This window comes from Lutra lutra, chromosome 6 (assembly GCF_902655055.1).
Source record: "Lutra lutra chromosome 6, mLutLut1.2, whole genome shotgun sequence".
In the NCBI taxonomy this organism is placed as follows: domain Eukaryota; kingdom Metazoa; phylum Chordata; class Mammalia; order Carnivora; family Mustelidae; genus Lutra; species Lutra lutra.
The window spans coordinates 35,195,229-35,325,837 of NC_062283.1; the positions used below are offsets into that span (position 1 = coordinate 35,195,229).

General features: G+C 46.8%; 2 protein-coding genes across 6 annotated transcripts; one reads left to right on the plus strand and one right to left on the minus strand.

Moving 5' to 3' along the window:
• Nucleotides 1–31,658: 31,658 nt before the first annotated feature.
• PNPLA1 (patatin like phospholipase domain containing 1) lies at nucleotides 31,659–76,187 on the plus strand. Of its 3 annotated transcripts, XM_047735139.1 has the most exons (11): nucleotides 32,181–32,289; nucleotides 51,500–51,555; nucleotides 56,084–56,316; nucleotides 57,497–57,562; nucleotides 58,793–59,002; nucleotides 60,727–60,787; nucleotides 66,969–67,556; nucleotides 68,704–68,782; nucleotides 70,646–70,771; nucleotides 74,517–74,622; nucleotides 75,396–76,187. In XM_047735139.1, the coding sequence occupies exons 3-11, from the start codon at nucleotides 56,164–56,166 to the stop codon at nucleotides 75,420–75,422; spliced, it is 1,416 nt and encodes a 471-aa protein (XP_047591095.1). In that variant the 5' UTR covers nucleotides 32,181–32,289; nucleotides 51,500–51,555; nucleotides 56,084–56,163; the 3' UTR covers nucleotides 75,423–76,187. The 3 variants fall into 3 exon arrangements, with proteins under 3 accessions (XP_047591093.1, XP_047591094.1, XP_047591095.1); XM_047735137.1 differs by lacking the exon at nucleotides 51,500–51,555 and having other exon boundaries at nucleotides 31,659–32,289; XM_047735138.1 differs by lacking the exons at nucleotides 51,500–51,555; nucleotides 74,517–74,622 and having other exon boundaries at nucleotides 31,659–32,289.
• A 3,045-nt stretch (nucleotides 76,188–79,232) lies between these two features.
• Nucleotides 79,233–101,655, minus strand: BNIP5 (BCL2 interacting protein 5). 3 transcript variants are annotated; one of them, XM_047734996.1, is made up of 12 exons: nucleotides 101,450–101,655; nucleotides 93,453–94,102; nucleotides 91,997–92,093; nucleotides 90,322–90,386; nucleotides 89,825–90,065; nucleotides 88,681–88,812; nucleotides 87,805–87,863; nucleotides 87,254–87,491; nucleotides 86,357–86,488; nucleotides 85,229–85,293; nucleotides 83,602–83,865; nucleotides 79,233–81,505 (listed from the first exon to the last, which is right to left on the minus strand). In XM_047734996.1, the coding sequence occupies exons 2-12, from the start codon at nucleotides 94,095–94,097 to the stop codon at nucleotides 81,470–81,472; spliced, it is 1,974 nt and encodes a 657-aa protein (XP_047590952.1). In that variant the 5' UTR covers nucleotides 94,098–94,102; nucleotides 101,450–101,655; the 3' UTR covers nucleotides 79,233–81,469. The 3 variants fall into 3 exon arrangements, with proteins under 3 accessions (XP_047590952.1, XP_047590951.1, XP_047590950.1); XM_047734995.1 differs by lacking the exon at nucleotides 101,450–101,655 and adding an exon at nucleotides 98,431–100,586 and having other exon boundaries at nucleotides 87,805–87,866; XM_047734994.1 differs by having other exon boundaries at nucleotides 79,234–81,505; nucleotides 87,805–87,866; nucleotides 101,450–101,654.
• Between the last annotated feature and the right edge of the window lie 28,954 nt (nucleotides 101,656–130,609).

The following is a 130,609-nucleotide window of genomic DNA, read 5'->3' on the forward strand; positions in this document are numbered from 1 at the left end:
ATGACAAGGATCTGGCCAAGGGTTTCCTGGTGGGCTCCACAGCATCTCAGGGCTATGCTGGCCTTTTCTGTACCAGCCCCCCTCTCTCACTGGCCATATATAGCTCCAGCGTTTCTGGAAAGGGACATCTTGAAGAGCAGAGGGTGAGTTCCCAGGGACAAACTGCTCCGTTGCTGGGCCCGGGACAGCATTTCCCCATCCCCTCCCCTGTCCCATCTCTGCTCCTGCCTGGCTCCTGTGCTTGGCTGAGAGTTACGTGTCACAGCAGGGTGACTGGAGGACAGAGGTCTCCGGATCGCCTCCTCCACACGGCCTTCAAAATTCTCACTGAAGTCACTAGAGTGTAAAAGTGCTTAATGTGATAATGCATGGTATCTGCCATGCACTGATAATTTTGGAATTATGCGTTGGGGGTGCAGAGATGCACACCCCCGGCCCACAGGATGCAGGTCCATAGGTGGCTCACAGCCTGATTCCTGAGACATGTTGCGGACAGCTCTGAACAAGAAAGCTGGTGTGAGGCTCCCACAGAGGGGAGGAGTTCAAGAAAAGACACCACGTTTGGTTGAATAACAAAAGAAGGGAGTTGAGGGAAATTGGAAGGGGAGGTGAACCATGAGAGACTATGGACTCTGAAAAACAATCTGAGGGTTTTGAAGGGGCGGGGGGGTGGGAGGTTGGGGGAACCAGGTGGTGGGTATTGGAGAGGGCACGGATCGCATGGAGCACTGGGTGTGGTGCAAAAACAATGAATACTGTTATGCTGAAAAGAAATAAAAAATTTAAAAAAAGCTTTCAGAAGAATGCAGCAATTCAGTCAACCCTTTAAATGGGCTTAAAAATCCCTCTATATAAATTTATATTTTGAATTACAAAGGCAATACTTAGGGCAAGATGGGACGCTCACCCTATAAAACCGTTTTGAAGATTTTATTTTATTTTATTTTATTTATTTGACAGACAGAGATCACAAGTAGGCAGAGAAGCAGGCAGAGAAAGTGGAGGAAGCAGGCTCCCTGCTGAGCAGGACCCTGGGATCATGACCTGAGCTGAAGGCAGAGGCTTAACCCACTGAGCCACCCAGGAGCCCCTATAAAACCATTTTGAACAGAAAGGGAGAATGACCAGAGGGGCAGGGTTTTAGCAGGTGAGGATGAGGAGAAAAGGCCTTGTAAAGAGAGGAAGCAACACAGGCAAAGGCAGGGCTCAGGGAGCTTTGGCGGGTGCTCTTCTCCAGTGACTGGTGGCCTTCTCTCTCTCCGTCTGCCTGGTGGCCACTGAGATCACAAAAGGGTGTGATGGCGTTCAGAGCCCTGTCCCTCACGGGCTGTGTGACCTCAAGCATGGTACTCAGCTTCTCTGAGCCTCCCTGAGGCTGACTTCAGAGAGGACCCTGAAGCCAGGGAGAGGCATTAGCGCAGCCTTGGAGAATTTGAATGGGTAGGGGACACGACTGGAACTTGGCAGCCAATTAGATGTCAGAGTCAAAAAGCAAGAGTGCAGACAGGGTTTTCACCTGGCTGGAGGCATCAGCTGTGGGTTTGAAGGGGAGGAAGGAGAGCTTAGTTTTGATGAGTTTGTGTCGCCCACAGGACATCTGAGAAACACCCTCAGCAAGCAGATGGGCCTGGGCCCCGAGTTCAAGAGGAAGGTAGGAGCACTTGACAGAAACGTGGGGACACCAGAGCCCACCAGGGCAGTTTATGACGGTGGCCAAGGACAGGGAGAAAGGACAGACCTGAGGAAAGCCCCTCATATCTGGAGCCCGGGGTTGGGGGTGGAGACAGCCTTTGGGGGGGGGGTCTGGTCACTGGGGAGGGTCTCACACTGAAGGAAATCCAGTCCTAGGGAGCAACGAGGCCCACCCACTCCCTTCACAGAAAGAGGCGGGTCACATGGGCTCAGCATCACAGAGCAGGAAAAGGCCGTGCTGACCAGAAAGACCCCAGAACCCAGCACTTTCTACTCTCCACATGCCCATGAATTCAGAGCCCTCAAGGTGAGCAGAAGCGTCCTTAGCGAGTTTTATCAATCCCGTGATTAAAATTCATGGACCGAAGCCTAGAATATCTTGATATTGGAGCATGTGGGGGTACTGACTAGAAATACATTTCATTTTCCTCACAAGTTTAAAAATATAATTAAAGATATTTGCCAGACTCTGTCAACTTGGCCACTTCCATTAATGTATGAATTGTCATTAACCCTTGAGTATGAATTTGCCTTCCAGACGGACTCCCCCAACCTGGCGAGGCTATAAACTTTGAGCGGGAGGGGTCTCTGACTCAACCTTGGCACTTGGGGTTGGCCTTCTGCTCACCCTTTCCCTTCAAGGGTAGCAGACGGTACTAGGTGTGGAAAGAAAAGAAATATATATATATGTACTTCCTACAAGTCGAATACTCTTGAGAGGGCCAGGACTCAGACTACATGGAGTAGCAAAAGCTAATTGTCCCCAAATCTCAGAAGGGTTGTGTCAAAGAACCTTGTGTCCTTTGCTTGGCCCCAGTAAGGCTGGTTGGAAGGATCTGGTTTCCGTCTAACTGCCCTTGCTCCTGAAGCGATGTGTGAGCTCCTTCCTCTTCCTTTCAGCTTTGTACAGACTTCTTTGGGGGATGAAGAAGAAGTATTGGAAATTCGGCCCTGATGGCTCCTGATAGGCCCTTGGGGGACAGTCCCCTCTCCCCTAGCTTCACAGTCCAGAAGGGCCCCCACGGGATTTTACGAGCTGGTACTGGAAGATTATAAAATTTGCTCCTTGCTGTCTCATTCAGGATTTGTTTTTTAAAGCACAAAGGAGAAAACAAGGTTATATTATAAAATTATATAATTTTAAGATTATATAATTATATATAAAATATATATAAATAAAATATATATTAAAATTATATATAAAGTTATAAAAATGATTTTATATATAAAGTAAGAATATTATATACCCAGAAATAGCCATTTCCACCATTTTCGTGTCATTCCTCATAGTCTCCTGTTTTTTCCTAGACAGAGCACGTACTCCAGTTTCTTGCACTGGGTAGCTGGGTAAATCGGCTGCCCCGAGAGGCTGTGGGTTCTGACATCAGAGCAGAAATTCTTGGCATGACTGGAACTCAAGGCCAAACACTTCTCCTGCCCGACTTCGGCTTTTCTTCATTTGCTGTGTGTTCTGAACCGACCCAAGCCAACTGTTGCTTTTGTTTTTGTTTTCTTCCTTTTTGTTTTGCTAACATATTGGTAGTCTCCAGCAGTTGAAATTGAATGGGAATTCTACCTCTCTGTCCCAGGAACTTTGCTATTGGGTGTACATTTCCATGGAAATAAGTCCTAGACCAAATTCTGCCCTGTGTTCAAACATCTGCGGAAGAAGGACACCCCCCAGTGGCTACACCATTTCTTCTCTAGCTTGAGAAGTTCCCACTCCAGTACAACCACCAGCACCTGGAGTGAAAGATACACAAAACACTGTTCTGAGGGCAAGGCCAGCAGCCAGGTTGGAAGGGCAAGTGGCAGAAGCAATGGAACTTTAGACCTTGAATTTTATTTTATTTTTTTAAGATTTATTTTTCTATTTGAGAAGGGGAGAGAGAGAGAGAGAGAGAGAACACATGCATGAATGGGGGGAGGAGAAGAGGGAGTGGAGAGAGAGAGAATGTCAAGCAGACTCCCTGCTGAGCACAGAGTCCCATGCAGGGCTCAAACTCACAACCCTGAGATCATGACCTGAGCTGACACCAAGAGTTGGATGCTTAACCGACTGAGCCACCCAGGCGTCCCTTTATTGTTGTTTTATATACAACTTTACATAGAGTAATTAAGGTACACAAACCTCAAGTTTAATCTCCGTGAATTTGTACATATGTCTCCACACTAGAAAGTGTGCCCTAGAAAGCTCCTTGTACTCCTCCCCAGTCCATATCCTCCTTCTCCAAGGGTAACTACTGTCAGACGTCTACAGCCATAGATTAGTGTTGCCTGTTTTTGAACTTCATATAATGGACTCCTACAATATGCACTCCTTTGAGTCTGGCTTCTTTCATTCAATGTTATGTCTCTGAACCCCAACGCTGTTTTGCATGTAGCTCTAGTTTGCTTTGAGTGTAGTATTCTATCGTACACATACACTGCGGGGTGTTTGTCCATTCTCCTGCTGGAGGGCGTCGGGTTGTTTCTGCTGCGGGGCTCTCATGCGTGAATAACACTGCTGTGAACATTCTCATTTGTGCCATTTTGTAGACACGGAGCCCCTTTCTCTCCAGAATATCCCCAGGAGTGCTAGGACTTGGAGTCTGGCTTTAAGCATTTAGCTTGAGCATAACATTTATGTGTTTAACGTTATGAGTTTCTTCCAGTTTCCCACTGGTTGTACGCTTTGTGCTCCCACATCAATGAATGGGAGCCGGGTCGCTCCACATCCTCACCAACACTTAGCACTGTCAGCCCAGGCGGGGCCTTGCTCCGGGCAGCCTTGCTGACTGGCTTCCACTAAGCCCCACTATACAGTAAGGCTTCTCCCCTTCTGGCTAAGGTGCTTTTGCATTGGGGAACCCATTTCTCGGTGCCACCCAGATGCGTGCTCTGGCTCTTTGCGCAATAAGGTACCTCTTGGTTCAGAGTAACACAATGCTCCCTGGGTCTCTTCTTAACCCTGGTGGTTGAGCTGGAGACGACTGAGGCCAGCTTCAGGGTCACGATTCTCATCCAGACTCAACCTGCCAGCACTCCAGTCCTCAAGCAGGGCAGAAGGCCCCCTGCACACTATGTCCAAATCCTTCCTTGCCTACTGGCTGATGCCACTGTTTTGTGCCTTTACTTCTCTGGCTAGGGTCCTTGGGAACATGTTCATGACCCTGGTTGCTATTGAGTTAGCGTGAACTAAGGATGTGCCGGGAGGTTTCAATGAGGTCCTGGAGGGGAGGAGTAAAAAAGGGATGAAGAGAGCCTGTTTGCCATTGACTGCCCTTGGTGACACACAGGCACATTTTAGAGTCATCGAGGATGAAGGCTCAGAAGATTGAAGTGAAGTTGTTCAAATCACCAGTAGGACGAAGGTCTGAGAGAAGAAGGCAGGGTCGGGGAAAGAGACCACGGGAATCAAAAGATTGCAGAGCCAGAACTGATGTGGGCAACTGTTTGAAGCCGGCTGTGTCCTTAGGGGTGAGAGAGTGACCTGGTTCTAGGCCTGAACTGTGGGACGAGGACACAGACTCCCCAGGGCTGTCCAGTGGGGTTTCTGGCTCCCCGTGCGACCCTGGGCACACCCAGAAGGTTTTGGCTCTCCAAGTCCAGCCAGACCTCCTCCTCCCGCCCAATCCCTCCTCCTCCTTCCCTCATATCTCCCTTTTCTTCCCCGTTTCCCCGCCCATCCCCACCACCCCCATTTCTCTGTCTTAGAACTTTATTATTTTTAAGTTGGTTTATAGGATTCAACATTTTAAAAACTCAAGACAATTTCCCTCCTTGTGCCCAGTCTCCCAGTTCCCCTACCGGAGGCAAGTAGTTTTGTCCGCTGCACAGGTAACCTTCCAGAAATCCGTGAACACCAGTGTGCGTGCACATGCTTGGGTGTGTCCCTTTGCACATGTGGTAACATACCTCCGCACTAGTCTAGGTCTTCTCTGAAAATCAATTTTATTAAATATTGAGCATCTACAAAAATAGCAGTTATACAATAACATATAAATTTAAAAAAACTCCACAATACAGTAAGACATCTGGTGTCTACCACCTGTCCAAGACAAAGAAGCAGAGCTTTTTAAATCTCTGTGGCCCTCCCTTCCCACCCCCCACTTTTCCCCCCAATACTATCCCGAATGTTACACTTATCATGCCCCCCCTTTTTCCCTCTATAGTCCTGCCATATGTTTAAATCAGCACACAATAAATATGGCACACTGTCTCTTCTTTTGGGATTTCGAAGAGAAGGAAGTGTATCACGCATGCGGTCTTATGCAACTTGCTTTTGTCCCACCAGTGAGTACGATCCGAGATTTGGTTATGTCGATGTGCCTGCCTGTGCTTGGTTCATTGTCACTCGGTACAGAATTCCGTTGTATTAAGAGGACACCATTAATTTTTCATGGCACTATTTAAGGACATTTGGGTTGCTTCCCACTTTGGCTTCTAGGAACAGTCCTGGTGTGAATGCTCTTTATCGTTTCTTTCCTGGCGTGGGGGTTGGTGGGAACTTGGGTTCAGGTCGCCCTCGGGGATTTGCAGGCTCCCACGGAATTCACAGCGTCAACTTCAGTAGCTGACGCCAAACTGTCTTCCAGAGTGCTTGTGACAAGTCACACACTTTCCAGTGTGCTCGAGGTTTCCCTTTGCCCCACTTCCTTGCCAATACTTGGAATTAACAGTTTTTTAACATTTCCAGGCGGATGCGTGTGAAATCATAACTCATCATGCTTTAAAATTTGATTTCCCTGATGATGCACATGGCATTTGCTACTTAAAATATATCTTGGTGATTGTGGCATATCAGAGCAATGAGGACTTCCTCCTCCTTACCTGGGCTGGAGAGTGTTTTATCGCATGCGAATCTGACTGATTTTACCAGCTCCTTGTTGGTAGAAGACATGGAGTCAGTTCCAGTGTTTCCCAGACAATTCTTCAATGAATAGCTTTGTGTCTCGGTGGTAAAGGGTGTCCCGATGTGGAAGAGTCTATATTCAGGAACTTTCTGAAATGTTGAGATGGAAATGGAAGCCCATTTTTGCTCCCCTCTGGCAGTGTTGGCTATTTCCAGCACATTCCCTTAATTCCCCGAGCTCCCCCAGGTAGGAGATGTATCTGTCCTGTCTTGTGCCATCACACTGTCTTCTTCCTTAGAAGGTGGGGACATTCATCTCCATCCCTTCCCTCTGCCCCAACCCAGACCCATCCTGTTGGCCCTACACTGCTGCCCCCACCTGCACAGAGATTCCTCAGGGATGGGCCCTGCCCCCCAGCATCTCCTTCTTAGGACCATCCCCGGCTCAGACCTAACCTTCCCCGGGGGGTCAGGCTTTGCCCGGCCCTGTAGGAGAGGGAAAGAAACTGCCTGCCACCCTTAGAGAGGATGTCTCCAAGGGAGCAGGCAGCATATACACAGAAACAACCAGAAAGGCTAGGATGGATCGCAGCCCAGCATCCAACAGCTGTGACACCCTGAGCAAACCCCCATGACCCTGAACCTCACTTAACATGTCTCTGGGGCCGGGGACGGAATGGGACCGAGCACCCAGAGCACCCCCATATTTATGCACTTGGAAGTGGTAGCTTTCCTCATTATCGAGGATACTTCTTTTTTTTTTTTTTTAAAGATTTTATTTATTTATTTGTCAGAGAGAGTGAGCACAGGCAGACAGAGAGGCAGGCAGAGGCAGTGGGAGAAGCAGGCTCCCTGCTGAGCAAGGAGCCCGATGTGGGACTCGATCCCAGGACCCTAGGATCATGACCTGAGCCGAAGGCAGCTGCTTAACCAACTGAGCCACCCAGGCATCCCTCGAGGATACTTCTAATTCAAGGATGTCCTGGTGGTGCTCTGACAGATGCAAATTCTGGATCTGAGATGCCTGGAGGAAGGGGAAGGAAGCCCAAATCGGAGGGCCTTCCTGAAGGAGGAGGTATTTTTGCGGCCTCCATCGAGACAGGCTTCAATTAGGCAAGTGGGAAAATCTCTCTGGAGGAAGGGATCCTCGAAATCAGGAGTGTGGAGGGTGGAGGAAAGGTTTGAATATGCTTGAGGACAGATGAATGATTTGGGGAGAGACATGGAGTGTAAAGGGTGTGGGACTGAGTGCCAGGGATGTGGCTGGAGCTCCATCTTGGAGGCTTCAGTGGGCATGCTAGGTCCTGGGGTGGGCTCAGGAATCTGGTGTGCACCAGACATTCCGATTCACGCTCATGTTCGAGAATTGCTGTTTTCAACAGTCAGGGCCTGCACCCCTGCATGAAGGGATGTGGGGCTCAGTGGAGCTGAACCCAGTTACCAGAGAACCCAGCAGCTGGTCTGCAGGGCTTTCCTCGGGGAGGAAGAATTATACATTACACTTGACTCAGGACCCTCCCGCCGCTACCCACCACCGCCCACCCAGAGTTGACCTGGTACCCTGGAGGCACAGGGACTCCCTTGGGCCAGGTGCCTGGGGCACTGCATGGAAATGGAAAAGAACTGTGAATCCCCCCCCCTCAGGAAGTTTGGAAGCTGATCTGGCTAGTTAGACAGCTACAGCAACCATTTTCTGTCTGAGTGCTTTTGAACTCAGCCTCGGCCTCCCATGAGTCTAAGTGGGTTTTACCAGGAGCCATTACCGTGCTTCTTATCATGCGCCTTTCGTGCAGAAACTGAGCCTCAAAGAGATTGAGTGACGTGCGCAAGGTCGCACAGCTGGGAAGTGGTGGGACTGGGGCTCATGCCCAGCCACCTGATTCTAGAGCCCACATGCTGCTTCTCGCCCCCTCTCCCCTTCCTTCCACCGGCCCCCCCCTAGATACTACATTTACACGGCCTCAAAACCGAAGAGTTCAAACGGATGTGCAGTGATATTCCTCTTCATCCCCTTCCTAGAGACAACGAATAGGAAGAGTTTCTAACAACTAGTTTTAGCATCTTCTGCGCCTATATAAATACATATACTCCATAGAGACTCTCCCCTGCTCTTTTTGGACCAAAAAGTGGTAGCATCCTACATACTGTTTTGCACCTAGTTTTTTTTTTTTTCTTTCTTTACTTAGTATTTCTCAGCTGTCTTTCCATGTCAGTTCACCAAAAGAATATATTTCCTTATCCTGCTTTATAGCCCATATTCATCCCGAGCTTGGGTCATTTTCCATGAGCAGGAACCTCTGCTGGATAATGGTCTAGAAGGGGAACTGCTGACCACACTCAGCACCATCATTCTATTATCACCAAATCTGCTCATAGACTTAACAATAAAACCACTTCTTTCTCCGGTAATCTGACCTCCCTCGCACTTTCTCTGGGAGACTCTGGCCATCTGGGTATACCCCCTGTCTTTTCGGTCCCTCTGGGAAAGAGAAATGCCACAGGCTGGATACTGCACCCCTGTGCCCAGCACACGGGAGGTGGGTGCAACACACCCACAACACAGTGAGCCACAGGCCGTCTTCCAGAGAGTTCCATTTAGCCTCATGGAATCTTTCCTCATTTGGTCAAAACAACCTTTTGTGGGCCTAGTGGGATGATCGCCCCCCACCACCGGCCCCTTTGCAGCGGGGCAAGGGGAGGCTTGCGCACACTTGGCCTGGGCCTCAGAGGCTGAGAAGGATCTAAAACCCAGGGCTCCTGATTCCCAGCAGACTCACTGCCCTCAGGGCCACACTGCCTCCCAGCAGCTCTTACACTGCAAGGAGTGGAGGGAGGAACGGCATGCCCACTTTACTCTCTGGCTGGTTTTCCACACAACAATAGGAATGGCACGGGGCCTTTCAAGTCAGTTTTTATTTGCCCGTTTATTTGCCAACAGAGATGACAAAGATCAGAATATCTAGCCAATGTTTTTTTAGTCCTCCCACACTCCAGGCGTCTCCCTCTGTCCCCATTCGCTCATTTACCTCTCAGAGGCCAGGAGAATAGGTGCTGTTCTTAGCCCCCCCTTGTCCAGGTGAGGTGAAATGAGGGGTAGAAAGGAGCAGAGCTGAGATTTAAACCCAGGCAGAGCCCATATTCTTAACTCCTCTATACCAAGGCCTCGCAAACAACAGCTTTCGATAGGTGACACTCATAAATTATCATTATAATATTATTTCAACCTTCTCCAGAAATGGTGGCTATCTCCTTGATGTTTTTCTTATTTTTTATTTCTTGTATTATTATTATTATTACTGAGAGAGACACAGAGAGAGAGAACATGCATGCACATGAGGGGAGGGGCAGAGGGAGAGGGAGGGAGAGTCCCAAGCAGACTCCATGCTGAGCCTGGAGCCCCACATGGATTTTTGACCCTGAGATCATGGCCTGAGCGAGAACCAAGAGTAGGATGCTTAACTGGCTGAGCCACCCAGGTGCCCCCTCCTTATTTTAGGGGAAGCAAGAAGACCCTTCACGCATGAAAAATGAACTACCTTCCCACCAGCTCTGGGCTGATTTCGATTGCGCGGGGAGAGCGGCGTATCTTAGGCTGACAGCTTGGATCCTTGAGGAAATGAAATTCTCCCAGGTACGTCCCCCCGCCCTGCCCCCTTTTAATGCTCAGGTCTGTCTTTCCTGACAGAAACAACTCTCTCCCTTCCTGTAGTTCTTATAAAAACAGGAGAGGACATCCCTGAATGTAACATTAAATTACACTGTTAAATATGTCTTTACAAGCTCTGTCACTCACCCTGTCAGTTTTGCGGATTCCCTAAGGTCTGAGCTCCCTGCTCACTGTTCTCACTCCACTCGTCCTGCCCACGATGCTCTGATTCTCGATGTGTGGTGCTTTCGCCATTCACCGATGTCCTGGCCTCCTGTTTCCCTGATCTCCTCTCCTGCAATGCCTGGGCTACTCAGTCCCAAGGTCAAGCCCTGGACAAGCCCAAGATCAAGATCCCACATTCATTCCCAGCTCACTCCTTCAAGCCTCACAGGTCTCATGGGCCCCACAGTCACTGACCTCATCGCCTTTCCACAGTGCCCTTCAAGCCTGCTTCCCCTCTTGTCCCAGTCTCAACTCCACAGTTAGTTACTACAGCTCCTTTCTTTAAATTTTATGTATTTATTTGACAGGGGGAGAGAATGAGTGAGAGAGCGCATGAGAGGGGAGGGGTCAGAGGGAGAAGCAAACTCCCCACCGACGAGGAGCCTGATGCAGGACTTGATCCTGGGACTCCAGGATCATGACCTGAGCCAAAGGCAGTCGCCTAATGACTATGAGCCACTCAGGCGCCCCTTAACAGCTCCTTTCTTATCTACACCTCATCTCACCCCTAAGACAACCCCCCAGGGAGGCACTGTCATCACCCCCATTGTAGAGAAAGGGAAACTGAGGCACAAGGAGCTTACACCAGCACACACAGAATGAGGAAGGATCAGGGCCGAAATCCAAACCACCTTGTTTCAAGAGCCTTGGGCCTATAACCTTCTCTCTTCAGGGCTGGAAATGTCACACCCAAGTGACTTGTCAGTTTAAGCAAGCTTATCCCCCAACAGGTTTGAGTCCTGTCTGCAAAAGGAACTTGACCCTTCTGAGACAGGGTGTGGTGTGGGCAAGGCGGGCCTGACTTGCTCAGCGGGCTGCCCCGGCTGCATTTCAGCCCTAAGTCCAAAGGGGAAGCAGCAGAGGATCAGGGAGAGGGGCTTGCCCCCTCCCACGTGCTCTTTTGGGCCAGGGGCTTTCTGCACCTCAGCCCTGCGTGATTCTCACCACACACTTCCACAGTGAGCCGGTCATGGAAGTGAAATTTGAACCAGACACATTTATTCCACTGAGAGGCTCCCAAGGCTGTGTTGTTACACGGGACATTCAGGAACCCCACAAGGAAGGCTTTTCTGGGCCGTGAGCTTGGAGTCTCAAGCATCCTCAGTCCCAGCCGAAGCTCTGACCATTCGGTCTTTCCTTTCTTATCCCTTGAGAACAGGAAAGTATTGGACAGACGGGAGTTTTACCCTGAGTTGGGGAAAGGGGTTTGAGCCCACTCATCACCAAGTTTTGACTCCAAAAAAGGAAACAATTTGTTCTAGTTTGCCAAACCTTAAGTCAAATGCTTTGTTTTGAAAACTGAATTGTCTATGGGATCCCGAGTTTGGCATTTTGTCTTTTTAAAGGTCGCTAAATCTGTAAGAGTTCTTTTTAAAAAAGATTTATTTATTTTAGAGAGAGAGAGAGAGAGAGGGCACCAGTGGTGAGGCAGTGCCAGACGGAGAGAGAAAATCTCCAGCAGGCTCCCCACTGTGTGAGGATAATCTCAGGACCCCGAGATCATGACCTGAGCCAAAATCAATAGTGGGCCACTCAACCGACTGAGCCACCCAGGCGCCCCGAATCTGTGAGATTTCTAACTAGAGCAGCCCACGGGGATAGAAAGAACCATGGCCTAGGAGTCAGGACCTGGACTTGCTGTGTGACCTTGAGCAGCTACCTCCCCTCTCTGGGGTTTGACACCATGAAAATGAAGGGTGTGGTTCTGATGAGGTCTCCATTCCCCTCTAGACCTGAAGTTCTAGGATAGGAACATGGGCTCTGGGCTCAGACACTGGAGTTCAAGCCCTATTTCATCATTACCAACTGGTACATGAGCAGGTTGGACAGGTTGCTTAACTACTTTGGGATTCAGTTTCTTCACATGTAAAACAGAGATTGATAATGACTTTGTCATAAGGTGGCAAAGCCTGTTTTAGAAAATTCATCTAACTTGCTTGGCATAGGGGGCCAGCATGAACAGAAGATGCTCTCAAGTTAGTATGACACGACAATGATGAAGTTTCCTTCTCTGTTACTGGAAATCCATAAAGAACCAGATCACAAGGAGCACCTGGGGGGCTCAAGTGGTTAAGCATCTGCCTTCAGCTCAGGTCATGATCCTGGGGTCCTGGGTTGGAGCCCCTTGTCTGTCTCCCTGCTCAGTGGCAAGCCTGCTTCTCCCTCTCTTCTGTGCCTCCCCCTCCACTCTTGTTCTCTCCTGCTAGTTCTGCTCTCTCTCTCTCTGTTAAATAAATACATAAGTAATCCTAAAAAAAAAAAAAAAAAACAAGATCATAAAAATCTGAACTTCCACCAATAAATAGTTATTGAGCACGTATTTTACATTTGTGGAGAACCCTTTTAGTTGGCTATACCCATTCCCAGCCCCTTGTTTGGCACGTCCAACCACAGAGACTGGAAACACAGATGATCTGTCAGCCTCACTCAAAGCTTGGGGTGGCCGTATGATCCATGTTTTGCTGTGAGACATAAGCTACCAATGGCTTCTAGGAGAACTTTCTTTCCCTGTGATAAAGGAGTCACCAGAGGGGAGCCCCCTGCCACAGTCTTTTTTATTTTTTTCTCCCCTTACATATGAATACATTATGCAGGGTAGTGGCAACGTTCTTGTAACCATGAGGCACACCACAAGGAGAAAAAGCCAACAAGCCAAGCATATCATAGGGTATAGCTGGAAAGAGCTTGGGTCTAGCAGCTGCTGGCTGTTAGACTAGTCACCATTTAACAATACAAGCCCTGTTTGTTTAGGCGGCTATCAGCTGGGCTTCCTGTTCTTTATAGCTGAGCCTGTCCTCGCTCATATATCATTCAATAAACACTGATTAAGTTAATACTGGTGCCAAGCCCCATTCAAGGTATGAAGTTTATGGGGAGGGAGAAGACATCCTTAAGGCTTTACAACCTATCCAACAGGAGAGTCGATTTTTTTTAAAGATTTATTTCTTTATTCCAGACAGAGAGAGAGAGAGCGAGAGCATGAAAGCATGAGTGGGGGTGGGGGAAGGGGCAGAGGGAAAGGGAGACAAGCAGACTCGCTGCTGAGCGTGGAGCATGACATGAGGCTGCATCCCAGGACCCTGAGACCATGACCTGGGCTGAAACCAAGAGTCTGTGGCTTAACCAACTGAGCCACCCAGGAGTCCCTTTTTATTTCTTTTTAATACAATGAAAATGTAAGAGGTCTTACAGTTGATATCCTTCTGTGTTAGCATGAGGACATAAAGGAAGGACTTCCTTCCTTTCTAGACTGTAAATGCTTTCACAACAGATGCTTTTTCTTACCAATACCCCTCCAGTGCCTTGCCTAGCATATAGTCAGTGCTCAATAAATGTTTGTCGAATGTGTTAACTGTGAGGGCAGCTTACCCTGCACAAACGATGATCTCACTTTTATGCCCTTCTGAAGTTAGGTGTGTCCATGTGACTTGCTTTAGCCAATAAAATATGAGCAGAATTGATATATGTTGGTGGTAGGTGGAAGCAGGTGAGAGCTGGTATGGATCTTTGTTCTTTATCTGCCCCTGGTGCCATGACCACTGAAAATGATCCCAGGGTCCTGGGATTAAGCCCCACATCCAGCTCCCTGCTCAGCAAGGAGTCTGCTTCTTCCTCTCCCACTTCCCCTGCTGTGTTCTCTCTCTCTCTAGGTCTCCCTCTCTGTGTGTCAAATAAATCAATAAAATCTTTTAAAAAAATTTTATTTTTAAGTAATCTCTACATCCAATGTGGGACTCGAATCCACAATCCTGAGATTGAGAGTTGCACGCTCTGCCAACTGAGCCAGCCAGGCACCCCTACGATTTTTGATAGAGAGCTAAATTGCTTTCGCAAATTGGTAGAACCAAAAATGGTTCTGTCGTTGCATATGATAATTTTGTTTGACATTACACATGCAACACTTACAGTCAGGACATACTGCTCTGGTTCTAAACTCATATGGTCTGAATATGGGGCTTAAGTTATAGATATTGTTAACTGAGCTAGAAGGCAAAACATTTCCTCTAAAAAACAAAATTGCAACCCTTTATCAAAGAGCTAAGTAACCATTAAATAGCCAAGAAAATAATCCAACATTATGATTTTTTTAAAACCTCTTAGTTTGTTTAAGATTTTATTCATTTATTTATTTATTTATTTATTGCCAGAGAGAGACATAGTGAGAGAGGGAACACAAGCAGGGGGAGTGGGAGAGGGAGAAGCAGGCTTCCCAACAAGCAGGGAGCCCGATGCGGGGCTCGATCGCAGGACCCTGAGCTGAAGCCAGATGCCCAATGACTGAGCTGCCCAGGTGTCCCAAACCTCATAGGTTTAAATAATACCTGTTTCCTGAGAAATATAAGAACATTGAGAAATGTTCTGTTCTTTTCTCACTAACCCTGGATTGTTCTGTCACAGCCCAATACCATCCTCGTCTTGATCCTCTAATTGGTTAGAATGGGCCATTCCAACCGGGGTAGAGTTTAAAAGTCCTTGTTTGGCTGGCTCGTCTGGACCTGGAGTCTGCTTTCCCGGCTCTTCAGCCTTGGGCTCTGAACCACTTGGGGCTTGAGCCCTCTCTGAGCCCTGGCTAAGCAGACAGGAGGGGCTAGCTGTGTGAACTGGATTGCCATATTTCCTCCTGAGGGACAGGACAGCCCTGGGCATTGAGAGAGGAGCACAATCCTAGCAGAGACTGGAAAGAATATTCAAAGGGGCGGCAGGGACTGACTTCCCAGTTTGGTTAGACAGCAAAGGTCTGCATCATCAAAAACCGTGACAGCATCCCAACAATGAATTGGCCACCTTTTGCCTACTATAGGACTAGGGAAACGGAATATAATAAATATCACTTCGTTACTCTGACCCTCATTTTCTCTTCTGTAAATGGGGGTTAAAAAAAGCTTCTAACTCAGTATTGCTGTGAAAGCCAGATGAGATGATTATCTGAAGGTCTCTGAAAACAGATTAAGAAATTTACTAAGGGGCACCTAGGAAGCTCAGTTGGTTAAGGGTCTGACTCTTGATTTCGGCTCGGTTGTGATCTCAGGGTTGGGATCGAGCCCCAAAATAGGCTCCGCACTCTGCTGGGAGTCTGCTTGAGATTTCCCTCCCCCTCCTACTGCCCATCCCCTGCTTGCACTCTTTTCTCTCAAATAAATAAATCTTAAAAAAGAAATTAGCTAAGTATCATGTTTTGTTTTCACTCATAATAAGACAGCTAACATCTACCCTGCAGTGTATAATCTATAGTAGTTCTCAGACTCCAATGTGTGTATGACTCCTCTGGGAGTCTTGTTTATTTATTTATTTTTAAAGATTTTATATATTTATCTGACAGAGAGACAGAAACAGCAAGATAGGGAACACAAGCAGGGGGAGTGGGAGAGGGAGAAACAGGCCTCCCTCGGAGCAGGGACCCCGATGCAGGGGCTCGATCCCAGGACCCTGGGATCATGACCTGAGCTGAAGGCAGAGGCTTAATGACTGAGCCACCCAGGCACCCCTGGAAGTCTTGTTTAAATGCAGATTTTCAGGGGGTCTGGGGTATGAGGTGCTGCTTCTGGCTCACGTACCACACTTTGAGTAACAAGGGTTTGCTGCAATTTGCAAGCATGACATTTTCTAATAGTAGATTCCAGGTTGACTTCAAAGTCGTTATGCTTTCCACATTGTTGTATGATCAAAACAACCTGTGGCCTTTAATATCCTACAGGTGATATAATTGAATGGCACAGATTTAGGAGAAACTGGAGTTTATACAGGACTTCCCTAAGTGCACTTGACATTTGCATAGATACTAGCTAAAAAAAGATGTGGTCACATATATTTGGTAAACCTTAGGTTAGGCAAAATTAACCCAAGTTCTTTATTGTAGTGTTACAACTTATGATGCTTTCTTTCTCATGTAAGTCACATAAAACCCAAATTGAAATTGCTTGGGTAAACACTCCTCTCCCTCCCCCTCCCCCAATACAAGAATTCTGGCCCCAGGGAAGTTTCTAGGCTGGCTAATCCAGTAGCTGACTGATACCACTAAGGACCCAGGTCCTGTCCCTCTTCTTGCTCTGCCACGCACGGCACATGGGCCCCAACTTCAGGCTAGGTATCCTCATGATCAGAAGATAATGATGTCAAAAGAAGCATTACATCTTGATGCTGGCCCAAGGTGAAAAAAAATGGGCTGTTTCTTCTTTTAGTCTTTTTCTTCCAGGTATTTTCCAGTTCTAGAATTTCCATGATGGTCTTTCTGTAGTTTCTGCTCTCCACTGAAATTCCCTATCTTTTCATTCAAGTCCTTTCCTTTTTCATGTTTTCTTTTATAGTCTTGAACATAGTTACAATTGCTGCTTTAAAATCTGTGCCTGTTCATTCTTCCATATGGGGATCTTGAGACTGGTCTCCACTGATTGAGCTTTCTTTGTTGGATGGGCCATATTTTCCTGCTTATTCTAATGTCGAGCATCTTTGGATGGTATCCTGAATATTGCAAGTGTTACGCTGTAGAGAACCTGGATTTCTGTTGTTCTTCTAAAGAGTGTTGCTTTCTGTGTTTGTTTCAGCAGGCAGTGGAGTGGGCTGAACTCCCAAACTGCAAACACTGTCTCCTCACTGGCAGACATGAGCAGACATCTCAGTGTAGATCTTTTACTCTTAGGTGTGCTGCTTGCTGTCTGTCCTGCACAAGCGAGCTTCAGAGATGCATGCAGTCTACACACAGAGTTTGGGGCTCTTGTTTTGTGGCTCCTTCCCCTTTCCAGGATTTCGCTCCTCACTTTCCAGCCATGTGTTTACCAGAACTCTATCCTTTGGTCTTTCTTTCTCTTCCTTCCTTCCTTTCTTCCTTCCTTTCTTCCTTCCTTCCTTCCTTCCTTCCTTCCTTCCTTCCTTCCTCCCTTCCTTCCTTCCTTCCTTCTTTCCTTCCTTCCTTCCTCCCTTCCTCCCTCCCTTCCTTCTTTCTTTCTTTCAAGATTTTATTTATTTATTTGAGAAGGAGAGTGAGAAGTAAGAGATCACAAGCAGTGAGGGGGCAGAGAAAAAAGTAGACCCCCAGCTAAGTAGGGAGCCCGATGTTAGACTCAATCCCGGACCCTGGGATCATGACCTGAGCGGAAGGCAGACACTTAACCGACTGAGCCACCCAGGCACCCCTGTCTTCTGGTTTTTCATGCCAGCACAACTGTGGGCTTCTATCCCAATTTTAACCACCCCACATGCACCTGACTAGGGCCTTCCCTCAGGTAAAAAGTGACAACAATTTAAAAATGAATCCAGTGCTATTTCCTTCTTTCCATTATCTGAGTGCTTTGGTCACTCTTCAATGTCTTCATAGTTGTTTTTTATGATATTGTCATGAAGATCGTGTGTGGTCTAATAGGTGTTGCTCAGGCTTTACTGGATGCAGAATTTTTTTTTTTTAAATTTAAGTATAACTGACATGTCAGTTTCAGAGGCACAACATAATGATTTGATATTTGTATTTATTGGAAAATGATCATCACAATAAGTCTACTTAACATCTGTCACCACATGTAGTTACAAATTTCTTTTTCTTGTGATGAGAATATTTAAGATTTACTCTCTTAGCAGCTTTCAAATAGACAGCACGGCATGAACTATACCTAGCATGCTGTATAGTGCACTCCTAGGACTTATTTATGTTATAACTGGAAGTTCATACCTTTTGAGCTCCCTCACCCATTTTGCTCACCTCCCACCCATTGCCTCTGGTCCCCAGCAGCCTGTTCTCTGTTATCTGTGGCCTTGGTTGGGTTTCTTTGTTTTTGTCTGTTTAGATTTCACATAGGAGTGAGGTCATATGGGATTTTCTTTCTCTGTCTGACTTATTTTGCTTAGTATACTGCCCTCAAGGTCCATCCAAGCCATTGCAAGATTTCATTCATTTTTATGGCTGAATAAAATTCCATTATGTGTATACACATATGCACACCACAATTACTTGATCCATTTATCCACTGGTGGACCCTAAGCTTGTTTCCATATCTTGGCTCTTGTGAATAATGTTGCAGTGAACATGGGGGTGCAGATCTCTTTTTGAATTAATGTTTTAATTTTCTTTGACTAAATGCCCAGAAGTGTTTGACCATATGGTATTTCTGTTTTTAATTTTTTGAGGAATCTTCATACTGTTTTCCATGGCGGCTGCACTAATTTACGTTCCCAACAAGAGTGCACAAGTGTTTCCTTTTTCTTACATTCTTGCCAACATCTGTTGTTTCTTGATTTCTGATAATAGCCATTCTAACAGGTGTGAGATGATATTTCATGGATGTTTTGAGTTGTATTTCTCCAATTTTCAGTGATGTTGGGCACCTTCTCATGTACCTGTTGGCATCTGTATGTCTTCTTTGGAAATATATCTATTCAGACCTTCTTCCCATTTTTTTAATCAGATTTTTTTTTTTTGCTATTGAGTTGTATGAGTTTTTTAATATATATTCTGGATACTCACTTTCTCAGACATATGATTTGCAAATATTTTTCCTATCCCATCGGTTGTCTTTTCATTTTGTTGATAGTTTCCTTTGCTGTATGGAAGCTTTTTAGTTTGCTGTGGTCCCCATTATTTATTTTTTTCTTTCGTTGCATCTGCTTTTGGTGTCAAATCCAAAAGCTCATCACCAAGACCAATGTCAAGGAACTTACTGCCTATGTTTTCTTTTAATTTTATTGTTTCAGGGGCTTTTGTTCAAGTCCTTAATCCATTCTGAGTTCATTTTTGTGTGTGGTGTAAGATAATGATCCATTTTCATTCCTTTGCACATGACAATCCATTTTTTCCAGCACCATTTGTTGGAGGTGTTACAGGATTTTTTTTTCTCCCTCAGTGCCTGCAGTTCTTGGTCATACTGCTTCGAAGAATGAGGAGGTAGACCAGACAGAGGTGCGGGAAGCGAAGCAAGGTGTATTGAGTGATAGCAAAGTGATAGTACAAAGCTCCTGAAGAGGGTTGCCACTGGAGATTCTAAGTCTAGATGTTTTTATGGGCTTGTTAGCAAGCTGTTTTCATCTGATGACCCCTCCCTGTGCCTGTTATCCAATCAGGTTTATGTCACCAATCTATCACCAGGGAAGGGGTAGAGGGCTCCTTTCAGGGCGCTGTAAAATCCTTCCAAGGGTGGTCTTCTCTTAGGGTGCCCCCCTCACCACTGTCCCTGCCTGTCTGCCTTCCAATTATCCTTCATCAGAGGACTGTCCTTCACTCATTGTATGTTCTTGGCTCCTTTGTCATAAATTAACTATGTATGTGTGGGTTTATTTCTGGGTTCTATGTTCTGTTCCATTGATCTAAGTGTCTATTTTTATGCCAAGTCCATACTGTTTGATTACTGCAGCTCGTAGTATAGTTTGAATCAGGGAGCATGATGTCTCCAGTTTTGTTCTTCTTTCACAAGATTACTTTGGTTATTTGGGGCTTTTTATGGTTCCATATAAATTTTAGGATTGTTTGTTTCATTTCTATGAAATATGCCATTGGAATTTTGGTGATGATTGCATTGACTCTGTAGATTGCTTTGGCTAGATGGACATTTTAACAATATTAATTTTTCCAATCTATGAGTACAGAATTTATTTTCATTTATTTGTGTCTTCTTCAATTTCTTTCATTAATGTCTTACAGTTTTCAGTCTTTCACCTTTCAAGGAGATTTTTCACCTCTTTGGTTGAATTTATTCTTAGATATTTCATTCTTTTTGATGAAATTGTATGTTTTCTTAATTTCTCTTGTTAAATAGGTTATCATTAATGAAGTGCAATGGATTTTTATATATTGATTTTGTATCCTGAAATTTTACTGAATTCATTGATTAGATCTAACAGTTTCTTGATGGATTCTTTAGGATTTTCATTTTTTTTTCTCTTTTTAAAGATTGTATTGATTTGAGAGAGAGAGCACCAGCAGGGCCTCAGGGAGGGGGCAGAGGGAGAGGGAGAACAGGCTCCCTACTGAGTAGCAGCCAAGGAGAAGAGGACAAGGATGTGAGCTCCATCCCAGGACCCTGGGATCATGACCTGAGCTGAAGGCAGATACTTAACAGACTAAGCCACCTAGGCACCCCTCCTCCTCCCCCTCCCTCCTCCTCCTCCTCTTCTTCAAGAGTTTTATTTTTAAATAATGTCTACACCCAATGTGGGGCTTGAATGCAACAACTCTTGAGATCAAGAGTAGCATGCTCTACTAACTGAGACAGCCAGGGGCCCCTTAAGGATTTTCCATTATAATATCATGTCATCCTGTATGAAGAGTTTTTGTTAGTCTCTCTTTAAAAACCAAAGAGGCCTTTCTCAGAATTCCTCAGCAGGTTTCTTCTGTCTCACTGGCCAGAATTACATTCATCTGCTCTTTCTTTATTCCCCTTGGGGGCGCCTGGGTGGCTCAGTCTGTTAAGTGTCCAGATTCTTGGTGTCAGCTCAAGTCATGATCACAGGGTTGTGAGATCAAGTCCCACATGGGATTCCATTCTCAGCATGGAGTCTGCATAAGATTCTCTCTCCTTCTGTCCCCCCGCCCCCACTCTCTGTCACTCACTCACTGTCTCTCAAATAAATAAATAAATCTTTAAAAAAATTTTTAAAAATCCCCCTTGTTCTGGGACTTGCTTGCCCTGAAGGGACACTGTTGCCCTGAAGAGGGTAAACAGAATTAGAGTTTGATTAGCTAGGAAGTTGAGAACCTCTGTTAAGCCAGAAACCAAAGGAACTTGCCTCCTAGGATTTTTCAGAGCCTTTAATATGAAGGTTTGCATTGTGGATCTCCAAGTTCTTTTTTTGTTTGTTTTTTAAGGTTTCTGTTGGTTTGTTTAAGATTCATTTATTTGTCAGAGAGAGAGTGAGAGCGCGTGTGCACAAGCAGGGGGACTGGCAGACAGAGGGAGAGGGAGAAGCAGGTCCCCCACTGAGCAAGGAACCCCATGTGGGACTTGATCCCAGGACTCTGGGATCATGACTCAAGCTGAAGGCAGACGCTTAATTGACTGAGCCACCCAGGCATCCTGATCTCCAAATTCTTATCCCAATCTTACCTGCAGTATTTCTTAACTTTTATTTACTTATTTTTAGAGATTTTATTTATTTATTTGTCAGAGAGAGCGAGAGAGACCACAAGCAGGGTGAGCAGCAGGCAGAAAAGGCAGAGAGAGAAGCAGGCTCTCCACTGAGCAAGGAGTCTGATGTGGGGCTCGACCCCAGGACCCTGGGATCATAACCTGAGCCGAAGGCAGATGCTTAACCGAGTGAGCCACCCAGGTGTCCCTCACCTGCAGTATTTCTTAAACTTGATTATTTGATTAAGAAATCCTCTATCCACCGAGCATGCATCAGAACTGAGTTCTGCAGGGTACTGCAGTACTGGTCTCAACTGGAAACAACTTTCCTGCACCATCTTTTGGCTACAACCCTCATGTGTGCTTCACCCAGCACTGAGATGTTTGTTTGCTTATTCATTTGAGAGAGAGAGAGAGCATGAGCATGGGGATGAGCAGAGGAGGAGGGAGAGCATCTCAAGCAGATTCTGCACTGTGGGGCTGGAGGCTGACATGTGGCTTGATCTCATGACCTGGAGATCATGACCTGAGCCAAAACCAAGAGTCAGACGCTTAACCAACTGAACCACTCTGGTACCCCCAGGCATAGGTTTTTATCAGTGTTTTCAACTCGACAGCTGTTTTTGAACTATGGCAATGGTTTGGACCAAAACTTGAAGTCTGAACCAATTGCTGAAATAAACACCAATAGTGGCCAAGTACGTGTTGTCTCAATTTTTGATGAACTGTTCCTGGAAGGCGGGTTTCTCCAGGAAAATCAGAGGAAAATGAGTTTTTCCTTGTAACAGCTAAATTTAGGGCCCAGGGCTTTGCTCTGATAATTATTTAAACTAAACTAAACTAAACTAAACTAGGGGTGCCTGGGTGTCTCAGGGGGTTAAGCCTCTGCCTTTGGCTCAGGTCATGGTCTCAGAGTCCTGGGATAGAGCCCCACATGGGGCCCTCTGCTCAGGGGGGAGCCTGCTTCCCCCTCTCCCTCTGCTTGCCTCTCTGCCTACTTGTGATCTCTCTCTCTGTTAAATAAATAAAATCTTAAAAAAAATAAAATAAACTGAGGAAGTGGTGACTTTCCTGGGTTTACTGCTTTGCAGGTTATCTAGACCCTGGGGCTGGGGAATGCCGCCTCCCTCTAAAAACCACTGATTGTCCTAAAAACAGTTTAAAATATGTTTTAAAAAAACTATTGAAAAGATGATGTAAAAAGACTGGTAAGGGCCATTTGAAAGTAGAAAGATCTCCGCCATCCCACCACACAATGGGGTTCACTGTTACAGTCCCTTTCCACTTGCCACATTTTTATGTACTGCTTTTCCTTGATTCTAAAACAACATCAATTTTAAGATGCAGCATCAGTTTACTAAAAGCTTTTTAGGGAGAAAAAGAAACCACCACAAGAACCTATTAAGAATGCCCATTGATTATAAGATACATTCTAAGATCAGAAACTTTAAACTGTAAGGGGCAAAACTCATGCCTTAGAATTGAGGAATATAGCAGGAAAAAAAATCTTGATCTATTTTACTTTGCTATGTATCAGCAAGTGTTTTATTTTACTTTTCTCTCTCTTTCTCTCTCTCTCTTTTGTTTTTTTTGAAGTAAGCTTTATGCTCAACAGGGGTCCTGAACTCATGACCCCGAGATCAAGAGTGAGATGCTCTGCGGAGCCAGCCAAACGCCCCCTAAACTTTCCTTTTTCTTTTTCTTCTCCTAACAAGTGTTTTAAATTATTTGATTTTTGAATTGGAAACATTCTCACATGGCTCAGCGTTCAGAAGGTACAAACGAATTGTCAGTGGCTTGTCCTCCACTGCTCACCTCTGCCCCTCCCTCGCAGGCCCCCAGTGTTACAAGCCTCCTGCGTGTCATTCAGAGGTAGGTTAGCGAGCGAAACCTTATATTCCCTGCCCCCTTTATAACACAGATGGTAGCTTATTATACTCTCTTCTCTGAGCACTGCTTTTTCACTTAATAATATATCATCAAGATGGATCAACATCGTGTCCAGCCCATTTTGATTTCTTTTGTTTTTCTAAAGCTACATCACAAGCATATCTCTATCTTTCTATATAATTGCGGTAATTATCCTCTTCGATGACTGTTTGATTTTGTGGGGTGGCTGGGCCACATTTAATAAGAACTCCCTGTTGCATCCAGATTGTTTGCAGTGTTGCTGTGACAGGGCACACGCTATGACCGTGGACTCATTCAACAAGTATTTATTTAACAACCAACAATTGTGGCTCCTCCTATGTACCGAAGGGCTTTCCCCCAAGGGGCAGACAGGCAAGCCGCTGGAGCCATTCTGGAAATAAATAAGAGCCCAGAAGTGTTTCCATTCCCCCAAGAAGCCTCTGAGTACCCTCTGGGCTCCCACATGCAGAGCGGAGAGAAGGGTTGTGATGCACCCATCCAGGGCGCTGGCCTGTGTAAAGGAAGAAGTGTGGGGTCACCGCTTATTCACTGGGGTTGTGAGCTTCCTTAATGCGCATGCGCCGCAGACCCAACTCCCGCCTCCAGGTGCTGACCCGGCACAGCCAGGGTCTCTGCTGCGCTGAAATTTACAAAAATTTCTAAATGCAGACAGAATTAACAGTGGTTACTGCTTCATAAGCATCTACCTTATGCCAGGATAACCCCCTGTGGGGTAAATATTATTTTCCCATTTTACAGATAAGAAAACTAAGAGATGTTGAGTAATTTGCCAGCGGTGCAATGGCTAGGCTGGGATTGCAGCCCTTGGATTAAACCCTGGCAGCACTTTCTATGACCCATGGCCCAATTCCTTTCCCTTCTTAAATCTCAATGAGGGTAAGCTCAAGTGCCTTTAGTTCTCACTTATAGGATGAGAGATCTCCTACTCGGAGCATGGCTTTTCTTCTTCTCCAGAGAATTGCCTGCCAGCAGCTTTGAGATGGGGGCTCTCCTCCTCCCCTGGGGAGGAGGGTGCAGAGCCTCATCTCATCCTGCCGCCGTACAGCACAAGGAGACTCAGAGCCCGGGGCGGGCCCAGACCTAGGCACTCAGACAACTGGTCTTGGGACCGCAGGGCTCGGGCGGTGGCTCTTGGCTCAGACCTGCCCCCACCTTCCTTTGTCTTTCCTCCGCCCCCTCCCCCCCACACACCCTGGTTCCATAGACAGGTCCCCATCCCCCACCTCTGTCAGTTCCCCTCTCCCTTGTTCCGCAGACAGCTCCCCTGTCCCCCAGACAATGGCGAGTCTGAATCTCATCACCCTGGTCGGCGTGCTGCTGAGAGCGCTGCCCTTCTGACCCAGCGACAGAACACATGTAATGAAACCGTCCCGCTGATGCCGCGGCTCCTGCCCCAATTCTAATAATTCAGTGTCTTCTCAGCTATTGCAAGGAAAGGCCCTCTTCACCTCAGAATCTTTCAAATGCCAAAACAAATAGCAGCTTATGGGAAAACGGGGGTGTCCATACATTCTTCTTTGTTTACAGTCAAAGGAGTAACAGTGAAAACAGCACAGAAGATGGTGAACACTGGGTTTCCTACCCACCTGCAAACCCTGGTCCCCCACCTCAGAAGTAACCACCCATCAGTAATTTCTGGAATTTTACAAACACACATATACGGAATCTACCCCCCCCTCGCCCCACCGCCCTTCAACATAAATGAGAGCACACTGTTTGGATCCTTGGGTTTTTTATTTTCATTTTTCCTACTTACCAATATATCTCGGAGAACTTTCCATATGAGTACATCCGGATCTCCCTTATTCTTTACTATGGCTAAGGAGAATTACATTTATGACCATGCCATAATTCATTTACCTAGCTTTCCACCGATAGGCCTTTAGGTTACTTCTAGATTTTTGCTATTACAATTGTTGTATCGAGCAAACCTATGCATAGATTTCTGGGGACTCCTGTATAAGTATGTCTGTAGGATAAATTTCTGCAAGTATTTATTTTAAAACAGGTGGTGCCAAACTGCCCACCAGACTGTAGTTCTCCAACGGAGACAGAACTAATAGCTTAGGCTTGATGGTTAAACCATTTAAAATAACCCAGACTCTATTTTGTATGGGAGAGCATTTTCATGACTTGAAGCCACAAAAACACAAATCATAAGGGAAAAAGAATGGTACATTTTAAACTTCTGTACCATAGAGACATCATTAAAAAAGTTAAAAGACAAGCCACAAACAGGGAGGGGATATTTGCTATGCATTTAATATTAGCTCGTATTAGTACCAACATCTACACATTCCTGACAAAAGACGAACACTGCTCCCACCCTAGAGAGAAAAGGTTAAGAACAGCAATTGAGAGAAGAGGAAACTGGATTGGCCAGCGGATGGAAGAAATGATGCCCAGCCTCATGAATATCCAGGAAAATATCCATTGAACAACGAGATAGCATTTCATGTCACTCAGCTTGGTAACATTTTTCATTCTGGTAATACCAAGAGAAGCAAAGCCATGAGACCTCTTACAAACTCTCAGTGGGAGCACAACTTGGCACTACCACTGTAGACAGTAGTAGTCAAATTGAAGGAATGCCCTTTGTATTAACTATATTTTCTTATTTTGTATATTCTGGAAGCTCTGGCCTGTGTGGCTTCCCTGACTGGAGAGGGACTGCCCTCCTATCCCACCCCTCACCCTAGGGCTAGCCAATTCTTGGAGAGAACAAAGAGCTGGGAGCACACACCATCTAGAGCCCAGACTCTGACCCACCTCCTCTGTCAGGCTCCCATACTCTGGGAAGTGACATTCCTCTGCCCTCATCACCCAGAGCAAGCTACCAGACAGTTAGAGACCACTCCTAGAGTTCATAGCCCTGGCATGGCATATCTCCTGGTCTCTGGAAATGTAAGTGCAGATGTCCCTCCTTAACCAGTGGCTCACTTTCCATGATTTCAGTTACCAGTGGTCAAACATGGACCAGAAGCAGATGATCCTCCTTCTGACATCATGCCTGAAAGTCAGTAGTAACCCCATGCCATGTCCCATGCCTGTGACATTCACCTCACGTCATCTCATCACAGGGGCATCTTGTCATCTCACATCAGCATGAGAAGGGTAAGCATGGTACAGTAAGATATTTTGAGAGAGAGACTCCATTCACACAACTTTTATTATAAGATTTTGTTATAATTGTGTTATTATTCATTATGGTTGCTAATCTCTTACTTTCTGTGCCTAATTTATAAATTAGACTTTATCATAGGTATATATATATAGGAAAATACGTTGTATATATAGTGTTTAGTACTACCCGTGGTTTCGGGGATCCCCTGGGGGTCTTGGAGAATGTTCCCAGCAGAAGGTGGGACCACTGTAATAGAAACCTTCTTTCAATGACGTTAGCCTCTCCCATCATCACTCAGTCCCTTTGGAACATTCAGGTTTCGTGGGTACAATTAATACACCCACACCATGACATGAAAAATTCCCATGCCCTACAAAGGAAGTGTTCACTGCAACATTGTTGGTTATAGTGAAATGTTAGAAACAACCAGAAGGTCCATCAGTAGAATGATAAATATGTTGGCCCACAATTCCATAATAGGTTACCCAAAAGTAGCAAAACGGAAAAGACAAGAGCCTTGTGTATCATAACACTGGATGATAATGGCAAATCGCAGAATAAATCAGTGTGCTTGCTTATGTGAAATTTAGAAATTATTTTAGAAATACTATACATTTTTTATAAATCCTATTCATGTAATAAAAGTGTAAAAACATGGAGGAGACAAATTCTGTCCAATCTGGGAACCTGGTTTCCCATGGGAAGGAGAGAGGGAGGTAAGATTAAGAAAGGGTTCAAAGGGGGACGCCTGGGTGGCTCAGTTGGTTGAGCAGCTGCCTTCGGCTCAGGTCATGATCCCAGTGTCCTGGGATCGAGTCTCGCATCGGGTTCCTTGCTCAGTGGGGAGCCTGCTTCTCTCTCTGCCTCTGCCTGCCATTCTGTCTGCCTGTGCTCACTCTCTCTGACAAATAAATAAATAAAATCTTAAAAAAAAAAAAAAGAAAGGGTTCAAAGGAGGTTCACCTCCACCCTTTGGTGTTTTGCTCTTTTAAGCCCAAACAAATATTTGACTGAGATGTGGTAAAATGTTAAGGTTGTTCAATATGTCTGGTAGGTACTTGGATGTTTGCTGTTCTATTTTGGGTACTTTACTTTATGTGGGAGCTATTTCATAATGAGAAGATATGATTTAGGCTGCATGAATTATCTCAAGGTCATATAAAGGACAACATGACAGGATACCTGCAAGCTCTGTCCCTACTTCCATTGGGTCAGATTTTCTCCTCTCTCCCTAAGCTTCATTTTTTAAAAATTGCTGACTTTTTAGAAAAAGGTGTAAACACTTGTACCACATGGAGAATACACCAATAGTCGATCAAAGATTCTTTTGCTATTATCAGGGTGGTAGCCAGCGTCCAAAATCAACCCTTGACAATTCCTACCTTCTGGTATTCACATCCCTCCTACATTTTACCAGGGTTGACCCATGTGGCCAGTGGAATATGGCAGAAGGGATGGTGTCACCTTCGAGATGAGGTTATAAAAAGATTATAATTTCCATATTGGGTTCACGCTATTTCTTGTTCTTCTCTCTCTCTTTCTCCCTTTATCTCTCTTCCACTCTCTCTCACTTCCTTGCATCTCACTCCAGGGAAATCACACCACCTTCTTGTGAACAGCCCCTTGGAGAGGTCCATGTAGTGAGGCATCAGAGCTTTCTAACTCAGAGAAACTGAGTTTCTAACTCAGAGAAACATCTAACTGATGCCCACCAACAGCCATGAGAGTGTTGAACCACTCAGACAAGCCATTTCTGGCTTCCTAATGCTCAGAAACTATGTAAGATCATAAATGTTACTGTAAGGTATTAAGTTGTGAGGTAATCTGTGGCACGGCAATAGATAACTCATACACTCCATTGTGTCTGCCATGTTTCCCCCAGTGGGTACTAGATGACTGTTACAGCTCCAAACATCGAGTTCTCACAGGGCAGCATCTCAGGCAGGAAAAATGGTGGGCGGAGCAAAAGGTGCTTTCCCTATGTACCTTTCTCCTTTTACCAAAGAGGAAAGTCTTCCTTAGAAGCCACCAGCAGATTTCCGCTTGCTTCTCACTGACCGCAATTGGATCTTATGATTGTTTCTAGATCAAGGTTGTGGGGGGGTGCCTGGAAAATCAAGGATCAGGTCTTTCAGCTGCTTTATAGGGGTGTGGGCAAAGAACAAGTGGACAGGGAATGGCTACCATGGAGCTACCAGCCCTTCCCACAGTTTCACTTTGTCTTGTTATTTCCACCGGGCACTCTTCACTTTTTTTCCTTCATACTCTGTATTCACCGTGAACTGGAAAGTTAAGTCTGAATTAGATTCAGGTTAAACATTATTGGCAAGGTTATTCATGGGCGATGCCGTGACCTTCATTCTCACTCACCTCAAGAAACAACCCGTTTCTTCACTAAATAAACATGTTACAGGATTTGAGCAGAGGGTGGTACGCCATCATTGAACACTAACCCAGAATCCAGATGCTGCCTTTCTCTCCGAGAGCTGTGTCCTGGCAGGCTTCACATATTTCATACTTATGGGAACTCCGGGTTCTTCCGTAAATTTGTTCCAGTTGCCTTGTTGGGATTATGTGTGGTGAGCAGTCTCTGTTTCTTGCCTGGGACTGCCTCAGGGACTGATGAGTCACATGGGCCATGCCAACTGAGTTCAAAACCCCTGATGGGATTATGAGCCGACTTGAAAAATCAAATGCAGAAATGCTGGCATGTGATCTTTCCTTGATGTCCTCTACTTGAAGTTCTTAGGGCTTTCGGTGTAAAGTCAGAAACAAGGGAAGATGAGAAAAACCTTTTCAGGTGTTGAACTCCGAGGCCCAAGACAGTAGAGACCTGCGGCCCACGGGCCCTCATCAATGTGGGCTCCACAGGGACTGTGGTCTAATCCAGCAGCCAAGCCTGGGAAGTGGAGAGTGGGCACCAGAGGCCATATCAGGACAAGGCACTGTCCTTGAAAGGGTAGTGGGCCCCAGCCTTCTCGAGCTCAGGCAGCCTGTGTAGAGCAAGATGATCTCACTTCCTATTTTACTGGGGATAGCGAGGTGAACCTCAAAAAAGAATACTTGTCCAAGGTTGTCTTTCTTCAACATAGCGCCGTGCCAACCCCCTCAGACTTCTCACCCTTCTCTGCAGCCTCAAGGACAGGGGTTTCTGCTCACCTCTCTGGAGCCTTCCCTCCCCCTGCCTCAAGCACCAGCATCTTCTTGTCTCCTCAGACACTTTTCCAAGTTAACTCATCCTCTATCCAGTTTCCCCAGCTCTGCCCCCATTTCCTTAAGTCAGCCAAAGGCTGTCTACCCCTCCCGACCCCCAGGCTGAACACGCGGCAACAGCAGTGACTCACCTTCATCCAGCCAGTCCCCTGGTCACGAGAGGCTCTGCGGCCGTTGTTTCATTAGCTTGTCTCCCTCCTGCTGCTGCGCTAGCCTGGGCGTCCACATCTCTAGGAGGCTATGGTGCTATTCTCCTTCCTCACCCTCCAATCCAGGTCTCTTTGCCACGTCTGAGCTCCCTGACAGCTCCTCCTTCGTGTCACAAGTAGATCACGCCTTCCTCTTCCGACCCCACCTTTCCATCCCACCTCATCTCCCACGTCCATCTGTTCCAGAAGCCTTGACTCTTCTTACCCTTTAATAATAACAGACATACCACATGCCTGGCAATTTATAGCTGTATCTTTCTAGCTTCTAGCTTCTTCACATCCCCCAAACCATGCTACTCGCCCTCATATCTTCGCTTCCCTGGCAGGAGTCTCAGCGCTGCACAAGTCAGTCCTTAATTACAGACTGCCTTGTGCGTTTCTCTGGTTATTTCACATTGGCTGGTCTTATTCCCAAGAAGCGGTGAGCTCCATACCTCTCTCTGCACACATGCGCGTGTGTGCGTGCCCAACGACACACGCATTTTCCCTGTTACACACTCATTTGGTCAAAAGGTCTCTTCCCAGGGGCACCTGGGTGGCTCAGTGGGTAAAAGCCTTTCCCTTCGGCTCAGGTCATGATCTCAGGGTCCTGGGATTGAGCCCCGCATCGGGCTCTCTGCTTAACGGGGAGCCTGCTTCCTCCTCTCTCTCTGCCTGACTCTCTGACTACGTGTGACCTCTCTCTCTCTCTCTCTCTGTCAAATAAATAAATATTATCTTTAAAAAAAAAGTCTCTTCCCAGATGGAGGAAGCAATTCTGTATCTGGGACTATCCACCCAAGAGAGAAAAGTCCCTTCTTACCAAATCCTGATCCCGCATTGTGGATATCAGGCTGGACCAGGGAGGTGAAGCGTGCACGGGAGTTCCTTGTTTTGGGGGGAGCATTGACATCACATTGTAACAGAGTGGGGAGCTGGACCGAGCATCGAGTAGGGGACTTGGTGTCCCATTCTAATTCTGTTTCTGCCACTGCATGGTCTTGTTGGGGAGGAGAGAGATGTGATCTTGCCAGCTTTGCGATATCCGAGGCAGAGAAATTTGTGGACTGAGGAGGGGCCCTGTCTCCAGGGCCACTGTGTACAGCTCCAGAGGGGGCATGACCTGTAGACAAACTTGGTCCCCAGGCACCAGCCCCTTGGCCCTCAGGGCTCCAAAATACCTCTGCCCCCGAGGTCCCCATATCTGGCCTCCCAAGCTGTGCATTCTTAGGGTTAAATATTGTCATCTCAAATTTATCATTAGAAGAGTGCGCTGTGCGAAGTTAGAGTGATCTAGAGTTCAGTCCAATTTTTTCTTGTATACTTAGGAGATGACATGACAGTCTGGGACTTGCTGAGAGGGTGTTACAGGAGAGTGGGTCAACATAGGGCTGGGGAGAAAGGGTGGGGAGAGATGGAGAGGTGGCAATGGGTGTGGCCCTGAAGCCTGACTTCTTTTCCTTTGCCATTTTGCCCATGGCCATGTCCTAACATGTGCACAAACACCTAAGTTCTTTCGCAAGAACAAATAAAAACAATTGTGTAACACACCACGCATGCCCCACAGGGCCTGGAAGAGGAGCCCAGGGAGGGGTGATGCTGGCAGGGCCATGGGTGGTGTGAGGGTGTCCCCCTCAAAAACCATGACCGACCTGTTGGCTCTGGCCCCTGTGGGGGTGGGGACGCCTTCCCTTTAGAGAGAGGCCAGCATAAAATCCCTTGGCTGTCGCAGCGTGTCAGAGAGAGAGGAAGCCTCTGATAACCATCAGCGGAGGTTTTGCAACTCAGTGTGTGGAGCCTCCTGGGCTGAGCAGTACCTGCCTCCCTGGGACAGTCCCCGTGGCAGCTGCCAATGCTGCCTGTTGTCCACAGCACAGGCCAGGGGCTGAGATGATTCTAGCCACGCGATGAAGCCAGGGGGGTGCCCGCACGCCCAGGACACTGCTCGCACATTCGAGGTGCCTTCTGCACCTCGACCGGGGCCTGAAGCCTTTCACCAGCCTTTGGGACTGCCTCCTGGAGGAGCTCGACAGGCCCAGGCAGTGGCTGCCGGTGCCATCCGTGGGTGTCCCAGCCAACCCAGGAGAGACAGCCCCTTTCTAGGTTCTGAGCTGGCAGGGAAGCTTGGTTGGAGCTCCAGCAAGAGAGCAGAAGCCCTAGAGGCAAGCACCGAGGGGCCGAGGAGATGGAAGAACAGGTGTTCAAAGGAGACCCAGACACCCCTCATTCCATCTCCTTCTCTGGTAGTGGATTTCTCTCCTTCTACCAGGCTGGGGCTGTGGATGCCTTCCGAGACTTGGCCCCCCGGATGCTGGAAACCACCCATCGCTTTGCGGGGACATCGGCAGGTGCAGTGATCGCTGCTCTGGTCATCTGCGGAATTGAAATGGGTAAGGTCTTTGTTCTGGGTGCCCTGGGGGAGTCTCTGGCGAGAGTCCTTGAAGTGGAGCCTGAGGATCATTTGGGGGCGCTTTGGGAACAGAGCCAGGCCTTCTGGGTGGTGGAAAAGGAAGAGGAGGGTTGAGTGGGTCAGCAGGCAGGCAGCTGGGACATTTGAGGTTGGGGTCAGCCAGAACCCAGTCTCTGACACACTGGGTGAGTGTGGACCCACCCCTCCTACTCCCCCTCCCTCAACACTCTTCTGAGATGCTCTGTGTGCCAAGGCCTGGGAGAGGGAAAGACAGCAGTCCCCTCCAGCATCCTGGCCTTGGAAGTCATGTCATGACACAGTCAGACATTGGGGTAAAGTGTCATTCCTGTTTGGCCTCTTTTAAAGTGCACATCTCCTTGGGTGGGGCAGTGCTTCACATCTTTACCACTTTGGCAGGGTAGGTTTGTGAGCTCACCTTCTAGGTGGTTGGCGGGCTAGAGGCCTCGTGGTTACGGGGATGAACCAGATGGGGAGAAACCGGGAAGGAATCCTAAGGATCTCACTTCACATTCTTTCCTGCTGGTCCAGGTCCCCGGAGAGAAGGATGGGGTCCCACCTCTGACCCAGAGGGCAGAAGCGGCCCCCTAGGCAGGGAACTGGACAGATGCCAGGCAGTCCCACATGACAGGTCTGGGCCAGGGTCCTCATGGGCTGCCTTGAGTGTATTTATTCATTCACTGTGCTACTATACAGAGCCTGTGCCCCCGTGAAGCAGACATTCTAGAGAGATGAGGCAGAAAGTAAACATTCAGGCAGGTAACTTGATGATGTCACCTCAGGATGCCATGAGATCTACGGATAAAATGATAGTAGGTAAGGGACAGAGAATAAAGTGGGGGCTATTTTAGGAAGAGTGATCAGGGAAGACTTATTGGAGGAGGTGGCATTCGAACAGAGACCTGAGTGATGTGAAGATGAGAGAAAGAACTTTCCAGGCAGGGGAGTAGCTGGGGAGCCAGGGAGTGGGGGCAAGGAGAAGGGAGTGTGGGCCAAGGCTGGAGAGGCAGGCAAGGGTCAGACAGCGCATGCTCAATGCTTGGAGCAGGAACAGAGGAGCACAGACAGGCTGTAAGGGGGTGACGTGGGGAGGCGGTGAAAAGTGTGTGCTCCAGGTGGATTGGATCCCAGCTCTGCCGTTCCACCATGTGGACCTGGGGCAAATTGCTGGATGCTCTATGCCTCCGTTTCTGCACCTGTGAAGTGGAGATTTTACCTGTACCTAATTCCCAGTGTTGTTAAAGGGTTAACTGAGCTTGAGTGACTGGTTTATCACAGTGCCTAGCACATGGCAACTGCTTGGTGTGTGCCAACTACCTGGTTGGGGATTTTAAGGAACCTCAACTGCTGGGCAGAGGGAGTTGGAGGGGGAAGTGCGGCTGCCAGGAGACTAGCGGGAGACTATGGCATGTGGGTCTAGGGAGGGATGAGCTCTGCAGGCAGCCGGGTCTTGAGGGGCAGTGAGAAGCTGGTGGGTTCAGGATGTATGTTGGAGGTTAGACCCAGTGAGACTTGCTGAAGGGCCAGCGGCAATGCAGGAGGAAGGGGTGCCGGCGGGCTGCCTTTCTGCCTGGGGACCTCTGTGCTGGGTGAGAAGTCTGTCTTCATTTTAAAGAATAAGAGTGATGCCCATTCACCGAGTACCTCACGGGCAAGATAATTTTTTCCTTCAAATACCTCACAAGTTATAAATTCTTTCTCACTGTAAAAAATTCAAATCATGCAAAAGTATATAGGGTTTTTTTCTTTTTAAAGCCTCTGCTCACCCTCCTTGTCCCCAGTTCCACTCTCCCTCCTGTGGCCAGTTCTAAGGGCTCTGCTTAGATCCTTCTAGATCTTTTTTTTTCTTTTTCATTTAAAAACATTTTTTTAAAATTCCAGTATAGTTAACATAGAGTGTTGTATCATTTCAGGTGTACAATTTAGCGATTCACCAATTCTATTCATTACTTGGTGCTTATCGTCATAAGTGTGCTCTTAATCCCCTTAACCTATTTCACGATGCCCCCACCCACCTCCCTTCTGGCTACCATCTGTTTGTTCTCTGTGGCTAAGAGTCAGTTTGGGGTTTGTCTCTTTTTTTCTTTATTCATTTGTTTTGTTTCTTAAAGTCCACATAGGAGTGAAATCACGGTATTTGTCTTTTTCTGCCTGACTTATTTCACTTAACATTATACCCTCAAGGTCCATCCACGTCATTGCAAATGGCAAGATTTCATTCTTTTTTCTGGCTGAGTAATTATCCATTCATCTATCAGTGGACACTTGGGCTGTTATAAATAATGTTGCAATAAACATAGAGGTGCATGCATTCCTTTAAATTAGTGTTTTTGTATTCTTTGGGTAAATACCCAATGGTGGAATTGCTGGATCAGATGGTAATTCTACTTTTAACTTTTTGAGGGACCTCCATATTGTTTTCCACGGTGGCTGCACCAGTTTGTATCCCCACCGACAGCGCACAAGTATTCCCTTTTCCCCACATACTCACCAACACATGTTTCTTGTGTTGTTTCTTATGTTTCTGTTGTTTCTTATGTGTTGTTTCTTATGTTTCTTGTGTTTCAACAACATGTTTCTTGCATTTTTGATTTTAGGCCTCCTGACAGGTGGGAGGTGCTGTCTCCTTGTGGTTTTGATTTGCATTTCTCCCCAATGATGAGTGATGTGGAGCATCTTTTCATGTGTCTGTTGGGCCGCTACATGTTTTCTTAATGCTCAGAGCCCTCTTTGAATATAACAGTTAATGCTGCAGTCACACAGTAGACCCTAGAAAAGTCTTCAGAAACGGGCTGCGTGAGAGCCCGCAGGCTCTCTTGTCTGGGAATCCCAGAACTCCTACCCTTGGAAATAGCCTGCCTCTAGGATACTCTCCCTTTCCGGGTATCTGTGTCACTCACCTGCTCTGTTGCTCCCTCCATCTTCACGTCTTACTGCGGCTTCTTAAAATACCCCGTCTGAGAGAGTCAGTGGAGTTTCATCCTCTGACATTCACAGACTTGTTAAAATGCATTTGTTTCAATCAGTTCAACCCATACTGCCCAAAATGGACTCTCACGGGCTCTGGGAGGCATGGACAGCAGTTGGGAGGCACTGGAACCCATGGGGACACCTCACTGTAGGTGTGACCAAGGCCTGAACCACACACATGCCCATAATCAGGAGGGAAGTTCAAGGAGGAGTGAGATGCACGTGGGACTTGCCCTTGTCATTCAGCAACCAGTTTATGAGATTTACCCACGTCATTCAGTTTAACTGCCGCGTAATTTGCTGTTAACTAGCACTTCCTTGTATAAGGCACTGTTGTAAGTCTGCAGCATATTAACTTACCTGGTCCTCCCAGCAATCCCCTGAGGTGAAAACTATTATTGTCTCCATTTACAGAGGAGGAAACTGAGTCACAGGAGGCTTAACTAACTTTAAAGTGATACACACAAGCACAAGGTAAATCTGGGATTAGAACATGGTCTGGCTTCACCTTTTATTTACTTATTTATTTTTATTAAAAAATTTTTAAAGATTTACTTATTTCATTTTTTAAAAAGATTTTATTTATTTGACAGAGAGATATCACAAGGAGGCAGAGAGGCAGGCAGAGAGAGGAGGAAGCAGGCTCCCTGTCGAGCAGAGAGCCCGAAGTGGGACTCAATCCCAGGACCCCAAATCATGACCTCAGCCCAAGGCAGAGGCTTAACCCACTGAGCCATAAATAAATCAGGCACCCAAGATTTATTTATTTTAGAGAGAGAGTATGCACAAGCAGGGTGGGGGGCAAAGAGAGGGGGCGGGAAGGAGACTCTGCTGAGCATGGAGCCCCATGCAGGGCTCACTGTCACAATGGTGACAGTGGTGACAGATGGTGACCTGAGCCAGAACCAAGACCTGGACACTGATTTGACGGAGCCGCGCAGGCATCCCTGGCCTCACCTTTTAAACGACTCTGTTTCTTGACAAAGCAGGGTCAGGGAGTACAAATACTGGTTGTACGAATCCTGGGGTTAAGGAAGTCTCTCGAAGCAGATGGGAATTTGCATCCGGACCTGGAGAGGCTGAGCGAGTAAGCCACAGGAATATCTGGGGACAGCATTCTGTAAAAAGGAACAGGTGACTAATGTAACTCCCTGTCATCAGTCAGAAACAGAGCAAGAAGGAGGACTCCAGTGGAGCATAACAAATAGCATGGAGGACAAGGGGAGATGGAGAGGAGAAGGGAGTTGAGGGAAATTGGAAGGGGAGGTGAACCATGAGAGACTATGGACTCTGAAAAACGATCTGAGAATTTTGAAGGGGTGGGGGGTGGGAGGTTGGGGGCACCAGGTGGTGGGTATTGTAGAGGGCACGGATTGCATGGAGCACTGGGTGTGGTACAAAAATAATGAATACTGTTATGCTGAAAAAATAAAAAAAAATTAAAAAAAATATTATGGACATGATAAAAAAAAATTAAAAAAAAAAAAAAAAGAAGGAGGACTCCATTTCCTGACTTTCTTCGAGGATCTTTATCTCTTTCAGTGTATGTTCCATTAAGACTATAACGCGGCTCATCTAGCCATTCTGTGGATGGGATGGCCACGACATGAACATCCGTGTTCATGTCTCTCAAGCCCACATAGAATGTTTCCCTAGGATATTCATTCACATTAACATTACCAGTCCTGGGGCGCCTGGGTGGCTCAGTCAGTTAAGCATCTACCTTTGGCTCAGGTCATGATCCCAGGGTCCTGGGATAGAGCCCTGTGTCCAGCTTCTTGCTCAGTGGGGAGCCTGGTTCTCCCTGTCCCTCTACTGCCCACCCCCTGTTTTTGAACTCTCTCTTTGTCAAATAAATAAAATCTCTTTTAAAAAAATTACCAAACCTGACTATTCTCCAAAGTGGTTGTACCCATTTAAACACTAGCAGTGTGTACAAGTACTAATTTCCCCACAATGTCACCAGCTCCTGGAACTGTCAGACTTCAAAGTTCTAAGTCAATCTAATGAATGTGAAACTACATCTCATTTTATTTTGATTATTTAATCTTCATATCCTGATTGGTAGTCATGTTAAGCATGGATTTATTGTATGTATTATCTGTGTATTTATTGGCTACCATGTGCCCTCTTCTGCGACTTGCCTGTCTGCTCTTGAACTTTTCCTGTTTTCTTTTTCCACCATTGCCTTGTTCTCTTTAACTTGCAGCTGTTCTACCCATGAATCAGGCGTCAGTCACAAGCATTGCAGCTCTTCTGTTCCACTCCGTGGCTTGTCTTTTTATTTAGGATCTCTTTTGTCATTCAGAAATCTTAAGCACAGTCAAATGTATCAGTCTCTTCCTCCTACAATTTCTTTACTTTGTTATCTTTGTTTTCATATCTTTACTTTGTTACAATGATCTCTTCTGTATTTTCTTTCAAGTTTCTAGGGTTTTTTTTTTGCTCTTAATTAATCTTCATTAATCCAGGTGGATTTTATTTTGTGGCTAGTTTGAGGCAGAAATCAGAAGTTTTCATTGTTCTGCCACATGATAACTGATGCCCTCACACCATTTATAGGCAATCCTTTTCACAGTGGTTTGAGATGCTCTCTTCTGGCTCACTCAAGTGCCTGGATTCTCAAGGGTCTGTCCCGGGAGTCTCTCTTCTCTCTTAGTGGCAAATTTGTATATTTCTGCACCACAGCTCACTGTTTCGATCACTGTAGCTTTGTTATACATGGCAATCCCTCTCCTCTGCTCTTTTTCTGATTTCTTCTTCAAGTGTTGCCTCTGTTATTCATGACCCCTCTTTCTCCTTGAGAAAAAAACTCTGTTGGGATTTTAATTGAAATTATATCTTCCCATTTATAAATCTAGTCTCTATTTCTTCTGGCCTTTTGTGTCATTCAAGAAAGATTCTCTGTCTTTTATTGGATTTATTAGCTTTTGTTGCTCTGAAGAATGGGTTCTTTTTTTCCAATGGCATTTTCTAATCTAATTGATTACTGTTGATATAAAGGAATGTTGATGGTTTTTGTATATCAGTCTTGTTTTGAGCAAACTTGTGAACACTCTAAATAGTTCCAAAAGTTTGTTGGTAGATCATTTCGTATTTTGTATGTAAACAATCACCATATCTCCATAGAACCAGAGGTTTATCTCTTTTTTTAAAAAAATTCTTTGGGTTGCCTGGGTGGCTCAGTCAGTTAAGCCTCCGACTCATGATTTCCGCTCAGATCATGATCTCAGGGTAGTGGGTTCAAGCCCCATGCTGGGCTCTGTGCTGAGTATGGAGACTGCTTAAGGTTCTCTCTCCTTCTCCCTCTGCCCCTCCCCTCCCACTCATGTGCACATGCTCTCTTTCTCTTAAAAAAATAAAAATTCTTCAACACGTGGCATGTAGGGTCTCTCTCCTCCTGGTCACACTCCCTCCTCTTCTTCCAATCTGGGCTTTCTGCCCTGAGATTGTATGTTTTTTTCCTGTGAAAACAGAGGCAGCAGTGGGTCCACCTTCTGGAGACACGTGCCAAGCCCTGTGATAGGTCCAATTTGGGGTACGTGAAAATGTTTGTAAAAACACTTAGCAACAGTGCCTGGTTTTCATTAGTAATGCAGTAAAGGTTTCTGTTCCTTCATGCATTTACCCAAGAATAGATGGTCTTTGTGACAACTGGTGGGGGCACTCAGAATTTCCAATCTGGTCAGAAGTGGGTCTGGGAACTTGCCTCCAGCTGCAGTTGCATAATTTTGAAAAATAAAATAGTTTCTTATTAAATAATGGGGATTTGGTGGATTTAAAACCCCATCTCTGCTTTAGCTATTACTTGGCACCTTTCCCCCATAAAGACTATATGGTAAGAACTTCCTTCTTTCCTTCCTTCAACAAGTATTTTCTTTTTCTTTTTAAAAAATTTATTTATTTATTTGACAGAGAGAGAGTAAGAAAGCACAAACAGGGGGAGTGGCAGAGGGAGAAGCAGGCTCCCAACTGAGCAGGGAGCCCAATACAGTGCTTGGTCCCTAGACCCCTGGATCATGACCAGAGCTGAAGGCAGACACCCAACCAACAGAGCCACCCAGGCGCCCTTCAACAAGTGTTTTCTGAGCACATGCTAGGCTCTGCAGAGGACACAGAATTATAACACAAAATGAAACTCCACCTTCGCCCTCAAGGAACTTAAAGCCTACTCAAACTTAAAGGCAGATACGAAGTAGGTATAATACAAGAGAGTTCCCACTGAATGCTGGCCAATTCAAAGGCAGGGGAATGCAGAGGAAGGGAGCAATACCTCCAATGGTTGGAAGCCTCACAGAAGTGGCATCTGAGCTGGTGTTTGAGAGGTGAGGAGAAGTTCACGGGGAGGGATAGGTTGGGCAGGTGCCTAGGCTTCTAGTGAGGACAGGGCATTACAACACAACAATAACACATGGGGAAATGTGATGCCCCCAGGGGCTGGGAACCCTGTACCAGTGTCAGAGAAGCGGCTTTTGACTCTGTGAGAGTTACCCAAGATGCAAAAAGGCCTCTCCTGAAGACCCAGTATAAACATAATTCTAAAAAATTTTTTTCATGATAGGATACCATGCTCTACTGCCGTAATTTTACTGTTCTCTTCCAGTTATTAAAACAACCTTCATTAGATCAGTGGTCCTCTCAGCTGCACATGCGAATCACCTGGGGGGCTTTTAAAATGTCCAGTGCCCAGGCTTCTCACCAAGTGAATTAAATAAATCATGATCTCCCAGGGTGGAACCCAGGCACTAGTGTTCATTCCAATTCCAGAAGTTTCCACTATTTCAGCCATGGGTAGGGGGAGACCCAGTGTGCTTTCAAACACTAAGATGTAAGGGCACCTGGGTGACTCAGTTGTTAGGCAACTTCTTTCAGCTTAGGTCATGATCCCAGAGTCCTGGGATCAAGTCCTGCATCGGGCTCCACGCTCTGTGAGGTGTCTGCTTCTCCCTCTGATCTTCTCCCTCTCATGCTCTCTCTCTCTTCTCTCTCTCAAATAAATAAATAAAATCTTTAAAAAATATATTAAAAAGAAAAACTAAGATGTATGACCTCCCTAAGACTCGATGAATGTCTGAAGAATTTTTGACCAGGCAGTGGAAATGGGTCAGGCATTTCCTATGCAAACCTGCCAAAGGCCCATCATGGTCTTAGACTAATTCTCTGATTATTAATGGGGAATGGCTTTTTCCAGGATAAAGAGAAACCATTTCACTAGAGTGCCCTTAGGTTGTATTAGATTCTATGAATTTCTCTAACTGGCCATAAATGAGGAAGACTGATTTTTGGTAAGAGGTTGGTCCATCCCTTCCCCTTAACCAATCCACATGTTGAAATCACTTTTCGGACAAATTGGTAGACATTCCTGGCCCAGAGCTGCCCCTGACTGTCTTTATTTTTCTCTTCTTTTTTATTTTTTAATTTAATTTTTTATTTATTTTACTTATTTTTTAAAAAAAATTTATTTTTCTCCCCTATTTTTCTCCCCACTTTGGTCTTTAACTTCCAAAAACAGCTTTGTTGAGATTTAATTCACGTACCATCCAATTCACCCACTGAAATCACATAATTCAATGGTTTTTGGTATATTCACAAAATGGTGCATCCACGGCCACAATCATTATAGAAGATTTTTTTTTTAAGATTTTATTTATTTGATAGACAGAGATCACAAGTAGACGGAGAGGCAGGCAGAGAGAGAGAGAGAGAGAGAGAGGGAAGCAGGCTCCCTGCTGAGCAGAGAGCCCGATGTGGGGCTCAATCCCAGGACCCTGAGATCATGACCTGAGCCGAAGGCAGCAGCTTAACCCACTGAGCCACACAGGCACCCCCATTACAGAAGATTTTGATTACCCCCCAAAGAAAGCCCATACACCTTTAGCTGTCACCTCTGAATTCCTGCAAACCACCCCCCCCACAAGGGTCTGGAAGTCACTAATCTACTTTCTGTCGCTGTAGATTTGTCCAGTCTGGTCATTTCTTACCAATGGGATCCCACAACATGTGGTCTTTTGTGTTCAGCTTCTTTATATATTTTTTTAAATATTTTTCTTAGATTTTATTTATTTGAGGGGGCTCAATCCCAGGATGCTGGGATCATGACCTGAGCTGAAGGCAGACACTTAACAGACTGAGTCACCCAGGTGCCCGTAGGCATCTTTAAGTAACAGAGTATTTTCAAGTGCACCCCTATTATAGCCTGTGCTACTGTTTCATTCTTTTTATTATCAAATAATATTCTTTTTTTTGTTTTTTTTTTTAAAGATTTTATTTATTTATTTGACAGAGAGATCACAAGCAGGCAGAGAGGCAGGCAGAGAGAGAGGAGGAAGCAGGTTCCCTGCTGAGCAGAGAGCCCGATGCGGGGCTCGATCCCAGGACTCCGAGATCATGACCTGAGCCGAAGGCAGCGGCTTAACCCACTGAGCCACCCAGGAGCCCCTCAAATAATATTCTATTGCGTGGCTATCACCCATTTTATTTATCTGTTTGTCACATGATATACATTCCCGTTGTCTTTGGTTTGGGCTCTTATGAATAACGCTGCTTTAAAACCCTCATGTACGTTTTTAATACTTATTAATAACTTTCCTTTAATGAAAAGATTGCAAACCTGTCAGAGAGGGCAGTATCATGGATTCCTAAGGACCCATCCTATAACTCCAGTAATTATCTGCGTTTACTAGCTGGATTTCAGCCACAGACTCCCTGCCCTGCTTGGCTTTGTTTTTTGTTTTTTTTTTTTTTCTTTTTTTCTTTCCTTTTTTTTGTTTTGTTTTGTTTTGTAATAATTTTAAGCTCACGTGAAAATTGTAGGGAGCCTCACCGGGCTCCGTTTTCCGAGCCAGTGTTCTAGAGCAAGTGTCTCCGTGCAGATAAGGGCTGGGAGCCCAAGGAAGCCCAAGGGAACAGGGCTCGTTGAACTGCTCACAGCCCAGATAGTGAGGGGCAGGCACCTGCTCCCGAAGCTGTTCCCCAGTTCTTCTCAGTAGGTGAGGGGAGTAACCAGCAGACAGAGCTGACATTTAGCTGAGCTCATCAAATGACTTTGTTTTGGCCTCTAAAAGTAATTATTTTCCAATACTTCTCACACTGCCTTCCCAACAATGATAACCCTGGCCTCCCCACCTTTGCCCCCACCGCCCCAAACACACAAACCACTAAATAACATAGTAAAAGGGTGGGGAGCAGGATCAGGGCTGGCTTCAGGAGCTTTTCTTTTCACTTCCACAGCAGGTAGACTCAGGATGCCTCTGTTCTCTGCCTCTTTGTTCCAGCTGTTCCCTGAGGAATGCGTCCCTGCTTCTCTCCCCATGGAACATCTCCTCAGCCTCCAAAGCCTACCTCAGATGTCACCTCCCCTGAGAGTAAATCCTGATTCCCTTCAGGCACTGAATCCCTCGTGCTCCCACAGTCGGCTCTCAGGATAGCGCTTGTCTCAGAGGCCAGAATCCCTATGGGAAAGAGCACCTGACTAGGAATCAGAGATTTCTGAGAACCAAAGTGTCCCGTGGCCAGATTATGAGCCTAGCTGGCCACACGCATTGTTTTCACGTGGTCTTTCACAGTAGGATTTGGTAAGGAGGGAAGTGGGGTTCAAGCCAAAGCTGGTGTGACCCCAACATCCAAACTCTGTCCACCCCTCCTTTCCCTCTGGTCCCAGGAATCCACTCAGCAATGAGTGACCTTGGACAAGCCGCCTTGAGCTCAGCTCAGTTACTGTACAATGGGGGTGAACAGTGCCTGCCTCCCCCTTTCCACAGCCTCTCCCCTGGCAATCACAGTGGTCCCTATGAAGGAGCTTTGCAAACTAAGGGACTGATAGTCTAGTTGCTTTGGTTGGGTAGCAGAGGCTTCCACAAGATGGAAGAGCATTGCTCACTCACGTGGTCTTTGCACCCTAGTCCCCCAAGGCCATAACTGACCACAGGGAAGACTGGAAAATAGAGACTTTATTCTGGGAAGCCATGTTTCCACTAAAAATTGCAGGTTCCAGTTACTAAGGGAGAAGAAGAGAATGGATGGTGGGAACAACTAGCAGTCTCTGCCACAGCCACCATAGTTGGAGATATGGTGGTGATGGAAAAACTCAGTCCCTGTCTGGGACCAAGACCATGACTCCATAATTGCCAGGTCAATCCAGTGTGTTGGCTGGGAGGGTCTCATTTCTGAGCCATCAGTAGGCTCCCCCACCCCTCCACGGCACCTGAGGGCGTGAGTGCCTCAGTCTTGCTACTGAGGCCTGGGTGGGGCACCACGACACCCCTTACATCCCCCACCAAAATGACCTTCTGGTTTTCTCTCTAGAAATGTTACCTCCTCCCCAAACGCCCTCCCATTGTACTCTACTGGATCTCTTTCCATGATCTCTAGTTTCCCACAGAATCCGTCCGCCTGTCCTAGTGCATCATGATATATGGTCTTAATTGTTTCAGAAGCTCGGTCTTATTTCATCAGCTAGATTGGGTGAGCCATCCGAGATCTTATGGGTCCCCTGGCTCCACAAACTGCTTGTCCAACAAGAAATGCTTGATAAATTCCTGATGATTGCTGGCCATTGGCAGGTATGATGTTGAATGTATTTCTGCAATTTCTATTTTGGGGTTTATCTGACTCTTAGACAACTTTCTGCACTTATGGGTATGGATATGGATAGAATTTCACAGAAGGAAGATCAGTGAGTCCAAATTTTTCATTCTATAGATAACTGTATTTAGACTTTGGGAAAGGAAGTAAGCGCTGAAGGCAGACCCTGCTTAAGCCAGTGGTTTCCAAACAGTGTTCTGAGAAACCCCAAAGTTCTATGGGAAGGAGGGAGGTTGAGGGGCAGGGGAGCTAGGGAACAGGAAAAGGACATACGCTGAAGCCCCTGGGACCTTCCCCAGCTTCAAAAAGTATAGTCCTGCTATTGTCCATTCTTTTTAAAATTTCATTTAGAGTAAATTTTCCAACAATTTTTTTTAAGTTTGAAAGCCGCTGTTTGAATCTAATCTACGTAATGTGCAGACAAAGAAATTGAGGGCCATATTTTGAACGAATTACGGTGATAAAATAGACCATTCATTCATTCATTTATACTTGGTCCTAGGGATCCAGCAGTGAACAAAACAGCTGTCTGCCCTCATGAAGCTGACCTTGTCTTGGTGAAATCAAGCCCTAAATCACCAAACACATAGAAAAACATCAGCATGCATACTCCAAGGGGAAAATAAAGCAGGAGAAGGGTGTGGTGAATGATTAAGGGATGAAGTTTCAGGTGCGAAGTTCAGGGGAGGCCTCTCCAGGCAGAAGGGAGGGAGGAAGAGTCACGTGAGCTCAGAGTGTTCCAACTGAGAGACCAGTGGCTCAAACGTGCTTGAATTCTCAGAAAGGAATGCAAGCTGTCCCTCTGCACAGGGAATAGGCTTTAAAAGGACCTTGCAAAGTACACAACAGGGCCAGAGGAGCAGCACGGGCCCTGCACCACATACATGTGCACAATAGGACCCAGCATGCCCCCTCCCATGGAGATAGAGTCAGCTACAGGTGTGTTGGTCTGCCTCCTGCTAATCATAGTGGGTCCTTGGCCAGCCAGTGACCTGCCTTGGTTGTTGTTGAATGTTGAATGGAGATGGTTTTCCATCTCTAACTTAGGGTGGGGTGGGGAGCACACGCTTTGGACATCGCAGTGAGGGACAAAAGAAGTCATGGATGTTCCTGGCACAGTGCTTGGCAAATATTAGTCACAAAATAAGTCTTCGGTGAATGAAGGCTGAGTGAATGGATGAACAAGTAAAAAAACAAAAAACAAAACAAAACTATCTTGAAATAGAAAAGCATAGATAAAGCAGCATTTTTTTCAAACTTCACTGAAGAATGTCTTTCGTTGTTAAACTTACTAAAACAAAGATGACTAGACTGCAACCTGGTCCAGTTAATATTTTTAATATTTTAACTGTGAGCTCATGGGCACGAGGACTTGGTTTTTGTGGGAATTCCGTGTGGTCTGGGCAGTGACCGGACCTACCTGAGCTGGTTGGCCTTGGCCTTAACCTGCCTCCCCCCAACCCCAGGCACCCCAGGGTTATCACCAACTCAGGATCAATTGCCTAAAGCAGGCAAGGGGCTTTGAATTCTTATGGGAGACTTTTTTTTTTTTTTTTTTTCCCCACCCAGAGCCCTGGGCAGAAATAAGCTCCTGGCACCTTTCACTGGCCCAGCAGTTACTGCAGCATCCCGGCTTTCAGCAGGGGTCTCAGTGCCCCTCACACAGCCCAGGACCACAGCCTCTATCCCTTCCGGTTTCTGGTCTGATAACCACATCATCAGCTTTCTCTCTCCTGGCGCTGGCTTTCAATTCCTTCATTTGTTCCCCTTCTTTCTTGTGAGTTCAACCATATCTCACGACTTCTATATCAGGCTCTCTGTTGTTGTCGTTGCTATTCCTGAAGCTGGAAAGTTTCCTGGACTGCTGGAGCGGAAAGTCTCTCCAAACTTCTTTAAAGACAGGAATGAGAACCTCCATTTTTTCCCTCTGCGTGTGTGCGTGTGTATGTGTCCCCGCGTGCCTACGTGCTTGCACGCATGCGCATACGTGTGCGCACATCCCAGACGGAACCTGGAGTTCGGTCCTGGCTGCTGGGTGCGCTTTCAGAATCAAAATGTCTTCATCGGATATCATTCCCAGTTACTTATCTGCCTGAGATGGCAATAGTTCCTGTAAAAAGTCACTCTGCTCTGATTCATGTCTTGATGTCATGCTATTAACAGCCATTTATCAAGCACCTAGAATGTGCCAGGTACTGTGCTCAACGCCTTGCACGAATCATTTACTCTAATTCTCTCACAACCCCACGAGGCAGACACTATATTTATACCCATTTTAGAAAGGAGGAAACAGGTATTTAGAGAGATTAGATAACTTGCCAGGGTTTATACAGCAGAGCCAAGACTGAGCTCTCTTAATTTCCACCTCCTCCATCCTCTTAAATCAACGAGTTTAGATGTTGCTTTGCAAGCAACTCGACTGCTTTCCTGCCAAACTCTGTGGCCAAGCAATTATTTGCACATTGCTTAAGAAACTGAGATCCAATGACATAATAAATGCAAAAGGGACTTTTTTATAAAATGCCGTAGAAATCACATCACTACACAGCAATGGTTGGTTGTAATGACCATGTTGAGATTGGCATCTTTTAAGTCGCTCAAAGTAAACATGTGCTTTACATGTTTAACCTCTCCAGCCAAGTGGATAAAGGTTCATTTTCCCCAAACAATCCTCTCAAACTCTTAAGTTGAAGAGAATTGAATGGCAAATCTGGTCAGACTCTGAATGTGTTGGTTGCACGTACAAACAAATTGTTAGAACAATTTAGAAAACAACTCATGCGGGGCCCTTCCTGCAATCCGTTTCCCCCAACATCAGCAGGCATTAACTGAGCCCCTCCTGAGTGTCAGGCTCTGTGTGTCTGACAGCTGTGGTCATCTGTGTTTATTGTTTTGTTTTGTTGTTTTTACTTCAGTTATAATAAATGTGTAATTCTGGAGTATTGTTGGATTTACAGAAAGATTGCTGAGATCATACAGATAGTTTGGCATGTCCTGCAGCCAGCTCCCTCCTAATGTGAGCATCTTCATAACTATGGTACACTTGTCAACACTAAGAAATCAACACTTGCACGTTACTATTCATGATGTATTTCACCAGTTTTTCTACTAACATCCTTTTTCTGTCCCAGGATCTAGTCCAGGATCCCTCCCTGCATTTGGTGGCTCATTTCTAAAGCCGCTCATTCAATACTAAGATAGTATTGTCTTTCTTGCTTCACTTTGGGAGTAAATTCAGCAAAGATTGGTGAGCTCCATTTCTGATTCTATAGAGCAAACAGGCAAACAAATGATAAACCTCCAAACCTCCTTTGAGTCAGGAGTTGACCCATTGCTCCAACTCTGTCCTCATAAAACCACTGCTTAAGGAAAATTCTCCTCCTTAGCTCCAGCTCAGAGCCTTGACAGGAGTCTGGACTGGGCTTGACAGAGAAGACTGTTCTGTGGTTTGCTTTCTCACAATTCCAGGTCCGGCTGAGTCACTGAAGGTTTTGCCTTTCTGACCACCAGTTGGAAAGATTCCTAACAGTAGAAAAGACACTCTTTGATGTCCCTCTCCAGTCCAGTCATTAAATTTTGTTAAATATTCATTATTAATTTATTCAGCATACCTTCATTTACTATAGTGTGCCAGGTACTGAATTAAGTGCAGGGGCCGTAATTGGGAACCAAACAAATAGTCCCTGTTTGTGAGATATTAAATAGTTTATTTATTCATTCTTGAATACCTACTAATCGTTCAACACTGGGCTAGGCTATCATGGGGGAGAAGGGTCTTCTTATGCAGGCCCTGTCCTCAAGGGATGCAGCTAGCCAGAGAAACAGGACAGGCTACTCAAGGCAGCCTGAGATAAATGGTGTGGAAAGTAATGGGAAAAAGAGGGGGAACAGTGGGGGTGAACAAGGAGGGCTTCAAGGAGGAGGCCCAGATCTTAAGCTGGGCTTAAGGGTGAGGTCTGCATGGTTTGAAAGAAAGAAAGAAGGAAGGAAGGAAAGAAGGAAGGGAGAGAGGGAGGGAGGGAAAGGAGAGGGAAGGGAAGGGGAGGAAGGAAGGAAGGAAAGAAAGAAAAAGAGAGATGTGTGTAGAAGGGTAATAAGCAGGATTGTGTACTTGTGTTTACCCAAGAGAGATGAGAAAGACTGTCCTGAGGAGGGGCTCTGGGTGTAGGGATAGAAGAGCAAGTGTTTGAAGACGTGATTTGGGTTCTGTTGCTCTAAAGAGAGTCTTCCTGTCTCCCAGGGACATCTGAGCCCTTAGGAGGTGTGCCTAAACTAAGCCCTGAAAAGGCAGATCCCAAGAGCCTTCATGGAACCACCCCTTTGCCTCACAGTGGGAAACAGGCTCTGAGAGACAGAGGGCATGTCCCCAGTGGAGGCAGCCAGCTGTGGTGGAAAGAACACCAGCTTTGGGGCCCTCAGGATGTGGAGGCCTAGCTCTGCTGTTTTCCAGCTGTGTGACCTTGGGTGAGTTACTGGTGAGCCTCTGTTTCCTCATCTATGAAGAGATAACCCTCAAGGTTGCATCTTGAAGATGAAATGAGACAGTGAGGCCTCTGAGCCTGGCACAGAGCCAGCACCAGGGAGAAACCAGGAAGTGGTAGCAAACGTGGTAAGTCCAGTAAGCAGCAGAGAGGACTAGAACACTGTGGTTTCTAGAGCTTCAGGACTCCTGTGATGTAGGTGGAGAGAGATATTGGTAACAGACCCGACCATTCGAAGTCTCAGACAGCTGGGGCAGTGAGTGTCCCCAGTCAGCAGAAACAAACTTTCATTATCATGCTGTTGGAAGATGGAAGCATGGGTGTTCCTCTGTGGTGGCACCCTAACTTGAGCATATCTCGAATGAGGAGATATTCGAGATGGCCTTCAGTCTGTAGAGCAGAGACTTGCTTGGAGGTCTCTTGACCACCCTCCCCACTACCCCCACACAAAATAAAACAAAACAGAAACAGCTTTTAAGACTAGAGAGTGACTAGTTCACAGCTCTTGCATTATTATTCTGGGGTCCCCTCAGTAGTGAAGGGAGAGTCTGGCGGGTAGGGCAGGCCAGAGCCTAGAAACGGGACAATGTTGGTTTCTACCTTGGAGCAGGATCCTGAAGAGACTTCTGGGCTAACCAAAGGAAAAGAGAGAACAGAGCAGGGGCAATGGCCCTCAGAACATTCTGAGGTTCCAGAGAACCTTCTAGATACATTCCCTCTCTGCCTGATTTATCTCAAGGTGATCAACAGATCCTTCAGTGGAAAGTTGGGGAGATGGTGTCCTGATTCTGGGGGAGAGGAAACACAGGGGCTGGGTGAGGCCCCAGGTGCTAGAAAGAGTCCCACTGGTATCTTGATAGGAACCAATGTGAGGAACCAGTGGGAGGCACTGTTGTTTCCATGGCAACCTGATATAAACCAATTTGAACTTTTAAAGCCAGTTCTATAGTAAACTCTTATGGTTAGAATAAGGTCTGTGTGAAAGATTGTTATCACCCATAGAAGAGTACTGGCTTGTTTTTTTTTTTTTTTTTTTTTTTAGTATTTACTGTAGATCAGAGCTATTTTTGCCTTTGGCTAAAGCCTATAATGTGCATTCAGAACAGAATAGAAAAATACAAGTTTTCTCATACATTTTTCTTCTAGTTCCTGTTAACATAGACTGTGTGACCTGGGGTCTATCCACCTTGATTCATTTCTCCATCTGTCCAACCACCCAGCCAGCCAGCTGTGTTTATGGAGTTTTGTCTTCATCCTGGGCTTGATTTCTTCTCTGCAAAAGGAGAGAATTAGTCTGGTTTCATATTTTGACCTAGACTTCTAGAATCTTAGGAGTTTCAAGGTGGTGCTTTCAGCAACCACCTTCCTAGGGTGGGATTGGGGCGACCCAATAGGGTCTGAGACCCCTCTTGGCTTCAACCTAGAACAGCTCTGCTTTAAGCTGTCTTATGTATTGGATTTCCACTTGTGATTTCTTTGGAACAAAGGTTCCATGCCCGAAAAATCGCTGGCCCAGAAGGTCTTCCCGTGGCAACACTGCTGCTTCAAGCCAAACTGTTTTCCAATCAATGCCCCTGCAGTGTGGGGTATGGAAATAAAATGGTGAATAAGCGAAGGTCACTACCCCTCAGGGGCTCACTGTCACTGTGAGGATAAACTGAGAATGTAAGCGTGAAAACCCGCTTTGGGTAAAAGACTGTTGTTAAGATAATAATAATTTTTATTATTATAGTGAAGTTGGGCAGTCAAGATATACCCACAGGGAAATGCAGCCTATAATTCAGCCCGCAATTAGGGACCAGATAGGAGGAGCAGACTCCCAGGTGCTCCACGCAGGGACTCTGAGAATTGCAGGGCTTTCCTGGGAACGCAGCTCTGCTCGCCGCCGTCTCCCCTGGGGCTGCTGCGACGCCTGCTTAGCGGCCCCCACCCCCCGCCGCACTTATCGCTCCCGCTGCGGGGGAGCGGGGCTGGCGGCGAGTGGAGGGGGGCGCCAGGCGGTGATTGGCTGAACCGGAGGTTGTTGCTAGGCTACCAGTCGGCGGGAGACTGGGGCCATGTAGTCCCATCCTCCAGGGCACATCTCTCCCCCCACCGCAGACCCCATCCAGGCACCCTGTGAAGGAGATTCCCCAGCAGTTTAAATTGTCAGCTGCCAAATGCCCATCTTTCTAGGATTTTTTTTTTTTTTTTTTCCATTTAGCAGGAGGTCATGTGGAGGAGGGGAAGAGAAGCTGTTTTATTCGCAGATCACCTTGAAGAAGCTGCTTCTCTTTCTGGACCTCAGTGATTCCTGAGGTCCATTCATTTATTCATTATTCATGCAGGCATTTGCGTTGATTAAGTGCCTTCCATGTTCCAGGCACCATATTAGGAACTACGGACAAAAGGATAAATAAGACAGAGACCATCCTTGCTCTCATGATGCCATGTTGGGGGGTGGGGGTGGTGGAGGAGATTAGACTTTTAAGCAAATTAATAAGATAATAAGACAAACCTATATCTAGTCCCCTTTCTTCCTTTCCTGTGATATTTCTAAGCCCTGCGCCTTTTCCGTACTAAATCTGTAGGGCCCCCCAGGTTGACAAGGGAGGGAGTGTGGACGTTAACAATGCCTTTACTGCATGACAGCCAGCCTATCACCCCACTGCAGTCTGAAACAGAGGGACACGCTCATCTCCACAGTCCATTTACTGTGCTCTTTTGCATCCCAAAGTAAGCCTGAGCACAACTCAATAAAAATATGGGGCAAAGGGGCTGCCTGGGTGGCTCAGTGGGTTAAGCCTCTGCCTTCAGCTCAGGTCATGATCTCAGGGTCCTGGGATCGAGTCCCACATCAGGCTCTCTGCTAGGCAGGGAGCCTGCTTCCTCCTCCTCTCTCTCTCTCTCTACTTGTGATCTCTCTCTGTCAAATAAATAAAATCTTAAAAAAAAAAAATATGGGGCAAGAGTCACTGTTCCCTGTTCAGGTGAGAAAGCCAAAAGCCTGAAACATCAAGAAGACTTCTCCATGGTCATGAGGAAAATTACTGACATAACCTGACTGATAGTGAGCACATACTACGTGCAGGTGCTTTTAAAAAAAACCAATCTGCCTCCTAACCACCCACTGAAGGTATTATTATTCCCATTTTATAGGTGGTAAAATTGAGACCAGAAGAAGTTAATTTGACTTGCTGATGATGGCTAGGATGGTATGTGGCAAAGCTGGGATTTCAATCATGTCCCCTGGCTCCACAGCCTGAGCTTGTTCCGTGAAATGGGTCTGGTCCTAGAAAAGAGTCAAAACTCTCTGAGTGGCTGAGACCTGGAGTGGCTTCCAAATGCCCTTTAAATCTCCTAGTCCTGGATCTTATTTATTTTTCTATTGAAATTCTTGGCACAATAGGCTCATAAACTTGATGAATTGGCCACAGGTACCAACACAGTTGGCCTGGTTATCTATTCATCTATCTGGGATGATCTTGCCTTCAAGCTTTTACTGGGTAATGACATTGAGTAGCTCTTCCCTGTGAACACCTCCATCACTTGCTTTTCCTCCCTGTCAGGTTTTATTGAACAAACACTGGGCACCCACCCAGGGTCATGGGAGGCTTGGTAGGCAAAGGTGAGTATGGTCTATCCTTGCCCTTGAGGCGCTCCCAGCTTATAACAAAGGTTTCTGAAGGGCCTTCCCTAGGCAAAGCACAGTGATAGGACTTAGAGAGGGGAGGACCATAAGGATCTTCCCCCAGAGAATCTTCTTGGCTTAGGAGACAGAGCGCACTTAGATAATAAAAGGTGTGAAAGGAGGTGGGAGGAAGCAGAAGTGTATGTAGCAAGCGTAGGTTGGGGGTGGGAGAGCCAACCTAGAGTCCCCCGTGGTGCTGCTTTTAAATCCCATCTTGCTGTGGTCAGTGTGGGATACTGTGTCTCAGAGCCCGGCAGCCTGCAGCTTGGAAGGAGGCCTTTAAATGGGAGAAGGTGCTGGAAAGTACAGAGATGCATAAAGAAGCAAGCTAAATTTATCCCTTCTCCCAGAACCCAGCAATTGCTATGCTTAACACTTGACTTTCTACCGACAGAGTCTTGTTTAACCAGAAGATTAGTTACTTCTCCCTTGGCTGGGAAAAGAGAGAGAAAGAAGGAAGAGACACATTTAAGCATCTGCCTCTGGCTCAGGTCATGATCTCAGGGTCCTGGACTCGAGTCCCGCATCAGGCTCTCTGCTTGGCAGAGAGTCTGCTTCTTCCTCTCCCTCTGTGGTTTCTCTCCCAGACACATAAATAAATAATCTTGAAAAAAAAAAAAAAGAAGGAAGAGACAAAGAGAGACAGAGAAAGGGATGGTTGGAGACTCTGAAGACAGAGGCACAGGGAAAGACCTGAAGAGCTAGGGTTAAAGGCAGCCTTTGCTCCACAGCCCCAGGGAGCAGCAGGAGAGAATGTGAAGCTGGGCACCTGAGTGGGAGAAGTCAGACAATCTCTTGTCCCCTCCCTCTCTGACTACATGATCGTGGCTAGACGGCTGCTAATTTCTAGACAGCACCACTTTTTCCAATGGGAATATCCTGGAGATGTCTGTACTATTCCTATTGTCTTGGCCACTGCTTTGTCCCTGTCACCCATCACCACTCCTGATGAGCTAAGAGTGGACTGTAAATGGATGCTATATAAAAGCCACGATTAAAACAAGCAGTACAAGACAAAATATGCATGCCTTTGACCTAGCATTCCCACCTCTAGGAATTTATCTTGAGGACAATTATTAAGGACATAGGGGAGAAAAAAAAATTAGCACAAGATTATTCCCTGCAGTATTGTTTAGAAAAGCAAAGAAACAGACTTCATAGCCAACCCCTCCTGGGCACCTGCTCAGCAAATAATGGGATAACCTTACAATAGCTTTCCATGCTGTTTGTAAATTGGGTTATAAATAGGCACTTATTGATGTGGAAAGACATGATTTATTAGGTTAAAAAAAACAAGTTACAAAATAATATATATAGTATGACTTCATGTAAGTATTCTTATAGGTAAGTAACATATAGTCTAGAAAGACATAAATGGGATGTTGATCTCTGGTTGAAGGGATTCCAAGACACTTTAATTTTTTTCTTTTTGCATATCTGCATTTTTAAAAAAGATTTTTTGTATTTATTTGAGACAAAGAGAGAACACAAGCTGGGGGAGAGGGCCAGAGGGAGAGGAAAAGGGAGATGCAGACTCCCCACTGAGCAGGAAGCCTGATGTGGGGCTCCATCCCAGAACACTGAGATCATGACCTGAGCCAGAGACAGATGCTTAACCAACTGAGCCACCCAGGTGCCCCCATATCTGCATTTTTAAAAATTATTTTTCCCCCAAGGAACATGTATTTCTTGTGCAATGGGAGCAAATCTCCTTCCATCCGTCCCATCGAGCGTCTCCCGTGGGGAGTACAGGTGCAGAGGGATGAGCTGAACCAGGTGCTCCTGGCTCAGAGGCATTGTGGGAAAGGCCACCAACCCATGCAAGGCCACTCAAGCTGCTCATTAAGAATTCCCAAAATGGCGTGTCCCCACCCTGGTTTGACTCCCCATCCTCACTGGTCTTGTGGGGCAAGAACTCAGTGACCCAGCCCCTTGGTATCCTAATGCGCAGTTGCTTCGTAACTACATAACGATGGTGAGTTGGCCATCGGTCTCCCTTGAGGGAAAACACTGTGGGTACAAGTTGGGACACAGTAAAGCTGACCTTGCTAAAATCACACCTTCTCACCTCCCGGGAGCACCCTCCCCTATAACAGGGTGAAAGCCAAGATGCTGTCTTGCTCAGGTCCGTCCCTACTACACATAGGCGTTGTGATTCTGATTGTTGGTGTGGGAGGGGAAAAAAAAAAGACCGTCACCATGGCAACCCAGGCTTTCTCAGACTCTGGGATCAGTCCAAAGTGCAGGGAAAGAAGGTGAGATTTAGAGTCAGAACAAACATCGTCAGGCTGTCTGACCTCGGGCGAAGCGCTTAGCTTTTCTCTGCTTCGGTCTCTACATCTGTAAAATGACGGTGAAGCTCTTCATCCTACCCATCTCCAGGGTTAAGGAGGAATCATCTGTGAACTGTAAAACACAGAAGAGGAGCACCGCCCTGGCTTTGGCTTGTCTCCAAATTGCTGTGTGTGACTTTGGGCAAATCATTTAACCTCCTGTGCCTCAGTGGCTCTATTTGTAAATGGGAAAATAATGCCCACAGTGATGACTCCCCAGATATATTGTCAGGCACCTGTAAGAATCTTGGAATCTCCATGATGTAAAGAATCTTCATGCTTATGCAGGAATCCCTTCGATAACTTCTCTCACTGAGGTACTTGTCCCACCTCTGCTTAATTGCCTCCAGTGGCAGAGAGCTCATGACTGCATCACTTCCCAAATAACCACATCTACATGACATTACTTGTAAGAGAGTTCTTCAGCATAGGATGTTCTACAGTTAAATATTCATTTAAAAAAGTTAGCAATCCTTTTCAGAGCTTCTAATTTTGCCGGAGGGCTTGCACAGGGTAGTAATTAGCAGCAACAGGCAAGGAACAGGTACGGGCCCAGCTCTAGAAGACTGTGGCCTACTGTAGTGGAAGGAGATGGGTTCTGGGGTCACACATTCTAGGTTAAAATCCCACTTTGTTCACTCACCAGGTGGTTGACCTTGGGCAAGTTATATTATCTCTCTGAACCTCAGTCTCCTGATGAGTGAAATGAGGATAGAAATGCCTATCTCATAGTATTGCTATGAGATCTGGCAGGAGAGCAATTCTCATCAAACTTACAGCCTTAACTTCCCCAGGGGAATTCTGGGTACTGGGTGGGGGACAGGTTACACCTTCCTCTGTGATCCCCTGAACAACACATCCACCCTCTAAGCCCTACCTGGCACATGTAGGCCCTCACTGACCCTGCTGTGCTCCCCTTAGAAAGAGGGAGAAGCTTCTTCTACCTGTCCTGGAGACACCTGCAGCTTGGCCTGGCTTAGCTTGTGCTCCATACCTCTTGGCCTTCTCTCCCTCAGGACTGTGCCAGGGGCTCTAAAGATTAGATGGAGGCCATGGTTTCAAGACACAGGTCACCCATCCCTGTAGATGACCTGCCTCAGGGCCAGTCCCCTTTCCCTGCCCACAGATTTGGTGGGCAAGGAGTCACAGGGTATCCCTTGGTGAGGGCTTTCAGTTGTACCAGTGTTTTAATAGGAATCTCATATGAGGCAAAAAACCCTCTGAGGCCCCAAAAGAATGTAGTCTGGTGGTAGATTTCCAGGCAAGCTGGGGAAAGACAGTGTAGGGTAGGCAAGTGGTCCTTTGTCTTCAGTCAGGATGGCTGGCTCTAGTTTTTTTTTTTTTTTAAAGATTTTATTTATTTATCAGACAGAGATCACAAGTAGGCAGAGAGGAAGGCAGAGAGAGAGAGAGGAGGTAGCAGGCTCCCTGCGGAGCAGAAAGCCCGATGTGGGGCTCGATCCCAGGACCCTGGGATCATGACCTGAGCTGAAGGCAGAGGCTTTAACCCACTGAGCCACCCAGGCACCCCGGCTGGCTCTAGTTCTGCCATTGATGAGCAGTGATTTAATTCTCCTGTGCTTTGCTTTCCATGTGTGCAGAATGACAGGTGTATCCCTGAGACCAGCCCTGCTTCAGAATTCTTGGGGTTTCCTCTGTCAGGTGTAGGACAAGGTGGGGGACTGCTGACCTGCCCTCTCTTCTGTGCTTCCTCCACAGATGAGTACCTCAGAGTCCTCAATGTCGGTGTCGCAGAAGTGAAGAAATCCTTCCTGGGGCCCTTGTCGCCATCCTGCAAGATGGTGCAGATGATGCGACAGTTTCTGTACAGGGTCCTGCCCGAGGACTCCTACAAGGCCGCCACAGGGAAGCTCCACGTGTCCCTAACCCGGTTCACAGATGGAGAGAGTGTCGTGGTTTCAGAGTACACATCCAAGGAAGAGCTCATTGAGGCAAGGGGCGAGGCCCAGGGTGCAGGGGTGAGGCCCCGGGGTGGGGGCAGGGCCCGGGTATTGTAGTGGAGGAGTGTGGGGGCGGACCAGGGAGTAGATCCCAGTTTGTGGAACCAGCCCTTCATTCTGTCCCTTCTCTCCCAATGGCTCTTGATAAAAAGACTGAATTATTACCAAATGCGTTATCACATAGGGCGCTCTGTGCACCATTCTGTGCTCATTAATATAAATCTTAGTTGTGAGTTATTATTGTTGGCAAGTGCTGTGGATATGCCCAGTTTTCTTTCAGGACAAAAGTGTTAAGTGGCATGACCTTCCCTCCCATATCCCCACTCCCCTCTTCTCTCCCGAATACAAGACCCTTGCCACGCAGCCTCACAGCCCCACGCTGGCATGACCATGATCCTGGGGCTGGGGGAATGAATGGGCAGTAGGCACGGACACCTCCTCAACTTACCTCATGTCCCTCTGCATTTTTTAGCACTCAGCTCTTTGAGACTTTTCTCTCCCTTCTACCTCCTGTCAGCTTCTGCTCTTACTTCTGCCAACCAGAGCAAACCACACACAAAACAGACCTCTGGACCTTTGCCGTGACTTCTGCCTGGAAAGCCCTTCCCCCCTTCCCAGCTCACTTCACCTGCTTGACAAGACTAGTCACTCTGCCTGGGAACTTCCCTTCAACACCTGCCTGTCCCACACTCTCCTGGGTTGGGTGCTCCTCCTTAGAGGCCGCAATGCCCACGTTCACCTCTATCCTAGCCCCTGTCACCCTGTGTACCATCACCTTCTTCCTTACTCTCCCCTGTCGAGCATTCCCAAGTGGGCGCATCTCACTCTCCTTTGGTCCCAGAGCCTGGCCCTGGCCACACACACATTAATGGCTGTTGAATTCCGCTGGATTCATGGAGATATGGTGCCAGAAGGGACCCTGGAGGTCACTGAGGTTGCCTTATCTCTTTACAGCTAGGACATGGGTCCAGACTACCAAGTAGGTTAACAAGGACCCAGCTCTTTGGGGCCAGGCCAGGAATTGAACTTGGGGCTCGGCTCCCCAGGGCAGTGCCTCTGCCTTGGATTTAAGAAGGACCAGTTTGGTGGTGCCCCAGAGGCCTGCTGGTGAGCCCTCCCCACCTAGCCACAAGAGCCTCACTCTTGGTTCTCTTGGGTTCTCTCCCTACAGGCCCTCTACTGCGGCTGCTTTGTCCCCGTGTACTGTGGTCTCATCCCCCCAACTTACCGTGGCGTGGTGAGTTCTTCAGTATGGGAGAGGGTGAGCAGGGACCCGGGAGTGCCCTGTGGCCCACATCTGGGATAGTAGAGGGGTGGTCTCAGAATTCAGTGGGAAGACCAAGAGGTGGTAATATTCTTGTGTTTTTCTACTTAGAATTCCCAGTAGAGATGGATTTCTGGGGCTTTCAGATGAACTTTCCTTCCATACACTGGGCTTCTCTCTGGGCCCACCAACCCAATACTGAGCCTGGCTAGTCAAGACTCCATAGCCTTGCTGGATTTTCCCGTACTTGACAGAGAGCATAGAATACAGACCCTGTGACTTTGGTACCCGGAACCGTGAATGATGGCGACCTTTAAAGTCATCTAGGCTAATGCACTTGAATCACCGGTTGAGGAGGGGGAAGGTCTTGTAAAACAATGCAAGTTCTGATCCCCTAGGCCTAGAGTGGAGCCAGAGACTCTGCCTATCTCCAACCAGCTTTGGCTAGGGCTGCTGGTCCTCAGACCGTGCTCTGAGAAGGTGTATCTAACACATGCCCCTTCCTCATTTTATATAGAAAGAAAATGAGAAAATGAGTCTAGAAATCAGAATTCTGGACTGCTGAATCCTGGATCCTCTAGGAGATGGAGCACATACTGCTCATGTCAGCCGTGTGCTTCTCAGGCACCCCAGAGAGTTAGAACCTCAGAATCTGTGGTCCTTTGTTCACAGCTGAGGCAACAGAAGCCCCAAGAGGGAAGGGCTATGTGGTAGCTGGTGGCCAGACCATGGTTGGGGGTGTTTTGGAAAGTGCTGAGGATACCCGACCTCAACAGAGGGGGGCAGTTTGGACTCACAGCGGTCTGGAAGAGGGGATAGTGCCCAACCTGCTCAGATCCACCATGGGTTCACCTTCTGGAAAGACCATGGGAACAGGCTCCATTCCCCCCGCCCTGCTTTTAGCAGTTGAGTGGCTGAGGAGGTGCAGCTGGGATGGGGGAGCATGTGCTCCTGCTTTATCCAGAGTATGAATGCCCCTCCCTCCCCGGGCTCAGCACCTTTGAGATGGCTGAGGGGAGACAGTGTAGGGACAGAGCCCTGGGCTGGGAGTTCAGGGGCCACTGTGGACACACCATGCACCCACCTGGACCTTGGTCTCCAGGCTTGTCCCAAGGGACCCATTTCCTTGGTGGACTCCCTGAAGAGGGAAGAGGACCTCTCTGAGCCCATTAGCATTTACGACTCTGTCCCACCCACCCATAGCGTTACATCGACGGGGGCTTCACGGGCATGCAGCCCTGCTCCTTCTGGACCGACGCCATTACCATCTCCACCTTCAGCGGGCAGCAAGACATCTGCCCCCGGGACTGCCCTGCCATCTTCCATGACTTCCGCATGTTCAACTGCTCCTTCCAGTTCTCCCTGGAGAACATCGCCAGGATGACCCATGCCCTGTTCCCGCCGGACCTACTGGTGAGACGAGGGGTCTGGAAGGAAGGGGAACTGGGGGAAGCTGACAGGGCCTGGGGGAGCCAATGGGATCTATGCAGTTCCATCCGTGCCTCCTTAGACTTCCTCCTAAACCTGCATCCTGGATTTGTGGCTAACTAGCTGTGTGACCTTGAATGAGGCCCTTAAGTGCTCCCAGCCTCAGTTTTCTCCCCTGTAAAAGGAGATGATGTCAGAACTGCTGATAGGACATTACCGGAACTTTCCCACTCTGACGTGCAATGTAGGCTTCAGCAACCATGGCCCACGGGCCAAATCCAGCCAGTGGCTTGTGTTTTGGGGTTTGTTTTCAATTTCGTTTATTTTACTTTTTAAAAAATATTTTATTTTATTTCTTTTGATAGAAAGACAGCACGAGTGAGGGGGAGGGGCACAGAGAGAGGGAGAAGCAGACTCCCCACTGAGCACTGAGCCGAAAGCCTGACTCGGGCGGGGCTCAATCCCAGCACCCCGAGATCATAACCTTTCCAAAACTGCTCTAAAAAAATTAAGTCTAGATGTCTTTACAAAATGCATGTCTTTCTTTGGCACGAAGTGTGATCCTGGGAGTAGGCACCAAGTTTTACTCATTTCTTTGACTACACTCACTATGTCTACAAAAACTTTGCTTATAGAAGGTTCTCAGCAATTGTTGAGAATGATAACTCCTCTAAGCCAGTTTTGTGACTTACAGTCTAATTATTATTTACAAAACTCATGATCAAAACACTATTATGCTTAGTCAGGCAATGGATACACAAGATATTTTATTAATGTGATTGACTCTTTGTTTTCCAACTGCGTTAGGAATTCCAGCATCTGCCTTACACTAATTTATTGGTAAAGAGTATGACTATTTACTCTCATAAAAGCAATACACCAACAGGCAGTTCAAGAAAGACAGAATAAATACATTGTATTCATCAGAGCCTCTCGAACTTGACTTTCTGCTCACCATCAGTGCTCGACTTTCATTCTCAAGGTGGTTTGTTTTTATATAGCCTGTGAGCTCAGAATGGGCTCTCCATTTTTAGATGGTTGTAGAAGTAGGAGAAAGAGAGGGAAAAGAAGAGGAAGAAGGAAAAGGAGGACGAGAAGGAAGAGGGAAGAAGAAGAAGATGAAGGAGGAGGAGGAGGAGGAGGAGGAAGACAAGAACAAGAAGAACAAGAAGAACGAGAAGAAGAGACAGAGACTATCTGTGGTGTTCAAAACCCCAAATATTACTCTCTGGCCCTTTATGGAAAAGCTTTGTGAGCAATATCTCATGTAACCCTCTAGCATCCTTTGCAATAGATACGACCATTGTTCCCATTTTACAGGTGAAGAAACTGAGGCCGTGAGAGGTTACAGCCATAGAGCCGCACAGCTAAAAAATAACAGCACTGGGATTTAAACTCGGCTCTTCATATGGCCCTCGTGCACCTTTTCTGGTTCTACTGCAAACATCTCACCCTCTCCTGCCCAGGGGAAGCTGATGATCAGCTGTAAATTATTTAACACATTCATGACCTGCCACATTAATGGACACAAGATCATAACTGCTCCCCACTTCTTAGCAGATAGTGAGGGATGGGACACTGGATGGGTTCATTTTAAAAATCCATTGAATAAAGCTCAAAGGCAATGAAAGGAGCTGCTCTGGGGGAGGGGACCTCAGCTCTCTCCATTGCTGCAGCCTTTGTCATTGTCCTGCTCTCCCCGCTTGCAGATCCTGCACAACTATTACTACCGAGGGTATGAAGACACTGTTTCTTATTTGAGGCGACTGAGTAAGTACGAGGTGGGGCCATTCTCTGGACAAGGTTGGGGGATGGGAGGAGCAGGAGAGAAGGATGGAAGGAATGTGGGTTCTGGAGGCAATTAGGCCTGGGCCATGATTCTCATCCCCCTTGGCTGTGTGAACTCAGGGAAATCACTGCCCTCTCTGTCTTGGTTCCTAATCTGTAAAAAAGGTAAATCTTGGTTCCTGACACCTACTAACTGTGTGATCTTGAACCAGGGATTCATCTCCTGGGACCTCGGTTTTCTCATCTGTATAATAGGGCTGATCATGGAACCCACCTCAGAATTTTATTCCTGGACACAGTCAATCCAGCCTACTGACCCTCTGATCTAGGAGACAGGGCCCTCCTCTCGCCTTTCTGCTGGACAGACTCCTCCTGACCCTGACTCTACTTGAATATCTTCCCACCTCCTACACATTTACATTTACATGGGTGACAGCTGTGAAAATTAAGCTCCAAGTGCCCAAAAGGGGGACCACGTGAGGAGTATCAGTGGGGGGTAGGGATGGGGTCTCACCTACGGAGTCTCAGGAAGAGGAGGGGCTGTCAAGGGCCTGAGGTCCTTTCCACCCCCAGCTGGGAAGCCCCTTCACTCTTTCCTCAGTTGTGGTGTATACTGGGGACATGGGGTTGGAGGATCCCCTGATTTGAAACCGGGACTTGGGACATATTCCTTGCCTCAGGAGACCCCTCTGCACCTGGCTGCCTGGTTACCAAATGTCCTTGTCTCTCCCCTAGAACTTCTTCCTCTTCCTCTCAGGGCAAGCCCAGGGCGGGGTGGGGGGGTAGTGGGTGGGTAAGTTACAAAGTGCCTTGCTTTAGCATCTCTGGTCTCTCCCAGCGCCATCTCATGCTTCCCCACCCTTCCCCCCTTAGTTGATGTGGACGCCGTTGTATAAATGACAGTCTTTTTTTTTTTTTTAAAGATTTATTTATTTATTTATTTGACAGAGAGAAATCACAAGTAAGTAGAGAGGCAGGCAGAGAGAGAGGAGGAAGCAGGCTCCCTGCTGAGCAGAAAGCCCGATGTGGGGCTCGAACCCAGGACCTGGGATCATGACCTGAGCTGAAGGCAGCGGCTTAACCCACTGAGCCACCCAGGCGCCCCTAAATGACAGTCTTAAACCCAAGGGTGAGATTCTAATAGGAGCATTTCGGCTTCTGCTGAAGAATCAGGGCAGTGTATGGAGGATGGTGGGTTTTTTCAGGGCCCTAGAATCACTCCAAGCAGGAACTGACCCAACTCATAAGGAAGAAGCTGGCTCCCAGCTATTTTCGATTCCCCTTCCAAATTGCCAGTGTTTGCATGGCTCTCTCAGCACAGGTTCCTTCAGCCTCACCCCTAAATCCTCTTGGGTTTGGTAGGACTGGATTTTCCTCTCGGCACCAGATGTAAGCAGAAGGTATGACGCATCCTGAGAAATTGCGGCTGGTGCCCAGAGCCACACTCTTAATTCCCACCTGCCATCTGGGAACAGAAAAACGGGAGTCCGCTCCAGCCTCCTACCCTACTGCTTTCTAGATGGGGGTCAGCTCCAGCAGAAGGCCACACCTGCAAGATGTCACCCTGAATTCTTCAGCTCACATGCTGGCATCCCCCTTTTCTGCCCTTCTCAGAACTCACATCTGCCTAATTATTCCTGCTGCCAGGCGAGCTTCCCCCTCCACCCCTTGGCCTCCCCAGGCAGCGGCCTCCTGCCAAAGGGAAGGGCACTGCTTGCTGGTATGCTTGAAAATCCACATTCCCCACACAGACATGTGGATGTGGGCGTTGAGTGAGGTTGGAGCTCAAAGGATGTCATGTCTAAAATTATCCATCTGGCATCCAGGCGTGCCTGGCCAGACCTTCCTTCCTCCCTCTCTTCCCTTCCTCCCTCTCTTCCCTCCCTTCCCTTCCTCCCTCTCCCCCCCTTCCTTCCTTCCTTCCTTCCTGGCATTCTTCCTTCTCTTGCACCCTTCCTCACTCACACAATTTGTTAAGTTCCCGCTCTCTCACTTTCACACACACACACACCTGTGAAATCAACACCACAATCAAGAGAGTGAACCATTATCCATCATGCCCAAAGTCTTCTTCATGCTCCTTTGTGACCCTTCCCACTTTCCCTCAGTGCCCCCAATCTACTTTCTGTCATTCTAGAAATTTCCAGTATGGACTTACAGTATGGGCTTGATTTTGTCTGCATTCTTTCACTCAGTATAATCATGCTGAGATTCATCATGTTATTGCGTGTATAAATAGTTCATTCCTTTTTACATTCCACTCCATCTATGAAAACCCCACAGTTCATTTCTCCACTCACCCATTAATGGACATCTAGTTGGTATCCAGTTTGAGCTATTATGTATAAAGCTGCTGTGAATACTCATGGAGTCTTTGTATGAACTTATGCTTTCCTTTCTCTTGAGTAAATACCGAGGAGTGGAATGTTTAGATGGTATGGTGGATGTACATTTTACCTATACTTATGTAATATACAATTATATATATGTATAATTAGGGTAAAACACATAACATAAAATTTACCATCTTAACCAGTTTTTAAAGACTTTTTATTTTTAAGTGATCTCTACACCTCATGTGGAGCTCAAACTCACAACCCTGAGATCAAGAGTTTCATGCTCTTTCAACTGAGCCAGCCAAGTGTTCCACCATCTTAACCGTTTTTAAGTGTACAGTTCAGTTGTGTTAAGTATATTTACACTGTACAACCAATCTCCAGGACTTTTTCCTCTTGCAAAACTGAGACTCTATACCCATCACTCAGTGATTCCACGTTTCTCCTTCTCCTAGGCCCTGGCTACCACCACTCTATTTTCTACTTCTAGGAGATGGACTACTTCAGATACCTCATATCAATGGAATCACACAGTACTTGACTTTTGTGACTGGTGTATTTTGCTATAATAATGTCCTCCAGGTTTATCCATTTTGTAGCATGTGACATACACCTGTGTGCATACCGCATTTTCTTTACCAAAGAACAATTTGAATTGTTTCTTCTTCTTAGCACAGGTTTCCAAATGTCTTATTTTCAATTCTTTGGGATATATACTAAGGGCATATACCCAGAAGGTATGTTTAACTTTTTAAGAAACTGCCAAATTATTTTTTGAAGTGGTTGTACCATTTTACGTTCTCATCAGTGATGCATAAGAGTTCCAGTTTCTTCATATTATCACCAACACTTGAAATGGTCAGTCTTCCTAATTACAGCCATGTGAATAGTTGTGTGATGGCATCTGATTGTGATTTTAATTTGTATTTACTAAATGACTAATAATGTTGAGCAGCTTTTCATATGCTTATTTGCCATCTATATATCATCTTTGTTGAAGGGTTCAATTCTTTTGATCATTTCCCACCCAGACCTATAATAAGCTTTATTTTTAAGAATAATTTTAGATTTACATAAAAAAATGTGAAAATAGCATGAAGAGCTTCTATGTACTCCACATTCCATATTATTATGCCTTATATTTGTTAGAAGTTATAGTATGGTACATATAAAATTTGGTACATAGTCTAGTGTAGTGTTGACAATTAATGTACTAATGTTGGTTATTATTAACTGAAGTCTGTATATTCAGATTTCCTTTGGCCATTGAGAGCTCTTTCAGTGGGCTCTTTTTTCTTTTTTTTTTTTTTAAAGGTTTTATTTATTTATTTGACAGAGAGAAATCAGGGGCAGGCAGAGAGAGAAGGGGAAGCAGGGTCCCCATTGAGCAGAGACCCCGACACGGGGCTCGATCCCAAGGCCCTGAGATCATGACCTGAGCCAAAGGCAGAGGTTTAACCCACTGAGCCACCCATGCACCCCTCAGTGGGCTCTTTTGCCCAGCTTAAAAATTGAGTCATTTTCTTATTCAAGAGCTTTTATGTATTCTTGATAAATGCCCTTTATCTGAAATATGATTTGCAAATATTTTCTCTCGGACTGTGATTTCTTTTTCAGTTCTTTAACAGTCTCCTAAAAAGGAGTTTTTAATTTTGATGGGGCCCATATTATTAATTTGCTTTCTTTATGGATAATGCTTTTGGTGTCTTATCTAAGAAATCTTTGCTTTACTCAAGATCACAAAAAGGTTTTTCCTATGTTTCCTTCTAGAAATTTTATAGCTTTTTGTTTTTTCATTGTGTCTATATTTCATTTTGAGTTAATTTTTGAATATGGTTCAAGATATAAAATAAAGTTTTTTTTTCTTTTCATTTAGATGACTACCTGTTCCAGCATTGTTTGTTTAAAAGACTATGCTTTCTCTGTTGAGTAAAGTCAGTTGTCTCTGTATGTCACAGGTCTATTTCTAGACCTTTTGTTTTGTTCAATTGATCTATTTCCTGTTTCTACATCAATATCATACTGTCTTGATCCCTGAAGCTTTATCGTAAATCTTGATACCAGGTAGTCTTAGTTTTCCATCTTCGTTCCTTTTTTTTCTTTAAAAGTTGTTTAGGCTATTCCAGGTCCTTTATAATTCCATATGAATTTTAGAATTAGCTTGTGAGTTTCTACATAAAATGTGATTGTGCTGTATTTATCCTGGCAACATAGTCTCTCCTCCTCTGCAATCACCACCTTAAGACTTCCCCTCTCCCTGATCACCAGGAGAAGGACTTTCCTCCAAACAACTTCACAGAGAAACACAAAGCCAACAGAGGGAAGTTCTTTCAACTTTGCACTACCAAATATTCAAACTCAGCCTGCTCTGTCCCCTCCTTCTTAGAACATTAAAGGAAGCAACCCTTTTCTTGCCTAGAGCCCACCCCCTACCTGTACTCAGACCCCTTCCCACCTCAGCACTCTTGAATTATCCATTATTTCATCTCTCTTTTATATATCCAATCCCCACTTCTCAAATGGATCCTTACCCCAGTCTACCCCAGTCTTGCCCATTTTAGAATCTTGGTCTGGGTTCCCCTCTCCCCCTCCTCACTCAGTCTTGGCTCCCTCCTCTTCTCACTCTGCTTTTTCTCCCTAGGCAAACTCCTCCATGACCACCTTCACAGCTTCAATGACCATCCATAGATGGATTCCCAAATGTACACCTCTAACCCTCAACTCTTCTCTGAGATCCAATCCATATATCTGAGTGCCCACACTTTTCATCTCTCCTTGGATATCTCTAAGTACCCCTAAAATCCACATATCCTCAAACAAACTTTAACCTGTGCTCTCCTCACTGCTCCCCTAACCCATCCCCTCCCTGTTCACCCTGTCAACACCAGCATCTACCTGGTTGTACAAGCCAGCTCCCTCCTCTCTTCCCCCCAGTCAATCCATTGCCAGTTCTCATTTATTTTACCTCCTAAATAGAATCCTCTAGTTATTTCTCTCTCCTTCCAGGTGCAAGCCCTAAACACCTCTCCACCACTGCCTTACACATTTCCCTGGGTCCTCTAGGCCCTTCTCAGTGAGTCTCCACACAGCAGTCACAGTGATCTTGTCAAAGCCAGAGACAGTGCAGCAGCTCCATTGCCTGTAGGTCTTTCATGGTCTCTGTGAAAATCAAGGGCCCTCAATGGTTTCTACAAGTATGGTTGGGCTCCAGTGGCCTCCTCAGCCCCATCTCCCACCACATGCCCCCACCCCTGCTCCAACCACACTGACCTTTCAGGTCTTCCTCATGCTCCCTCAAACCTGTGGCATCTGTGTGTGCTGTTCCTACTGTCTGAAATGCTCCCCTCCATCCCACACCAACACCCCCTGGACCCTCACTCACCCTTCAGATCTCAGTGCAAATGTTGCTCCCTCAGGGAAACCCTCCTGAAGAAGTCCTCCCTGCTTCCCTCTCTTCTAACATCATGTTCCTTTTTCACCTAGAACTTGTCCTGGTTAAAATGAGATTATTTGGATAATCAATGCCTGCCCCCAAGCCAGACTATAAGCTCCAAGAGGCCAAGAACCTTCACACCTGTTTTTGTCTCCCTCACTCCTCAGTACCTGGTATAATGCCTGGCACATATAGTTGCTCAATTAACATCTGTTGAATAAGTGAATCAATACACAATTAAATACTCAATATAAATTTGAGTAAGTAAAGAAAGGCCATTAAAAAGCACTAATCCTGCTTATGAAAATAACTTGGGAAATCACTTTTTGAAAATGCCATGCTGATGCCAGGGGCTAGTAATGCCACCAGTGACCCAATGCCATTGTTTTCCTAGATGCTGCTTACCTTAATTCTCCCTCCAAGAGAGTGATGTTCCCCCGTGTGGAAGTATACTGCAATATAGAACTTGCCCTTGGCAGTGAGTGCCCTGAACGCAGTCAGTCAAGCCTCCAAACAGAGCAAGAAGAATCCATACAACCTCACACACAGTGGGCTCCTGAAGGGGAAGGAAAGAGCTGCCACAGTCCATGTGTGTCCTTACCTGTGCAGACACCTGAATCCACACATGAGTGGCCTGTAGAATCACCTGTTTCACCACTTGTCTCTTCATTTGAGCAGTCACCTGCATCTCCACTGTCCTCATCACCATCACATTCTCCAGCTGACTTGCCCCCTGTAATACTCCCAGCTGTGCCCTTACCACTCAGCTCCAAACCTGCGCTGTCTCATATATCACCACCACAGCAGAGGGTACAAATGACTGGATCACCGCCAAGATCCCCACCCTACCAGTCATCTCTGTCACCCAGGCCATCCCTGGGGTCTTCATCTGTGGGGACATCTCAAACACTGCCCCTGTGTTCTCCTTCAGTGTCACCTGCACAGCCACCTGTGGAGGAACTGGGCCCAGAACAGCCCCAAGGTATGGACCCTTCTGGCTTCTCCCACCTTCCTTATGTCTGGAGCCCCTCAGCAAGTGTGCCACAACATGGGAGTTGATAACCATTGCGTTATTATTTTTTTAATTATGTTCAGTTAGCCAGCATATAGTACATCATTAGTTTGTGTGTGTGTGTTAAGTTAGTCACCATAAAATACATCATTAGTTTTGATGCAGTGTTCCAAGATTCATTGTTGTACATCATTAGTTTTTGATGTAGTGTTCAACAACTCATTAGTTGCCTATAACCATTGCGTTGGGGGGTGCATTGGTAAAGTCAGCAGTTAGTTTTAGCCGTTCTACCTGTTTTGAGGATAGGCCACCACAAGGGGGCAGTGTTCTTGACCTTTGTTCTTATCTTTTCGTCCACTGATTGCCAAAGGTTGGTCTCTGACCTACAGCAAACTCTACACCTGGGGACTTGTTAGGAATGAAAATTCTCAGGCCCTACCACAGACCTACTAACTCAGGGGGGTGGGACCCAGCTATCTATCTTTTTATAAGCCCTCCGGGAGGTTCTTTTGAGAACTGTGATTGAGAACTACTGTACCAGAAGGTTTTTGTTATTGTAATAACTGCTCTTCCAGGGCAGAGCTACTCCAAGAGTGCTCTGTGAGCCAATGCTGGTCCCCAAACTATTTGTTACTAATTCACAATGAACTGAGTACAGAGGTTGAAAGTAAGCATTTAGAAATGTTTACAGCCATGACATCCAAGAGCTTGGTCATTTTCCTACTAAGTCCTTGTATTGTATGTCACAAAAGTACTAGTCCATTTGGATTCCAAAAAAAGATTTTAAAAAGATGGTTCTTTAAAACTGGTATTGTCTACAGATAGTTTGAGAAGCACTGCTCTAGAGGCTTCAAAGCTAAACAGCTCTCAGCTCCTCACTATCAGGAAATCTCCCCTGCAGCCGCGGGGATGACAGAGATACTAACCTTAAAAACACAGCACAAATGATTAAGTACTACATTACTAGCAAACACAGAGTGTTGGAAGTACTCATAGAGATTAAGATCACTTCTCTCTTGGGAGTTAAGAAAGCCTTTTTGGAGGTGACAGATAAGTTGAAATGGGCAAGATTTTGCCACCTTACTCTTGTCTCCTCTATTTTTACTTTTGACTATAGCTCCTCTTGCCTCTTCAAATCTGAAAGATGCCATGCCTTTGGTTAATGTGAAGGAAGCCACCAGCAAGCCTCACATAATGTAAGTTTCTCCTTAACTAGGGACACATTCTTTCCTTTGGCTGGGGGAGGAGGGCCCAGCTAAGGGAAATTTTCTTTCTTTTTAGCTGCCATAGCAACACTGGGATCCTTTTCTGGTTTGTGTGATTACAGTCCACCCCTTTACACTTCTCTTGTCTTCAGTGGGGGCAATGAATGGGAAATGAGCTATTTGTGCTCACAGTGTCATTCTCGTCAGCTCCTTCCTGTACTCACTGGGGAATGTCCCTTCTCTGAGTGCAGTGGGAGAACGTACACCCCCACCTCCCATGTCTTACTCTCTGGTGGTGTCTCAGTTCAAGGGAGCTAGCAGGCATGCTGCATCCTAGCCTGAAGTAGGCTATTTCCTGGGCCGAATGAATTGTGGGACTCTGTCAAAGGCCTCCTTTAATACAAATTATTTTCTACCAGCGCAATAAGCAGGCTAATATTCCTATGTTATAGATTGTCCCCAGAAAGTCTTTTTTTATAATACTCATCAATTGTCTGGATTGTGTGACATGTTCTCCATTACTTACCTTCACAGTCATTCTGAGAGGGCCTGAAGATTGGTTGTTGTTGTTTTTTAAAGATTTATTTAGTTTTATTTTTTTAGATAGCACATGAGCATGGGGTTGGGGAAGCGTGGGGGGTTTTGTAGGGGCAGAGAGAGAGGGAGAGTGAGTCCTAAGCAGACTCTGCAATGAGTGCAGAGCCCCATGTGGGGCCCAGTCTCATGACCCTGAGATCATGACCTGAGCTGAAACCAAGAGTTGGAGGCTCAAACGACTGTGCTGCCCAGGTACCCCAGGACTGGTATTTTTTTAAGTTTCTTGGGGGTCACATTACCCAGGCTCCCTTTGCTGGCTTCTTGCCAGTTGGGTTAGCCAATGGAAGACACCAGCAGGAGATCAGAAGGTGGGTCAAAGAGTACCTCTCCCCTCCTCAACCTCATCCCTCCTGCCTTGGGGAAGTTCTGGTGGTGGCTGGGGTTCTCCATGGCCACAGCGGCACCTATTGGCAGAGCATGTCCTTTTGATGTTCCAACTCTATATCATATCAAATATATCAAAACATACCTGGTTCTCACATTAAGTACAATTTTATTTTATTTTTTTAAAAGATTTTATTTATTTATTTGACAGAGAGAGATCACAAGTAGATGGAGAGGCAGGCAGAGAGAGAGAGAGGGAAGCAGGATCTCCGCTGAGCAGAGAACCCGATGGGGGACTCGATCCCAGGACCCTGAGATCATGACCTGAGCCGAAGGCAGCGGCCCAACCCACTGAGCCACCCAGGTGCCCACATTAAGTACAATTTTAATTATAAAACTTTTTGAAAGCATTTTCATGAATTTAAAAATTTTGTGCTTGGGCATATACTATGCATTTTGTTCACAGGGTTTAAACTTTATTGCATTGACTTATAACTTAAAAAATTTCAGTTGAGTTTCAGTTGACTCATTAGCATGATGTTACTTAGATAAATGGTCATTGATTATAAAAACAAATATTTGTTGTGGGAAGTCTGGGGCTCAGCCAGGGTTAAAAGACATAGCATTGCGGGGCACCTGGGTGGCTCAGTGGGTTAAAGCCTCTGCCTTCGGCTCAGGTCATGATCTCAGGGTCCTGGGATCGAGCCCCGCATCAGGCTCTCTGCTTGGCAGGGAGCCTGCTTCCTCCTCTCTTTCTCTGCCTTCCTCTCTGCCTACTTGTAATCTCTGCCTGTCAGATAAATAAATAAAATCTTAAAAAAAAAAAAGACATAGCATTGGTGTGTCTATCTTGTGAGCTGGAGCAGGGCCCTGATAGTGGAGGACACAGGACAGGTCATTAATAGTAAACTATTTACTTCATCTGTTGCCCAGGGGGAACCCTGCTGAAGACTCCAATTGGATGAGCAAGGTGTTTAAGAAGAACAAACAAAAGACAAATAGCACCAGAATAAGCTTCCCAAGACATCCACGATCCAAAAAAACAGGCGACAAAGTGCGGTGAGCATGATTAATGTTTCTCAAGTTCCATGGGGAGTAAAAGCTCTGGGAAGAGTCTGCAGGAAGATTACAAGGGGTAAAGGAAGAGTCAGTAGGAGTGGGTGTTAGGAGCTGGACTTTGGAATCAGACCCACCCAGCATATATTCCCTTCTCTGCCATAATCTTACTCAGTGATCATGCTTAGGACATGTGATCTTTCTAAGCCTCTATTTCCTGATCTGTAAAACAGGGATAATATTGTGAAGGTTTAATGAGGCCAACATGTAAATTGTTTTGCAGAATGCACGATGTGTAATTAACACTCAATAATTTGGTAGATATTAGTGTTATATGCAGAGGTTAACTAGGACTTCTCAGCTTCTGAATAGACCTCTATTTAAAAACCAAACTAGACAGATGTGTGACCTTGTGACCCTCAAGAGATCCAAACTGTTACCAAGGTACAACTAAAAGTCCTTAAGAATGTAAGCGGCTTGTAGCTTTTTGGTTATTTTACATTGTTATTGAGTCCATTAGTTTTAACTTTTATTGAGCACCTAATGAGTACCACCCACTCTTCTGGGCTCTAGAGAAAGCAAATTGAACTCAACCCTCAACTTTTTTTTTTAAGATGTTATTTATTTATTTGAGACAGAGTGAGAGAGATCACAGAGGGAGGGGGAGAAGCAGATTCCTTGCTGAGCAGAGAGCCTGATGCAGGGCTCCATCCTAGGACCCTGAGATTATGACCTGAGCCGAAGGCAGATGCTTAACCTACTGAGCCACCCCAGGCACCCCTCAATCCCCAACTTTTAAGAGTTTACTCCAAAATTGAACTTTAGACCAAAGACAAGAACCAAGTCTTAATTTTTTACTGAACTACTTTTTTAAAGGGACATGCATACATACATACACACTTACAGATGAAAAATGCCAGCTTCAAACACAAACCAAGCCAGGAGTCATCAACAACGATTTTACTGGATTATCAAAATATTGTCTGACTGGAACAGACCCACACAGCTATCTACTTTGCTTCAAGCCTCCATTGGTCAGAAAAATGCTCAAATCATTCTAAGTGACATCCTTCCGTGTTGTTCCTATCCTAGGTGGGCAGAGAGATATATCAGACAGATGAGGGTCAGAGTCTCACCCTAGCAGCCACAGGCCCACTTTGAGGTCTGGGCAAGTAGGTACTTGGTGGGTTGGGGGAAGCAGTATGGTGGGAAGGAGATTCTTAGAGCTGCCGTAGGAAGTGGGGCAGATGCATGTGTCAATTTTTGGATTAAATGATGGGGAGGGAAGATGCCCATCCTGTAATCCAGTGGGCAGTTGGCAGTCCCTTTGGGGTCATGGAATTAGTGAATCCTGGGATTAGTCTTGCTCTGTACCTTGGTCTCCAGCCCCAAGACTTCTTTGACTTTTGAGTGTCTGTATCTCTGTCTCTAGGAGCTCAAGGTCAAGTTTGGTCAGGAGAACACAGGCAGGTCTGCTGTGGGGGTGAGGAAACTTCCTTGGGGCTGGGAGTGCCATCTGGAAGCCAGGCCCAGGCTCGAGTCCCTTCATTCCGGGGCCAGGCCTCCACCTGTTCATCAGAGTGGTGGAACTGCAATTCAGCCAAAGCTACCTTGGTCGATAAACTTCTAGGAATCAAGGTACTTTATACAGAAGCAGGCTGTGATAAAAACAAACAAAACAACATTCACAGCTGTGGGAAACCCTGTTGTCAGTAGGTCACACATGCCATCTGTGGTGTTCCTTTATAGAACAGATTATGAAACTGCCTGGAAGCAGTTTACCAGTTAATGTTCTTAAGCAATTCCATGCAAATTCACTGCTCTGAGCTTCAAACACCAGGGTAGGGGGTGGAAAAGAGAAGCTCAGAAAGGTTAGGCATAGAGAAAGAGAGATCCAGAAAGAGAGAAAATCTGCTCATTTCCTAACAGAGTACAATCACAAGAGACACTGTCATATCCATGGGCTAGTCCTGTGCAACTCCTGGCCCCCGGTGGATATTCCTCCCAATAAAGAGGAAAGAAGTGAGAATAAAAGCTACAGGGTAGGGGCGCCTGGGTGGCTCAGTGGGTTAAGCCTCCACCTTTGGCTCAGGTCATGATCCCAGGGTCCTGGGATCAAGCCCCGCATCGGGCTCTCTGCTCGGCGGGGAGCCTGCTTCCTCCTCTCTCTCTGCCTGCCTCTCTGCCTACTTGTGATCTCTCTATCAAATAAATAAATAAAATCTTAAAAAGAAAAAACAGCTATAGGGTAGAAGTTCCATACATTACTATCTCTCTCTCCTTTTCTTTCTCTCTCCTTGTGTGTTTCTTAAAGATTTTATGTTTTTATTTATTTATGCATCCATTCATTCATTTGCGGGAGAGAGAGAGAGAGAACCATTGAAGTGGACGAGCAGAGGGAGAAGGAGAGATTCTCAGGGAGACCCCATGCTGAGCACGGAGCCTGATGCCGAGCTCGATGCAGGGTTCTCTCTCACTACCCTGAGATCACAACCTGAGCCAAAATCAAGAATTGGACATTTAACCGATGGAACCACCCAGGAGCCCCTCCCTCTGTGTTTTTTAAATCAGATGTTCAAAATCATACTCTGATCCTGGTTGTATTAGTCGGTAATTTCTGTTTGGTAATGCTACATAACAAACATCCCCCGCATCTCAGTGGATTCCAGAACACATGTTTCTTTTACTCTGTCAGAGTTCTGTGGGTTGTCTGGGATAGCTCTGCTTAGGCTACAGGTTGGGGTTGAGTCTGCTCCCTGTCCCTTTCATTCCAGGACCAACAGATATGCCAAATATGCTCTGCCCCTGGACCGTGGCTAGATATGTGTGTCAGCCTGGCTTTCCCCTGCTAGCCTTGGCTCTCAGATATGTGTGTCAGCCTGACTTTCCTCTGCTAGCCTTGGCTCTCCTCCCATAAGAGTTCTGTGGTCATCTGATTCAGGTTGTGTAACTGGCCTGTAAATGGCAAGACAGATTGAGAAATTCACCGACTGCCTACAGGCTCCAAATGGGAAAGGGGGAGGTCCCTCTTGCTAATTACTACTCAGATCCTCTCAACAGCTGCCAAGTCTGTCAGACTCCTCTGATTTCTACCGTTTCTGTAGTTAGAGAGCTCCTCCTTTGAGTTACTGTGGAATTTCCCCCTATTCGAATGGGAATGTAATGATAATAGCTAAAACTTACTGAGTAGTTATTATGATCCAGGCATAGAGGCACAGAGAGGGTGAGCAACATGCCCAAAGTCAGAGTATGGAGATGGCAGAGCCAGGATCTGAATCCAAGTTGTCTGTCACCAACATCTTGGTGTCGAACACTAAGGAATACGGCCTCCTGGGGTAAAAGGAGCCCTGGAGTGAATCAGACGTCACAGGCTCTAGTCTACTTTGTCTGGGCAGGGAGAGGCCTGGGGGTGTACTTACAGGTGCACGGGCAGACATGGCAGGGATAGGGCAGGCTGGCTTGGGGACCATGCTAACAAAGCTGGACTTTTTGGTGCTGGGGAGTCATTACAGGGTTTAAACAGAATGATACAGTCAGAGTTGAAAACCATCCAAGAATTGACAGGTCCTCAGGCCAGCATTTCTCTGAGGTGCAGTCTGCAGGAGTCTTCCTGCAATTTCCTTGAGAGGGCCAATGACTGGCCAGGGTCACACAGCAGGTGGAAGAGGCCTTGAAACATGAGGCTTCCCACTGTCCCCTTTTTGTCTCATTTTTCCTCACATGTGCTTTCTTGGCATCTTACATCCAGGTCTGCTCCCTGCCCACTCGACTTCTCTCTTCTCTCTACTTCGGAGACAGTTTGGGTCACCTACAGGCCTCACCCCAGCTGGATCCAGGAATACAGCGACCCTGAGGTGTGGAACTGCCCAGGATGACCCTGGAAGCCAGACACTACCTGCTCTGTGCCCAGATGTTGCAGTGACCTCTGAGCTCCACCTACCCAGTTTCCTTTCTGACCCCACCCATCTCTTCCTGGTCATAGTGGAGGCCAACACGAGCCCATATATTGCTTTGTGCACTAAGAAAACAGTACCCTTTCCTGGAGAACTTGATTGCCAGCTCCTGGAAGACTGTGATAACATACTGATTTTGTTAAAACAGTTGACTGCCACCTGCTAGACATCTGTATTAATGGTTTACAAAGACACCAAACTGTACAAATAACCTGTGGCATAAATATTTCTGTGAGATGCCTCCCCTCTGTATTGGCAGGGTCTCCTTGTGCAGTCTGCAGTTTACACAACCACACTCAGCACTCAAGAGGTCACTCTACTTCCTTCCTTTTCCTGAAAAACCAAATATTAATCAGACTTTTGTAAAATGAATAACATTTCAAACACTCTTTTTTCAACTCCTGCTCTGCAGATGAAATTCTCCATTTGCAAAAACAAACAAAGCAAACAAACAAAAAAAACCCTGTATAATAAAGTGGGATTTGCTAACTGATTTTTTGATATAAATTGAGATTTCCAACTTCCACACATCCAATTGGCTAGAATGGGGCCTGGCTCCTTGCTTGGGGCTGCCCGACATATAGGAAGCTGTGAGGGATGTTCTCAGTGGAAATAAGGGGAGGAAAGTCCTCGATGAGGGACTTAGAAATGATGACTCTCTGTCCTTTTTCTAGGAAGCTGTGAACCAAGAGAGAACTTGAGCTGGAGTGGGAGAGAATGTGATGACCCCAAGGTAGAGCCTTCTCCCCAAGGCTCTCAGATACATCCCCCTTACCCTAGGCCTTTTGGGGACCAGGTGTTGCCCACTACCAAGCCTGTTGGTGTGGAGGTCCTGCTTCCCTTGGGCAAGCACCTCTTTGCCTAGACATCCTCTCAGCTTCTCAGTGGACCTCCAGCCCTTCCACTACTCTGCTCTGGACAGACAGATGGACACCAGCATGGATGGGCTCTGAAGAGCTCACAGTACTTCCTCCTCCCGGCTGGCTGAGCTCTGGGCCTTCCTTCCTCTTCTTTGAGAGGGACTGCATTCATCCTGGCATCCCAGGATCTAGTCTCCAGGTCGAACACTTGGTGGGGGGGAAGTACACTTTCCTCTCTCGTGTGGTGTCAAGAGACCAAGTTCTTTTGTTTTGTTTTGAATTCTCCTAGTGGACCAAAGGCTTGATCTGCAACCACTGGACTCTTGGCTGCTCACCGGAATCCCTTGCAGAGCCCATCAGGCATGAGGTCCTTCAAAGCTCCCCAAGGCTCGCGGTTGCTGCCATGTTGAGCAGGCTGCCCTGTGCTCCTGTGAGTCCCACTGTGGTTGTGGAGGAAACAGGAGGCCAGATATCCCTTCCCTCTCCATCTCCCAGTAGGAGGGCGGCATGAGGGCCGAATCGTCCTGCTGTTCATGCCTCAATGAAAACATTCTGTGAGAAAGACACCCTCTGCCTCAATTTTTCCAGTCCACCCAGGAAAAAAACAAAAAACAAAACAAAACAAAACAAAAAAACAAAAAAAGAGCCCCTCTGCTTACTGGAGTGTGGATAACCTCCAGCCCTGGTCAGGCCCAGCAAGGAAGCCCGGGCTGCCCACAGACCTCAGATGTATTTGCTTAGCAAATCCTGGAATGCAAGACCCAGAGGACTGGGGTATAAGAGAGCCCTGAGATGGGTTGGGGCCTCTGGGAGATGCATGCAAATGTTAGCCAGGCAGTGTGGGAGACTGTACCAAGGGGGCCTGGTGGAACCTACATTTAAGGGGACCATGTCAGGGAGCAGGAGTCCACACAGGCACCCTTCAGAAGGTTCTGCCAGGAAGAACCTAACTGATGTGGAAAACAAAGACAAGAGAAAAAATTAAATTTCCTTATTGCCGACAGCCCACTGTCCTTGAAATGGGCAGAATGACCTCCCTCTGGGAGCTTAGCTGCCTCAATATTGACACTTCCCTTAGGGCAAAGGACAATCCTACCCCAACCCCCCAGGATCCTATCAGTCTGCTTTACCATTTAAAAATTCCTGTGGAAACTTCCTTTATCTCTACCCCCAAGATACAAGTTGGCAATCATCCTCCAAAATATGGCCCACTGCCCTTGGTAATGTTCCTTTTCTTAAGGTGGGTGTGGGTAACCTGGGCGTGTTCGCTTTGTGAAAGTCTTTTGAGCTGGAGGCCTAATGATTTGTGTGCTTTCCTGTATTATGTCATATTTCAATAAAAATTTCCAAAAAAAAAAAATATGGCCCACTGATCTACATGTGAAGGGGCTCATGACAGAGTTTCTCCTAAACAGTAATAAATGACCTTTTCCTAACCATAGCCAGCCCCCTCTAGCCCCCTCAGTATCCTGGAAACCTTGTTTCCAAAATACTCTGGAGGCCTGCGCTGTCCCTAAAACCCTCCCAACTCGAAAATATATCTTCAGTCACCCTTCAAAATCCCAGGGCAGCCTTTTCTGCTCACAGGTCCTGTCCCCATGCTTCAATAAAACCACCGTTTTTGCACTGAAGACGCCTCAAGAATTCTTTCTCGGCCGTCAGCTCCAAACCCCATTTCCTACATTACTAACTAACTGTACCTTTGAGAGGCTAAAAAGAATCAAATCTCGGGTGTTCCTACACCCTCTGCCTTCTCTGACACTCTGATTCTGTGGCCCAGACCAGTCAGGGGGATCAGCCTGGGGGCCACATGGGTGGGGAGAGACCGGTTCCACCCAGAGGGGTCCTCCTGGCTGCGGTCTCCTGGCTTTCCTCCCAGGAGTGGTCTTGTGGTTTGCTGGTGGCTGCAGGCCCTAAGGCCTTGAGCCCTGTGAACGGGATTGGGGAGGCATCTGGAATGCTTATTCCCTGGTGCTCAAGGGGGAATGGAACATAACAGTCATTGTCATTCTAACTTAAAGCCTGTGTTTAGAGCCCAGATGTTGTTATGTTACAGTTATAGGTATTGATAAATCCCCCTGTATATTTTCCTTCCTTTTGCTTATTTCCCTTTTCCCCATGACAAGGTAATTAAGAGAACTCTTCTTGCATTAGTTCCAGGGTTGCTAGATAAAATACAGGACACTGCGTTAAATGTGAATTTCAGATAAACAATGACTCATTATTTATATAAGGATGGCCCCAGTATTGCTATTATTTGTTGTGTCTCTGAAATTCACATTTAACTAGGCCACCCATATTTTTATTTGCTAAATTTGGCAACTCTAATTAGCTCCTCTCTCCTTATAATGCCTTTTTTTTTTTTTTAAAGCCAATACTAGTGGATTGTTTTTGTTTTTGTTTTAATGTGCCAGTCACTGTACTCTGAACTTGGAGGTCTCACTGGTGCGGAGGCCAAGGGCAGAACATTCTCTGGTCTTCCAAACAAGCATATCCGAACGGACCTCTACCTCATAGGCCTCTGTGTAACTCAGCTCACATCCCAAACTAACCAGGTCTTGGCAGACCCCATTATCTCTGACTTACTCACTTAGCCTCTTGACTTCTCAGGGTCAGAAATCCAGTTAATTATGCCCTGATGGCACTTACCCACTTTTCAAAGCCTTTCAAAGCAGCAGGGACTCCCACGTACCTCAGTGCTCTTGAGAACCTCTATGATGTGAGTCGAGGGACCCCTGCCCACCTTTGCACAATGATGTCCCCACCACCAAAATCCTGTAATGAGTGAGGTCCATGAACTCCCCGAGGGTGGGGATGGTGCCTTTTACACGTATGTATTGCACAGAGCTAGATCAGACCACGCACATAGTAAATGTTCAATAAATATTGGTTGAGTGAATGAACTAATGGATTAGATAGTTCAGGAAGGCACTAAATGGGTTCTGGGAGCTGGAACCTGGCCTGGTTCTGTCTATAGGTGGCCACGTGACCTTGAGCGGGGGCGGGGGGGGGGGGGGGCCCGCTTGCTCTTTCTGGTCCGTGAAGTGAGGTGCTGCCCTCTTCTGCCCTCCTCAGAGCATTACAGCGAGCCTTCAAGGTTTGGGAGCGGAGAGGTGGTTGGGAAAGAAGCCGATCTATGTACCACCTTCCCCCGGAAGCCTCTGGAAGAACTCACGTGTTACCTGAGAGTCAGGGGAGGAGGTCTTTAAAGCCTTTTAGCAGAGACCACATTCTCTGGACCAAAATCTAGACACGGTATTCTGTCCATTTTTACCCCAGTTCTGAGTGACAGTTTGGGCACCAAAATTAGGGACTTCATAAAACAGACGATGTAGAATCAAGACTGACCCAGATGTTCCTGGACATACAATTAACTGTCATCTTAACAGTCACAGAGTGGTAGAACATCAGGTCCAGAGGCAAGTATCGTGTCCCTGAGGGCCTCATTCTGTGGGAAGTCAGGTGAAAACCCAGGTCTCCGATGCTCAGGGCACTCCATTACTGGCTCAACAAGTTGGCACCCCAAGGAGCGGAAACTTGGGGAGCAACCAGAAAGGGCCTCCAGGTGGGGAAAGGGAGGCTGACCCTCACTGCCTCGCAGGCCCCAGACTGGCCCAGATGTGGCCGGTGGCCTCCATCTTGACAGAGTTGTGAATAATTCAGATGAGACTTTGGCAAAAGTCAATTTCTTTATTTGCTTAAATAACAGTACAAAAATGAGACTCAGATGCCAGCATCAGGAACTCATACCAAATACTCATACAACTTAAAGAACATCATCCCAAATAAGAAACTATGTACAGAAGGTTCCTGACCCTCATTTCAAAACTGATTCTGATCCTTTGCATTTTGAGGCAGTGTTCCTGAACACTAAAATAAATCCATAAATAGATCACCTCTCCCCCATGTCTTAGAATCAGCAATAAAACCAAATGACTTACAGAATATGCTTTGTTGAACTTCCTAAAACTTTGCATCAGGTTTGAGGCCAGTCCCATCTAAGTGTCCAAAGCCTCTCTCTCTGCCCTTGGTTTCACCCCCGTCTCCAGTCCTACCCCACAGTGATCACCACATTCAACATAGCAATACAGTGTCCAATCAGGGTAATAAGAGAGAGTCTAGATTTTAATACTCTCTCCCCTATGGCCATGTGTTCCAGGCAATGTCCAATGACTATGTTTATGACCCTGTTGGGCAGGCATGTAGATAATGGACATCTGGCAAATTGCCCATCTGAGCCAAGCTGTTCAAACTGTCCAGCTCTGTAGAAGGCAGAGTCTCTAATAGCCCACACGTTGCCTTTGTACAAAACCAAAAAGAAGCCCCTTTCTCAAGACACTTTACTGCCATCAGGTAGAAAACTGTTATCATAAATCCACAAATCTTCAATGTCTAGGAAGTGAATAGCACGGCTTGGGGTATGGTGTTCTTGGGCAGTGCACACCCATGCAACCATCCATGGCAATCCAGCTTAAAGCCTTTTCCCATGTCCTGAAAACTACCCAGATTTTAGCTATAGTCAGAATGACAACATAGATGGACAAGGCACCATGTAATTTTCAGAAATCTTCGCATTTGTTTTCTCACTGACTCTGGACAAAACCCCATGAGACGGGAGAGGTACAAGGCATCAGCATCTCTTCTCTGGACATGGGATTATAGGACATAGGATTGGAAGGATTCTGAGAGACCAGAGATCTCCAGTCCATAGGTCTTCTCTCTGAGGCCTGCAGACCTCCTGAGAGGTATCTGTAAATCCATACGGACATTAAGCACTGTTGGTCAACTGAATAAATTACTTGTTGCACGTGAATGCACATCTGGTTAAATGAATATGGGTATTCTGGTGAGAGATTAGACAAAAATTTATTTTAAAAAACTATGACTTGGGATGCCTGGGTGGCTCAGTTGGTTAAGCATCTGCCTTTGGCTCAGCTCATAATCCTAGGGTTCTGGGATCAAACCCTACCTCAGGCATCCTGATCAGTTGGAAGCCTGCTTCTTCCTCTGCCTACAGATCCCCTTCCTTGTGCCCTCTTTCTCTGACAAATAAATAAATAAAAACTAAAAAAAAAAAAACAACAACAACTAATAAGACTCATTGGAAATTGACATCTAGAAAATGCTGGCCAGCCTTCCACATGATAGTAGACATAGTTTTAGACCCTACAGATCAGGAAAATATAGTAAAAAATAAGGGTGCGTAAGTTGGTACTCTTATATGAAGGCCTTGACCCCTGGTCCAATGTTCAGGACTAGGGCCTATCAAGGTAGCTCCCCATTTCCTCCCTACCTCCCAATCTAGAGAGTGAACTACGGGTTGCACAATTCCAGTGGAGGACCCAGGCCTCCCAAGGAATGCCTGGCAGAGTCGCCTGGATCTCAGGAGCTCTGGAACTCATTCGTCTGGTCATTTGTTCCTTCAGCGAGGACTTAAGGACTGCCTCCAGCTCACTGGCGCGTAGTTAGCCACTGAATGAAAGCACTGACACCCCCCCCCCCCCCTTGTTTAGAGACACTTGAGCACAATGGAGTCAGAAGGGATCCCATGGGCTGCATCCATAGTCTTGGCCAGAATCCAAGGTCTAGAGAGGAAGACAAACAAGTCTGGGGGCTTGCAGCAAGTTTGGAGTAGGTCAGCAGGTGGTGCTCTGGTCTCCTAACTTCCAGCACAGTGCTCTCCTTTCCCTAGCATGGCTTCCGTGTCCAGCTAAGTGGGAGAGGGCTTCATGTATCTCAGTCTCAGGAAGCCCAAGATGGCACACGGACACAGACGGCCATCCCTTCTTGTCCTCATTCATATCTGTGAAGGGGGTCATGAGGAGGTCCTGCCTCAAGGTGCCAATTATTTGAATAGGTCAAGGGAACTTGAGTTTAAAGCACAGCTTTTAATCTGGACTTTGGATTTCATGACTTGCGATGTTCTGAAAGGAGAAAAGAACATAGGTTTTAGCTATAGCCCCAATAACTTGTGGGTCCAACTCTGATAGCAATAGATTTCTAATTATTAGCATAGCAACACAGTGTACTAGTTGTCCCCTGTGGGTCTGGACTCACTCAGTACCTCCTATCTGCAGTGTTCTCCTAGTCCTTTCTCCCTATCCACAACCTCTCCATCCTTCAACATCAAAATCCATCCCTGCCACCCCCTGGAAGGCTTCTAGGACCAATGGCTTCATTGGCCTCAGTTACCACTAATTTGGCATTTTACAGGTACTTAATTTCATCATCAGGAAACATTCTGTCTTTTCCTATAGCAGAACCTTCCTTAGGCCCTCACAGCACCTTGCACAGCAGGACCCAGTGGAGGTTCTCAGTACCTATTGGTCGAATGAATAAGTGAGTGAATGAATGAGTGAGTGAATGAATGGTCAGTAAAACCAGAAGATGGAGCTGGGGCTACTGCGGATGTCAGAGCTGTTGTTTCTATAATATCTTTCACAAAGAACTCAGATCACTCTATAAGCGATAACCTAACCCTCTAGGATGGGTTAGGTTATCGCTTATAGAGTGATCTGAGTAATATCCCCATATCTGGGCAAAGATGAGGCTGAGGAAAGAGAAGTTGAAGGTCATAAGGAGTTTCCACCAGGAAAATAAGTGAACATAGAGCAGACCATTTGAATGACAGGATACTAGTATTATGAAATCAGATCAGCGTCCTTGAGAGATGCATAACATGACTTTGAAAGGTACTTCCAGGAGAAGCAGGGTGTTTACGTGATGGTGACATCATTGTAATAAAAGTCTAGGGATCATTTGGATATAGAAGTTCTTTTTTATTTTTTAAGATTTTTATTTACTTATTTGCAAGAGAGAGAGCACACATGAGAGAGAGCAATTGAGAGTACAAGCAGGGGGAGCGGCAGGCAGAGGAAGAAGTAGGTTCCTCACTGAGCAGGGAGCCTGATGCAGGACTTGATCCCAGGACCCTGGAACCATGACCTGAGCTGAAGGCAGCCACTTAACTGACTGAGCCACCCAGGCATCCCTGGATATAGAAGTTCTGTTTGTCCAATGCCAATAAACAGAATGCTTCCTCCCTTTATTTTTTTTTTAAAGATTTTAAAAGTTTATTTATTTGAGAGAGAGAGAGAAGGAGAGAGAGAGAACATGAGCAGGGGGCGGCAGAAGGATGGGCAGATTCCTCACGGAGCAGGGAGCCTGATGCAGGGCTCCATCCCAGGACCCTGAGATCATGATGTGAGCAGAAGGCAGACGCTTAACTGACTAAGCCACCCAGGCGCCCCAAGACTGCTTCCTTCTTTCAATGTCACACCTTCATTCGTTAGCCTCTGCACTAAAGATCTGGGTCAAATTGTCTGTAGGCAGGTTATCTTAAGTGATTTTGGAAAAGATGGGGAACACTGCTTATCAGAATCTACCAGACAACGTGAAAACTCAGACTTAAAAAAAAAGATCAGTGAGAAGTATTATTTCTAAAGGGACCATCTCAGAGCCTTAGGAGCACAGGGGCTTATTAGGAAAAGCATGAAATTGATCAGAAGAGTGAGATCCAAGCTATTCTTAATCAATCAACCAAGACAAGGTCAGTGAAGGTCCGCCCCTCCTTGGAAGCCTTCCAGAACCAACAGCCCATGGACCTTCCCCATCTACCTCACCCATCACTTGATACAGAACCTTCCTTTGCTTTGAGGTTTAAATTTTGTGACGGTCTTGACTTTGGGAAGCCAAACAGCACAACCCATGAAACAAGGAGACGGCAAGCAAGAGTAGCACCGGTACAGGGGTCCATACCAAAATCAAAAAAGGATGAAACTGCACAGACGATTAGGGATCAGAGCCAAATAAAGCAGGTACTGAGGATCCATTAAGGCCAGTGAGGGTTTTGGAAAAAAATGGTCCCTGTGGGTGTTGAAGCATTTCACCAGGCCTCCGCAAGGAGGTGGCATTTGAGTGAGTCCCACCCCCAAGTTCGAGAACTCAGCAGGGGAAGAGAGAGACCAGCAAGGGATCCTGGTCCTGTTAGGATCTGGAACCTGTTGCTGCTGGTTCTCACCTGCTGGGCCACCCGGCATGGGAAGTGGGCGTAGCTGTGTTGGCTGTGACCGTAGCACAGGCCCATGAGCCTCAGGACCGTGTGGCTGTCGTTGCCGGCAAATCTGTTAGACGAGCCGAAGGCAAAGTGGTAAGTTCTCTCGGTGAAGTGACTGTCCGGCTCTGCAGGGTGGGCCTTCTGTCTCTGCAGGGTGGCTGCCAGCTTCCTGAGGGAGGAGTCTGAGAGCTTGTGTAAAAACCTCTTAAAGCTGGGGTGTCGCCGGATCTGGAAGCAGAGACGAGGGAGGCCATCAGGGATGGTGGCAGAGAGCCCCCTCCCGCCAGCTGCCCTCTGCCCAGCTCCATGCACCCAGGCTGGGCGCCTCCCCGTCCCACGGGAGCCTCTCAGACTCTGCTCTGCGAGGTTCAACTCCAAGCAGCAGAACAATGCGGGGAAAAAAGAAAGAAAGAAAAAAAAAAAAAGCAGGTCTCTGTATAACGGAGGCTTAAATAGCAAAATAGCATTTACTAGCTGTGGGATTTCCCTGAGCCTCAGTTTAGTCAGGGCCATGGCAGTAATGATGTCCGGCGCCTGCACGGTATTGTTAGGGGAGGGGATTCAGTGAGGTCGTTTATGTAGAATGTTCCATGTGGAGTAGATGTTGGGTGAATTTCAGTTCCCACTCTTAGTTGTCCCCTCTTAATACCTAAGTGTCCTGGGTTGCGTTCCAAGGGCTCAAGGGCGGGTAGTTTATGTGGTAAGTGATGCAGGGAAACACTGACAGGGTGATGGAGATCTGGGACAAGGCTGGGAAGGCAGTCCACACACTCCAGCTACCGAGCGTGGTCCTCACTGGCCACTCCAGGAGCGGGGGTAGAACATACTCCTCGGAGTTATCCCCGTAAGGGGGGTGGTGATCATTCTGGCCTGCCATGTGGGTGGCAAAATTGTTCCAGAAGCCAGTCCTCAGGCAAAAGGACAAGGGTGCTGGCAGTGGGGGGTTGGGCCAGTGTGCACCACGGTGGTAAAGTGAGATACTCCTAGAGCCTGCTCTGCTCATGACCCATCCATGACTTGTGCTCATATCTGATACCGCGTACGTGTACCGCGTACGTGATCTGTGTCTGTCTCTCCAAGCAGACTGTGAGGCTTTCAAAGAGGGAACTTTCTATTACAGGGTCTCCAGCAGGAGGGAAAAGCTAAAAGCTTGAGAGAATTGCAGACCACATTGATGCTGAAATGTGGGCTGAGGCAGAGTGAAAAGGAAGCTTGCAGAGGACACGATCAGTGGGACTGGCTGGACTTAGGGAAGGAGGCTTCCGGGGAGGTCGGACACGAGTGAAACCTCTAGGGGGATTTGGATTTGGGAAAGTCCTGGCTGGCAGGGTGAGCCCCATGGGTGTTATATTATTTTCAGCTAACGTTGATCTCATCTGCTATGTGACTGGCATTTTCTATATATATACTAAGCCTTGTCAAGTCGATATATAACCCCCCATTTTGCAAAAGAGAAAACAGAGGCTCAGAGAGATTAAGGGACAAGCCCAAGGTCACTTGGATGCAGAGATATGGGGATTGAACTCAGGCCTCAGCTGTGGGATGATGAGGCCCCCCACGGCCAGCCTTGGGGGTACTGAACAGCCCTTACCTGCTCCCCCAACTCGTCATCCACTTCTTGGAGAAGGTCCACCAGCCTCTGAATGATCAGCTCCTCTAAGGAAAATAAAGAAAGATCCGTGGACTGTTAATGAGTTCGGCAACAACTCATCCTCCCATTACAGATGATATTGTTGTCTCTAAAGCACAGCACATGGACTAGTTCTGAAGGGCGAAGAAAAATCTTCCCCGAAACTAGGGCTGGGCATGAAAGCTTTACTTGAGTTTGCTTTATAGAAACTGAAAGAATGTTGGCCAGTCAAGGCTCACCTCAGCTCCATTCGACAGATGGGGAAACTGAGACCTCCCAGTGTCCCCTGTCCAGGCTACTGAGTAGCGTGGTCAGGCATGGGAGTTGGGATCAGGAGCAGCTAATCAGAAAGCAGGGAGGGGGAAAGGCCATGGCCACAGATGCAACAAGAACGCGTCCATGAGGGGCGTGTGGGTGGCTCAGTTGTTAAGCTTCTGCCTTTGGCTCCGGTCATGTTCCCAGGGTCCTGGGATTGAGCCCTGCATTGGGCTCCCTGCAGAGACTGCTTCTCCCTCTCCCACTCCCCCTGCTTGTGTTCCCTCTCTTGCTATGTCTCTCTCGGTCAAATAAGTAAATACAATCTCTAAAAAAAAAAAAAAAAAAGAATGCATCCACCAGCCTGGGCTGTAAGACCTAATTGCATATACTCCGGATATTTGTGGTCCTTTTGGTATAAACTAGTGGCGGCTTGAAATCAGCCATGGTGGGAACACTTATACCATAGAAATCTGCAAATCCTGCATATCTGGGTTCCCCACCAGGCCTACCTCCAGCCCCTTTGCCAGAACACCACTGGTTATGAGACCCAGAGCCAGCTGGGAATTTTATATGAAAGATTCAAACAAACCAGGTGGGTGGCGTGGGGTGAAGTGACACCCCGTGGAACAGACAGGTGTTCTGTAGCTGATGAGAACTCTCCACCTGCAACTCTGCCCCATGAGCCCCAGTGCTGCCTCTTCCCAGTGCTGCTGGAGTCTCCTGGGGTGTTTGTCAGCACCTTCCCAGAGCCCGCTCAGATTCACCCTATGAGACCCACACAAGTAGAAGCCCCGGGGCAGCTGCCACAGGAGAGGGGAAGGTGGTACTAACTAGATTCGAACACTTCGTCCAGCTGTGGTTCCTCCTCCGGCTTGTGGCCTCTGATCTGGGAGAACGCTTCTGAGGATCCAACAGGGGTCCCTTCTGCAGGCGAGGACTCCTGGAGCTCGACATCGTCCAGATCTGAGGGCAGAAAGGAGATGGTGTGAGTGTGTTTTGCAAAAATCTCAAATCCACAAGCACATCACAGGGGTCCAGTTCCCAACAAGAAGCTGTCCAAAGGCACTGGCACCAGAGGGGTCCTGGTTTCCCAGGCTCCTCAGCGAGCCCCCAGCCCTGCAGGGCCCAGCTCAAAGTGCCTTCTTCACCCCCTCCAGAAATCTCCTTCTTCCTTTCTGCTGGCAGCCCCCTCTGCCCCCACATAGTTTGGGAGAAAACAACAGGCCTGCCAACGGATCCCACCCCATCAGCCCGCTTCCCCTTCACTCTGTGAGGCCTGGCTGAGTCACTTCACCTATGTGAGCCTCATTTTCTCCACCTGCCAAATGGGAATAACAAGACTGACTTCACGGGTTGCTACGTGGTTAAATGAGATGACACGTGTGAGAGGGGCATGTAGGAGGCCCTCCTTTGAGGTCAAGGGAATCGCGGTGTACCTTGGCCTGTGGAGTTGTGAAAAAGCAGAGGCCCAGGACACATCCTACTTCACCCAACCTGGGTCTCTGAACTTTTCTATTTTTGTATGTTTATGTGTTTATGTATGTGGGGAGGGAGGGTTTAGGTTGTGGGTGGTGGGTCCAGTGGGCGCCCGGCACCCACCCCCCTCCACAGCCCTCCCACCCCTCTCAGAGCCGAGAGCCAAGGTCAAGCCTGGGGCTGAGGCCACGCAGGGGGAGGCCTGGAGCCAGAGGGAGCCTCTGTGACCATAGCAACGCTGGGCCTGCTCACCGAGGCTGCTGGAGGTGGAGGGCTGATGGCCCCCCACACACAGGGGCAGAAAGTTGGGCCTCCTGTGAGATCGGGACTCTGGGTTGGCGACGCCTGCAGCCCCCGCTCTCTTCGGTTCCTTGGAGCCGTGTTTCTTATGAGAAAAAGCTTTCTTGAAGCTGGACTTTTTCTCAGGGGATTTCCTTCTGCAGGGTGGGGACAGGCTTTCCATGGCCACCTCTGGTTCCTGGACTTGAAGCTGCTGTGGGGGAGATGAGAGAAACTGAGTCAGGGCCCCCAGATTGTGAGGAGATTATGAATGAGCTAGGGAAACAGACCAGCACCCCTGAAACAAATGGAGACCCCGCTGTGGACCAGAGGGCAAGGCCTGTCCAGAACAAGGGTGGCCTGCAGCCACAGGGCTGGCTGGTGGAGGCTTCGGGAAGGAGGGAACGGAGCCGGGCTCTGGAAAGATGGAACACTGGGGGAGGGACAGGGAAGTTCTTAGGCCAAGCAGGAGTGGGTGTGTCCACAGTGAGGGTCAGGATCTGTGTGGGGAATGTCTGCCTCACCTTCTCTCCCCACTGCTCCTCTGCATCTTGGAGTAGGGCCGTGATCTTCTGGATGAATTCTTCTAAAAAGGAACAAAACGCTTGCTTACATTTGAGTGTGGGGAATAGCTTTTCTATGGTCAGCCCTCACTTCCTAAGGCCCAAGTGGCTCCCTGGGTGAATCTGACAGGTCTCCAGGTTGCTAATCAGCTTGCCCTTGTTGGTTTTCCCAGGCCTGGCCATGGGGAGAGGCAGAATTCCTCAGAAGTGGCCTGAGCTGGTTCCCTGGGAATCTATTCACTTCGTTGGCCAGGCTGCACTTTCAATGCACCCGTTAAGTGTGAGGAAGATAACGTAGGCCCCTGCCTCCAGGAGAAGGTGTCTCAAGGCCATCTGGAAAGACTTGGTCCCCACAGGTCTCCTGGCCCAGCACCTTTCTCCTCTTCCCTTCTCAATTCTCCTTCAAGGCACAGTTTCTGTGGGAAGTAGACAAGGCAGGACGGGGGATGTGGAGGAAGTGGATACTTCAGAGGTTCTCCAGACACACAGAACTGACAGTTCTGCCAATGGTAAGGGAGTAAGAGCGACAGCACCACGGGTCTGTTGAACCTCACCCCTAGGGCCCCTCCCCTCCCTCCTCTCCTCCAGACTTCTCCTGAGGCTCCTCTCTCAAGCTGGGCTCAGGAACCACCACTATAATAACAATAAAGGGCAGCTAACATTTATTAGCTCTGAATAGCTTATTCACTGCCCTGAGGCTCTGGACCCAGCCTGCTGTGCTCCGTGGAAGTCAAGGCCAGGTCGCTGCCTGTTTCTGGGCCCGTTTCTCTTCTGGGTGGGGAGGGGTCAGGCCACATGATTTCCAAGGGGTCTCTGAGAAAAAGAGGGGGTACTAACTGAATTCCAAGGCTCTGTTGGTCTGCAAGGCCTCTTCAGATCCCTGGCTTCCTGCCTGGGTGGCAAGCTCGAAGGGACTTGGAGCCCCGCTGTCTGTGGACAGGGCCTCTTGGATGTGGGGTTCCTCTGAACCTGAGAAGCGAGAAGAAATGGTGGGTGTGTTTCATCCGTGTGAGGGTGTTAACTGACACAGAGAAGTTAGCAGATGTTCCAAAGTCCACTCCATGGCAAGAGTGTACAAAGGCCATGCTGGGGCAGAGATGAGCAGGAGGTCAGGGTCAAGGCTCTGAGGTACTGGTCCAGACCTTGCTCCGTTATCCCCTTGCACTTCTTACAACTGGCTTTCCCGGGATTTGCCCTCCTCTACTCTCTCCTCCAGTAACCTCATTCCTCCTCCAGCATATCGGTGGTGTGGAGAGTAAAGGCCTGATTCCTTGGCATGAATTAACACAGCAGGGCCAGAATTCCACCACTGGGGCTCTCTGTTTGGTCCAAAACATTGCCCCTCCTTTTTAAAATGTAAATTTTCCTGGCCAGGACAAGTGGCAAGGCTAGGCCATTCCCCCCTGCCACCCAGGTGGCAAAGTCTAGCCCTGGTCCCATCACTGGTGGGCCATGTGAACTTGAACGCGTTGTTTGACCTCTCCAAGCCTCAGTTCCCTCATCTGTAAAATGGGGATAACAATATGGCTATGAAAACTGATTGAGTATAGATACACAGTACGGAAGGGTCATATTTTACAGATGAGGAGACTGAGGCAGGCACAGATGAGGAATGATTTAGAAAGTCCTGTCTCAGAGTCCAGGTGTCCTGCGTCCCAGGCTGCAGTTCCTTCCTGCAAGTGCGACCCCTGCGGGGGTCGAGAGGCTGGAGCTGTGAAGCGATGGGGATTGGCTGAGGAATTCCTCAACACAGTCTCCTCTGGGGGCTTAGCTGGATTGCTTGCCTAGACAGTGAGGTTTCATGTGTGGAGGTCACCTGCTATCATCCCTTTCTCCTCCCCACTGTCCTCCCCACACTGCTTCGGCCAGAGCAAAAGTCAGAACTGGGACAGCAGCCCTTAAAAGGTCCAATTTGAACCCGGGAGAAGGTTCCAGAGCTGGAGGCAGCTGCTCTGTTGCTAGTAATTCAGAGCCTACTTACCAGGGCTGCTGGAGGTGGAGGGCTGGTGGCCCCCCCCACACAGGGGCAGAAAGTTGGGCCTCCTGAGGGGCCGGGACTCCGGGCTGGAAACATCTGCAGGCCCCGCTCTTTTAGGCTCCTCAGAGCCATGTTTCTTGTGAGAAAAGGCTCTCTTGAGACTCGACTTCTTCTCTTGGGATTTCTTCCTGACAGCTGGTCCTGGGTTCTGTGGAACTACCTCTGGCCGACGAGCTTGAAGCCGCTGTGGGAGAGATGAGAGAAACTGAGTCAGGGACTGACCTTGAGGAGAGGGAAAAACTCCCCGAGAAGCAACTGAAGAACAACCAAGTGCTTCAAGGTGGCCCCAGGTGAGGGAGGTGACAGAACCCAGAGCAGGGGAGCACTGAGGCCTAGAAGGGCAGATGGGGCTTGAGCATGGAAGGGGAAGGCGGGGGTAGACAGTGAGGAAGAGGAAGCGGCAAGCCTCTGGGGGTCTACACAGACCATTTGCTCCTCACCTCCTTCTCCCACTGGTCTCCCACTCCTTGGAGAAATTCCACTATCATCCTGATGATAGTCTCCTCTGGAAGAAAATGAAATGCGCCCAGTTAGAATTAGCGAAATGCACCCCATTTCTCCGGGTGCAGAGAAAACCTTCTAATGGCAGTCTTGGACTTCTGAGATCAACTTAATCCTTCTGTATTAAGGGCACTCTTAAAACAGTTCCTCAGGCCATGGACGTGAGAAAATCACCATGTCCCAGGAGCTAGTGTTTCTGAGAGAGAATTGGGAGATCCACAGGGAAAGGGGAGCTGGCCAAAGCATGAGTTCTTATGTAGGCCATCTCAGGTCAGTCCTTCAAGAGTTCAACCTGTATCCCACTGCTACCTTTGACCTTTACAGATCTGTGAATATCTGCTTTGGGTTTGGCAAGCTGTGTGACCTTGAGTAAATGTCTTAACCTCTCTGGGCCTTCATCTCTTTTCCTGTGAAGTGTGAATCATCATCTCGGTTCTGCTTCCCTCAGATGGCTATCAGGCCATCAAGGAACGGTGCTTGGAAATACTGTGGGAGCCTCATGCTGATCTTCCCACCTGCCAAATTCCAGTGGGGGAAATGGTGGTGACCCAGCCTAACTAAGGCGGAGGACAGAGGGACCCCAGCAGGCATGACACAGATGGCCTGCCCCGTGGATGCTTCCACAAAGACTTTACAGAGAAACCACAAACAACATAAATGGTTTTCTTTGATACCCCTGTCACCGATCCAGAGATGATATGCCCGGGAGTAGCCTCTGCTAGCTGCCAGCTGACTGCTTTATGCGAAAGAAGGTGCAAACAAGACTCCCCAGTCCCGGGCTGTCTACAGATTTTGTCACCCTCCCATTTCCCTTCCTCGCTTCTGTCTCATTTATAAATCTTGTTGGGCTTTTGTTCCTTGACTCAGTCTACCAGCTGATTTCCTCTAGTGTGAAAAACAATTAGCATGTAAAACACACAGCCTGCAGACCAGCCAACTAAATGTCTTTTAGTTATTCTTTGACAGATGCATAGATGTTTTATTATCTTTTAAAATATGCCCATTCTTTATAAGGACTTAGATTAATAGAGCATCGCTATCGATTTTAGTAGGGGCAACAACAGTATTGTGGTTGTGCGTGAGACTGAACTCATTTCTTGGAGATGGGTGGTTAAGTATTTATTGATGAAGGACCATTTTACTGAAAATGGCTCAGCAACAAAATTACACACACACACACACACACACGTATGGAGCAAATATTGGCCTCCATCAACAACTGGGAGTATATGAGTGTGCACAGAACTCTTCCACTCTTCCATATATGTAAATGTATATATAAATTCTACATTCCAAAAAAATAAATAAATCTATATTCCCTATTCCATCTTCCTTCTATAAATTTAAAAAGACTAAAAAAAAAAAAAAGGCCCGTGCTTATTAACACATAAGGCAGGAACATTTGCCAGTGGCTGTTCTAATTCCTGAGACTCCCTTCTGTGAAACTCTAAAATAAGTAAATGTGACCGGAAGCACCAGAAGGAGCAAGATCAGCACAGGCATTTTTGAAAGGGACCATCCAAGGTCTAAGCAGTCATCCAGAACAATCCATTTCATTTGGTACAGGCCACCCCAGCTGCAGGGAAAGAGGACACTAAGTAGATTCTGACTCACTGTCAAGGTTTTTGAGCTCCTCTTCCCCCCAGTGACCTGTGGCTTGAGAAGAGATCTCCGACACTCCAGGACCCTTGTCCTCAGTGGACAAGGACTGGTGCAGATCAGAACCTTCCCCACCTGGAAGAAAGCGGAAAGTCAGTGTATGTGTGGGGGTGTGAAGGGGTGTCCATGACATTCTTCTGACTTTGTTCATAAACACATTGAAATGGCACAGAGCTCACAGCAGAACAGGAACTGTAGCTCTAGGCTTTTTTTTTTTTTTAAAGATTTTATTTATTTATTTGACAGACAGAGATCACAAGTAGGCAGAGAGGCAGGCAGAGAGAGAGAGGAGGAAACAGGCTCCCTGCTGAGCAGAGAGCCTGATGCGGGGCTTGATCCCAGAACTCTGGGATCATGACCTGAGCTGAAGGCAGAGGCTTTAACCCACTGAGCCACCCAGGCGCCGCTGTAGCTCTAGGCTTAACCAAAAAACCAGAAACCTGCCAAGGTTTCCATTTGAAAACAGGCTGCTTCAATCAGGCATTCTTATTCTTATTAAAAACATGGTGAGTTTGGGGGCGCCTGGGTGGCTCAGTTGGTTGAGTGTTCGGCTCAGGTCATGATCTCAGGGTTCAGGGATCAAAAGCCCCTGTCAGGCTCCATGCTCAGAGGGAAGTCTGTTTGAGATTCTCTCTCTCCCTCTTCCTCTGCCCCTCCCCCAGCTCGTGTGTACCCTCTCTAAATAAATAAATAAATAAAATCTTAAAAAAAAAAAACCCCAAACAACAACCACCACCACCCATGGTGAACTTTGAGTGCTGCAGGGCAAAGCTCTGTTTCCCTCCAGGTGCCTGCAGGCCCTTCCACTCCAGGACCTAAGTAAGAGTCAGGAAAGAAAGGCACCTTGGGGACCAGCTTCCTTATTTTCCAAATGAAGAACCAAAGTTTAGGGAGAGGACTTGCTCAAGGTCACAGAGCAAGTTTATTCCTGATACAGCCGAGCCTAGAACCTGCACACTCTTTCCCCCTCTCTGGCCCCACCCACAGTCCTCTCACCTCTGGATTAAAGTCATGGCTGGTGAGAAGGCTTCCCTTCTCATCTCCCACTTGGCCTTCCCATCCCCTGCCCTGCCCCACCAGCACCCCCCCCACCCCAACCCCACCCCGTGCCAGCTCCAGGCCACAGTTATCCCAGGAGGTAGCAACTGTTGTTATCCCCATTTTATGGATGGAAAAAAAAAATGAGGCTCAGAGAGGAAAGTCGCCAGCCCCGGGTTGCACTGGTGGCAGCCAGGTTTGACGGCAGGTTCTCAGCCACGGTGCTCTTCTGCCTCAAAGGAATTTCACAGTGGAGCTGTCCCTGATGGTTGCCCTGCCTTCCAAGTCCCCTCTGTTGAGAGGTTTGGGGACCCCCAGCTTAGAGTACCCTAGCCCTTGGTGGTGGGGCAGGGGGGTGACCAGGCATGGTCTGCTCACCCTTAGGTGCTGGGCCCAGGTCAGCCTCCTTAGAGTGCTGGGCAGCAGCCATCTTGGGCAGCCCTGTCTCTTGGCCTTCGGCCTCTTGATCTTGGGCCCCCTTGGTTTCCTCAGCAACATGTTTCTTGTGACTGTGTTTCTTGTGGCTGGCCTTCTTGTCGTGGGCTTTCTTCCTAGGAGCTGTGTCCCCTGGTGTCTCAGGGGTTTCTGCAGGCTTGGAGAGGCTGTCCTTCCCCTTTGCCTTGTGGCTGCCCTTTTCTTTAGGCTCCTCCGGGCCCGTCCTCAGAATGAAGTTTATAAGGGTCTTCAGCCACCCCTGCTGGCCGCGCTTCTGGGCCTTGTCCTTTTTGGTGTCCTGCGGAGGTCTCTGGTCACTGGGGAGAAACTCCCTGTTCTCCTCTGGGTTGAGGGCTGTGGCCATGGTGTCCTGAGCCTCCAGAGACTGAGCTGGGATGCGGGGACATCTGGTGCCATCGCTGGCCGTCCGGTGGAGCAGCCGCCTGGAGGGGGTGGTGAGCATGGGCAGGGACAGGCACTGGCAGTCCCATGACTCTGAGTCCTTCTTGGGGCCGTGTGACCTGTCCAGAGACCTGGCTCTCCTCCCTGACAGAGGCTTCTTGGGTCCCCGCGGATTCTCCATGGGCACTATGAACAAAGCAAACAGTTCCCTTACAAGAGCCCTACCACAGATGCGACAGCGGCCGGCCAGGCTGACCTGTGCTCTGAGCCACTGTGCCCATTCATGTGAGCAACAACCAACCCTCAGAGCTGTCGTCTCCATTCAATGCCTCAGCAGTCCCGGGAGGTTGGGCTAGCCTTGTCCCCGTTTTCCAGAGGAGGAAACTAAACCGTGGAGGTCATGCCTCAGGTGTCACAGCCGGCAACTACCCCAGGGCTCGGCCAGAAGGGGCAAGGCCTTGCCGACACCCGGATTTTCGTCTGTTGAGACTGACTGACTTCTCACCCCCCAGAACTGGAGGGTGATTAACTCATGTTGTTCCCAAACCTCTGAGTTTGTGGTATTTTGCTACAGCAGCAATAGGAAACTAATACAGCTGGAGCCAGGGGCCCAGTCCTGCCCCTCGGGACTTCGGGCAGCTCGCACATGCTTCCTCACCTGAAATATGCTGGTGACCTGAGGGTCTGTCGCACTGGCTCCAAGACTATTTACAAGACAGCTCAGTAAATGGCAACCATGCTCCTCCCATCGCCCGGGCCAAAAATGTGAAGTCATCCAGACCCCAACCCATCTCCCCACCTCCTCCACTGACCCCCTGGGTCAGTCTAGGCCCCAGCTCTGCTCACTGTGGCTACACAATACCTCGAAATGGGTCCCTTCCCCGCCTGCCCCCCGTTCTGCTCTTGTCCTCCTCCAGTTTCTCCCCTCAGCAGCCATGGGGATATACCCTAAGTCAGAACATGTCACTGTCTTGCCTCCAATAGCTCCTCTTTCACTCAGAGTCAAAGTCGTTACCCTAACCACCAAGGCCCTGTACAACCTGGTCACATTGCCCTTCTCGACACCTCTCAGCACTCACTCCATGCTCATGGCCCTGCTCCCTGCCTCAGGGCCCTCACACAGGCTGTTTCCTCTTTCTAGAACATTCTTATGGTCTATTCCCTCACTTCCTTCAGGGCTTTGCTCAAATGTCACCTTCCCAGAGAGGCCCTCCCTGTGCATCCCCCAATAAGCACATCTTCTCCCCCTTTACTACATCATGTTATGCAATATCACATCTCTCTCTGTGCCATTGTTATCTTCTGAGTCTCTCTTCCTTCCCTCTGTTTTGCAAGGTCTTGTATCCTGAGCACCTAGCCCTCTTTAAGCCCTCCTTCAATAATGAATAAATGTACAAAACAAAGTTTTAGTAAATAAAGTTTAGTAAACTCTAGTCAAAGTCTAGTAAACTTTACTAAACGAAGTTTAGTAAACAAAGTTTAGGGAACGCCTGGGTGGCTCAGTTGGTTAAGCGACTGCCTTTGGCTCAGGTCATGATCCTGGAGTCCTGGGATCGAGTTCCACATTGGGCTTTCTGCTCAGCAGGAAGTCTGCTTCTCCCGCTGACCTCTCTCCTCTCATGCTTTCTCTCTCTCTAATAAATAAATAAATAAAATCCTAAAAACAACAACAACAAAGTTTAGTAAACTCTATAATACATAAGGTGTCTTTGGGTGTGTAGTTGACGTAAAGTCAACATATCTGGACTGGTCTCACCTTACAACAGTGGAAGCCCTTCCTTGGTCCATCCAGAAGGAAGCAGCTGTCCATGGAAAAGGTGACAGAAAGAATCATCTCCTCCTGGGCAGTGTTTGAAGCAGGGCAGGCTGTGAGCAGTGCACCTACTTTGCATGTCTTTAATCCAAAACTCCTGTGGCTTCCCGATTCTTTCAAAGTTGTTCAGAAACCCTTTACCCTTTGGTGCAAGTTAAAAGAAAAATAAAATATGGTCTTGAATCCCAAATCTGAGCCCCCAGAGATTGCTATGGAATTTAAATCCATGGACAGGCTATTCTACTTTGTAATTATAGCCTTATTTTTGCATTTACTAAGTATTAGTGTATTATATATTCATGAATTATGTATTTACATCATATCTCCTGCATTGACCAACTAACTCATTACTTTATGTTTTTAAAAAGATTTTATTTATTTATTTGACAGAGAGAGAGAGAGAAGCAGGGAGAGGGAGAGGGAGAAGCAGTCTCCCCGCTGAGCAGAGAGCCCAATGGAGGGGCTCAATCCCACGACACTGGGATCACAACCTGAGCCAAAGGCAGACGTTTAATAACTGAGCCACCCAGGCGCCCCTAGTTCTTTACTTTAAAATGTGCTCTCTCACATTCCAGCTAAGAGATGCAAATAATAATCTATAATTGCAGTTTCAGATGTGTGCGGATCCATGTGAATATGAGGAAAATACATAGAGAGAGAGAGAGAGAGGACAGGCATGGGGAAATACAGGGAGATTTGAAGGTGAGCATAACTTTCAGGATGTCATCCCTCTTTCGAGCACGGGTATGGGGAGAAGGGACTGGGAAGGGTGGCCAGAGGCCCCCGGTACCAGCAGCACAGCTGGGTGTCCACACATGGACAATCTTGGAGAAAATGAGAAAACGGGCTGGGGGGGAAGCAGGCAATTTGGAAGGCTTTATTTGTTGTTTAATGTTCCTTCAAAGGAACATCTGAGTTACATGAAACCTTTAGCACTCTGTGCCTGCATCTTATATGGAATTAACAAATGCTCTCGAAAGCCTGGGAAGTCTATGGTCATATTTTTGAAAAGTGGTGTGAGGTAGGCTATGCAGAAGAAATCATAGAAGAAAATACTTTCTTTCTTCTCATTTATGTCTTTCAACAATGTTCAATAAGCACCCACCAAGTACCAGGGATCAGGCTTGGTGCTGAGGATATAAGGAACGAGAGGCGGGTTGTGCCCTCGGATAGAATGTTCTGGTCTTCTTCAGATGGGCACCACAGTAAGTGGTAGCGACAGTAATGGTCTATTCCCCTGAGAGCTGCTCTCTCTTTAGTAGCACACGGTCTTAAGAGAAGATAAATTTAGGTTGAAGGTCTATTTAATTCAAGATCCAAGTAAGTTGGGCCAGAAATATTTACTGAGTGGTGTCAGGGTTCTCTCTGCCTTTTCTGTATATTCCTGCGGTCAGGGCACCTTGGATGGGGTTGGCCGAGAGGCTGTTCGATAACAAAACCACCGAACCAGCCAAACACAGCAGAACACCCTCGTTCAGCTCAGCCCCTCTTCTTCCTGTGCTAACTTGTCTCCAGTGGTAGGGCTGGGAGTGGCGGGGGGGTGGGGGGAGTGCATGGCAGGGAGGGTCAGAGCATCCTTCCCAGCTAATGGGAACAGAGCCGCAGTAATCGGCTTAAAAGCTGTCATTGCTATGGAAACGGTTCCCACCATTGCTGATGGTCGCAGTGTCCTCCTACTGTCTTTGAAGGACATGCTGCTACTTCTCATCAGAGCATCGGTATAATTCCACCAGACAGTGGTGTCCTTCTTGATGTTTTCTCAAGGAAACTGCCTTGATTTGGCCACCCCCTTCCCAGAACACCGACGCCCTGGGCCTGAAGGAGGCCAGGGAGAGCAGCAGCTGCCGAAACCCCAGAGGCTGGCTGGCAGAAGCCTTTCCGAGGGTTTCCCCAGAGAGGAGAGACCCAGGATCTCTCAAGTTCTCCTCATTCCAAACCAGGGACCTCGTCCTCCCTTAAGGGTCTACAGCATTCGAAACTGCATTCACATGGCCTCTCTACTTCCTTGAAACTCTTCCCTCCCTGGGTGGCCATGACCTGGCTCAGCCAGCCTCTCTCTACCTCTCTGACCAGCGCTCCTTCTCTGTAATGCTCCAAAGATCCTCTCTCCATATGCCTGCAGGGAGTGGAGAGAGTGCAGCTGGCCCAGGAGGTCACACCCACCCACCCCCAGGAGACACCCGGGAAGGGCCTCCCTTTGGCCAATGTGTCCTCAGACTCTTAAAGTTTCTAAGCCCTGATTGTGTTTACACCCCCCCCACACACACACCCCACACACCCCAAATTCTATGTGTGCTGAAATTAAATCTTTCCAGAATTTCTAATTATAATATTCTGCCTATCTAGAATTCAGCAAAGCAAAACTTTCTCCTTCCTTCCTCTTTCTTTTCCATGTTCCATGCCCCTGCCCTGTTGGGGGTCCACCCACTCTCGGCCGTTCGGGGAATTCCACCCTGTCCTGGATGTAGGTGCAGACCAGGAACCCTGAGACAGCAGCCAACCCTGACTGGCGAGGAGCCCCAGCTGCTCTCGTAAACTTGTTTATGGCCTTGGCAGAAAGTGGACTTCAGAGCAAAGTCCCGGCCTGCTCCGAAACCCCCCAGGTGAGACGCAAAGCTCAAGTCTTCTGATAAGCTGCGATCCAGGTGGGTGACGTGTTCACAACAACCACCGCCCGCCAGAGAAAGCCCGCAGAGCTGACCTTGGGGGACCAGGGAACGGGAAGTTTGCCAACTTCTTCGAAGCGTGCTGCCATCTTTGTTTTATTGTCTGAATGATAACACTGACCTCATCTGTACTCCATTTGCTCCTTCATTCCTCTGGCCCCATTACTTTGTAATTGCTCTGGCTCCGGTTCACAGACAGGTTCTGTGGCTCCCCTTCTCTGCCCTGGGCTTCACACAACTGATGTGAACAGACAGCTGGACAATCTGATGGAGTGCCTGTGGTGCCCTTGTGGGGGCCCAAGGTCAACAACACCTGCAGACACTCATTGCTGTAGGGTGAATGTTTGTGTGTGTCCCCCCCACACACCTCGATATTAGGAGGCGAGGTCTTTGGGAGGTGATTAGGTCATGAGAGCAGAACCCTCTTAAAAGAGACAGGCTCCCTTGCCCCTTCCACCAGGTAAGGGCACCCTGAGAAGGTGACCACCTGTAGAGGCCACCACGAGACACCAAATCTGCTGGCGCCTTGTTCTTGAACTTCCAGCCTCCAGAATGGTGAGAAATAAAGGTCTGTTGTTTAAGCCACCCAGGCTAGGGGCCCCGGCAGCCCAAATGGGCTCACACACTTGTGGGTCACAGAAACACACTCTAACACACATAAGCCTATGTGGCTTCCTAACCGTGTTATTTTTCTTAAACCAAATGCAACATATGTTTGCCGCCACACCACCGCCCTCCTCCCCAGGCTGAGAGAAAGGATCCCAGCCTGCCTTGTTCCCAGTGGGGACCACTCTGCCTAGGGAGTTCTCAGCGTTTGCAGAACAAAGAAGCAAGACACAGATACACGCAGATTCGACCTGTCACCTGTGCGCTGCCCCCAGAATGTCCAGAATGCTCTGGATTGTCCTCTGAATTGGTCCAGATGCAGAGCCATGGCCCAGCGACCCCGACAGGCTGGGGGTGGGAAACTGAGGCTCTGAACAGTCGAGAGACTTGCCTGGGTGCCCGCAGCCAGGAAGCGTAGTGAATTGGGGCTTGAATCCACCACCTTGATTTCTAAATCCTTCCTTTTCTCTCCTACACCAAGGGGCCTTCCGTAAATACAAACACAATCCCAGGGACCTACTGGTCCACATGCATGGAGATAACCAGATCTATACACACGCACGCTGTGAGCTGCCCTCACAGAGTCCCATGTCATGCGTCCTTGGAATGGACGCCTGTGCTTGAGGCAAAGATTGTAAACACCAGGAGGGGCTCATAGGCCCCTGGACTAGAGCCAATCAGGAGGCTGGAGGGTCAAGGGCTACACCCTAAGGTCATGCTTGCTTCTCACTGGCATGGGCGGCCCATAGACACTCCTAACTCCTGGCGTGGGAGCTGTGTGAGTCCAAGTTCAAAGCCTTCAACCTGGGCTCCCACAGTGATGTAGGTCCCATGGGAAGCTCCCACGCCCCCCACATGCCGTGCAGGGAGGGGTCTCCTTGGGAAAGACCCTCCACCTCCACCGGCCAGAATCAAGTGGAGGGTGAGGCTGTCATCTTTTCTTTCAACACTGTCCTAGTCCCGTGCCCACCTCTCAGGTGTTAGACGGCAGTGATTCAAGGTGTTTCTTCTCTTTTCATTCCTCATAGGTTCCAGGAACCAGAAGGGACCAGAGAAGGATCTAGCCCCACCTCTCGTATAGGATTCCTTTAGGCCACATTCCTGGCAGGGAGACTTGTCACCCATATTGGAACACTTCCTTCCGTGGGAACTTTCCACCCTTCGAGGCAGGGGATTCCACACAGAATCAGGCCAGCCCGTAATTTTTTTTAAGGGAAGTCCTCCTTAGACTGAGCTGAAGTCACCAGCAGCACTCCCTCTCACCTGAGCAGAGGCCGCGTTGCCCTTTGAGTCCTCTCTGTCCCCGTCCATCACCGATCACCCCAGTCACCTCAAATCACATGGTTCCTAGACCCTTCCTCCTCCTGGGCACCCTGCCCATGGTAGTCACCTGCTGGTCCTTGTCCACTTCAAAACATGAGGCCTAGGCCTGGATAGGGGCTCCAGCCAGCAGAGGATGGGATCTTTGCATGAAGCCTCCGACCATGGGACATCTGAGCAGCCACATGGCACCATTGGGGGTGCCAGTTCAGAGTAAAAGGGTGGACTTTGACCATCTGCCTGTTCCTTATCATCACTGCCAAAACACACTGATGCCTGGTGCTTGTTTTCCAAACGGCTAGGCATTTGCATCTCTTGAGGATGTTTCGAAAACCACAAGAAAGAACTATCTAATGGTGGAACTTCAGGCACTAGGACCCAGCAGTGGGGCAGACTTGGGGCAGAGGTAGTGGAGTGATCATTTCCAAAGCTGGAAAACCCCTAAGATAACCACCACTCCCCACCATCCAACACTAGACTGTGCTCTGCTGGTGTCCCATCCGGTCCCCAAGTCATCATGTCCTGTATCCAGGACCACAAGCACTGCAATGCTATCATCCTCTCCTCAAATTGTTGTCAGAGCCACAGGCCACCAGAACTCTTCCTAAGATCTTCCTGCCCTTGGACTAACTTTTAAGAACTTTAAACTGTTAGAAATTGAATTGAGCTATGGGTAATAACAATACCTCCTGTTTATGTAAGGTTTCCCTTTACTACGGACCTTCACATAAAGTCTCTAACTTGACCTCTACAACGTTCAATAAGGAAACAAGCAAGAGAGATGGGTAAGACTGCTCCCGTTTTATAGGTGAGGAAACTGAGGCCCAAAAAAGGGATTGTCCTCACTCAGGGTTGCTGGGCTAGTAAGCGGCAGGCTTGGGACTTGAACTCAGTACTTGTAAGTCCAAGTTAGTTCAGAGCTCTTTGCTGGACACCGTTGAGATTACGTCACTGAAGTCTGCACTGTCTTTCTAGAGTTGCAGAAACTAAGGCCTAGGGAAAGCCCAACAAGCTAGAAGCAGAACTGGAGTTTGACTCAGAGTCTGAGTCCTGGGTCTGCCCCTGCTTTCAGGACCCTGAGATACCCACTACTCTAGCCCCCTAAAGAGAGAGTATCATTCAACTAACCTTAGACCACAGAAGTCACTGCTGTCACAGAACACCTTTGGCCAGGACCTCCAGACCAGGGGCTCTGTGTCAGGAACCCCCGCAGTGTCTGGGTACCACTTCCTGTTGACTGGAAGTTGGAGTCAGGGGGTAATCCCCCTGGCTCACCCAGGGAGAAGATGCTGCTATTGCTGCTGCCAGTTTCCAGTGTCTCCGAAGATATTTTGGTCACCGTAAATTTATATCCTAACTCCCAGGAGCTGAGCTCATGGGCAGCCAATCCAGAGAGCCAGGGTCAAGTTTGCAAGCTACGGCCTCACTCCGTCCTATCACAGGGCTGCTTCCTGCTCCTCCAATGATAGGAGGCTTACCTCAGCTACCTGGGGGAGAAAAAAAAAACCAGTTTCATTTGACGACTTCCCTATTACATCCAAACATCAACACGAAACCAATATCAGAAAATAACCTTGGACCCGGCAGGATGAAAGCCAGTCCGTGGAAGAGAAAACAAGCCTTTACGGGAAAAGCAGGTGGGGAGGCCGAAGAAAGAGGTGTTTTATCTCCTTCACCTTCAGCTCTCCCGAAAGAGGGAAAGCTCTAAAAAGAAAGGTCATTGAACGCAATACGTATACTCCTCGAGTTGGAGGAAAAACTCAGGAGAAGTTGATAAGGGACATGTTTTCCAAATCCCGCTACCCCTGGAAAGGGTCGCCCTGAATCTTGACAGATCATTCTAAGACATCTTGAAAATTCACATTTTCATTTTCTGTAATGCCTGAATTTTTTTAAGGGCATCTATACATGTTTATAATAAAAAAAGAAGAACTAGTTCTATTGAAACAAAAGCAAAAATTGGCAGAAATCCAATTTTGGTTAATTGACATGGGGAGGCATTACAAAGTAAATATTGAAAGCACCACGCTTTGGAGGCACCCAGACCTGGAACCATATGCCAGCTGTGTGACCTCTGGCCAGGGACACAGTATTTCTGAGTTTGTTTCTCATTCAAAAACTAAGTAGTCACCTTAAAGGGTGACTATAGGGCCAAATGTGATAGTGTTCCTAAGGAAAAAACAAGGAAGTGTACTGAGTGCTGGACTCTTTCTTTCTTTCTTTCTTTCTTTCTTTCTTTCTTTCTTTCTTTCTTTCTTTTCTTTCTATTTTATTTATTTATTGGAGAGAGAGAGCATGAGCAGGGGAGGAGGAGGCAGAGGCAGAAGGAGAAGCAGACACCCCACCCCTCCCCGAGCAGGGAGCCTGACAGCACCTGGTTCCATCCCAGGACTCCAGGATCATGACCTGAGCTGAAGGCAGAGGCTTAACCAACTGAGCCACCCAGGCGCCCCTCCATCCTTTCTGTGTATTAAGAATGTCTAGCCCCTAGTAAGTACTCAATAAAGGGCCAATAATTTATTATTGGTAGCATGGTTACTAATATTTTATTCATTCTGCCAGCAAATAGGTTTGGGATCCAGCTATGGGCTGGGCACTGTCTCAACATTGGATTTAGAGGGTTGATTAGAACGAGAGATGACCCAGGCTTCAACAAGGGTTAAATGATATCTCCATCCCTCCAACTTTTTCTTTCCTTTTATTTAAGGAAACTGCATTTTCTCAGCCTGGTTCTCCAGTTTGGCTGTGCATCCTGCCTGCTCCTTCTTATTCAGAGGTGAATAAGCCCCTCCCAGCCCACAGGGTGATCGGTATAGCCTGGAGGAGAGACACATAGAAGTACCATGCAAGGGGCGCCTGGGTGGCTCAGTGGGTTAAGCCGCTGCCTTTGGCTCAGGTCATGATCCCAGGGTCCTGGGATCGAGTCCCACATCGGGCCCTCTGCTCAGCAGGGAGCCTGCTTCCCTCTCTCTCTCTCTCTGCCTGCCTCTCGGCCTACTTGTGATCTCTGTCTGTCAAAAAAAAAAAAAAACCTTAAAAAAAAAAAAAGTACCATGCAAACAGGTGGGAGGGAATGGGCAGTATTGTGTCAGGGGTACAGAGTGTTGGTTTGGGTAGATGAAAGAGATCTAGAGATGGTGGTAGTCTGGTTGTACAGCAAAGTGAATGTCCTTAATGTCACTGGGCTGTAGACCTTAAAAATGGTTAAAATGATAAATTTCAGAGGACACCCTCTCCCCTGCTGCTCCCCCTGCTTATGCGTGCTTTCTCTTTCTGTCAAATAATAAGTAAAATCTTTAAAGAAAGACAGCAAATTTCATGTTATGTATATTTTACCACAATTAAAAAAAAAGGCAGGTGGAAGAGCAGGGGCAGAGCCAAGGGGGGCATTGACTTTGCACAAAGTTACTCTATGGACCCAGTAAGTCCATCTGCAGGTACATATAATCCCGGGTTCTCACAGGAGGGAGAGCCATCTTGGGGCCATTATGGGCATCAGGGGTCAGAGGGGCAACCTAGCCCTGGCCCTGTGCCCGTCAAACACCAAGCCTTGGGCAGGGTTCTGGGGGACACACTGGCAGCGGCCTGGGACCCGGGCTGGCTACGTATGTGATGTGTGAGGCCTAGCGCCAAATGAGAACAAAGGGCCCCTTGTTCAAAAAGTATTAAGTAGGGGCGCCTGGGTGTCTCAGTCAGTTAAAGGCTGACTCTTGGTTTGCTTCTCGCTCTCCCTCTGTTCTTTCCCCAGCTCATGCTTACTCTCTCTCTCTCTCAAATAAATAAATAAAATCTTTAAGAAAAAAACAAGTGCTAATTATTTCAAGACGGAGACAGCAGAGCATGAAACCAATCGCAGGGCTTTCTGAGTGCAAGCTCTGAGCCACTGTAAGTGTCCCATGGCCATGGAGGGGACTCTGGTGGGAACAGTTCTCAATCAGTGCTTTGGTGGAAGATGACAGAGGAAGGGAGAGGGGAAAAGTGAGAGAATAGTTTTTGAAAGTTTCATTTAAGTATCGCAACTAGAAAAGTTCACCAATCATAACCATACAGAATTTTCACAAAGAGAATAAACTTGTGGACCCAGCAGTTACATCAAGAAGCCCAATCCCAGGGGCACCTGGGTGGCTCAGTGGGTTAAAGCCTCTGCCTTTGGCTCAGGTCATGATCCGGGGGTCCTGGGATGGAGCCCTGCATCGGGCTCTCTGCTCGGCGGGGTGCCTGCTTCCTCCAATCTCTCTCTCTGCCTACTTGTGATTTCTGTCTGTCAAATAAATAAATAAAAATCTTTAAAAAAAAAAAGAAGCCCAATCCAGAGCCTAGAAGCCTTCCTCGTGCTTTTCACAGGGACCCCAACCGGGACTTCCAATAGCGTAGATTACTTTTGTCCCCCTGGGGGTTTCATGTAAATGGGAACCGGAGGGTTCTCTTCCAAGGCTGGCTTTTTTCTCTTTCATGTCTCAGCCATGCTGTGGCCTGTAGTGCAGTTGTAAGGGTTGTAAGTTCTCTGACTGACGATGCCAAGGGTCAGAGAGGATGTGGGAGGCCCAGAACTCTCCTAAGCCTCAGGAGGGAGCAACCCCTTTGGAAAACTGAGTGGCGTTATCCACTAAAGCTGAGCGGACACCCACCCTCAGACCGGCACTTCCATTCCTAGATACAAACACAACCCAACTGCGTGTGCCTGCTCTAAGACGGCTTCTATGAGCACTGTTTGTATTAGTCCCAAAGGCACTTACAAAAACGGGCATATTCACAAAATGGAGAATTCTCCCCCCCCCACCTCCCCCCCGGAGCCAGTACATTTGTTTAGAAGGACCATTTACTCTCTTGGGTGGCCTGTGGAGTCAACACTGGGACCAGAAGATAAACTCAGTCTTGAGGGAAATTGAAGACATCAAATGAAGAGGGGAGGGGGTGGGGGGTAGGGAGTGGGGAGTGGAAGGGAGGTCTCCAGTGTCAGGAGTCAGGGGAGGAGGCGTGACATATTGAACAGAGGAATTTTCCCAAGAGACACTCAAGAATCTGTGAGTTTAGAACCCCCATTCCCAGAAATCTAACTGTATCCCAGTGAGAAAATTTGCATTGTGAAAATGGTGAGTCCAAGGGCGAAGAGAGAGGGGCTGGGCACGCCCTCCTTCCTGAGGCCACACCCTCTGCCCGGAATCGGCCAATACAAAGTCCAGCCTCAACCTGGTTTGCTTGCACCTTTCACTTACCCAGCTCTGCTTCCTCTCTCCTCCGTATCAGGTACCTGAACTCTGGACAGCACCCTTTCCCAAGCCAGGTCAAGACCAAGGACGGAAATCCCCTGGCCAGAAGGCAGTCTCAGAGTTTCTTTTGGGTTGGGGACAAAAATGACTGAATTGGGGTCTCCTGCCTTAAGTGCTCAGGGAATCTCTATCCGTCTCCATGTTCCCCTGCCTAGGTGTCTTTTCCTGTCCCTCCAGTGGTTCCCAGAATCTCCCCTCTCTCAGTTGTTTCTGGGGCCCCACTGCAAGTGGGCAACTCGGTGACCATCATGAGGACACGACTGGATTTGGACAGAGCTGCAGGGCAATCTAGCTCCTCGCCCGCAGTGGGCATACTAGAACAGTAATGCCAGCAGTGGCCATTTGTGAAATGTTTCCTATATGTCAGACCTTGTGCTAAGAGTTTTGTATGTGTTATTTGTTTTTATCCCCCTCATAATGTTTATAAAGTCGATTCTGTTCTTTTACAGATCTGGAAAGTGACACCCAAAAAGATAAAATACTTAAGTGACATGGCTAAATGGGAGAAGAAAACCTGTTCGTCAGTCTCCAAACATGCCATTAACCATGGCACACCACTGTTCTTCTGAACCTCAGTTTTCATAGTTGTACAATGGGAATAAGCAATTCCAATCTGGCAGAATTGGCGGGAAAGTTCAAGGAGGCGATTCCCATGAGCACTAGCCTGGGCCACAGAGTAAGGGACTCAGGCCATGACAGAACTGGGTGTAGTGGAGCCCACAATGAAGTCTCAGCTGAGGGGCTGGGGACCATTCCTCTCTCATGGAACTTGCATCAAGTCTAACAGGGCTGTGGGAGTGAAGCCAGCTAGGATAATTCCCCGCACTCCTCTTTCCCGTGTACTAAAGCGGGTATTGGTCCACTCACCCTCCTGTGGCTCTGGCCTGCCTTTCACATTCTCTGTATCAGTAACGAACATACTTGGTCAACGATGATTTATGCCAAGGTCTCTCTTCTTGGCTCTACTGACACTTTGGACCAGATAATTATTTGTTTTGTGGGCTGTCCTGCATATTGTAGGATGATTAGCAAGAATCCTGGCACCTACCCACTAGAAGCCAGGAGTACCCCCTCCCAGTAGTGAAAAACAAAAAATGTCTCCAGACATTGCCAAATAGCCCCCAGAGAGCAAAATCATGCCTAGGTAAGAACCGGTGGCTTAAACAATGATGCTGTGTAACGATCTCATCCGATTGGAAGTCCCTGAAGGTAGGTATTTCCAGGTTTGGTGCAGCAGCTTAAGGATGCTAACAAGGACCATTGCTTCATGATCACAGTATGGCTGCTACAAATCCCACTGTTACACCATCACATTCAAATTCAAAGGTAGGCAAGAGGTGCAAAGTGATAGTGTCATGTGTGGCTTCGCCTTTAATCTTAAGAGTTTTCCCAGCCACTTCTCAGTAGTTGGTCTTGTTGACCAAAACTGGTTGTATGTCCATCCCTAGCTGCAAATGAGGCTGGGGAAGTGACTAGGTGGCCAGGGAGAGGAGGGTAGGAAATGGCATGGGTCACCCCCTGACATGGTGGTATGGGCAGTCTCCATACTTGTGGAAATCATTTTTCTATCTGCTTTCCTCTCAAGGCGAGAGCACCTTGACAACAGGGACCTCCTCAGTTTTTCCTCTGTGTCCTCAGAACTTAGCCAGGTGCTTTGCACTGAGAAAGTGCTCAATGAATGCTTATTGAATGAATGAATGAGTGAACCAATCAATGAATGCTTTCACTTCCCCTTCTTTGCTTACATCACTAAAAGCCCTACCTAGGCGATTATTTATTCATATGCAAACTAAACATGGTTTAACAAGAACAATCCCATAACGCAAATGAGTTCCTTCAACAAGGCACAGTCCCTCTGGTTATCGGGCATGCTGTTCTATTTGCCCAGAATATTCTTCCTGCCACTTCCAGCCTCCCCTCGCCCATTTTGGATGGCCAGCTCCTTCTCACCCTCTACGTCTCTGCCTACACGTGACCCCCTCCAAGAAGCTTTCCTTCATCTCTCTAGTGTGGCTCAGAGATTTCTGCTATATCCCCGTCAAGACCCCCATGTTGTCTTAGCAGTTGTCGCCCTGTGATCTCTGTTACTTGCGACTTCTCCTTGTTAGGACAGTGATCGCCCATGGGGACCAGAACAGCACATTCTACCCTAGCAGGGTCTCCATAAGCTTTTGTTGATTAAATAATGCTTACCAGTGTTTGGCAAAGCTTTGATGTAAAGAGACAGATGGGGAATATTTTCAGCTTTGTGGGCCGCATGACCTCTGTTGCAACTATTCAACTCTGAACAGAGTGAGTGAGAAAGCAGCCGTACATAACACGTAAACAAATGAGAGTGGCTCTGTTCCAAGAAAACTTTATTTATGGGCGTTGAATTTGAATTTCATATAAGTTTTACATGCCATGAAATAGTACTCTTCTAAAAAATCTTTTTTTTTTCAATCATCTAAAAATGTAAAAATCATTCCCTGAGGCTTTTGGGCCATACAAAAACAGGTGACAAGCCATAGCTTACTGACCCAGATTGATACAAAGAGTCACATGTTTTGGGTTTTCCAGATCAAACTCAGGAATACATCTGGGTCACTTAGAGCAGTAATATCACAGTATTTCTTAATATCAAGAAACAAATTAAACTTGAAAGTGCATTAAATGACTTCACCACAACATCCACTAGACTGTATTTTAAGAAATCAAAGGCAATTTGAGATTAAGAAATTATTCCTGTCAGGGAGCCATGTCAACGGGTTTAAACAAAACTGTTTGACAATTTCTATATGCAATCCTGATGGGAATTTTTTAAAACTGGGCGTAGGAGGGGATTTGTTTTTCGTGATAAAAATTATTTATCTTAAGTCATATCCAACATATGGCTTAGATCAATGGAAGTAACCACTGGGGAAAAAAAAACAACAACAACAGGGCTTTTTAAAAAAATCGGGTTTCATGTAGTAGAGGTCTAGGAAGTGCTGAATGGTAATGAGGCCGCAGGGGCATTTTCTGCGGGGCGGGGGGTGCGGGTAGTGTATGGGCTGGTGTTTGTGTTCCCGGGAGGTAGCAATTCCACTCCTAGAAGTTTTCACACGGCCCCATAGGGCACCAGAAAGAGGAGTCCCCGCAGCACCGTTTGTGGGACTGGAGAGTTAAAGGATCCTGGAGAAGGACAAATAAACTGTGGAGGAGGGACACCCTGAAGAATTATTTGACATGAGAGGCATCTAGTTGGATGAACATGTAGCAATGTGGAAGGATCCTAAAAATGCAGTGTTTGTTGGGAAAAAGTGAGAAACAGAAGGAGAGGTACCAAATAACATTATGTAAATTAAGAAGATAAACAGGCAGGGACGCCTGGGTGGCTCAGAGGTAAACAGGCAGGGACGCCTGGGTGGCTCAGAGGTAAGCACGGGACTCTTGATTGCAGCTGGGGTCCTGATCTCAGGGTCCTGAGATGGAGCCCCTCATTGGCTCCACACTGGGCGTGAAGCCTGCCTGTTTCTCTCTCTCTCCCTGTCCCTCTGCTCACCCAGCCTCACTCTCGTGCATGCACGTGTGCACACTTGCACACATGCTCTCTCTCTCAAAAAAAAAAAAAGGATTATGAACAGGCAAAACAACAATGCTGGGTTTGTAAGAACACGGATGAAAAGATACACATTTGGTATACTGGCAGGGTCAGTTGGGGAGAGAGAGACACACCTAGGATAAATACATACATAGAGGCTAGAGGGGCTGGAGGGGGCCTTGCATAGGCAAATGATATACCACGAACTGTACCTGAGGTCCAGGAAAAAAAAAATAGACAAACAAAACAAAAATAAACAGGAAGACCATGAATCCCTTAAACCTGCAAAACTTATTACACAATAGTGAAATATCAGAGGACTTCCAGTTGAAAACTGGAAAAAAAGATAAAGCCAATTATCTCATAATTGGTGAACCTTGTTCTGGGGACTTCTGACCCATGCATTAAGAACCGAGATAGAAATAATAGTTATGCATAAAAGGTAAATCGGTAGGGAGATGGATACACAGAAATAGATACAGAGAGAGAGATGCACATACATATAGGTACAGATTTTATTGGCTCCCAACTGAGCCAACTTCTGACCATAGAGCTACTTAAAAAATCCTTCCAAGTGTCTTATCAGGTTTCGGCCAGGACAAACAGTAAATGTTCCTGGCAATATTAAATAGCGCCACGGACCCAAGAGGTATCCCCCCAAACACTGCCAAAGTTGATACCTGCCAAAGATTCAGAGCCACTCCCAGGGATAGCTAAATGAAAGAAAGACTTTTTAGGCAAGTCCCCCAGGGGGCCGGCAATGGACTCTGCCTGCAAATGGGCTGCAACCCTCACTGGTGTCTGGCCATATTTGGGGGGCCCCAACCTAATGGTTGCCAAGCCAAGTTTTAGGACACAAAACAAGACAGACAAGAGAGTAACAGCTACTCCGGGTGGGGGTGCAGGGTGAAAAAAAGATCCATAACCAGTGGATTTGGATTAGGAAAGGAAGTGAAAACGTGAAATTTTACCTTCCTCTCTCACCTGAGCACTACAGACGGAGAATCAGGAGAGCCGACCCTGGTGAGAATTCTCACCCTTTGCTGGCCACTGTTCGTTTTAATAGGATGCCATCTGCAATCCAAAGCAAGTAGGGATTAAAGCACAGAGTGTGGCCCTGGTATCTACCAGAAATTGACCAGATTTTCCATTAGCTTTAGATTTCCCTTGACTGTTCAAGGAAATCATTGGTAGTAGTTTACCAGAAAATTCCTCAGATCCTGTCAACCCTAGGAGGGACCCATTGAGGGGGGGCAGCTGCCCTTTGAGGACAGACACGGGGGCATCTGTAAGACCACCAATAGTAGTCTTTATTTTCTGTTTACAGTCATGTAGTGGTAGCATGAGTCCCTACATAGAGGAGGGTAGAGGGGACAGGAGGAGTGACATCAGCCCCATGGTCTTTTGTTTTAGGCACCTTTATGCCTTTAATTCTTCATTAGCCTTTTGCAGTGAATATTTCAATGAAACTCTTTGGGAAATTTGAAGCCTTTTGGAGGCTCCTACATGCCAATTAAAATAGATGTCCCATTTTGTTTGATTTAGGAACCCTAGCTTCCGAGTGCATTTTTAAAATAAACGATCATGTCCAGTTGGAACGTTCCTCATCATGGTCATTGCTCTAGGTTGTCTTCAGTAAGATTGGTCCATGCACATGAGGAAAGACCATATCTTTAACATAAAACCAACCACAGTTGCTAAGGAGGGGACCGTCCTTAAAGCATTTAGATGACTAGGATCCCATTTTGGAGTTTTCTTGAGAGCAAAGAAAAATATTCTTAGATAGCCTAAGGATCATGCTTGGGGTTGAGATGTCAGTTTTGTTTGAGAGCATGCCTTTTGCAGCTTATTCCTTTTTCCTAACAGACAGCTTCTGCCCTATTTATCTGACGTGTGACCCGGTGTCCCTTATTGCACAGAATTTTCTTGCTGGTGGTGAGTGACCTAACATGGAACCTCCTGGTCCATGATCACCTTATATTCACACAGTAGTCTTGAGCTTCACAGATGGTTCTCTCTCCTGGAAAGGAGGCAAGTGCTCTGGCAGGATCCAGGTGCCCAACCCAAGCCCATCGGCTTTGGTTTTAATCTTGGTCTCAAGAAAATTCACGAGTTTACATCTAAACCAAGCACATTCTAATTCATAAACCAAGCACATTCTAAATTCAGAAACCAAGTGCATTCTAAATTCAGAAACCAAAAGAGTACTCAGCAGAAGGACAATCTGTCCTTATCCAAATCCCAAAAAAAGTCAGAGAGCTCAACCAAAAGAGGGAGCTTGAAATTCAAGAGGAGACTCACAAAACCAGAAGCAGAATGTCACTCATGAAAGCATTGAGCTCAAGGGGCTCAGTGCAGGCGACTTGCTTGATTCTGAGGCTCAATCTCACTTCTGACACCACTGAATGTCAACCTAAATAAGGGGGTAAACTGAGGCAAGCTCAAATTACGAAGAAATTTGAATTTATTTAGGAATAGCAGAGGAACTGCAATGCAAGAAACACAAGATTTAGCAAGCTACAGGGGAATCAGATGAGGGTTGGGGGTGGGCTGTATTTACAATCAAGAAGCACATAGTCCAAGCAATGGGTTCATTGGTTTGAGGATAGGGAGAGATTCTTGGCAGATGTTCATTGATCAGTAGATAAGTCTTGTCTTCTGTAAGTAAGGCATTTAATGGAAATCAGTCTCTTGGTTCTTAAGTTCTGTTTTTCTGAGGGTACATGTATGAGATTCTCTACTTTGTATCTTTTGATTCCATTTTAGATTGAAATCCTTTCATATATAAATCTATATATATATATATATATAAATCTAGATAGGCAATATTATTATCACTGGTGAAAATATAATTACACAACCAGAAAATCAGGATCAGTTGAAAACTTTTAGGATTAATAACCCAAAAAAGCCTGTGTGCAAACTAATAAATACCACAAAAAGGTCAAGTTTTTCTATTTACTGTTGTTTACAATATTTTCTATTTATTATTTACTTTATTTCTATATAACCAGGTGGAAGGTGTGATGGCAGGACATTTGGCAGCCATAAAGCAATTTGAGAATACTCTGTCCAAGGGTGCCTGGGTGGCTCAGCCAGTTAAGCGTCTGCCTTTGGCTTAGGTCATGATCTCAGGGTCCTGGGATCAAGCTCCACATTGGACCCCCTGCTTAGTGGGAGTCTGCTTCTCCCTCTCCTTTGCTCCTCCCCCTTCTCCTGCTCTTTCTCTTTCTCAAATAAATAAATAAAATCTTTCCAAAAAGAGAGAGAGAGAGAATACTCTGTCCCAAAGAAGAAATATGAGATCTACAAGCAGTACAGAAGATTTGAGAAAAATACAGAAACATCCACATTCCTGAAAGGAAAGTTTATTAAAAAAGAAAAAAGAACTTCAATTCTCTGCTAGTAATTCACAGTTCATCATAGTTTTGATTAAACTAAAAAGAATTTGACAGAATTTGAATATAGAAACTGGCAAATTTTCTCTGGCTATATTTCCTTAGAAAACTGACAGGTAAGGTTACATAATATTTTTGGAAGATAAAAATAATTGAGATAAATAAAGAAGGGACATTTTCTCTGCCAGATATGAAATGTATTATAAAGCTAAAGAAGTAAAACAAGGCTGCATCAATCAGAATCAATGGACAAATCAATCAGAAAAAAATAGCTCTGAAACCATTCCAAGCGATCTATGAATTTTGTGTATGAGAAAGAAAGCTCACAAACCCACAAGAAGAAGTGGGTTATACAGCAAATGGTATTGGAGACCTTGGCTAGAAGGTGGGGAGGACTCATTTAGACCCACACTTTATACTGGAGTATAAAATAATTTGCAGATGTATTAAAGCATTACATGTAATAACACTACTTTAAAAAGCTAAAAAAAAATAGGGACTTAACTAAATTTGGGTGAAGGACTTGTAAGAATAAAACCCATAATAAGAAGCACCTGGCTGGCTCAGTCAGTAGAGTATGTGACTCTAAATTTCAGGGTAGTGAGTTCAAGTTCCACGTCGGACCTAGTACTTACTTTAAGGAAAAAAAAAAACATAATGAGAAGATTCATACAAGAAAAAAAAATGATAGATTTGACTTAGTCAAAATCATAAACTTCTGCAAATCAAAAACACTATCAAAGGTTAAAAGATGAACAAACTAGGAATAATTATTTGCAACAAATAATACAGGCCAAGGGTTACTCTCCTTATTTTATAAAGGATGCAAAAATAAATGCAAACTTAGAAGTAATCAGTAAACACATAATACATGTTTAACATCATTGTTAATATACAACTATACTTTGCATACCCAGTTTATTTTCATTTATATATGCTTGAGCAGAAAACTCGGGATATAAAATTGCTCATGCAGAAGAATCTAAATGGTATTAAAGCAGGCAAGTGTGTTTTTAAAAATGGAAATTTAATCACCTAAATACTTCAAATGACTTTCATTTTGGAAGGAAGTATAGGTGATATTTATTTATTTATTTATTTATTTATTTTTGCCAAATGTTCCCAATTTGCATAGTACATATGTATTATTTATATAATACTCCATTTTTGAAAATGAGTTAATAATATTTTCCTGGATTAATTCCCCACCAGGTGAATTGTAGAAATGGCTAACTTCCCAGGGGCACCACCGTGGCTCTGTGGGTTGGGCACCGCACTCTTGGTCTCAGTTCAGGTCATGATCTCAGGGTCCTGAGATTGAGCCCTGCATCAGAGTCTGCACTCAGCCTCTCTGTGGCCCCCACCCCCCCAATCATACTCAATCTCTCTCTCTCTCTTTAAAATAAATAAAATCTTAAAAAAAGAATTGGCTAACCTCTTTGGTAAAGAGGGTGTGAGGGGAGGATTTCTGGAGTATCTTGCTCAGGGACAGCTTCCAAGTTGCTGTCCCCATGGAAACTTTCTTCCTGTCCACATGGGACCTCAGACCCATCACCCTGGGTCTCTTAGTTTCACTAAGAAACACAAGCCACAAGCCAGACCTCCATCATGATCTGGCTCCCAAACAGAATGCCACGAGTGGTTCCAGCTCTCTGGACACTGAACAAATCCAAATCAAGCCTTCCTATCTGGGAGGGTTGCAGGTATGGGAGAGGAGAGGCACCCAAGGCCAGGAAGTGACAACAATCAGAGAGGAGGAGGAGTTTCAAGAAGACCCTTGCTCCTCAGGAGCTCAGGACCCTTGCTCCATCGAGCACCTCAGTGTCTTCTGCAAAAGGGCCCAATTATGTCTATCTTCTAGCCAGGTCTGACCTGGATGAAAGGCTGCAATTTAGGCTCCAGGAGCTGGAAGCTCTTTTGTAAATATGAGATCATGCAAATTATTGGACAGAGATTTGCAACATGCCGTGACCAACTGCAGTAGCCCAAAGGGCAATGAGAGCAGCAGCGTCTACACTCTTTCTGGGCCCCTCTATGTAGTGGGTTGAATGATGACCTCCCCAAGAGGATATGACCAAGTCCTAACTCTTTGAAACATGGGAATGTGGACTTATTTGGAAAAAAGTCTTTACAGATATAATTAAGTTAAAGACTTCAAGATGAGATCATCCTGGATTTAGAGTGGGTCCTAAACCCCATGGCAGATGTCATTAGAAAGACTCATGGAGGCACGCAGAGGGAAGAGGGCTGTGTAAGACAGAGGCAAAGATCAGAGTGAGGCATCTACAGACCCAGGAATGCCAAGGGTTGCTGGCAACCCCCGGAAACTAAGAGAAAGGTATGGAACCCACTGGAATATTCCCTTCCGTCTAGAACGAGAAGCACCCTGAGCCATCCAGCAGAAGTGTGCATCTCAGGCAGAAGACATGGCCATATTCCATCACTTCCAAAGCAATCCTTCATAGCCCTGAGAAATAAGCAAATAAAATAAAATACAAGAGAAAATGATTGAGGTTGAAATAAAAAATGTAAAACCAATATCAAAGTTACTGAAGCCAAGGCAAAGTATGATTCACAGGTCTTTGTGCCTTTGGTGACAGAAGGTTCTTTGGCATCTCTGACCCTCCCAGTAAGTCCAAGGGAGGTTCAGATTTTTACCTGCAGATGTCACCCACAAGGTGACACTTGTGACAGCAAGCCCTTCTGACTGTTCTAGGAATTCCGTGGGGAATGTGATCAGATATCAGGATCTTGGATAGGAGGCCCAAGTTGGAAGGAGACATGTTTCGGGGAAGAGGCAGGCCTTTCCCCTAGCAGGTGACTGTTCCTCCTTTGATAAGTAAGATCTCTTTGCTTCTACCAGGGAACCAGAAAACAAGCCATTCAGGACAGACTTTGAAGGTCTTATCTTATCAGAACAAGAGCCTACCAACAGGCTGGCAAGCCTGTGGGCAGCTTGGCTGGGGACAGAACAGCTTCCTTCTAGAATAATTCATGTCTGTGTGTGACTTAAAACACCAGAGGCCACATAACGCCCCCACATTTGGACATAGCCATTGTTTTGAATAAGCCTTTCTGGGATTTTTCTTTTTAATATGGAAAACAGCATAGCATTACATATTGTTATTATTGTGTTCATGGATGGGAACATTCAGTATATACTGTTCCATGACTCGCCCTTTCTTATTTATGTTTCACAATAAACAGTGTCTTAAGGCAGTTTGGGGCCAAAGAGCAGGGGAGATGCCCTTCTTCCTCCCAAGCCCCCAAAGGTCTCTTTTTTTTAATGAGTGAGTGCGAAGCTTCAGAACTCCAAACAACAGTCAACATGAATATTGAAGGAGGGGAGTGCAGCAACATCTCTGTATTTCCCATGCATTTTAGAATATTGCCTTTTACCCACACTGACCTCTCAGCCTTTGGTTGAGGACTTTTCTCCTTGAAATTTTCTTTTCTTTTCTTTCTTTCTTTTTTTTTTTTTTAAAGATTTTATTTATTTATTTGTCATCAAGAGAGAGCGCAAGCTGGGAGAGCGACAGGTAGAACAGGCAGAGGGAGAAGCAGGCTCCCCGTTGCGTAAGGAGCCCCTCTTCCTACCCCAGCCTACACAGGCAGGGATGTGGAGATGGACCCTAAATCAGCCATCTGTCTGTCGGCAGCTAGGTCACTCTTTCTCTCTCCAAGGTAGCACCCCTTCGAATTTTAAACCCGAGGTGTTAAACAATTCAGAAACCCAAGTTCAACTTTTCCTTCCTCACTGGGGAACACTGAGAGGTAAATAAAACCCTTGTGACTTCTTGGAGGAAGTCATGCTTTCAGTCTGACTCCTTGATAGATAGAATTTATCTCAAGTGTCCTGCAGAACCAAAGATTATTCCATTGTATTTATTGATCTGAGCCCTACGGCTAGCCTTTTGGGCTTTTCCCCAATTTTTGCAATTGTAACCCCATGTTTCAAAGACAATTGCTATAAATATATTTTTGTTTGTATGTGAGGACATTCCTGAAAGGTGTTTTCTCAGAAATGGAATGGCTCAGTCCCAAGGGATCCATTCAGCACGCTGAATATCTATCAGTTTTTAATTTTTTGTTTTTTAAGATTTTATTTATGTCTTCATCAGAGAGAGAGAGAGCACAAGCAGAGGGAGCAGTAGGCAGAAGGAGAGGGAGAAGCAGGCTCCCCACTGAGCAAGGAGTGGGACTGGATCCCTGGACCCCACGATCATGACCTGAGCTGAAGGCAGGCACTTAGCCAAAACCAATTGAGCCACCCAGGAGTTCCAATAAAGTCAGTTTTTTGGTAGGCCCTGCTGAATTTCGTTCAAAACTTTGTGCCTTTTACTCTGCCAGCTGCGGTTGCTGAGAGTGACTGCTTCTCTGCATCCATACTCACAGTGAACACAAGTCTAGGTAGCTTCAGCCATAAACATCTTTGCCATAGACATCTCTACTCTACCACAAGTGTCTTTCACTGTGTAACTGTCCACCAAGTCCATTTTGCCATAAAAGATAAAAAAATGCAAAATACAAGAGGGACATTTACTTATTTTTTAAAAGATTTTATTTATTTATTAGACAGACAGAGATCACAAGTAGGCAGAGAGATAGGCAGGGAGAGAGAGGAGGAAGCAGGCTCCCTGTTGAGCAGAGAGCCCAATGTGGGGCTTGATCCCAGGACCCTGGGACCATGACCTGAGCTGAAGGCAGAGGTTTTAACCCACTGAGCCACCCAGGCACCCGTAAGAGGGACATTAAAAAAAAAAATTGTGAAATGAAGGCAATTTGTCATAAAAACTAAAATGAAAAATAAAAGGAACATTCATTGAAAAGCACATACTGGAACATGAAAAACGAATAATGGAATTAAAAATATTGGGAAACACAAACTACTTGAATATGTTCAAGATCTAGAATGGGGATCATAGTAATACGCACAAAAAATTGATTTTATTTTGTGGATGTTCTTAAGGACATGTCTTCAAAGTTTTCATTCATAGTAATACAGTAGTTTGCCCTTATCTGTAAGGGGTATGTTCCAAGACCCCCCCAGCAGATACCTGAAACCACACCCACCCCTACATATGCATTTTTTTCCTGTATGTACATGCCGATGATGAAGTTTAATTTATGAATTAGGCACAGTAAGAGATTAACAACAAAGGCTAATAATAAAACATAACAATGTATTCTAATAGAAGTTACATAATTGCAGTCTCTCCCTCTCTTTCAAAATATCTGTGCTGTGCTCACCTTTCCTCTTGTGATGACGTGATGACATAGGAGGAGAATCGTCTGCTTTTGCCAGTGTTGATTGACTAAGGTAAATGAAACCAACCAGGGGGAACTGAAACTCTGCAACATGAAACTACAGATAAGGGTGGGACTACAGTATGCATTTTTTTAATTTGCCTGTTGATTCATCTCCTTATTCTGCATCACACTATTTTTTTTTTTTTTTGCATTAAAATTTCTTTTCAGGGGCACCTGGGTGGCTCAGTCAGTTAGGCATCTGACTCTTGGCTTCGGCTCAGGTGGTGATCTCAGGGTCAGTCTCCCAAGCTCAGTGAAGAGTCTGCTTGTCCCTCTCATGCCCCTCTGCTCCTCTCCCGGCTCACTCTCTGTCTCGCACATAAGTAAATAAAATTACGGTAAATTCAAACATAAAAGAACACAATTTCTTTTTGTTAAGAGAGGTATCCATTTCCAGCTAGTAGGATGTATTTGTCACTGAGCTCCGTGTTGCATTGTGAAAGCCTTCCACACCGTTGTTCGCTCTTGGCATATGGTCACCTGTCTACTGACAGACATTTCCAAGTTCTATGGGAAATGTGGAAGAAATGCCAGTGCTGTAAAGTATTTATAACTGAGCTTTGTGATCACTGTAACTGATAAGATATCATTTTCTGGCATAGTATATTATGCGGTCTGCTCGACACGGTATGTCACAATACTGGTAAGTTTTGTCACCAAACTTCCTATCAAGGAGATACACATAGTTGTTATCACCCACTATTTTAAGATCACTACCTCCATTCAATACTGTCTAGACCATTATGAGGGCTAACAAAAATGGGAACTTCGTCAATGGAGAAATGAAACCCAACGTCAACCAATTATTTTATCTTGTACAGCAAAATCACTTTATGGCCAATTAGTTTTGTGACAAAAACATTTGCAGCAAAAATGTCTACAGCAAAGACACTCACAGCAAAAAACACTGGACACGAGTAGACACTACAGAGGCTGTTCCTTGTTACCGATCTGATGAGCTACTCTTGTTTTTGATTTGCTTTTAATTATTCGTGAAGTGTAGCTGTCTCAAAGTCTTCTTAACCTCTAAGTTTGTTCTTAAGCAGCCAGTTCTTTATTGAAAAAATTGAATTTATTAAGTTATATTGTTTCCTCCAGGAAGTGCTCATTATTCTCAAGAGAATACGTGGAAACTCTTACTTCCTATAACGCACAGGAGTTTCCCACTTCCTGCAGAAAAAGCGGATTTCATTCCAGCAGCGGCCAAACCCAGAGCACTTGAAGTCAGATATGAGGACTTGCCACAGGAAACCACTTCTCCTGGTTTCCAGGGCTTCGGAGGTAAATTTATAGACTGCACACACAGGAAAAAGTCATTTCAGGCTGCAAAGATAAATTTTACACAGTGAAGAGAAAGAGAAAGAAAGAGAGAAAGAGAGAGAGAGAGAAAGAGATCATCAGTTGTTTAACTCAAGTAAGTTTCAAGCCAAAAGAAATTTCAAAATCTTGATATAAGGAGGTTGGTTTTGATGGATTGACCCCACTCATCTCCAACCCAGCGTTCTGCCAGAGTCCCTTCCTTTATCTCACAGGCTGAAAAACTGAAAAGTACATTCCCCACTCTCCCTTGCCCCTACATTTTTGGATGTGAATTAGGATCCAACCATTAGATCCTGGGGCCCAAGGTTTGGGAGGAGCAGGTGAGATGGGGTATCTTCCTGTGGGGACAAGCAAGGTCAAGAGAAACTGTCTTTTTCAGCAGCATTCCAGCATTGCAGGCACCCTTTCATGGAACGATAGTAGCCCTTGATGTCCGGCTCACAGGTCTCATGGCGGTGTTCCAGATCATTCCTGGGGGCCACAGCTCAGAACTCACTCCTCCAACCCCTCCACTGACTTTGTAAGCCCCTGATTCGGTTTCCGCTACAATCAGCTGGCATAATTCCTCTATCCCCCAGCTGAACCCTGACTGATAGAGCTCACAGATACTAATCTTGATGGAGCCAGGCAAGATACAAGAAGGAAAAGCATGGACAACAGGCAATGCTGTCATGAGTCATGTTTATTATGGGTTCCCTAATAGCATTTTAGTAAAAACAACAGCAACAAAAACCTTATCCCTGTAGAACATTTGAAAAGTACAAAAAAGGCCAAAGAACAAAATAAAAATCATCTGTTATTGCACAAGAATCAAATATTGATGAGAAGAAAACATTCAGGCCACTAATGATGTAGTCCTAATGGGCCAGCTGTTGCTATTCATTTGTATCTGGCATCACTGGTTTAGCCAAGGGGAGCCTGGGCTGATTTTGGTGCCATGCTTAGTATCTACAATGGGATGGCAGAGCAGCTCCTGGCCCCTTCCCAAGAGGAAGGGAGGAAAGTTTGCAGCTCTAGAATGTGACAAAATACTCCATCTGCATCTAGCTCTAACCCACTTGGCGATAGTACTGGGAGGCTGAGTATCTGTACCCTTTCCCTCTCTGGTCACCCTCCTGCCCCCCATTCCCGGAAAGGGTCATCCGTCCCCTGCTAGCCCTAGCTACAACCTAAAATCTTTCTGTCTACTTCTTTCAGGGGGCCTTTTCCTTCCACCTCTCATCCAAGGTCAAAATTTCTTTCTAGGGACCTCTTCCTTCTCTGTCTAAGAGAAAATAACAATAACAATAATAATAATGATGATGATGATGATGATGTCAGTTATCACTTATTGAACACTCCAAGCTATCAAGCAGGTAATCCCCCCAAGAAGCCTACAAAGTAAGAATTATTCTTATGTTACAGATGAGAGGGCTCAGAGAAACCATTTTCTAACACTCTATGTCTCGTAAGAGGTGAAAGGAGTGTTCGAGCCCACAACTATCACAATTCAAAGAATGGGCTGTAATCTTTGTGCTGTGCCCCACTCTCAGGGACCTAGGAAGTGCCTCTGACCTGTTGTCTTTGGGGGAAGCTGTCAACCCACACAGGGGTCTGTTTGCTCATAAGCACTTCTTTCCTCTACTGATGTGCTTAGCTGGATGGACATTGCGTGAAAGTGGGATCACACAATCTGAACATTATTCCTTCTTATGGCCAAATAATATTCTATTGGATAGATATACCCCCATATTGTTTATCCATTCATCAGCCGATGCACTCTTGGGTTGTTTTTACTTTCTGGCTATTGTGAAACATGTCACAATGGACATTTGTGTATGAATTCTTATGTGGCCCTCTGTTTTCAGGTCTCTTGGACATGTCTCTAGGAATGGAATTGCTGGATCATAGGGTAAATCTATACTGTCTTTTTGAGAAATGGCTAAATTGTTCTCCATAGCAGCCTCGCCATTTCACAGTGCCACCAGCAATGTATGAGGGTTCCAAATTCTCCACACACTTGTCTGTTAGGACCATCCTAGTAGGCGTGAGATAGTGTCTCATTGTGGTTTGGTCTGTGTTTCCCGAATGATTGATGGTGGGGAGCAACTTCTCATGTGCCTATTGGCCATTCATATATCTTTTTTGTGATTTTTCATTGTCTCTTCAAGTTTTTTGCCCCTTTTTGTTAGGTTATTTCTCTTTTTATTATTGGTTTGTAAGAGTTCTTCATATTTCCTGGGCACAAGTCCCTTGTCAGATATACGATTTGGAAATATTTTCTCCCATTTTCTGTGCTGTCTTCTTATTTTGATGAAGCCCAATGTATCTATTTTTGCTTTTGGGGTCTCATTTAAGAGACTGTTATCTGGGGGTGCCTGGGTGGCTCAGTTAATTAAATATCTGCCTTTGGCTCAGGTCATGATCCCCAAGATCCTGGGATCAAGTCCCACATCATGCTCCTTGCTCATGGGGAGCCTCCTTCTCCCTCTGCCTGCAGCTCCCCCTTCTTGTTCTCTCTCTATCTCTCTGACGAATAAATAAATAAAATCTTCAAACAAACAAACAAAAGAAACTGTTATGTAATCCAAGTCATGAAGATTTTTTTTTTTTTAATTTATTTATTTGACAGAGAGAGAGATCACAAGCAGGCAGAGAGGCAGGCAGAGAGAGAGGAGGAAGCAGGCTCCCTGCTGAGCAGAGAGCCCGATGCGGGGCTCGATCCCAGGACCCTGAGATCATGACCTGAGCCGAAGGCAGCGGCTTAACCCACTGAGCCACCCAGGCGCCCCCAAGTCATGAAGATTTACTCCTATGTTTTCTTCCAAAGGTTTTATGATTTTAGCCATTAAATGTATGTCTTTGATTTCTTTTGAGTTAATTTTTGTATTGAGATGAATTTTGTGTTGAGTTGAATTCTGTATATTGGTGTGAGGCAAGCATACAGCCTCACATTTTTGCATGTGGATCCCCAATTGTCTGAACACTATTTGTTGAGGACACTATTCTTTCCCCACTGAATAGTCTTGGCACACTTATCAACAATTAATTGTCATTAATGTGTGTGTCAGGATTCTCAATCCTATTTCACTTATCTACATGTCTATCCTATGCCAGTACCACACTGTTCTGGTTACTGTAGCTCTGAGTAAAATTTGAAATTGGGAAACATGGATCCCCCAACTTTGTTTTCCTCTTCAAGATTACTTTGGCTATTGTTTTGGCTATGCAGGGTCACTTGCCGTTCCATATAAATATTAGTATCAGCATATCCATTTCTGTCAAAAAAACCCAAACAGTTGGAATTTCAAGGATTGCACTGACTCTGTCGGTCAGTTAGAGGAGTACCGCCATCTTAACAATAGTAAGTTTTCTGATCCATGAACATGGAATATTTCCCCATGTATTTAGATCCTCCTTAATTTCTTTCAGCAGTGATTTGTGGTTTTGAAAATATACTTCTTGTTCTTTATTTGAATTGAGTCCTAAGTATTTTATTCTTTCTGATACTAGTGTATATAAGATTGTTTTTAAATTTCATTTTCAGACTGTTCATTGTTGGTGTGTAGAAATACAGCTGATTTTTATAGATTGGTCTTATATCTTTTTTTTTTAAAGATTTTTATTTATTTATTTGATAGAGAGAAATCACAAGTAGGCAGAGAGGCAAGCAGAGAGAGAGAGAGGAGGAAGCAGGCTCCCTGCTGAGCAGAAAGCCCGATGTGGGGCTCAAACCCAGGACCTGGGATCATGACCTGAGCCGAAGGCAGCGGCTTAACCCACTGAGCCACCCAGGCGCCCCTAGATTGGTCTTATATCTTATAATCAAGTTGCTTATTCATTCTAATATATATTTTTCCTTGGGTCTTTTCAATATGCAATATTAAAACATGTATGATCAGACAGAGTTTTACTTCTTCCTTTCCTAACTGAATGCCTTTCATTTCTTTTTCTTGCCTAATTTCCCTGGCTAGAATCTCCTGGCATTAGGGGGAAAGCATCTAATCTTCTACCATTAAGTGTGATGTAGCAGCTAGGTTTTCATAAACAACATTTATCAGGTTGGAGAGGTTCAATTCTATTCCAAGATCTAAGTATGTTTTTCATGAAAGAATGTTGGATTTTGCTGAATGATTCTTCTGAGTCTGTTGAGATGATGGTATGTGTTTTGTGTTCCATTTTAATAATATAGTCTATTATACTGATGTCCATAAACTCTCAATGTATGAGTTTGGGACAAAAGTAGAGCTGTGTTCAAGCAGTAGGCCTCTCTAATCCCTGGTAGGAGGACAAGGTACATAATGGAATCAGTGACTGGTACTGAGAATATTTGATGCCACCCAGTGAAATCTCCTCAGCTCCAAAGCAGCAATTCTTTCTGATTCATCCCAGACAAAGGACACTCTCTCTCTCCTTGAAAACCTCTGGGGATAGGGAACTCACCTTCTAGAAGACAGAGAAGTGGCAGGCCTGGGAGCAGACTTGAAGAGTGCCAAATAATTTTTGGCAAGGACCGTACCTCCTCAAAATAGAGTTAGAGCATTCTTAATTGTATAAGACAGAAACCCCAACTCAAACCAACTTAAGTGAAAGGAGATTTGTTAGGAAACTATCGGGGTTGTCAAAGAATTAAAGGAAGATCTTTGGGGCTCAGGACAGCTCAGAGCTCCCAAGGATCAGAAATGGACAGCAGGCCCTGTCAGGACTTCGCCTCATCTGCTTCTCTGTCATATCATCATGGCGGAAAGCATGATCATTACCAGCTGGGGGTGGGGTGGGGTGGGTAACCTCCCTGCCAGCTCCAGTCAGAAAAATGCCAGGGAAGGACTCTGACTGGCCTATCCTGGGTCACATGCCTTCTCTGGAACAATCACTGTAGTCAGGGGAATGAGCTTCTCTCAGTGGCCCCGCTTGGGTTGCAGGCCTTTCTCCAAGGCCAGAGGCAGAAGAATGTGATGGAGCAGGAGAGAAGCTACTCCCAGAGGTAAAATCAGTTATTACCAGGAGGATGACAAGAGGGGTGCTGGGTTGAATCCCACATTATCTCATTGCCCATCTGTCTGGGGCTCTGTCTTATGAAGAGTCATGCTTCAAGTAGAGATTTGTTACTGAGGGAAATTTGAGGGACTCCCTGACCTCCACTGAATTACCATCACAGGTTAGGTTACCAAAGCACTGAGCCATAACACACAGCAGCCTTCAATGGCTGGAACCCAAGGTGGAACATGTGTTAGTTTTCTAAGATCTGCATCCCTGAGTACCACAGACTTACAGATGGCTGCCTTCTCGCTGTGTCCTCACAGGATCTCTCCCCTGTGTGCACATATTCCTGGTGTCTCTCTGTGTGTCTTAATCTACTCTTCTTGGAAAGGCACCAGTCAGATTGGATTGGAGCCCACCTTAATAGCCTCATTTTACTTTAATTACCTCTTTAAAGGCTCTAACTCCAAATATAGTTGCATTCCGAGGTACCGGGGTTTAGGGCTTCAAGAAATGAATTTGGCTGGTCTTGGGGAGAGGCACAACTGCATTTACAAGAGGAAGTTAGAAGCTATGGGACATTATGAGTATAAGTAATTATGAGATTACTTTTATTTTGGAGCCACAAAGAGAAACCAGCATTTGAGTTCACAGGCAAGGAGCCAAGTAGCTCGGGACAACAGAGACACCATTTATAGCTGGAGGGGCTACCGAATGTCAGGTGAATAGATTTCCTCCCCAGCCCACTCACTCATTTTACAGATGAGGAAGCTGGGGTGCGGGAAAGAGGCATTACCCTCTAATAGCCTACACAGAAAAGCCAAAAGATGTTGAGGTCAGAGCGGGTGGAGCAGAGATAGCTGTCCACCAAAGAGTCCTTTCCATACCATGAGGAGCAACACCCAGGCTGGGACTCCCTTCCCCAGCCCCCCTTGCATCTATGTGCATCCACATGGAGCCGTCAGGATGACGGCAGGAAGCAGATGGCCCACTTGCACCAGAAAATCGTGGAAAGTTTAATAACAATACCATTTATAAGGATGCACACAGGGTGTAGGGAAAACAGCAAATGTTGGCACAGTTTCCTGGGGCAGCCAAGAGTGGGCAGTGGTTACCATCCCTTAGTCTAAAAGGGCAAGTGGAGGAAGAGGAACAAAACTTGGAAGGAGTGACCGTATGGAGTGACCATCTGGAGACAGAAACGTGGCCTTTGGTAGAACATAGCCAACCTATGGACCTGCTTGGGACTGGGGGAAAGTCCCCAGTCAAGGAGAGACTGGCGGAAAGACATACCTTGGCCACATTCTCCAGTTTTCCTGCCAGAGGCTTCCTTGATCCAAGCCAACTACAAGCAGAGGACAAAAGGAGCCCATTGGTGCCATCCCCATGGGTCAGATTCCTCACCACAGAGCAGGATAAGGAAGGCTGGAGAATGGAATGAGTAAGGGTGGGACGGCATTCAGAAGGAGCTGAGGACCATATCTGTATGCCACCTGCCCGAGTCCTGGCAATGGAATGTGGGCAGAAATAATGGATGCCTCTTCCCCTGTCCCATCTAACCCAGGAACTGGATTTTGATCTGGGCACATCCAACTCACTGCAAAGTCAAATAAATGAATTTGCATCATCAGAAAGGCACTTCATCTGGCTGAAAATAAAGATGAGGTCGGGCCGCCCAGCTTTCATTTCTGCTATTTCTTTGGGGACCTTCTGCTGTTAGCTCTAGTTCAGATCTTCTGCTTTGTCAAACATCCTTTTCCCTTTTTGTGGCTGATTGAGACCCAAGTTGGTGAATTATTCACTCTTCAGCCATGAAAACATAATGTTCTTGGTCATAAATCACATTAGGGTTTGTGTGAAGCTGGAGTTGGGATGGTCTGTTCCAAAGCTTGAAAAGGGTCTTGAATGAAAGGCAGGATCCCAGACACTTGGGATCCCCCTGATAGCTTTGATCTTCAGTTGTCCTATCCCTAAAATAGAGTCTGATCGTGGTGCTCATAAGGGATGGTAGGGAGAAAAGTGCTTTGTCAGCTGCTCCAGAATCTCTCTGGAGATTTACTCACCAGGTACCAGCCACCCCCAGACATCGGCCCTCCGATAAGCTGATAGGCACCCTCCACCCCATGCCACAGGTTGAGAACCTGAGCATGTCACTAGCTGGAGTGTATGACTGAAGGGAAATCTCCTCCTGGTAAGAATTGCTGGGATTTCAAGAGCCACATTTAGAACCCTGGGGCTTTCCAGTCAGAGAGCTTTCAACAGCACCCAGTGCTTTCTTGAGTTGAGATGTGTAGACGGGCCTGACCTGGAGAGTTGAAGCCTGTTCAGGAGAATTGATGATCTCATCAGCCTTAGCTTGTGGTTCCCCCGAGGGGAAAAGGGGACTAGAGAGGAGCAGCTCTGGGTCAGTTTGGTCTTCTCCCCTCCCAGCCTTCCTGTCTGCACTATTCATATCTACTAGGATTGCTTCTGATTGCACATAACAGAAACTAACAGCAGTATCCATCTCAACACTCAGAAACACCGCCTGTCTCACTTTCACAGTAGGAACCACAGGCCACAGAGAAGGGGGACAGACAGTACAGAGGGAAATGGCTGTCGGGGGAGATGACTCACTCCTGTTTTCACATGCTTGTCACATCTCTGACAGTTCAATTTAGAATGCCCCCCCTTCCCTTAACTCCATTGTATCTCCTTTCATGGCATTTACCACACCGCCTGATATCAGATGCGCCATTTCTTGTTTCCTTACATCTTCCTTACTTTCTAGAACAGTGCCTACCTTATAGGAGGTGCTCAATAAATATCTGGTAAATAAACGAATGCATCATTTCATTGGCAATTTCTCAACAACTAAATGTGGCAGTCAGGGTAAGGGATGCTGTTAGTCACTTTACAGATAGGGAAACCGAGGCCCAGGAGGCTGCCTTCACGAAAGCCACCAGGGAACTCAGGTAGTCTCAGTCCTTGGGGTTCCTTATCTAGGTTCCGGGGGGGGGGGGCAGGCAGGAGAGTGGGCAGGTAGAGTGACTTTTGACATGCCCCTGGCCGCTTCCCAGACTGAAAAATCATGTCTGAGCCACTGTTCAGACTCTTGATAAACTACTCAAGGATAAGGTGATAAGAGATTTAGAGATGGAGATACTAAATTATTCACAACAAAGAGCCTGGTGCTAGGGATTTTAGAAACCCGTGGGCCGAGTGTTGGGAAAGGATGGGTGACATTATCACTGAATAGGTTGCTCCTCGCCCTCTCTCCCAACCCCCACTACTTACCCTGACCCCAAGGCTGGTGAGCTCCCCGTCCCCGGAGGTGTTTAAGCCGGGGCTGGATGTCTGCTTACGGGGTATGCCTGGGTTGGAGATCTGTATTCACGTCCTGGTAGGAGAAGGCAGACTCGCCACCACCCAGAGCCAGTGCAGTGAGCGACGGTGGGCTCCTACACTCTTACAAAAGAGGCTTTGCGCCATCTGGTGGACATGTCTTCAAACTGCAGCCCTTTCCCAGGGAGAAGCCCAGAGCCGGAGGGTCCCCAACGCAGGGTAGACGCTCTCAGTTTCACCGGGGTCTGCATTAGTTTGTGAGAGCTCGGTGGGGCCTCCGCGCCCGGCCAGGCATCGGCAGGCTCCAGAGAGGCAACGGTTACGGGGAGGATTTATTATTAGCGGGACTCAGGGCTTGCTAAGGCATGTCCCTGGGATTGGAGTGACCTTGAATTGTCTTTGCCCAGGAGCCAAAACTTCCCGGTTCAGTTCCATGTGAGTTTCTGTGAAACCAGCCCCAGAAAAAAGCAACAACAACAATAAAACAAAAACAAAACAAACTCTCTCAAAGTGTTTTTCCCCATGGACATCATATCCTGGAAGAGTCTGTGTACCAAAACGCATGTTCTCATTATGTTTATTACCTGATTGCATCATTTATTATCATCAGAGGCCCTTACAACAGCCCCATTGAAGCTGCGATGGGCGTTACCTGTCAACAGGACCACATGGGGTTTGTGTCATCAACAAAAGCATAGACATTTGGAAGCTCAGTGGGCCAGGGCAGCCCCATCTAAGGTGAGTGTTAGATTATGCTCAGCCCCCCCTAAAGCACTGAAATGGGCTCCGGCTCCCGGCCCAGCCTTCCTTCTGCTCTGGGTGGTGGAGCCCGGGGCTCAGTTGTCCCCGAGGGAGATGGGCTCCCTGCCCTGTGCGGAGCCCTGTCCCAGGCCAGCTGCTCCTCTCATCTCTTCTCCTTTTGGTTTCACTTCAGTTTTGAGGAAAGGGCACGGTTTTAATGAACAGTTGATTCCAGGCCTAGCAGCCGGCCAGGACTCTGGGAGGCAGGGCAGAAAACCCTGGCATGGAGTGCAGTTTGGTAGTCTGCTGAGTGACCCCTTGAAGGCTCCTTGTGCACTGGCTCTATATAACGTGTTTTCCTCCCAGCATCAGCTGCCCCAGGAAGTGGGGTATGTGCGACGGGCGCTGTCGGGAGTTTTCTCTGGTAGGCCCTCAAGGGTCCGACACAGGACGACCCCTCCCTGTTCCCAAAGGTATTCTTCACCCTTACGGGAGTGTCAGCCCCAGTCCTGGTCTACTCTCCTGCCTTGATAGCAAGGCTGACCCAAGCATGTAACTCGGGGACCCCTTTGCCCCCTCCCCCCAGGGATGGGCCTCTGCTGTCAGCCCCTGACCTACCCTCAACTCATCGTGATCATGAAGCCCACAGCCCCACCACACCTCCAGGCCCTCCAAAAAAAAGGGGAAAACAGAGCAGAAGCTTCTATGATCCTTCCTAGGGGTGCTCTCTCTGGCACCTCCCAGCGCCACCTTGTCCCCCACTGTCTCCAGGGGGCATGCCTCTCATTACACCTCTCCCTGAAGACTGCGACAAGGACTGATGAGTGAACTTCCCAAAGGCAGAGCTGCATCCTCCTTCAGATGCCAGACCCACCCCTCCCCACATCCGCAATTCACTTAAAAGGATTTAGGAATTTAAGTTCATGATTAAATTCTTTTTTTACATGGGCGTATCCTGATTTCAGAACTGCATGGTTTGAACTACCCACGCAAATCTTGGAGCTGGCCCCCGTGGCAGCTTAGTTTGGAAGTCCCATCGAGGGGCTAAGTGGGCACACAGGAGGGGGCGGGTCGTTCCCCAGACTCCTTCTGAGCCAAGAGTGCCTTGGCAGGTATCTCCAGAGGCTGGATAGTTTGGAGGTAACAAGCTCTTGCTCTGTAAATGTATGTGTTTTCTGTGCATCTCTATAAAACTTTCCCAGCCAAGACTTGAGTAGAAAATGCGGATTGACATCATGGGGAGGGACCAGAGGAAGAAGTCAAGAACGATGGTCACTGCTAGGCTCCTCCATGACAGGGACAACAGGTCACAAGCATCAGCTCAGGTTTCCCCTAAGAGCCCAAGAAATGGCAGTGTCACCAAGATTGAAGGAAGTGTTAGATGTTGTCACCACAAACTTAGGCGGTGCCATACATCAATCACATCTCAGTAAAGCCGGGGAGAAGTGGAACTTCCCTGTGAGGGAAAAAGACTGTTTGCAAGAACCCACGTAGCAGAAACGGAGAATCATGGAGCCCATGCTCCTGGGTGAATGCGTAAGTGGCTTGACTGGATGGAGACCGTGACTTGTGTCATTTATTTCATTAATGAAGTCTTAACACACTTCGTTTTTAAATAAATTATTTATTTACTTTTGACTTCAATATTATTTGGGGAAAAAAAAAAGAGACAAACATGGCTGGCTACTTTTTCAAATCATGAAAATTTATCTCTTGCTTTTTAAAAATGATCTGTGAGGAAGTCCATTTTGACCTGTTTTCAGTGACCCATCACTTTTCAGGAATCTGTGCCAAAAATGGTTGTAAACCCAGAGCCTCACCTGGTGTCAGGTAGACAGCAAGTGCTCCATTAATGCTGGTGGAAGGAAGGGCTGGATGAATCCTTTTACTCCTGGCACCCAGGTGGATATCCCTGACCTGGGCCTGATGTGCCTGGGGAGATGGGGAAAGGGTGGGCTTCCCCTGGGGTTGAGCGGGATGGCCGGGCATTCGGACTCTGGGGTGGTAGATTCTGCCCAAGCCCAGGCCCCATGGGTCCAGCGCTGGGTGGGATTCATCACCCTGGGTGAAGACGTAGCCCCCGGGATACACTGCTGTTGACAACCACGAACGAATGCCTCAAAAATGCCAACATCGTACCTGGAAAAAGTGACTTCTGAGGCAATGTGAGGAGTCGGCCAGGCTGAGCTGGGCTGTTTGTCCTTGAGCCCGTCCCTCCCCATCTCTGGCCTCAGTTGCCTTATCAATAAAAGGAGAGGCCGGACAAGTGGATTTTGAAAGGCTTTCCCAGTCTAATTGTGGAGTTCTGGGTTAGAGATGCTGAGAAAAGCTATGGGGCAAGGGTTCACCTGGGACCAAAGTCAAGGAGATGGAGCAGTTTCAAGGGAGAGGAAAGAGACCAAGG

Coding starts and splice junctions, on each gene's coding strand:
- PNPLA1 (XM_047735137.1), top strand. CDS start 32,085: ATGGAAGAACAGGTGTTCAAAGGAGACCCAGACACCCCTCATTCCATC. Junction 32,290..56,083: donor CATCTGCGGAATTGAAATGG/GTAAGGTCTTTG, acceptor CTTCCTCCACAG/ATGAGTACCTCAGAGTCCTC. Junction 56,317..57,496: donor CCAAGGAAGAGCTCATTGAG/GCAAGGGGCGAG, acceptor CTCTCCCTACAG/GCCCTCTACTGCGGCTGCTT.
- BNIP5 (XM_047734995.1), bottom strand. CDS start 94,097: ATGGAGAATCCGCGGGGACCCAAGAAGCCTCTGTCAGGGAGGAGAGCC. Junction 87,492..87,804: donor AGGAGCAGTGGGGAGAGAAG/GTGAGGCAGACA, acceptor CCCCCACAGCAG/CTTCAAGTCCAGGAACCAGA. Junction 83,866..85,228: donor ATGACGAGTTGGGGGAGCAG/GTAAGGGCTGTT, acceptor CTCTGCTTCCAG/ATCCGGCGACACCCCAGCTT.